Below are 113459 nucleotides of genomic sequence, written 5' to 3'. Positions count from 1 at the left end.
GGATTTAAAGGAATAACTAAAAAGAAATAAGGGTAAAAGTTCCAGGTCTATTGTAGTTAAGTAATCAACTTAAACTATTTGCAAATATTTAAAATATACTCTTATTTGTATGGCTAATATGTTTAAAAACGCAAAATGTTTCTTGTCTCATCACATTCACTTATGAATTTCATTAATCATATATTGATCAAATAATAGCATGTTTTCAATTCAAAACGGTGAAATTTCATAAAACGTACTCTTTCACTGCTAAAACGAAAGAGTCGTATTGGAATTCGCACTTGTCTTCTGTGAACAGTAAGCCCCACCTTCTTTGATTTGATTGGCCATCTCACTCATTTTGACAGTGAGCGCTGTTAGACTGCAGAGGCAGAAAAGCCTAAAAAAAATATAACTTTTAAAACTTTTGTCATCCTAACAACAAACAAAGCGGTGCAAAGCGGGGGACAATGCCTTTTATTGCCCACAAAATTTCACTAAGGTATTGTGAATGCATAGTCAGAATGAAACTGAAGTTGAGTATTTTCTTCCCTATTGTGATGTATATCAGAGTAAAACTGCTTCTCGAACAAGAAAAAACAAAGGGCGGGAATTGATTTTGACAATCAGAAATTTATTGGATGGTTGTGGTCTTCCATTGCTGTGATGTCATGTGAGTGACAGGTTGTCCCGGCCTCGCGCCAGTAAGCGCATCATCAGGGAAGAGATGTTGCTGCAAGAGAGAGGGGAAGTTATTTTGATTAAGAGCACATAAAAATTAATAATGATGTGCACAGATAAATCAGATTTCATGGTGACTTCAAAGGAGAGTCCATGTTTCAACAGTAACCGATAAGAAAGATAGAAAAATTCCTTTTGTCCATCACTGCCCACAGACAGCCTTAAATATCCATTGTTAATGAGGTTGTACACATGCATTTTCTGAAATATATTTCAATGATGAAGTCGTTACTTGAATTGCCATCCAGCCTGATGATAGCCTACCTTTCCCTTTAATAACAGAGTATTTCTGGTATGTGGAGGAAAGTGTCAAAAGGCTGTGAAAAGCCCTACGGATATCCTCATGAGAACTGACCCAAACCATACATATTTAATGTGATGTCACCTCAGCTGTTGGTTTTATACTGCAAAAAAGACATTGGCAAATATAAGAGGACCAATGTAATTACAAACTACCAGCGACGGTGGTATAGAATGTAGGCTATACGTGCCTGCACACACACACTGATATGAGCCCTAAAATGTATTTGAACCTTTGAGGCATATTTAAAAATACACGATTGTCATTGAATTAAGCAAGTGGCATTTAACTTATGGAAAGAGTGCATTTTTTTTTCTTTTTTTTTTTTTTTACAATAAAAAGTTTTATGTCTAGAGATGAAGAGCCCCTTCATCACTGACAAAAGCGCTTTAGTTTTGTTTATAAAATATACTCACTATTTCGATGTGAGAAACCACTGCCAACGATTCAGTATGTGAGTAAACTGTACAGATGAATCAAACTGAATCGCGAACAATTTTTGCAAACCTTTTGGCAAACCTGTTTGAATGATTAGATCAAAGACTAGATTTAAAAAAATCATTTGTAAAATGGTATCACTATTTCTTGTGCTAAGACTGTTAAAAAACACACGTGATATGACACGATTGCTGAAATATCAGGGAAAATGATTCCCAGGTCGATACTGTAATCTCCATTGTCATGCTTTGATTATTAGTAATATTTCACTGGGGTCGTGCTCCAGAAAAGTGTCTAGTGACTGTATGTGAATACAGGTGCTGGTCATATAATTAGAATATCATCAAAAAGTTGATTTATTTCACTAATTCCATTCAAAAAGTGAAACTTGTATATTATATTCATTCATTACACACAGACTGATATATTTCAAATGTTTATTTCTTTTAATTTTGATGATTATAACTGACAACTAAGGAAACTAATTCCATTCTTTTCTGAATAGAATTAGTGAAATAAATCAACTTTTTGATATTCTAATTATATGACCAGCACCTGTACATTAGCAAATTTGGGATATAATAATTGAACATGCGCACATCCTCTTTTTTTTAATGCAGATGAATGACTTAACAGTCAACATCACAATCTACAGTACTGATATCAATATTTTGATAATATATTCAATATTGAATTCAGTTTCTCACTGTCAGAATATGCATCTAGTTATGCTTACACACTATTGTCTTGTCTTCTGCAATGAATGGGTTTAATATCACATCATTTCTGCTGCATACATTACCATATAAAGCCTACTGTATCATATTTTATACATGAGTTTCTAAGGCCCCTATATTAACAACATGATCAAAACTTAGCTGAAAAATTACATAATCTTCCACATGCATGCCTTCTGTCATCTGGTTGATAGTTTATACTAAAAGCATTACACTTGATATGTTTAATTTTAAAAACATCCACCTTCAGGTCATGGTACATGTCTTTTTGCTGTGAAATCTTTACTGATTTAAGTAAACTTAAGAATAGCTTTTATATTGTTATAATAATATATTGAATCGGCTTAGGTTTACTTAATTAGCCATACATTATTGATTTAAAAAAAAAAAAATCATGTTAAAAAAATATATATACTGTATCTCAAATATGATCCATCAGGCTTTTGAGGAATGTTTATTTGTACAACCCGAATTCTGGAAATGTTGGGACGTTTTTTAAATTTGAATAAAATGAAAACTAAAAGACTTTCAAATCACATGAGCCAAAATTTTATTTACAATAGAACATAGAGAACATAACAAATGTTTAAAAGAAGAAATTTTACACTTTAATCCACAAAATGAGCTCATTTCAAATTTGATGCTTGCTACAGGTCTCAAAAAAGTTGGCACGGGGGCAACAAATGGCTGAAAAAGCAAGAAATTTTGAAAAGATTCAGCTGGGAGAAGATCTAGCAACTAATGAAGTTAAAAAGATTCAGAGAAACTGGAGAAATCTCTGTGCGTAAGGCCGAAGACCTTTATTGGATGCCCGTGGTCTTTGGGCCCTCAGGCGACACTGCATCACTCGTCGGCATGATTGTGTCAATGACATTACTAAATGGGCACAGGAATACTTCCAGAAACCACTGTCGGTAAACACAATCCGCCGTGCCATCTGCAGATGCCAACTAAAGCTCTATCATGCAAAAAGGAATCCATATGTGAACATGATCCAGAAGTGCCCTCGTGTCCTGTGGGCCAAGGCTCATTTAAAATGGACTGTTTCTAAGTGGAAAAGTGTTCTATGGTCAGACGAGTCCAAATTTGACATTCTTGTTGGGAATCACGGACGTCGTGTCCTCCGGGCTGAAGAGGAGGGAGACTTCCAGCGTGTTATCAGCGTTCAGTTCAAAAGCCAGCATCTCTGATGGTATGGGGGTGCATAAGTGCATGAGGTATGGGCAGCTTGCATGTTTTGGAAGGCACTATGAATGCTGAAAGGTATATAAAGGTTTTAGAGCAACATATGCTCCCCTCCAGACGGCGTCTATTTCAGGGAAGGCCTTGTGTATTTCAGCAGGACAATGCAAAACCACATACTGCAGCTATTACAACAGCATGGCTTCGTCATAGAAGAGTTCGGGTGCTGAATTGGCCTGCCTGCAGTCCAGATCTTTCACCTATAGAGAAAAAATACGTCAAAGACGACCACGAACTCTTCAGCAGCTGGAAACACCAAAACTCCAGAAACTCATAACCTCGATGCCCAGACATCTTCAAACTGTTTTGAAAAGACAAGGAGATGCTACACCATGGTAATCATGCCCACGTCCCAACTATTTTGAGACCTGTAGCAGACATCAAATTTGAAATGAACTCAATTTGTGCATAAAATTGTAAAATTTCTCAGTTTAAATATTTGTTATGTTATCTATGTTAATTTATGGAGTATGAGCTCCATATTCGCACTATATCATACTAGGCCAATATGTGCTATGATGTATCAAATATGATAGGTAAACAAATATGCAATCGTTTTAGATTTTTTGAATATTTTGTCTAAAGGTTCAATAAACTCTTCCATTTGAAAAAAATACAATTTTTGGATTATTATTTACCACTTGATTATATATCGTCTATATAGTGTCAGTGCTATTTACTCCGCAACAAATAAATCTGCATCTCCATCACAAGGGTTAGGAATGAAGACCAACTCAAATACCACAAAATTGACTCAAATATCACATTATCACAAGCCCCTGCCTCATCAGGAAGCTCCATGCTAATGCTAATGCTATAAACTGAAGGGTTTATTGTTGTAATCTGCATATAGGAGCCATTTGCATGTTGTTGCCATGGATTTTGGGCTTTCCTAAGTTTCCCAAATCTCTCACCCTCCAGCATGTCCACCACCCCTCCTGTCTTCCATTGATTTATGCTAACAGCACATATGTCTTGTTCAGTGCATCAAGGCTGCTACATAATAGATTGATGAGAGCATAAAGCTAGCACATGACCAATTATTTGTCGAAAGCTCATTTTCACTTCATTATTGTCTGGCAGGCTCATATCTGGATTAGATTTAATGCCCTAACAGATATTGTAAAATCCTTCACTTAAAAGTACACTAGCCTGCTCAGAAGAACTTATTAATAGCATGTCACTCCAGGCTGCATTTTTTAGGTCATTGACAGATTTGAAGAGAAATAATTACAAAATCTGAAATGTAATGCATAACTCACACTAGCTCTTGCTTTTCCTTTTGTGCAGCTGAGATGTGCATTGTGTAATGTGTATGTGTATTGTTCTCTGACTGGGTATGTAATGGCTTTATCGACCGGAAGACCCCGTGTGCAGCCGTGGCCCTGTCATCACCTTGTCTGATTGCCTCTGGACTCATCCATTCATTCCCAAGAGACTTTGCACCCACCAGCCGCCCTGCACATATACAGAATGAATCACCAGGATGTAATCAGAAATTAAAAAAAAAATAAAGGTTCCAAAAGGTATTTTTTTCAGTTATGCCGTGGAAGAACCATTGTGGGTTCTATGGAAGCTTGTTTCTGCCACTAGATAACCTAAAAAATAAAAAAGGTAATTTTGACTTTTTATCTCACAATTCTGACTTCTTTTCTCAGAATTATGAGATATAAACTCGCAATAGTATGTATGGGCTTCCATATATCCTGTCCAGGTCGTGTCAGATCATTGAGCAGCAAGTCATAATTTTGACGTAGTATGTCAAAATTTCGACTTGGAATGTCATAATTTCAACTTTTTATCTCATAATTATGATTTTTAAAGTCATAATTTCAACTTAGTAAGTCGTGATTTCAATTTAGTAAGTCATAATTTCAACTTTTTATCTCATAATTATGACTTTTAAAGTCAACTTTTTATTTGTTCTTATGTGGCGGAAATGGGCGTTCATAGCTTCCATAGAAATGGGCTTCCATTGGCTTCCATACTCTTCTTTCTTGTTTTCTCGGAATTGTGAGATACAAATTTGCAATTGCGAGTTTTAAACTCACTATGCTGAGAAAAAAGTTAGAATTGCGAGTTTATATCTCACAACTCTGACTTTATAACTCGCAAGTGCAAGTTTATATCACACAATTCTGAGAAAAGAAATCAGAAATGCGAGATGTAAATTCACAATTGCGAGAAAAAAGTAGCAATTATACTTTTTTATTTTTTATTCAGTGGCAGAAACAAGCTTCCACAGAGTTCCCCAAAGAAACTTTCAGTGAAAAGTTCTTAAAATAACCATTTTTTTCTTAGTGTAAAGAACATTTTAATAATCTAAATAATCTTCTGTCCACTATAAAGAACCTTTTGTGCAATGCAAAGCTTCCACAGATGTTAAAGGTTCATCACGGAACCAATAGAGAACCTTTATTTTCAAGAGTGTATGTAGGCCTGATACTGAAAAATAAAGTGAAGACATTATAGGAAATGAATCCATTAATACACATCATATTTTTCATATTTTATGACCGTACTATGATTTGATCATACTATGATATGCATTGGCATTTTATTAAGCTGCAGTCCTTCTGCTGGTGCTTCAGTATTTGCTTTTCTGCAGTGTGGGTTAATGACGCTCTGCCAGTGCTGGAGATCAATTGAAACTAATGAGGCGAAGCGTTCCTGCACCCACCCCAAACAGAAAAAGAAAGCATACGTCTACGGTAAAGGGAGATAAATGCTGTTTCCTTTTCTTCTAGTTCTGACAATGCTCTCACTCACACATGCAGTCCAGATTGTGACATGATGCTCATTTTTTCGTCCTATCTATTTATTTCAAAATAAATTAAAACGCAGTTCACACACAATGACTTGTTTTGTTGCATGCGTTACGATCCTCAGCATTGGTGTTCTTGTGTGGGTTGTTGTCATTCTGTATGTGTGTGCAGGGATTGGTTGCTGATGGAGGAACCTGATTGGTGGGCTGCTTTAAAAGGGCAGCGCTCTCGAAAGATGGCGGGCTCATTCTGCCGTTGGCCTGGTGGCGTGAAGAGCTCCGGATTCCTCCTCCTGTCGACATATCCCAAACCTTTTTGATCATGGTTCTTGTTGTCAATGCGTCATGCTTTCATTTGTAATGTTACTTAAAGACTCAGTGTGTAAATTTTAGCGGGATCTAGAGGTGAGGTTGCAAATTGCAACCAACGGCTCAGTCCACCGCTCAACCCTCCCTTTCGAAGCACATATAGTGGCCGACACAGGACAAAGATGTCGTCGTCTGAGACACAGAGAATAGCCAGTCAAGTAATGAGGTTTCTTTACAAAGATAAATTAAGAAATTATATTTACTTAATTATTCAGTAAAATTGTTATTGTGAATATTATTGTTACTTGTTCATCATTGTGTCAGTGTTTTATATAGTGACAAACGCGCTCTGTAGAGCATTTTGTCCATTTAGGGCTACTGTAGAAACATTGCGGCGCAAAATGGCGACTTCCATGTAATGGGACCCGTGGTGTATGTAGATAAAAATGGCTCATTCTAATGTAATAAAAACATAACGGTTCATTATGCAAGGTCTTTATACACCTCTGAAAACATAGTTATGTATATTATATTGCATTTCTGTCAATAGATCCTCCTACATATTACACACTGGACCTTCAACCAAACTCTTACTCATGTTCTAGTAGCGTAGGGGTGTCCTGCCATTTATTTTGACTTTGTTTGTGATTTGTTTATTTAGTTGGGAGGTAGGGAAGTTCCTTTGTAATTTTGTTTCCCCTGAATCTGATTAGATTATACGTTTTGTTTGTAAGTTTTTTTTTTTTTTATTATTATTATTTCGGCCTTGGGGCACCTTGAAGCCATTGCTCCTTTATTTAATTATTTTCTATTCCACTTGAATAAAATTATTTGGGGATTTTATTTCTTGTGTCTTTGGTGATCTGTCGGCTGGGGCTGGATTCCCATTTTACATCCTAAACGTTCACGTTCTTTTTAGAATGAGCCAAAACAAAATGTGTGTATTATTCTTTTGGATATTTTTTCGTGACACAAAGTCAAGGTGGTACAATTGTCTGGATATCATAATGAAGAAAAAACATGAAAATGATACAATTCTTAAAAATAATTTATTTATTTATTTATTTGTTTGAAAAAGAAATCTTGAGAAAGAAAATATTAAGTAGTTTGGCAGAGTCTTTTGTTATTATTTATTAAAAAAGAAAATGCTTTACTTTTTATTGTTTTTATCACACTTTTGTTGGCAAAATCAAATTCATGTGATGTAACCAAGATGCAGAAACCTGTGTCAATAAGTCAGTAAGTCACTTAAAATATCAGATAATTTGACCATGTTACAACATGGCAAGGTTTTAAAATATGTGGTGAAACTCATTAAAAACTTAATAATTGTACTAAATAATATTTTTATTATTATTATATTAATCTATTTTTTTAATTTTTGAAAAAAAAAGATATGTATTAGAGGTGTAAGGAAAATTACTTTACTGGTTTTTGAAACTTATTAAACATAGCATAAAAGTCGACACCATATGAGAACTTGGCACATGTTTTAATGACTGAATTAATGTTGCAATCCCTCTGGTCATATGATGCCATACAGAGAAAAACATTTCTTACCACATTGATTATTATGACTATAAATTGCATATGAAATCGTTTCAGGCATTTAAAGGGTAATTAAGTTGCCATCCAATAGGAGAAATGACTCTCATGGATATCTAGACATGAGATCATCAATTGACAAATTAATTGAAAAATAACAAAGAACAAGCCTAGAGCCTAACTTGACTGTGAAAAAGCTCCTGTGGGTCGCCTGGGAAGCCATTCATATTGATTTCCCAAGTCTCTTTCTCCTTCTATGGCCAGACAATCTGTAAAAGAGCCTTTGCTTCCCTCTTGAACACACGTTACATGTGATCTTCATAGTGGACATCAATATTTTGAGTGGAACTCTGAACTTGTATGAAAACTGTACTCATGTAATATCAGTGGGAACATGACAGCGACAATTTATCTCTCTGTTTACATATACACTATATTGCCAAAAGTTTTGGGACGCCTGCCTTTACGTGCACATGAACTTTAATGACATCCCATTCTTAATCCGTAGGGTTTAATATGGAGTTGGCCCACCCTTTGCAGCTATAACAGCCTCAACTCTTCCGGGAAGGTTTTCCACAAGGTTTAGGAGTGTGTTTATGGGAATTTTTGACCATTCTTCTAGAAGCACATTTGTGAGGTCAGGCACTGATGTTGGCGAGAAGGCCTGGCTCGCAGTCTCCATTCTAATTTATCCCAAGGGTGTTCTATCGGGTTGAGGTCAGGACTCTGTGCAGGCCAGTCAAGTTCCTCCACACCAAACTCGCTCATCCATGTCTTTATGGACCTTGCTTTGTGCACTGGTGCGCAGTCATGTTGGAACAGGAAGGGGCCATCCCCAAACTGTTCCCACAAAGTTGGGAGCATGAAATTGTCCAAAATGTCTTGGTATGCTGAAGCATTAAGAGTTCCTTTCACTGGAACTAAGGGGCCAAGGCCAATCCCTCCTCCACCAAACTTTACACTTGGCACAATGCAGTCAGGCAAGTACCGTTCTCCTAGCAACCGCCAAACCCAGACTCGTCCATTGGATTGCCAGACAGAGAAGCGTGATTCGGGAACACGTCTCCACTGCTCTAGAGTCCAATGGCGGCGTGCTGTATACCTCTGCATCCAACGCTTTGCATTGCACTTGGTGATGTAAGGCTTTGATGCAGCTGCTCGGCCATGGAAACCCATTCCATGAAGCTCTCTGTGTACTGTTCTTGAGCTAATCTGAAGGCCACACGAAGTTTGGAGGTCTGTAGCTACTGACTCTGCAGAAAGTTGGCGACTTCTGCGCACTGTGTGCCTCAGCATGTGCTGACCGCGCTCTGTGATTTTACGTGGCCTACCACTTTGTGGCTGAGTTGCAGCTGTTCCCAGTTGCTTCCACTTTGTTATAATACCACTAACAGTTGAATATTTAGTAGTGAGGAAATTTCGCGAATGGACTTATTGCACAAGTGGCAACCAATCACGATACCACGCTTGAATTCACTGATCTCCTGAGAGCGACCCATTCTTTCACAAATGTTTGTAGAAGCAGTCTGCATGCCTAGGTGCTTGATTTCATACACCTGTGGCCATGGAAGTGATTGGAACACCTGAATTCAATGATTTGGAGGGGTGTCCCAATACTTTTGGCAATATAGTGTATATACAGTATACAGTATATTAGTAATATATATATATATATATATATATTTGACCTTGCCACATTCTTCATAAATAAAACAGCAACCATCAGCAGCCAATTCTTCACACCACAAACTGACAAACATCTCAGTAGCAAGCTCCTTCTCTTCGTTCTCAGAGGCAGAAGTCTCCAAACTCATCCTTTCCAATCACCCTACCATTGCCTGCTTGATCTTATCCCCACTCATCTCCAAGCCATTTCTTCATCAGATGTACCCGCACTCACTCGCATCATCAACACCTGTCTTCACACTGGTAACTTTCCCACAGCATTTAAGAAGGCCAGATAACCCCACTACTTAAGAAACCCACTCTAAATCCAGCATTTTTTAGAAAGCTACATTGATAAGACACTAAGACAGTGAGTCATGTCCAACCTTTCTCACACAGAACAGCCTCCTGGACAACAACCAGTCTGGCTTCAAAAGTGGCCACTCAACCAACCAACCTTGCTCTTGGTTATTGTAGCTCTAAGACTGGCAAGAGCAGCTTACAAATCATCATACTCATCTTGCTGAGTACTGCACAGTTAACCACTAGGTCCTCATGTCAACTCTCATGATAATGGGCATCTCAGAAACTGCACTCCAGTGGTTCAAGTCTCTAAGGTAGGTCCTTCAGGGTGTCTTGGAGGGGTGAGGTGTCTAAGTTGCTACATCTAGCTACTGGGGTGCCTCAGGGCTCAGTGCTTGGACCACTTTTCTTCTCCATCTACATGACTTCACTAGGATCTGTCATTCAGAAACATGTTTTTTTTTCCTATCACTGCTATGCTGATGACTCACAACTCTAGATGATCCAACAGTAGTTGCTTGCCTGCCTGACAGACATTTTGGACTGGATGAAGGACCACCTTGCAAACCTTGCAAAGACAGAACTGCTTTTTTCTTCTTTTTAATTTTTTTTCTCGCTGTCGAATCTGCAGTTTCTGTGACAGATGCAACTGCCATCCAGATTGTTTTTCAAAACAGGATATTTTTGTCCTGATATGTGTCATTTCTGTTCTTATAGGTTTCTGTAAGGTAAAGGAGAGCAGTTCCACCTGAGAGAGAGCCAGTATGTACGTCAGTTACATGTCAAACTGGGTAACAGCTGGATTAAAATTGCTGTATTTGAATGTATATGAATGTAGATTCCAGTGCAGCCATCTTTAAAGGAAGAGATCACCTAAAGATGAAGATCTTTGAGTCGTCATTTACTCAGGCTCATGTCATCCCAAATCTTTCTTTCTTCACTGGGACACAAACATTTTGAAAATGTTTTTTGTCCATACAGTGAGAGTTAATGTCAAACAAATCCACTGAAAGTCCAAACAACCCCACTGATGGACACATATATTTTCTGTCAAAGGGATAGTTAAACCAAAAATGAAAATAATCCCATGATTTACTCACCCTCAAGCCATCCTAGGTGTTTATGACTATCTTCTTTCAGACGAACACAATATATTGTGTTATATATATATTTATATCTATATATATAATATATAGTTATATATATATTAAATATATATATTTAAAAATATCCTTAGTCCTCCAAGGTTTATAACGGTTGTGAATGGTAGGCCAAATTCTGAAGACAGAAAAAATGCATCCATCCATAAAAAAAAATGGATCCATACGACTCAGGGGGGTTAATAAAGGGTTAATAAATTTAGGTGATTTATTCCTTAAAAAACAAATTTTTACTGTTTAATGTCTTAGTGTAAGTTTGAGAACTTTCGTAAAATAATGATGATTATTATTATAAATTTAAAAATAAATAATAGTAAAAATATATATGTATGTATGTATATATATATATATATATATATAAAAAAAAATAAAATATATATATATATATATTTATATATTTATTTATTCATTTTTTTTATTTTTTTTTTTAACTTTTTTTACCATGACACAAAAAGTTCTGGCACACAAACTGTACTCTCACAGCACAGACAAGCATTCTAGCATTCTGTCATATTTTCTCTGTTCCTTTTCTTCTGACTGTCTCTCTCTCTCTCTCTTTCTCTCTCTCTCTCTCTCTCTCTCTCTCTCTCTCGGACGCTGAGCTTTCTGTGCCAGTGGCAGCTTGATTTTCCACAATCTGACAAGTCCTCCACTGCAAAAGCAAAAGATTTCCCCAAGTGTCTGTGACAGACTAAGCCGATTGTCTCAATGTGTGGCCTGTGTCAAATCACTCCGAATTCCAGCTCTGTCGCAGCTGGATGCAGCCAATTCATGTCTTTATTTCTCCCTCTCGAAGGTAATCTCTCGCTATTTAAACTTGCCGTTAGATTCAACTGACAGTTTTGCTCCATCGCAATGTGCATGGCCGCGAGAGAGTAGTGTTAAAGTTTTAGCTTAGGTAAGCTTATGTTGTAGGCTTCAGGATCTTAGAGTTTTTCCTGACACATGGCAGCTTTGGATTGTTTGCTGAGGGTTTGTGAGGCACTATTCTATTCTTTTTAAAACTTCTTTGGCAAGATTTGTATTGTGTAAAGTACTATACAAATACATTTGCATTGAATTGCATTTGCCGTTGTCATGACATTTGGCACGTGTATTTTTTTCAACTGTGAATTATGTGAATCAACATTTGCGACTCTGTTCCAAAATCTAGTGAGCTGGCTACATAGGCAGCAGCTAAAAAGCATCATAGGCATGCTTCCAACATGAAGGCTGTTTAATTATGCTGTATTCTTAGGGCTGTTTACACAACCCCATTTTCAACTAAAAATGGCAAACTTTTTATGTGTTTTGGCCATTCATTTAGATAATAGCAGCGATCTGGGGGCCTGAAAACTTGGGGACACTTTTGAAAACGGGTTTCAAAGTGCAAGTTTTTGAAAACTATATCGTTATCGTACCTCTGTGTAAACTACAAAAACACAAATTTGTGAAAACGGTGATGCCATGCGGATGTGTATTACATGCTCAGTCTATAGGTGCGTAATGTTTCTTTACAAAGTGACATTGCCAACTACTGGCCTGGCAGCATAATACAGCGTTTTTAGTCGTTTTTGCGGATCCGTGTGAATGGGGATCGTTTTGACAACATTGTCGCCTGTATGCAAAAAACGTAAAGAAAAACATTTCCGTTTTTATTACATCGTTGTCGTGTAAACGTACCCTAAGACAGAGTAGACACCGTATTTTCAGTAGAGAAGAAAAATCCCATTATGCACCTTGAAAAGTAGAAAATCCATCCAAGATCCCTGCGTCCGCATTCGCATACTCTCTGAGTAGGCAATTGTTGTGAATAAGTAATTAGTACACAACCTTTAAAGAAGTATGTTCTACATAGTATGAGCGTGTGTAGTATGAATGCAATCCGGACATAGTACATTCACCATGTTGTCATCGTCATGTGACTTACCAGTGTCAGTTGAGTCGCTTCACTGCCATAGAGAGCTGCAGGGATGAAATATTGTTTTTATGCCAAAACCACAATTTAGCAATTTGGCAATTTAGCACCTCCGGTTCCATCATCCCAAAGTCAATCATTTATTTATTTATTTATTTTTATTTGAATGGGATTTTGGTTAAAAGCCTGAAATAAGGTCTGTGGTTAACACAAGCTCAAGATATTTTCATGTTTTATTCTATGACATAAAACACATCAGTAATACTAATCTTGTTTTCAATGCAAGCACCGCATATTTAAAAACAGCCGCAGTGTGACGAGGTTAACTGAATGGTTTATTCCTGTGTATATGTTCAGTTTCTTATTGGTTCTTGTTAACACAAAATGTGGTTTTCTGTTTTTCTGTCTGTTTGCATTTACTCCAGAGCATTTTGATTTATTATTAAAGACTAATTATTGGAATTTAATCTTCTTCTTTGTGTGATTGAACCACAATGTAACAGAAGAACCGACCTAAAGAATGGATTTACTGGCTGTCCGCCTGCTCTGCTTAGAGTAGGAAGATCGCTCCCTTGAGGACCACACAAAAGAGTTCTTAGATCTGGCTCATGTAACACGCTACCCAGACTATTGCCTTGCATGTTTTATTACATGGGTCTTAACAGCACTAGGACAAATTGTCCAAGGATGGCCCTCGAGGGAGCTTCGCCATGTACGTGGGTGCTAATGCAGTGTGATTCACAGTTCATCATCTGTCCTGTTGAAGAGGACATTACCAGCCCCACTCCAGACCCAGAGCCCAGCCAGACTTCAGTCACGCCCATCACAGACTAATAGCCTGAGCCCACCGCAAACTGGGAGAACGAGCCCTCAAAGAATACAGTGCCGCAGCTGAATACTGAGGTTATCTTCGGAGCCAGTGCCCCACAGAGAGTCTGATCAGGTGTGTGAGCTGGCAACATTGTCTTGTGAGGAGGGTATTTTAGTGGAGTTCGAGGGCATGGAATGGAGCCCTGCCCACACTCCAATCGCTGAAAGTGAGCTGCAGCTGGCCTCTGTGGAATATTATGAGAAAGTGGAAGAGAATATGTTCCTGAGTCTCCCGTCCCCAACGGTCCCGCCCAGCCTCAAGTCTCCTGCGTCTCCGCTGGTCCAACCCAGCTCTGACTCTCCTGTGTCTCTAAAGATCCCGCTCAGCCTCCCTCACCCATCTCCTCTGCCTATAACAGCCAGTTCCTTGGCTCTGCCTCCGCTATTTCCTTTCAGTCCCTCGGCTCGTCCTTTGACTCCACTCTGCTGCATGGATTTGCCTCGGGTCTCCAGCTCCACCTTGGCAAGAGGATTCCCTGGCTCCGCATCCAGCTGCCAAGCTCGTCACTCCACCTCGGCTCGTTGATTAGTCGGCTCCACTTTGGCTCCTCCATCCCTCGGCTCCACCTGGGACCATCGTCCTTACGGCTCCACCGGGTTTCCTCATCCCTCCTGCTCTGCCTTGGTCAGTCTCACTCTGTCTGCGCCACGGACTTCCGCGCCTGCAGCTGCGCTTCATCCTTCCACCTCTTCGGCTTCGTCGGGCTCTGCCTTCCCTCCAGCTCCGACTTGGTCCTCAGTCCCTCCGGCACCTCCTCAGTCCTCTGGCAAGGCTCCACCTCAGACGCTTGTCGCTGTGGCTCCGCCTCGGCCTCCAGATCCATCAGTGTCACTTGGGCTCATCGGCTCTTTGGCTCTGCCTGGGTCTCCACCTCTCAGGCTGTCATCCCCCTGGCTCAACCTGCCAAGTCTCCACAATGGCTCTTCTCTCCCTTGACTCTGCCGAGGGCCTTTATCCTGACTATGTTCTGGATTCCTGCCTGGCTCCTCCTGCTCACCATTCCTTTTGGGCTCCTCCCACCATCATCGGTGTGTGCCTATCTGTTACCATAGTAACCTATTGTGTGTCCACCTGCCCATTGTTACTCGTTTAGTCCCTGTTTAGTCCTGTCCTGTTTAGTTCAGTCTCTTGTTCAGTCTTCTTATTAACACTAAGTGTGGTTTTCTGTTTTTCTGCCTGTTTGCATTTACTCCAGAGTGTTTGGATTTATTATTTAAAGTCCCTCCGTAGTCAGTAATTTTATCCCTTAAAACTCATCTTTGATCACCAAAATTACATATTTAAATGTTTTTTCCCTTAAAATAGATTGAATGTAACTCTACACCCTTGCCTCATTTAATATACCCAGATCAATGATTATGCAAATTAGCCCCGCCTGCACTCACTCACACCAGCTCAGAGATCCACTCGGGCAACTTACTGAGGTAAATGCTGCACAGTGGTATCGCTCTTTCAGTAAGATTTACAAAAAAATTAAATTTCAAATTAAAGCTGTTATTTACTAATTATTTACTTTCTATTCATCAAATGATCCTAAAAAAAAGCATGACAGTTTCCACATAAACATTAAACAGCACAAATGTTATAAATATTGAGCAGGAAATCAGCATATTAGAATGATTTGTGAAGGATCATGTGACACTGAAGACTGGAGTAATGATTCAACTGTATATATACTATATATATATATATATATATGTGTGTGTGTGTGTGTGTGTGTATTAAAATAGTAAACATTTAATGTAATAATGTTTACTTTTACTGTATATTTGATCAAATAAATGTAGCCTTGGTGAGCATAAGAAATTCTTTCAAAAACAATAAAAAATGTTAGCAACCCCAAATATTTAAAACAGAAGTGTACAAATAAATTCCAAAAGACCTTTATCAATTCAGTATGCACTCTAAGAAAAGTTCATAAAAATAGTGCCCAATGTACTGTTTATATAAAGGAATTTTCCGTATTGATTTCCACAGGTGTTTTACCAATATTTAGAATTATGCATTGCATTGCATTGTATTGTGTGGATTAAATAAAATGTCTGTAAAATGTTATTATCAATACCTTTTTTGGCTTTTCTACAGTCTACAGCAGATTTTACAATGTCATGATCGCTGTTGATTCGATTTGTATATCAATGCAAGGTTTTAAAACTTTAATCTAAAATACAATTAGCACACCAAAATAATCTACAAGGAACAGTTTGAAAGGAGATCAGGTGATTCAATCTGAATTAACTATAGAAAAATGTGGAGAATAAGAAAAAATGTTCAAGTATCATCAATATAGGTCTGTCTTGTAAACACTGTAATTATTTTATGTGAAGGACTGCTGTCAAGAGCTCAGCGCAGAGTAGCCATACATTATACATGCCATAGCCCACGGCCACACCAGACATGATGAATAACCCACCAGGGATTACTGCACTGGGCTTATTAGCAACTGTGCCAAAAGGTCACCGCTACTGATTTCTTGAATATAAGTATGATAAGATAACGGGACACTGGATGCATTACATAATTATACTCTATTAGTAAATGAAAAGAAATTCATTCTGAAATGTTCATTATGCAAGCCTTGTTATTAGGGGTGCACTATTAAACCAGATGAACCCATTAGTGTGCTGATGTAACAGGGTTCCTCAGGCTCTTCCAGTAGTCATCCAGCTAAATCAATGCAATCTAGAATGGGTATCATTAAAATTTTTGGTCCCACTTTATATTAAGTGGCCTTAACTACTATGTACTTACATTTAAATTAATCATTTGATACAATGCACTTATTGTGTACATACATGTTTTTACATTGTACTTATATTTTAAAAACACCTGCATGTAATTACATCTGTAATAAATTTCTGTAATTACATTTATAATTACACTGTTGACCCATTCCTTACACCTTATCCCTACCCTTAAACCTACCCATACCACCAAAGCTTTCCCTAACCTTACCCGTATCCCACCTCAATAGCAGCAAAAGTGTTTTGCAATTCAATACGAACCCAATAAGTACATTGTACTTATTTTTTGGTGTAAAACCCATGACAAATGAAAACAATGTGATCTAAAATAAGCTCAAAATATCAATCATCTTTGATATTCTCTGACTGGATGGAATCATGGTTCAAACCATTGTGGTAATTAACACATTAACTTACACTATTAGTTAATAAAATATGTTATTAAGGAATTAATACATCATGAAACATTTAATTAATAGCAATTCATGTATTACTTAATCTATTAATCATATAGACTCTTTATTAGTTGCTGATGCAGTAATCATTAATTAATGGTTTAGTTCTTCATGAGTCATACATTACACCATGATTATCTGTGCATTAGTTAAGCATGAATTAATGCATATTAGTGCACCAGTATTGTAAAGTGTTACCATTATTAAATAACAAACAAGCAAGCCCAGCCCAGATGAGAAAAAAATGACTCAAAAGTAATGTAAAGCATTACTTCCAATAAAAAGTACCTAAATAACACAATTAGGTCCCTATTTTTTGGATAGTAATGCAATATTGTAATGCATTACTTTTAAAAGTAACTTTCCCCAACATTGGTTGCTACTCCAACAAAAACTCTAAATGGCTTTGTGGGATGAAACAGAAGTAGTGAACAGACTTTGGGTGTGCTAAGTGAGGCTGAGACTACTGTGACCATGGAGAAATGTAACAAATCATGATGTGTGTGAAGGGAGAGTGAACGTACCGCAGCGCTAAGCGCCACGCATCTGTCTGTTTCTCCAGTGGGCTGAGCTGTCACCTGTACATGTCCTGTCATTTCCAGTGAGGAAAACTAAGTGCTCAGGAGAGAAACATCTAACAGCACACTAAAGTCAGGGGAGAATCAGACAAGCACTGGTAGTTCTTTAAGACGAAGAAAGAGACAGGCAGGATTTGAAATGACAACAACCAAAAAACAACCTGGGTGCTGAAGAGGAGGGGAGAGATGATGGAGAAGGGGAATTGGGGGATGCTGCAAAAGGGAGGGAGGGTTGGAGACACAGAGACAGAGAGAGGAGGGTGAGGTGGAAAAGGAAAAGAAAGGGAAAAAAACAGCCAGAGCGGCACAGAGACAGACCGAGGTAGAGCAGGGGCAGAAGACGGCACTCCATCCGGCAACCATGACAACGGAGGCAAGCGCATGCCAAGCCCCCCGTACCCTCGCACCACCGATAAGGGGGTTGTGAACCTCGGCGGACAGAGGGGACGACTGCAAAACACATTGAGACCTGAAATGGTTTAGATTTTTCTGCATCGATTAGTTCTTTTCCTGTGCTTTCACCTGGTGAGATGTGTGGTTGAATTCAGCTCTCTCCTGCCACTCATCAGGGTGGGCTGAATCCGGATCAAAGCGAACAGCTGGGAAGCACACGCAGGAGCCTTTTCCACTGTGACCCATCAATGGAGTCCCTGAGGTGGGCTTAATGCCGCTCAATGGTTCTCCTCCGGAGCAAACGACCAAACGCGCTGCCAGCAGGCTTGAAGACAGAATATTTTTGAATTTCGCCTGTGAGAAAGAAGAGACAAAACATGTAAGCCAGATGATGTCGGGTGAGTGCGCATTCCTAATTTTCCATGAGAAAAATTATGAATCATTTGGAAAAGTATAAGAATTTTTTAATATGTTGCTGAAGGCGCAGTAGGATCAGAGGAGAGAAAAACATCCATATATATATCAAATGTATTCGCTACTATCTGTGACTCTGAACAGGGTTTACACAACAGGAAGATGCGAGAATGTATCAAGAAAATGTTATCATAAAGCATGAGAATGAACATTTTATATACCAATGCTATTTAAGAAAATAGACTGCAAACTGATTTTTAGAAAGGTTTTCTACACTACTAGCTACGACTGTTATGTCCTCAGAGCTCAGAATATGGTTAGGAAATATTTTATGAAAAAAAAGGGGGAAAAACCCCACTGTGCTGTCGAAGCACACAAACACATTTAAGCGTGGCAGCTGTCTGTGACGGTCAACAGGTTATTAAGACTTTAATGAATCTCCAACAGCGATGTTTGATGGCTTGTCCTCAGGAAACTGTATGTGTCCCCATGACTTGCTACTGATACAATTAACAGAATACTGAGTTTAACCACAATAATCGGCAAATTGAACTTAGGGTTTCGTTTTGGGTTAGTTAACAAGGGCACTGTAAAATAATTTGCTTTATGCAATTGTTTTTAGAAAATCTACACTGCAAAACTCAATAATATAATAGTTTTTATTTTGAGAATACTCAAAACATTTGAGGAAACTTATTACCTCAAAACATTTAAGTGAACTAACTCATTTTTTTTTTTAAAGTTAGTTGAACAAGTGGGGCGGGGCCAAAAGCCATGGAAGCGGAGCAAGGCACAGGTGTCTCTCATTAACAATCACATCACTGGCATCCTGTAAATCCCAACATAACACCACATTAAACACTAACTTATGTCTCCCTATGTTAATCTTGTGCAAAAACACACAAAATAATAGGGGTGTAACAGTACACAAATCTGATGGTTTGGTACGTACCTCAGTTTTGAAGTCACGGTTCGGTACAGGTTCGGTACAGCAGGGGGAAAAAACTAAATATAAAATTGATTTTTTTAAAAATATATATTAAACAGTGGTTTACTGAACAAATTGTCTGTCTTTAAATAAATAAAATTATAACTAAAAGTTTCTTATGAATACGTGTACCGTTACACCCATACAAAATAACACTTAATTAATGTTGACATTTATTTATACAGACTGATGCAAAGCATGCTGGGAATTAGAAATCTGCTGCTGTTCATCATACTACAATGAAATTTGTTCACGCAACTTTTTTCTATTAAGTACAATGAACTTTCATTATTTTTTGAGTGAAACAAACTCATTTCATTTAATTAATTTCATAAATATATATTTCAATCAAGACAACTCTCGAAAGATTTTTAGCATGTTAATGGATATGACAATGTTAATGTATTTGGTTTTGGCGGAATAGATCTGCTGCGCTGCTGCTGCTGTAGATTATTGCTGCTGCTGATTATTGCTGCTGCTGCAGAACAAGTACAGGAACTTTCTACTGCCAATACATACGCCGATACGCTGCTGCGAGTAAGACATAGTGCTGCTCCACAAATAGCATATATCAATAACCCATAGCAGATTTATACAGGTGGAGCTGGGGAAGGTGGAGGGTTTTAGAGGAACTCTGAAGTGCGCTGCAAACTGCTATCGTGAATGTAACCAGCCATTTAAATGTGTGAGCAACAAGCTCATTGGCTGCAGAAGTGACATGAACCAATCAGTTTGTGCCAAGTAGTTAATGCTGAAATTATCATCAGCTTGCATTAAGGATCTATCAGCCTGCGCATCTAAAGTTTCATGACAGAACTATATATATATATATATATATACACACACACACACACACACACATAAGGCTGTTATTAGATATTCTTCAACCTTGTATCATTCAGCCCCAAGAGGAAGCCCTTAAAACACTTTGGGAGACAGTGAGGCGGTCTTTGAGGTAGTGGATGGTCTGCAGGTGTAATTTAAAGTTTCAGGCTTGAAAATAGTTCAGTATTATGTAGGTCACGGCACGTTGCACTGATGGTCACAGGTGTGCTTTGATATACAGTACTTGACGTCTGTTTTCACGCTCAGATTAACTTATGTGTAAATAACATTCAAGGTTGCCTTCACAATTCTCTTATTATATAACATGATGGGGGTCAGCATCTTTAGAGTTCATTTCTGAACACACTCTTCCTTTTCACCCGCTTTTTACCAAGAGTTAATAGCATTGTTTTTGTTCTGCTTTCCATATGAAAGGTTTTCATGAATATCTCATTAACGTCAAACTGTAACACAGCAACAGGGTGCGACACAAACGCTCAATTATCACTCAAAGTGTGCTTGATAATTGGATCATTACTGTTAATACTGCATGCAGTATTCCGTTTGGGTGTTCCGTTCATACAAAATAGTTGCATACAGTGATATTTTAGTATCATTGATGATAATTTTGAATTATTTTGTTTTTATTCATTTTAGTTTTAGTTTTGTCTTTGTCATTTTGGTAGTACTGTATGCCATTCTGAATACATTCCTCTTGTTTTTGTGTTCACTGTAGTCACATGAAAAAAGCTCTGTAATTTTATGGTACTGTGATGATAATGGTACTGATGACAAATAATGGTACTTTGATAGCTCCTGGGATCATATTAGTGTCAGCTGAGGGCTATATAAGCCCTAAAAATGATCATATTGTATCCCAGATAAAATATTCCAACCAACCATCTGACATCACCTGCTGTCAGCTACATCCTGATGTCAGTACATCCTAAACCAATTGAATAAGGCCAGTCTGGCTAATGACCCTTTTCTGTGATGAGAAGCGTATACAGAGCTCTTGTCTCTATGAGTCATTTTAACAAAGTGCCGTTCAGGTTTTACATATAGACAAGCCCTCTCGTCCACCATCATTGATGCTCTGTGAAAGCAGCAAACAGCAGCAATTGTGACGCAGGTCGGCTCTATAGGGTTAATGGCGATCAGTGCAAAGGGGGGTGGGGGGATTTCTGTGCTGTGGAATTACTAACTGGCTCCCCCATGCTGCCTGTTCCTAATTAGCATCTTGAACTGACTGACTGTGCAGTGTGTGGGCTCTAATCTGAAGTAAAGGCCCAGGTATACTTCATTTTCAGTGCTCTGCTCTGTTCTGCATGCAGTTGTGCATGCAAGACCTTTCAAAGTAGTGTCATTTGCTCTATCCCAAATGGCACCCTAAATACTCACAATCTTCCTATGAAGCCGTACTTTTGGGACACAGAGTGCTTTGACTGTTAGGTAGAAATCTACTGCAGAGCTTGCCCCAGTGCAGGCTCGGCAAAAGTCCACATCGAGGGCACATATCGACCGCAAAGGGGGCACTCGTGACAAATGAAGGACACCCTATGGTTTTGTTGACTTCACAATCTTGTGCACGTGTCGGCCATTGTAAGTCTACAATATCCCCAAGTATATGAACCTATGATGCTGTTTTTGCCAACTCATTCTAAGCAGCGCTCCTGCAACAGTACACTGAACTGAGAACAGTATCTTTCAGACATGCTAAGGGTTTCATAAAGGTCTGATATCTTTTACTGAACAGCATAATGTATAACAAATACATTGTAACAGTGTGAACAGAATTTTGAAAAACCTGCTTGATCTGATGGTCTGAGGTATCTGCTCTTATCATTGCAGCAGCCCTTACTCATATTTTCAATCAGTTTTGCTTCACTGCTGTAATAGCCATGGTGAAACTGTGCAGCCTTTATTTAAAGGTTGTGATATGGTAGAATCCAACTCCAGTACATGATGTTCTGATCTCTGTCAACTATGTTTCTCACATTGTTATATAAAAATAGAACATTTGTTATCTCACCCATTGATCAACATTTTTTAATCTATATCAGTAACATACAACAAATATATATTTAGCTGACCTCAAAGAACTGACAAATATTTACAGTAATACATTACAAATACTGTAGAGTAACTGGCTTGATTGCATCTAAACTTTATTTCGCACCACATTACAAAAAGGCTATTTACTCTTAGTTAGAAGAGAGAATATAAAAGTTAAATTAATTTTTTGTTGTTGTTGCCTAAATTAAATCTCTATCACGCGCTCTTATCTGTATGACCATCCTTCCACTAATGAATTATAGAATGTTACAAGCTGTACAATTAATTAGCTATACTTTATGTGCTCTTGAAGGAACAGTATTCCTTTCATCATTTGCCATAACCATCCCCATCTCTTTTGGTTAGCTAATAATAAAAAAAAAAGAGTCCCTTGTCATTTGTTGCATATTGCTGTCATGACTGGTCAAGTCAAAAACCATGAAAAAGATACCTTTCATGACATTCTAAAGGAGCATTTAGCCAGAACCACAAAAAAAAAAAAAAAAAACTGCTTTATGTATTCTTAAACAGACAGCATTCATCACATCATTAAAAGGGTTATGTTTTTGTCATAATTGTTGCCATCCCTTTTAGGTTCTAGATCATAGAAATACTGGATGTAATCTAAATCTAAAAAAAAGGAAACAAAGGCCCATAATTAAATATCCAATATCGACCAATATCTTATAATACTAGTAGATCCAAACATACACTCCTGTTTACTTGCATGCTTTCCTTCACCCTGGAATCAAGTGCAAAAAGCTTTTACATGGTCAAGTGGACATTTTCTTTTAATCATTGCTTTTCCTTTTGAAGGCATATTCTGGGTTTAATACAAGTTCAGAACAACAGCATTTGTGGCATAATTACCACACACACACACACACACACACACAAATAATAATATTTTCGACTTGTCCCTTGTATTTGTGTAATGTCTGATAAGGCTCCAGTCCTCCAGAGGGAGCCCTCACCTGAATTTTGAACTCACTCACTTCCTATTCCTGCCACATCAGTTCATGTCTTGTCATTTCCTGTCACCCTGTATTTAAGCAATGTGTTCCACTGCCATATTGTGAGTTCCACTGCCTTACTATGTGTTCTTACATGCCATTGTTGTTGATTACTGTTATGACCATTATTTTTGCTCTTTCGACTCACGTTTCTGGATTGCTGTTGGATTTGTCTGCCATTGGATTGTTTTGCTTGTGTTTCGACCAAAGCCTGTGACCTGACAATGAGTTGTGACTATTGGTTGGATTTTAGTCTCAGATCCTTTAATAAAGACCCGCTTATGGAATCCACTCGACCTACCTCTTCTTGCTCAAGGGTTTTCAACACCAGTTATTGCCATTGCACGCCACCAACAATCATTTGACATCGTACATTTGGCCCCTTACTGCCCCATTTCCTGACCCAGTTCGCTTTACCTGATAAGTACCTGTACCTGATAACTACCTGATAAGTTTGATGGTTCTCCTGACAACTGTACTGGTTTCCTACCACAGTGTCTATTTTTCAAACCAACCTGAAGTTTTTAGCCAAGACCATACGAAGTGTTCCTTTATCATGACTTTGCTTATCAGGAAGGCATAATGGGCTACAGCAGTTTGGGATCATGACACATATCCAGCAGTCATACAGTTACTTCACTTAATTGATTTGGGATGTCTTTCGATATCCTGCTGGGGGCATGGATGCAGTGGCTCAATTAACTCAGGACATCAAGGCAACCGACCTGCTTCAGATTACGCTATACAGTTTCGCGCTCTTACAGCACAAAGTGGGTTTAATTATGTCTCTTTGAAGCACATTCTTTGTTCAAGTCTGTCTTCAAAATTACAAGCTGAGGTATTTAGTAAAGAAAAAGCCACCAAGTTGCCACCTCATCGCTCAACAGTATGTGATTGTCTACATAGACGGTATTCTGATATATTCATGTTCCATTGAAGAACATATCACTCATGTAAGAACTGTCTTGTCACACCTGCTCCAGAAAAATCTTTTCGTCTAGGCCAAAAAGTGTGGGTTTCATATTACATCTACCAAATTCCTGGGATACAATATTAGCCATTCAGGAGTTGAGCTGTCATTGACTGGTCCACACGCATCACTGTCAAGGAGTTACAACTATTTCTAGGCTTTGCAAACTTCTACTGTAGATTCATCCATGACTTCAGTACCATAGCTCCAGTTTCTCCGCAGCTCTAATTCTTAAGCATCCAGACCCTAAACTTCCCTTTATTGTCGAGGTTGATGCCTCTGAGTTTGGATTTGGTGCTCTCCTCGCTCAACATCATAGAACACCAGTGCATCCTTCTCACCAAAGTTAACCCTGGCAGAAAACAATTACGATATTGGTAAGAAGGAATTACTATTTATCAAGACCACTCTTGAAGAATGGAGACACTGGCTAGAAGGCGCACTTCATCCCTTTCAAGTCATTACGGACCACAAGAACTTAGAGTATATCAAGCACGCCGAGCGTTTGAATCCTTTCCAGGCAAGATGGGCACTCTTTTTCACTCATTTCAACTTCACAGTCACATACTGTCCAGGGAGCAAAATTAGTAGGGCTGGTGTATCCATGACACTGTTGATTCTCAGACGACACCAGAAACTATCTTGCCACCTTCCATCATCATTGCACACATCTGGTGGGATATCATTGAAGAAATTCAATGTGACCAACAAGAGGAGCCATCCCCGCCAGAGTGCCTAGCTGGCAAAATCTACATTCCATCCAGTCTTTGCTCCAGAATAATTCAATGGGTCCACACATCCCTCACTTCTGGACATCCTGGAATTAATCGTACTACCGCTTTGGTCAGAAATTCATTTTGGTAGCCCACATTATCTGTTGATGTAAATAATTATGTAACTGCTTGTAACTGCTCAATCACGAACACCTCAACAACTACCTGCAGGACTTTTAGAACCACTACCTATTCCCCGTCGACCCTGGTCACACAGTCCATTGACTTTGTCACTGAGCTGCCTAACTCTCAAGGATTCACTATTATGGTCACCATCGAACGCTTTTCAAAGTCCTGTCATCTCATTCCTTTGAAAGGTCTACCCACTGCCATGGAAACTGCCCAAGTTCTGTTCAACCAAGTATTTAGAATTTATGAATTTCCCAATGATCAAGGTTTGGAGAGCCTTTTGCAAACATCACCCTCAAGCTAACGGACAAGTGGACCTTCTAAATCAAGAAATCAGTAGATAGGCCTACTTAAGATCATACTGTAGCCAGGAACAGGAAAAGTAGAGCATATTCCTCCAATGGGCAGAATATGCCTGCACACACTCTTCTACTGATCTGACCCCCTTCCAGTGTCCTATGATACCAGCCTCCTCTATGGATGATTGGATTAGAAGAAGTGAGCAGGTATGGGACAATGCTCATGTCCATCTCCAGGGAGCAATTCAATCTCAAAAGATCCAAGTCAATTGACACAGATGTCCTCATCCTGAGTATCAGCCAGGTCAAATGGTGTGGCTTTCCACTCATGACCTACATCTGAAACTCCCTTGCAAGAAATTAAGTCCAAGATACGTTAGGCCTTTTAAGATTATACATCAAGTTTATCCTGTTACATACCATTTAGAGTTGCCTGCTAATTACCGCATCTCTCCCTCCTTTCATGTGTCCCTCCTGAAACCATGACACATGGCACCGAGCCCCGAAGCAACTGACGAGGAACCTCCTCCGCCGTTTGAGATTGATGGAGCTCCTGCCTACCTAGTTCGGGAGATGTTAGATAATTGCAGGAGGGGGGTCAGCTGCAATAGCTTGTGGACTGGGAGGGATACGGCCCGGAGGAGAAATCACAGTTAGCAACTAAGAACATCTTGCATCCATCACTCATAAGAGACTTTCACCAAGCTCACCTGGATCATCCGGCACCCAGACCAAGGGGTCTTCCTAGGAGAAGAACACCTGGAGATGACCATTGTTTTCGTTCTTTCGACTCATGTTTCTGGATTGCTGTTTTGGATTTGTCTGCCATTGGATTGTTTTGCCTGTGTTTCTATTCTAGTTGTGACTATTGTTTGGATTGACTATTTCTCAGATCCTTTAATAAAGACCCGTTTATGGTATCCACTCGGCCTACCTCTTACTTAAAATTTGATAATAAAAAAGGTTACAGTGTGGCATTTACAGTGGAAGTAGTGGGGCCAATTTGGGGATTTGAAAACAGAAATGTGAAGATTATAATTTCATAAAAACTTTTATTTTAGGGTTTTAATTTTATGATGTTATGTTGTCATGGAAATGAAGTTGTAAAATTGGACTTGACATTAAACTTGAAAGGTTAGTGAGTGATTTTTTACAGAAAATCATGCTAATAATGATAATGTCATTTTTCTATACTATTAAAACGGATCATTTTAATATTTATTTGAAAAAGCATCTTATGTCCATGTCCGTACTAAACATCTCTACCAAAATTGGAAAGAAAAAATAATATATCTTAGGAGACCCATTTGTTGATCTATCTTCAGGAGTACATGATTCGGGTCAATGGAGAAAACCCAGGTGCTGTAAAAAGAAGCCTTAACATTTATACATTTCAAATCACCGCTCCACTGCATTAAACTAGCAAGACGCGAGACAGAGGGAGAAATACACAGCTGCCATGGGAGATCAGTGTGAACTTAAATATGTGTTCACACTAAATGCCAGCAGATGCTCGTGGAACACAATCAATGACTCCAGCCGCTCCGGGATGTTTCTTTGAGCTTGCAGAGGGAATGACGGTGAACATGCCTCTCTAGCTCTCTCTCTCTCCTCTGTGGAATTCTGCCATTCTATCACAATGTCAGAATCAAAGTGCTAGGCTAGTTCATCTTTTACAGCTCAGCTTCTGTTTATAGTTGGAGGCAGAGGTCTGTACGGCTCACAAGAGATTTTTGCTTTTGCTTCTTGTTTCAAATGAGTAATTCCTGCTGTTGAAACATTTAGCAACAACATCCGTCTCGTACTCCCATTATATACACATACACAAACATACATACGCTACTCTTAGTGCACTGTTTTCATGAAAGCATTGCTTCTGTAACTGAAGTTGTTGTTCAAATTATGGAGAATTTTCTAAGAATGAACTGAAAATGTTATTTGTTTCACACAATTCACAAAAGGAATTATGCAAATCTCAAACACACCCAGAAAAATCTGTGCAAAGCACTATTTGAATGACGCAATTCCAGATTTTGCAGGTTGTTTTTGAGTGCTAGATTGAAGTGAGTATCTGGGCATCTTGGGTGCGTTTGGAGTCACAACTTCTTCTCTCCTCTCTTATTATATTATATTATATTATATTATATTTATCAGGTTGTGCTGTTTTCACATGGAAGCGTTTAAACATGAATATGTTAGCAATTGTATTTGGAGCTGTGCACATTCACTGCCAAACCACTCTAATGAACTAAAATGTTTGTCTACGTCTACAAATATGCTGAATAAAACATGGGTCGATTCCCTGTGGAAACCTTGTTCAGCTTTTATGAAGCAGTGAGGTGTAAAGTACAACAGCAAACAGGAAAGACACACTGCCTCTATTCTTACATAATGAAACAATGAAATGCTCACAGACATGAGTATAGTGCATCAAATAAAATGGGGGTTCAAATTGATGGGGGTCACAGTAAAACTGTACAGCTGTCTTGATTTTGGCAAGGATCACACATCCTGATGCCAGGAGGGCTGAATTACTGCAATGAACTCAGAGGGCTAATATTTGTTTGAGTGAACAAAATGGCCTGAGCGGAATTTATTGTATCCCATTCATTGAAAGTCCTATATAGCAGGTCTTGACCAACAATTCTTATTTCTTTTGGATTGGCCATCACAACTCTTTGAATTGATGGATTAATGGTGGCCTTTAAAAATTGTAGCATTTTACAATTTGTGAAGATTTAAATGATTTTACATGTGATTTGTGAGGTTTACATTTTTTTTTAACATTAATTTACAATTAATTTTGTATTTTACATGTAATTGTGTTCATTTCTGTGTTTTTAGATTATTTGGTTACACTTTATTTTAAGGTGTCCTTGTTACAATGTAATTATACATTAATTACTGAGTAATAATAATTAACCATGCAGTTACTATAGGGTTTGGTTAAGGATCAGTTGCATGTAATTATGCATAATGGAAAATGTGTAATAAGGACACTGTAAAATAAAATTTGAGAAGTATTACATTATTCTACATATAATTTGAGAGTTTTACATTATTTTACATTTCATTTGTGAGGTTTTACATGATTTTACCATTAAACTGTGGATAAAGTTACTCTTTTTGGTGCATCCACTTCTGTATTTATCCACAACACAGTTTCATCAATTATTTGTTAATTGGGATTGATTAGTCAAGCCTAGACAGGGTGTATCTCTATAGTGTATCTAGACAGGGTGAAGCAAAGCAACACAAGCCAGCTATCTTGGCAGTTGCTCACACAATTTTACGCATCTGTTACCTGCCATGTCTAGAAATCGAAGGGGTGTTATGGATTGGTAATGGTGTGTGATCATGTTTGGAGATGTTTACTTTCATGTCACACCAAAATTTACCGGTAATGCGTGAAAGAAAAAGGAAGCGTGAGTCACCTGATAAAAAAGGAAGACGGCCTGGAAATAATAAAGCATCCTACAAAATATTGAGAAGTATGCAATCTTAAATATATATATTCTTTGTTATTACTAATTTTCAAACTGAAATAAACATATTATAGGTGTAACACTCACCTTAGAACAGAGGATAGACACCCATCATAAACCCTGTTGGTATGAAAAAAAAAAACTACAATAACAACAGTGGAATTTAAGGTTGAAGGGTGAGCAAATATGAAATAATTCATATTCCGGTCTCACCTGCATAGATATGATTAAGATCTTAAAGGGAAAGTTCACCCAAAAATGATCATTCTGTCATCATTTACTGAGCCTCAAGTTGTTCCAAACCTGTATAAATTTCTTTGTTCTGCTGAACACAAAGGAAGATATTTTGAAGAATGTTTGTGACCGAGCAGATCTTGGGCACCATTGATTTACATAGTAGGAAAAAATAATACTTTGGAAGTAAACGGTAGTGCCCTAGATCTGTTTGGTTATTCTTCAAAATATCTTCCTCTGTGTTCAGCAGAACAAAGAAATGTATACAGGTTTGAAACAATGTGAGGGTGGGTAAATGATGACATAATTTTCATTTTGGGGTGAACTATCCCTTTAAATATTGTGATGACAGGTGGCATTTTTGTCTGCTGCCACTGTTACCCAGTGTGTCCCACAGGGCTCTGTCATTGGCCCTCTGTTCTTTCTAAATATGATTCCCCATAGACAAGTAATGTGACATCAGTTACAGTTCTAAACTTTCCATTACCCTCATTTGTATGCTGGTTTTTTTTTTTTTTGTTTTTTTACCAAATTTGTCATGCTGAGCAGTATTGGGAAATGTTACTTTTAAATGTAACATTACAATATTGAGTCAATTATTATAAAAATTAATTTTGTTGCATTACTTTATTTCACCGTCAAAAGACTAATGCACTACATTTTTAAGACACCATTTCAAGTTAACAGAAGCAAATATGTCTCACATTAAAAGAATGCTAAAAGAGCTAAAATAAATAATTCTAAACAGATAAAGCGTAAAAATTATAGCATCCCCTGTAACCATCCAGTTTCTTACTAAATATATTGACCCCAGATGTACAGGGAGCACTTCAGATTGATCATTCAGGAAAGTTTCAATCACTTGTAGTGAGCAGCTCTCCTTGGAAATCAGGGCTCAATCAAGCCTGAACAAATTGAGGAGAAAAACATCTTTATTTCACAGTTTGACACCCTCGGCCAGCTGACTCTTGAATACTTGGGTGGGAGCTGCACTTGGTAGCTTTGGTGGATCATCTGGACATAGCAGAATATATTAAGGTGACCAGATTTCAGAAATGGAAACTGGGGACATTTCCTATTTGAGTGGTCAAAATATCACCAAAGTCTCATTTGTTATTATCTATTAATTGAAAAATGGGGACAATAAATTTTTGAATGTTTTTGTTTTTTAATTGTTGTGGGTTCTCTATATTATTACATTAATAATTATTATAATTGTTATATATATTGTTATTATAAACAAATATTTTTAACATTTATTATTGCATTTCATATTTTCATTTTCACGAGCTGTTTAAACTAATTTTAACTATTATTTTGCATTTTAGACTGATTTTAAGCACTAAGTAAGTTGCAAGTGTGTATTATTATTTATTTATTAATTTTTTATTATTATTTTTATCTGAGTGTACCTTCACCACGTGATATCATTAAGACGTGTGTGTGGAAATTGTTGCATTGTGACTGGGGACGTTTAAAATTGTCCAAAACAATCCCGCACCCTGTTGAAGCCCTGTTATAAAACACATAACCGTATTACTTTAATTTAACATGAATAGTTAGTATGTTACTACCTTGAAAGTTGAAACCGATAATGATGTTTCTTTTGATAACTGATGAAAATGGCGCTCTCTGCTCCAGGTTACGTTCTTCATGAATTAGAGGCGCGCGCGTTACCAAGTGTAGCAGTGTAGCTGCACAGCCCCCTCTGTTGGTAAAAATAATCACTACACGATTGCTCCGAAAACCAACAGACTGATCACTCACATGACAGGCAGACCCAAGATCATTTAAAGACATACACACATAAAACAGATAAGAGGAATAAAATGGACTAAAATGACTAAGACAACATGTAAACCTATTAAAACTCTAATATACATAAAATCATTATAATATAAAGAGCAGTTAAAACATGTGTCATATGTGACAGTGTCACAAGAATAAAAATGCTATGATGTCCAATTGCATAAAGGGTTAGTGCTTTCAAACACCTACTGTACTTCAACAACTTTGTGAATTCGGTTTTCCAAATTAAATTGAAAAAATCACCATATCTTTGTTGGTTAATAGCTGTTGCTGTGAATACATAAAACCATACCTCATATTATGGATAGTTCACCCAAAAATTAAAGAATGAATATTCTGACATCATTTACTTACCATCATGTTGGAAGTCAGTAGTCAGGTAGGTATTTATGGTAAAAATGGTTAATAATCACTCTGACAAATATTTACTGGAGTAAAAAGTGTCTTGCCATCTAGACTTGTTCTTATTTAGCATATCAGTTATAAAATTAATTTGCAAACTTGAAATGACTAACTAACTGTTTGCTCAATCTCTGCTCAGATTTCTCTGGACTTGTGTCATCTTATGTCACTGAGTCCACATAAACCCCATGGCGCAGCTGTACTACAACAAGGCCAGTAACTCCCCGTACCGCGATCGCATCCCCCTGCAAATTGTGAGGGCGGAGGTTGAGCTGTCTGCCAAGGAACGAGCCTACCTGACGGCGGTGGAGAAGGGCGACTATGCTGGAGTTAAACTGGCCCTTGAGGAGGCCGAAATCTATTACAACATCAATGTGAACTGCCTGGACCCGTTGGGCCGCAGCGCACTCCTCATCGCTATTGAGAATGAGAACCTGGAGGTGATGGAGCTGCTGTTGAGTCATGGTGTGCTCATGGGCGACGCTCTTCTCTACGCCATCCGCAAGGAAGTGGTGGGAGCAGTGGAGTTACTGCTGTCCTACAGGAAGCCCAGTGGCGAGAAACAGGTGTGTGAGGGTGTGACGTCTTTTGAAGGGAGAGTCACATCCAATTTTTCTCACTGGATAGCATGTAGCTGTATTGATATGCCATTCCTAATTTTGAGGAGAACAAGACAAACAGAAAATAAGACATGTTGCAGAGTAGGGCTTGTTACTGATTAATCGATTTGAATCAATCTTCATTTTTATAAAGCGATATTGCTTCTTAAAGGGGTAGTTCACCCAAAAATGAAAATTATCCCATTATTTACTCACCCTCAAGCCATCCTAGGTGTATATGACTATCTTTTTTCAGACGAACAGAATCAGAGTTATATTAAAAAATATCCTGGCTCTTCCAAGCTTTATAATGGTAGTGAATAGGGCTAGAGATTTTGAAGCCCAAAAAAGTGCATCCATCCATCATAAAAATAATTCATACAGCTCCAGGGGGTTAATAAAGGCCTTCTGAAGTGAAGCGATGGGTTTATAAAGTTTAATACCTGGCTTTCTGACAACGTCCGTACACAAGTCAAATTCCGGTGGAAGAGTGACCTCTGACCCAAAAAGTTTATGATGGATGGATCCACTTTTTTGAACTTCAAAATCTTAAGCCCCATTCACTACCATTATAAAGCTTTGAAAAGCCAGGATACTAACTCCGATTGTGTTTGTCTGAAAGAATATAGTCATATACACCTAGGATGGCAACTATCCCTTTAAATCTCAAGATCGATCTTATGCTGTTTTCAGTTCATGCGTGATCATAACTTCACTAAACATTATTCGTAGCGAGCCTCCCATCCAATAATCGTAATAAACTTTGTTCTGTTACTTATGATAGGCCTATGAAACAAAATTTCAGCTTTCAAATTCTGTCAATTTATCACAAAATTTAATAATCACCGTTTTGGCGCTCTTTTGCATCACTATAGCCACCTCAGTTCAAGCGGCAGTGCAGAGCGCACGTAAACGGCTCATCTCTTAGTCTTTGCTATTAGCACAATACATGAATGAACATCAGAAGGTATGTTAGGGTACAAACTTATTGAAAAAGTAGGGTACAAACTTATTGAAATATATTATGTGCCATGTAATCACTCAATCAGTTTCAACTGCGGAAAAACATTAAACAGCTTGTGAACAATAGGTCAAATACATTTACCTAAGGAAAGTGTCACGGGTGTTTTGGTTTTGTGTTCATGTTTTTGATTTCATGTCTTTTATTTTGTATTTTGTTTTATGTTGCTTGTTTGTGTCATGCTTCCCTTGCTCCCTTTCCCTTTCTCCCTTAGTCTATGTGTCATGTTCTCACTGGTTGTTCATGGTCATGTGGTTCTCAGTTCTGTTTTGTCTTGTTCCTTGTGTCACTTCCCTATTGGTTGTCTTAGTCATGTGTTCTCTTAGTTCTTGTATTTAAAGCCATTGTCTTCCCCATGTTCCTTTGTCGTGTATTGTAAATGTAACCCTGCTGTCGGTGAGTGTTATAGTCAAGTCAAGTCAAGTCTGCTCATGTTCAAGTCTGCTCATGTTCAAGTCTGCTCATGTTCAAGTCTGCTCATTGTCAAGTCTGTTCAAGTCACGTCTGTTCAAGTCACGTCTGTTCAAGTCACGTCTGTTCAAGTCAACTGGTTGCTTTGTTAGTTCACTTTGGATAATTCAATAAACTGCACTTGGGTTCTCACTACGCTCGCCTCCAGTGGACCTCCGTTACAGAAAGCCATTTTATCTAGTTAGTCAACTAGACAAAAAAACTCTATAGAGCAGCATTTTACTAACAAATTGTAGTATATAATTAGAAACATAATTATATATCATTAAAAAGTTTATATAGTTTGTATAAAACTGCTTTATGTGCAATATAAAAGCTTATTTGAGCAATGATTTTGCCTATTATATCTTAAAATAAATAGCAATTGGATTTGTTGGACTTTTAATTGTTTTAATTTTAACCTTTATAGTAATGTAACTGACAGGGTTCCCTGTATAGTTTACAGCATTAGTTTAGAGATTGTTTTCCTTAAGAAAAACTGATATATACTGTACTTGTACCTGATATACTGTATGTCCAAACAAATTAAATTAATCAAGAGCTTGTGAATCAGAATCAAATAGAATTTGTTAAACCTGTGTTAATATTGCAGAGGTCCTGTCCATTTTGTTGCATGCTTTCAGACCATAATGTGAGGAGCCTTTAGGAAGCATATCTAAATTCAATCACTGGCCTTTTTCAAGCGAAGTGAAATATAGAGATCAGGATGACTCATTTCATATCTGAAGAAGCTCATGAAATACCACAAAGGAATCAAATTTTCCTTGATCTTTTGAGATTAAAAAAAACTTGATGTACTATAAAAACTTAATGTAACTTTAAGTCCAAAAAGAGTAGTTATTGAAACCGAGCAGCAAAACAACGTATACTTCTTTAGCGTTGTGATCTCACAGAAGTATTCATCAACACTCCTCTCCATATTTACATGTAAATGATGCTTATTGGATTATCATTATTATAAACTTGGCCCGGCCAGGCATTGTGCAAGCTGGATATAAATTTACAAGTGTGGGCAGTATACCAGTTTGAAAAATTTACCGGTTCCAAATTTTTCACCTGTTTCATTTTTATATGTACCATTTTTCATTTTTTATATTGTATTTTTATATGTATATTAGTGTACCATTTGTTCAGATTCATCTTTAATATTATGCACGGTACATTGGACTGAACTGTAAAGATTGACAACTTCCTTAATAGTGCAATTTCACTATTATTTATTGCTGTCTTTGTTTGCACTCTTCAAGGTTCCTTCTCTAATGATGGACACACAGTTTTCAGAGTTTACACCTGATATCACACCAATCATGTTGGCTGCCCACACTAACAACTATGAGATAATCAAGCTCCTAGTTCAACGAAAAGTCACCATACCGCGGCCACACCAGATCCGTTGTGACTGCGTGGAATGTGTATCCAGCTCCGAAGTGGACAGCCTGCGGCACTCCCGTTCACGCCTGAACATCTACAAAACTCTTGCCAGCCCCTCTCTCATCGCCCTTTCCAGCGAAGATCCCATCCTCACAGCGTTCAGGCTGGGCTGGGAGCTGAAGGAGCTCAGTAAGGTGGAGAATGAGTTCCGGCAGGAGTACGAGGAGCTATCGCAGCAGTGCAAACTTTTCGCTAAAGACCTGCTGGATCAGGCCCGTAGCTCCCGTGAGCTGGAGACCATCCTCAACCATCGGGATGACCACAGCGAGGAGTTGGATCCCCGTGAATGCAGAGACCTGGCCAAGCTCAAGCTAGCCATCAAATACCACCAAAAAGAGGTGAGCATCCAAGACAGAGATTTTAACTCTTAAATGCATGAATGTTTCACCAATAATTATTACATATTCGGGTCTTTAGTGACCCGGATCTACTGTATATCTAACATGGATGGCTCTCTAACTGCCGCAATAGTATAAAATGCTCTTGATATTTTAATAACAATTACAAAAGAATAAATTAAAGCATATTTTGTTACCTTTTGGAACTTGGAAGAGTTCAATTTGAGCAGATGCTTTTTACCATAATCGTCAAAGCTCTCATCCCCAGTACATTCAGCATCTGGCTCATATTTGCTATCTCAATCATATTCTCAAAACTATCATTTTCAACATCTTCAAAATCAATATTTTGATCGCTGACAGATACACCATCAAGTGACAGTGACACTAATATTTGATTGCATTCAGTATTTGCTCTGCAGTAAATCGCTGAGCCATTTCAAGTTTTGCTGATGATACTTCCAATTTTTTTGTTTTATACCTGCAGTAATTATGAGTGAAACATCACATCATCATTGTGTATCAGACATTGCCACCTTGAGGAATAAAGGTGCACTTATTGCACTTCATCAGAAATTCTGATGAAGTGCAATAATCAAGAATAATGAGTCATCAGAAATTCAATTATTGTTGCACAGAAAAAAAAAATACATTATTGCATACTAGTGGACTAGTAAATCTACTCGCTTCTCAAGGAAAACCCTTCTTATTGCTTACACCCAACGTGATCTCATGATACGCACAAAAACGTACAACATTGACGTATTTATAACACTAAAACGTAAAAATACTTACGTATTAACAGCAAAAAAAACGTAAATCATGTAACGTAAAGTGTGAATGTATATGAATTCCCATGTATTAATATTAAAATCGTGGCTTTAATGATTTAACGATGTTTTTAGTCTAATTTATTGAAAGCAGTTTACTCATCTACTTAATATTAAGTAACATTTCTGTTCGTGACTTGTGCTGCTCGTTTCGGAGGATTACATAATGTTAAACAAGACTACAATTTGAAACCTTATGAATAAAATTTCTGTAATTGTTTAACCATCTTGTAATATTTAGTTTGTTTGCTGTGAGACACAGAAGGCGTTTTCTCCTATGCAGCAACTGACAATATAACCATAAGATACACCAAAGCACAACATAAATTCACAAATCACATCCATTTTATTTGTTCGCTGTACTCCAAATCTTTAGAATCCATATGTTTGTAAGGAACAGATCCAAATTCAGCCCTTTATCCAGTGATCTTCATCTTCATTCTTAGCAACAGCGAAAGTCACAGTTAAAGCTCGCGCTCGTTATGATTCAAATTTGAAAGTAGCGCCACCCTCGAGAAGCGTTACGACATGGTTTACGGCACTGATATCGAACGCTCATTGGTTCTCACCTGCTTCGTCACAGATTGCGACATGCCGTGTTTCAGTGGATTGACATTTGAAATGAGTGCGCGCCTTCACGGAGAGAAGCCGGATTTATCATATTTTCATGGATTAATCAGTTAAATTCTGCTCTGTACCCTACCGCCAGAGAGGACTGTGACTGGAACTCATCATCATTTGAAGTTCTTTTGGTACTACTTTTGACATTTTTCGCAAAAAATAAATTATTGTGATTACGCTTGTTTGTCTGTCATTCTTTTATTTATAACAGTAGGTAGTTTAAAGAAATGGTTATGGGTAGGTGTAGGGGTAGGTGTAGGATTAGTGGCTCAAAATATCGTTTTAATGTTATATTTTTACTAAAATTGTCATTTTCCTACACATTTCTGTTCTTTATGTTTTATTCTTTTAACATTCTGTATGAAATGGGTAGGTTTAGGTTCGGGATGGGGTTTAGGGATCTTACATTTATCTACAAAACGATAAAAGGGAAATTATACATATATCTTTATGACATGAAAGATTCGTAAATATTGTACGTTTTAGCACCTTTCTAAACGTACAAAAATGTACGTTTTCTGTCTTTGAAAGTTACGTATTAATACCTCTCTGCTCTGATTCTCCCTTCTTTCCTGAGTAGGAGTAAGGATTAGGCTCCCCCTTTGAGGGGCAAGAATAGTGAAGGTTGTAGTCTGAAGCTAATTACTAAGGTTTTTAGCACTTTGCATGCTCTCTTTCTTAATCTGCTCTTAAGATATCCCTTAGGGTAGAGCAGAATGAACATAATTGAGTTAGGTAATCACAAATTTCCTAAGTTTCATTTGTCCCCTCCCCAACTATGGTTGGGTCTTGAAGTTCCCCTATAGCTAAGTATTGTGCAAAGTCTCTAGTTGATCCATGCTTGGAGAACCTGGCAAGTAGAGGGAGTTTTTCTGGCGGCCTCCCTTCTTGTTATGGTAGCGCTATAATCAGATGAATGCATGAAGTCTCCTTGTGGTTCCTGAACTTTTCTCAAGTAGGGTTGAGTTCTCCCCTATGTCTCTAGGGTAATTAAGTAGAGCTTAAGCTCCCCTGCAGTTTCCCTAGGGGTTGAGTTGTAATGGCAAGATTTTTTGGCTTTCATTCTATGCCACTCTTGTATTTGCATCCCTTTTGATAAAGTGAAAGTTATGAAGGCACGTCACCAGACAAAAGAGTTGATGACATGTCTTGCAGGGCCCTCTTATACTTACAGGCACTCCGCTTGTGACGTCATGGACCACTGTCGGGCAATAAATTGGCGTGTTTGTTGCACATATTCAGACACCATATGCAACCAAAGACAGTATTGGTTTAGTCATAACACAAGCTCATATTCCCTGTGGCATATTAAAAGCAGCTTATGATATAAATCAAAATAAAATGCATTGATTTCATAGACCTTAATGTCAGTAAAGCGTGTCTACACATGTAAACATTTGTCTTGTCCTCACGCATCAAATTAAGTTTCACTACATCATGTTGCTGTAATAAGTGTATTATATTTTTACATCAAATGCAGTGGGAATCATGTTAAGTCCTCCTCATGAAACATTTTGTTGATTTTGAGAAAATCCTAGTGTTTTTATTTTATTCCTCATCAATACAACTCTTGTCGAGCTGAAAAGAATGTATGAATTTGATAAATTACTATAATTAAAAAATTAGAAAAAAATAATTAAATAAATAAAAACAAACAAACAACTAAACCAGGACATTAAAATATTCAGAACTTAAAATAAATCAGAACTTTTCATATTTCCCTAGAAATGTTATCTCGAGATGGACTTTCAAAAGAACAGTTGTTGTCCAATGCTGAAGGAATCATTGCAAAATGCTTTCACGAGAGGTGACAGTTCAAGTTGCTGTTGCATTTTGAATCTGTCGTCTGTTTAATAGGACCCCACAGCAGAATGGACTCCTTTCATAAAACATAATAACATTTCAGAGCAATGTAGGTCAGGCAGCAAGAGAAAATGTGATTTGAGAAACATTATTTATACGATTCTTATGGACAGGCACATCATTTTACACCTGCATTGTGTAAAAGGGAGCCATTTTGGAAGGTTTTTTTCTTTTTCAGTGCTAAAATATAAATCTTGGATTAACTGTAACATTGTGTGCAGTCATGTAAAGTTGGGGTGGTGTGGCATAGTGGAGTGTAGATGGAAGGTTGGAGGTTTAAACCTCACAAAGGTTGATTTGTAAATCATCAACATTGGGCTCTTGAGCAAATTGTACCAGGTTACTCTAGGGAAATAGACTTTGTAATAAACAATGTATATTTTACTAAATAATAAATGACTACTTATTCAAAGTCTGACAGGTTGATTTAATAACTGATTTCACCTCAAATGCCTGCGGAAAAGGGTATTGCGTAATGACGTGAATGTCAAACCTCACTTATGTTAACCCGCTATAAAACCTCAACATTTATGCTATTGTGTAATGTTTGTTAACAGTTTATGTGCACTTGTTTGCTTTTCTCAATATGGTTGATAGATAATAGCTAACAGAAAAAAATTGAAACATTAGGTTAATATATAAATATCAATGCCCAGGTCATATTTCATATTTCATATACATTAATGCATTTAGTAGATGCTTTTATCCAAAGCAACTTATAATATAGAGCGACATTCGCACTTTGTCACAGATGCACAAATTCACATTACATTTATATAATAATTTATGAGATAATAATTTGTATGGAAATGTGCTTCTAAATAGAAGAAAAAAACTTGATTCTATCCACCTTATTCCTGACTAGCCTACTGCGTTTCGAATTATGGGTTCCACTTCCGGTTTGGGGAACTTCCAATTAAAAAAGACTGAAACGAATCGTTTCAAATCTTAAGGTTGTCCTACAAATAAAGCTTATCCGTCAGTTTGACTGAATGAGCTGTCAATTTTTCTTTCATGTTTTATTTTCAGACATCGTGAGAATAACGTAACGCTTGGTATTTTAACGTAACATGTTATAACAAGAATATCTATGGCAAGAGCTCTTTTCAGTCGCTGCTTTCTATCCTCGTGATTATTTTCTTTTGTCCCTTTGCATACCGCTGTAATAGTATGAAAAAGGACAACATATAGCCTACTGCACATTTGTGGTCTGTTCTCCCGATATAATTTACAATATCCCATTAATAATTCACTGGAATGCACGAAGAATCTCTCGTTTTTCTTCTCAAAGCCTCACGTCTCTTTCCAAGTTTGTTTTCACAGGTAAATACAATTTATTATCTGTAAAAATGATGGAAATCACTTTGAAATAGTATCACGCAATGCTGAAGTTCATGCAAATTTTTTATTAAGGCAACGTATATTACATAGGCTAATACAGATATATATTACTATAGTTATTTTTAACCCGTCCGTTATTGCTGTGGAAAGAATCGCGCTTTTTCATGGCCTGTTGAAACCTTGTTGATGCTTTTACACTTTTAAATGTCCTATAATGTTCGTTGGTTGAAGGGTGAGTAGAATAATGTCATCTCATTGTACCCAATTTAAAAATAAAACGTATAATTGCGTTCATAGAGCGAGCCTTTCACTGACTGTCTACAGCTTAACGGAAGTTACACCCATAATTCGCGCAAAGCGTCATGGGGCGTAGGAATAAGGTGGATAAATCACTTTCTTTTTGCAAGACATTTCTTGACATTTTTCATGAGATTCCTCGTTTACAAATGATTCAATTTTCATATACTTTCATAGTATACCAAGTAGCCAAGAATATCTGTATGAATTTAACATCTATTTGATCTTTTCAACATTTTTCTGCATAAATCTCAAGCAATCAAAAAGATTATGCCAGGCAATGAATAGCATCTTTATCTGTATTTGTCATGAATTTTCACAGGCTTATTAGATTATTCAACCATTATTATATTCTGACAGTTTGTAGCTCAGCCCAACTGCCAGCAGCTCCTGGCAACACTGTGGTATGATGGCTTCCCGGGTTGGAGACGTCGTCACTGGGCAGTGAAGCTCGTCACTTGCTTCATCATTGGCCTGCTCTTCCCTGTCTTCTCCCTCATATACCTTCTGGCTCCAAAAAGCACTCTGGGAACCTTCATCAAGAAACCGTTCATCAAGTTCATCTGCCACACTGCCTCTTACCTGACCTTCCTCTTGCTCCTCCTCCTCGCCTCACAGCATATCGTGCAAACGGACCTGCATGTACAGGGACCTCCACCCACCATTGTGGAGTGGCTGATCTTACCCTGGGTTCTAGGTAAGATTTCTTGGGTACATTTGAGTGCAACGGATGGATGGTTGGGTTGGTGTACTTCAAATCTTAAAAGTATATTTTAAAAAAACTGTACTTATTGTACAGTATTGTACTCTTACTGTACAGAAAATACCATATTAATGAAATAAAAGGCCACTTAAGTGTACTTAAAGAGATTACACGTTCATGACTGTGTCTTAACTTACACTTTTAAATAGTGCACTTCGTAATAAGGTAAAAATTAAAAGTTTTAAATCATAATTTTTTATCTTTTGTTGTGCTTTAAAGAAGTACACTTATTTCGATGTCTTGTCTAACATACTAAAACAAATGTACCTGATTATAATTTTAACTGTGTTATTCAGTATTACACTTACCCCCACTTAAGATTGTCCCAGACTAAAAGCCATTTTAACTGAAATCAACTTGCACTGACATATCTTAAAATATGTCAATGCTATTGTTTTGTCTCAGGATGCACACCAGTAATGTTTTTTTTTTTTTTTCCCAAGTCATTTTTATAAAAGCCACTTAAATATCCTAATTGAACTAAGGCCTAATTCTGGCTTGATCTAAGCCCTGTCTGTGAAACTGGGCCATAAAGTTAATATATTTTAAATATACTGAATTGCAACTTCACATTTACAGATGTGTAATTACAAATATATTTTAATACATGGTATAGCCTACAAGTTTCAATAGCACTTAAGTACATTCTTTTAAAGTATATAATTTCCATAATAAGTACTCATTTTAAAATACACCAATCGGGCATAACATTATGAGCACTGACAGGTGAAGTGAATAACACTGATTATCTCTTCATCATGGCACCTGTTAGTGGGTGGGATATATTAGGCAGCAAGTGAACATTTTGTCCTCAAAGTTAGAAGCAGGAAAAATGGGCAAGCGTAAGGATTTGAGCAAGTTTGACAAGGGCCAAATTGTGATGGCTAGAAGACTGGGTCAGAGCATCAACAAAACTGCAGCTCTTGTGGGATGTTCCCGGTCTGCAGTGGTCAGTATCTATCAAAAGTGGTCCATGGAAGGAACAGCTGGTGAACCAGTGACAGGATCATGGGTGGCCAAGGCTCACTGATGCATATGGGGAGCGAAGGCTGGCCTGTGTGGTCTGATCCAACAGAAAAGAAGTTAATGCTGGTTCTGATAGAAAGGTGTCAGAATACACAGTGCATCGCAGTTTGTTGCGCATGGGGCTGCATAGCTGCAGACCAGTCAGGGTGCCCATGCTGACCCCTGGCCTGGTCTGATGAATCACATTTTCTTTTACATCACATGGATGGCCGGGTGCATGTGCGTCGCTTACCTGGGGAACACATGGATGCACTATGAGAAGAAGACAAGCAGACGGAGGCAGTGTTCTGCTGGGAAACCTTGGGTCCTGCCATCCACACCTTCAGGGGTCTAGTGGAGTCCATTCCTCGACGGGTCAGGACTGTTTTGGCAGCAACACAATATTAGGAAGGTGGTCATAATGTTATGCCTGATCGAAGTGTACTTCTTTTGCACAAGGTTATGTACCTTTTTCAAACTTCATTTCAAAGTCATTTTATGGCTTTTTAAAATCCCTATGCAGAAAAAAATTTGGAAAAATAAAGTGGGCGGACACTGTAATGCTGGTATCCAAAGAGTAAAACTGTAGTCTCAAATATCCATTTAGCTCAAATAATGACGAAACTATGATCTGTTACATTCATTTAACTGACTCATTCCTCAAGCAGACTGCACAGGAAATAGATACGGGGATGGTTTTATCCCTCTGATGAAGTAAATGAATACTCATGAATTATTGATATAATAATTTATTGACCTCAAGACAAAAGCAGACGAAATCATATTTGAAGTCCCAGTTCAGAACTGATTACACCAGGGATCAATCATAATGGCTTGAGGCTTTCTCTAAAAGTACACACAAGCCCAGAAGTAGACACAAGTGGAGGCTTGAAACAAATTATCTGTAGTCTGGAGGACAGGTGCAATCAGCTAGAAAGGAGTTTGCTTTATTTCTGTGAATAAGAAGCTAAACACTAGGCAGTAAAACATTGAAAAATATATATTTTAGCCTAGCAGTATATATATATATTATATATATATATATATATATATATATATATATATATATACTTGCCCCCCGAATTTATATATATATATATATTAATTCGGGGGCAAGAAATGTTGCAGAATCCCTGAGGGGCAGGTTGGAGAATATGTTTTCCAATGTTATTTATTTTTGTCTTTTGTGTGTGACACGAAAAACACCAAATAATAATAATAATAAAAGAAAATCAGCCAATCAGTCATTCTAAAGTGCCTTGATTTTTTTTTCACAATTTCAGTTAATTTTTCTGCATATTTTGCACTTTAGATTTTAGATTTTTTTTTTCTTGTATGCAAACTACAAAAAAGTAAAAAAAAAAAAGTAAAAAAAAAAAAAAATTGTTTATTCTTAAACTCTGGCACACCTTCATCACTGAAAAGAAAAAAAATAGGCAGAAGAAACCTTGCCCTAAGGTATTCTGTAGTGAAAGTGAGAAACTGTGCTTTTAATACTGTTTTGCAGTTATTCTAATTTTTTTTATTTTTTTTAGGCTTCATCTGGGCAGAGATTAAAGAGATGTGGGATGGAGGTTTCACAGAATACATCCATGACTGGTGGAACCTGATGGATTTTGCGATGAACTCCCTCTACCTGGCCACCATATCTCTTAAAATGGTGGCCTACTTTAAGGTTGATACCATCATTTTTATGCAAGCTACAGGGTCATTCCGTGTCAACTCAAATCCCCGGCTCAAATTTTTTTTATTTTTTTGTTAATATTTTTTTCTGTAGAAAGACAAATAGTGATGAAAGAAATCCCAGAGATGTGGATATGTTAATGTGGCTCCATGAGTAAATTGGTAAATTGCACACATTTTCATCAAAAACCAAATGTGGGTCACTTTGCACACAGTTGATACTTTTTTCTTTTAAAGAGGAATATGTGAAGAACAAATGTGACCCTGGACCACAAAACCAGTCATAAGTCGCACGGGTATATTTGTAGAAATAGCCAACAATACATTGTATGGGTCAAAAATTATCAATTTTTCTTTTATGCCAAAAATCATTAGGATATTAAGTAAAGATCATGTTCCATGAATATATTTTGTAAATTTCCTACCATAAATATATCAAAAATGTATTTTTGTGAGTGGATATGCATTGCTAATGACTTTAATAACTTTAAAGGTGATTTTCTCAGATTCCAGATTTTCAAATGGTTGTATCTCAGCCAAATATTGTCCTATCCTAATAAACCATACACCAATTGAATTTATTTATTTATTCAGCTTTCAGATGATGTATAAATCTCACTTTCAAAAAATTGACCCTTTTGATTGGTTTTGTGGTCCAGGGTCACAAATAACGTTAAAACTATCTCATTTTTCTATCAGCTTAATTGCATAGAACATACCTGTCTGAGTGCCATAAATATTCTTTTTTTTTTTTTTTTTTTTTTTTAAATGTCATGCCTGTAACTCTAAAAGTATTCAAGATATCCTAATATCCTTCTAGATTCTCATTCGTAATAAACTTTTCTTTTGGAATCTTCATTTTTAAGACAGTATATACAGTAGTTCAGTCCCATATATATTAGGACCCCAATGTGTACAAATTGTTGAATTTTACCCATTTTCAATGATCAAGAAGCAAATGTAGGTAACTTTTTAAACAGCTGATAGTTATTGTGTTTAAAGAAGAATTACACAATATATTGTTATACAATTTACCAATTTAGTCATTAAGATCTCCATATCTCTGGGATTGAACCATCGTAGGCCTTTAAAATGAAGATACCAAAAGAAAAGTTTGTTAAGAACCAAAATCTAGAAGGATATTAAGATATCTTTAATGCTTTACAGGCATGCAAACTTGAGGCAAAAAAAAAAACAGATTAAGTGCTTTTTGCCATTTTGTGAACTGTCACTGTTGGCATATAATGAAACAAAGATTGCTAAAGTCAACAGATTTTACTAATAGACCTACCAATCTCTGTGTAAAAATAAAATAATGATGCTGCCATCTTTCTAAAGTCATTTTAACACCCCTCTAATAAACTATCATTTTGACCCCCCTCTACAAAATAGTGGATTACTATACATCTGTGACATTTAATATTTTGGCTTTCATCACTATTTATGTTTGTCTTTCTACAGAAAAAAATATTAACAACTAAAAAATTTGCACTGGGGAAGTTTCCGAAATTTGTTTGATTTGACACGGAATGACCCTATAGCCCTGGACTTGATACCTTTACAGAAGACCGCTTGTAAATAGTTTGTTTCAGGTTGTACAGAGTTTGAGCAGGACTTAAAATGAAGTCATTGTATAAGAAGGAATATGGTTTTCACTACAGCATCTTTATTTATCTTACATATCTTCTCTCTCCATCAGTACAATAGCTCTCGTCCTCGTGTGGAGTGGGAGATGTGGCACCCTACGCTCATCGCAGAGGCTCTCTTCGCTATCGCCAACATCTTCAGCTCGCTGCGTCTCATCTCTCTGTTCACTGCCAACTCTCACTTGGGCCCACTGCAGATTTCTCTCGGCCGCATGCTGTTGGACATCCTCAAGTTCCTTTTCATCTACTGTCTGGTGCTGCTGGCTTTTGCCAACGGCCTCAACCAGCTCTACTTCTACTATGAGACGAAGGCGTCCGAAGAGCCCAACCACTGCAAAGGGATCCGTTGTGAGAAGCAGAACAATGCCTTCTCCACGTGAGTGAAACACACTGTGGAGTTGATTAGTAGAATGTCCAGGCTACCCCTTGAGAAAACGAAGTACACTTTAGCATACTTTAAAAAAGATGGAAATAATTATACTTTAAAATAATATACTTAAGTGTGAACTGAATGTAATGTTTTCAGACACTTAATTGCATGTTAAATAAATGAAAATGTTATATAGAATTTTTTAGACACTTAGGTGGTAACTTAAGTAGAACTTAAAGAACTAAAATTCTGTCATTAATTACACACCCTCATGTCATTTCAAACCCGTAAGACCTTCGTTCATCATTCTTTTACTTAAAAACTGCTGTAACCACATTAAGGTAGTTGTCTTAGCTGGTTTAAGCAGGCCTGGTTGGTCTGCCAGCCTAACTTGAGCCTAAGTTGGTCAGACTGGTCTGTTGGCTGGTTTTAGAGGAGTTTTGTCCACTTTTATCAGCTAGTTAGTCTGGGAGATGAGCTGGGTTCACACAGCTGAACTAGCTGAGCATCAGCTGGACCTGTCTGGGAGATCATCTTAATCCAGCAAGACCAGAAACAAGCTCAGATTTATTCAGCATGGAACCCCTCTAAAACCTGCAAAACAGACCAGCCTTAACATAAAAGGTGAAAAGTGAGTGAGTAGATTTTTAGTGAACCACCCTTTAACATCCCTTTTGTTCTCCTAGAGTCATTGAGAAGTAAAAACGTCCTGTGTGTTGAAGACATTAGATATTAGATGATAATGACACAGCTCAACAGTCGAGCTCCCTGCTTGGCTCTGCAGTAACAAAGGTCTCATATCATTGATAATAATCCAACTAAATGAACTGTGATGCACATATTACAAAGCCCACAATGAAGCTTCGGTTGACTTGATCATTGAAGGTAATGTGGCCAAGATGCCACACGCAGCTTAATGCTGACCTCCCGCAGAGGTCAAAATGAGAAAGAAATGAGAAAGGAAACGAGAGTGGAAATGGTTATGATCTTCCTGAGATTTTGCATCATAGCATGAGCCTTGAAGAATCATTTGATCTCAGAGGACAAAGACGAAATTATAGAGCGGTGCTTCATCCATCAACTGTTGTGTAATGATGGGAATCTTTTGCTCAAGGCTGTGCAGTAATAATGTGATCGGAAATGGGAAGAGATTTCAATGAGAACAATATATTTCAAAACTACTCTTGAGAGGGCCAATATTTGATTTCTTCTAAGTAAAAAGAGCCAGGAAAATGCCCTATCCACTTTTTCTTGGCTGTTTTTTCCCCCCACATTCATCCATTCAATGTTTTTTTGCTGCAATCCATCCATCCATCCATCTATCTATCCATCAATCAATCAATCAATCAATCAATCCATCCATCCATCCATCCATCCATCCATCCATCCATCCGTCCGTTTATCAATCAGTCAATTAATCAATCAATCAGTCAATCTATCTATCTATCTATAAAAATAGTATGTGCATTATATTGTATATATTATATTACTGTAAGTTGCTGGCTGTTGATAATAGTGCAGGAAAAATGTCTTAAAAGAGCATCATTGGCACCCTTTCAATTCAGTGACCCAATTCAGTTGTGACTTTCCCATATGCTTAACTCAGTGTGTGTATATGTGTGTTTGAGAGAATCTGACAATTTTTGCTTTCTTCTTTATTTCCCTCTTTCTCTCTTTGACTTCTCAGGCTGTTTGAAACTCTTCAGTCTCTTTTCTGGTCTGTGTTCGGGCTGTTGAATCTGTACGTTACCAATGTGAAGGCTCGTCATGAGTTCACCGAGTTTGTAGGGGCCACCATGTTCGGCACTTACAACGTCATCTCACTGGTGGTGCTACTGAACATGCTCATCGCTATGATGAACAATTCTTACCAGCTTATCGCTGTGAGTGCCATCAAATACTGATGATTATTTTTCATAGTGTAAGATTTATACTACTATCACATCAATTGTTTGGGATTGAAAGTAAGTATGGTAACACTTTAGTTTGGGGAACAATTCTCACTTTTAACTAGTTGTTTATTAGCTTGCATATTGGCTGTTTGTTAGTACATATAAAGCACATATTAATGCCTTATTCTGCATGACCATATTCTACATCCCTAAATCCTACGCCATACCTAAACTTAAACGCTACAACAACTACCGGTAACACTTTAGTATAGGGAACATGTATTCACTATTAACTACGACTTTTTCCTCAATAAATTCCTAATTTACTGCTTATTAATAGTTAGTAAGTTAGTTGTTAGGTTTAGGTATTGGGTAGGATTAAGATTGTAGAATAAGGTCGTGCAGAATAAGGCATTAATATATGGTTAATAATTACTAATAAACAGCCAATATTCTAGTAATATGCATGCTAATAAGCAACTAGTTAAAGAACCCTAAAATAAAGTGTTACCCAACTACCTTACTAACTATTAATAAGCAATAAATTAAGAGTTTATTGAGTCAAAAGTCATAGTTAATAGTGAATGTGTTCCCCATATCAAAGTGTTACCTTAAGTATAGAAAGTAAGTGAAAGTAAAGAGATTTAGAGCACTTGTAGAGAACTTGAAGTCAAATTTAATAAATGCCCATTTTAATTATTAATTATTATTCACACGTAGAGTTTCAGCACAAAAACTTGTCATATTCACTAATTACCTGCAATGCAAGATGCTAGATGTCCTGAAATAGCACTGTGCCATATTTATATAGATTGCATCTTATTCATAAAACTAACAGATATTTGTATGGTGCAATTAATATTGTGTTATTACCATCAGGGTCAATGACCAATGAGAGTTTCCTTGAGCAAATCTTGTTTAAAACACATATAGCACACAAGCTCTTAGTATTCTTAGTACGTATATTCTTTTATTAATGTTGTTTCATACAGTTTTTAAAACCTTTGTAACACTTTAATTTTAGGTTACATAGTTACACGTTACATGTAATTACTATATTAATAACAGTAAATTATGCATAATTACAAGTAACTAACCCTAACCAAGCCCTAACCCTGACCTTAATCCTATAGTAAGTACATGTAGTTAATTTATATTACTCAGTAGTTATTTAAGTAATTAAACTGCAACAAAGACACCTTAAAATAAAGTGTAACCAAAACTTTTATACCATTAAAAAAAAAAATAAATAAATAATGACTAAAATGGCCAACAAAGCTTTTAAAAATATTTTTTAAGGTAAATATCATTAATTATTATTCATAAAAAGCAAGTTTTGGAAAAGTTGCACCACTTTACATTTTTAGTGTCTTGCCATAAAAAGGTCAAATTATATGATATTAAAGGGTTAGTTCACCCAAAAATGAAAAATTTTGTCATTAATTACTCACCCTCATGTTGTTCCACACCCGTAAGACCTTCGTTCATCTTCGGAACACAAATTAAGATATTTTTGATAAAATCCGATGGCTCAGTGAGGCCTCCATTGCCAGCAAGACAATTAACACATTCAAATGCCCAGAAAGCTACTAAAGACGTATTTAAAACAGTTCATGTGACTACAGTGGCTCAACCTTAATATTATGAAGCGACGAGAATACTTTTTGTGCGCCAAAAAAACAAAATCACGACTTTATTCAACAGTATCTAGTAATGGCCGATTTCAAAACACTGCTCCATGAAGCTTCGAATTTTTACGAATCTTTTGTTTCGAATCAGTGGTTCAGAGTGCGCATCAAACTGCCAAAGTCACGTGATTTTAGTAAACGAGGCTTCGTTACATCATAGGTGTTTCAAAATTTCAGTGGTTCACCACTAGGAGGCGTGACTTGATACGCGCTCCAAACCACTGATTCGAAACAAAAGATTTGTAAAGCTTCGAAGCTTCATGAAGCAGTGTTTTGAAATTGCATATCACTAGATATTGTTGAATAAAGTCATTATTTTGTTTTTTTGTTTTGTTTTTTGGCGCACAAAAAGTATTCTCGTCGCTTCATAACATTAAGGTTGAACCACTGTAGTCACATGAACTGTTTTAAATATGTCTTTAGTAGCTTTCTGGGCATGTGAAATTGTCTTGCTGGCAATGCAGACCTCACTGAGCCATCGGATTTTATCAAAAATATCTTAATTTGTGTTCCGAAGATGAACGAAGATCTTATGGGTTTGGAACAACATCAGGGTGAGTAATTAATGACAAAATTTTCATCTTTGGGTGGCCTAACCCTTTAAGAGACTTATTAACCTTGACACAGTCATGAGGGTCTTCCCTCCCTCTCTATGATATAATTTCCTGTTTTATGTTTCTGTTTGTGAATTCCCCCCATATGTTTAATATCCACATTGAAACTTTTCACACATTTGATGAATATTAAATCCATTAGTGTCTTCAAGATACTAAGAGACCATCATATTTTAGCAGTTTTGTGAGTCAGATGATCTCATATTTATGTATTTTCCAGCATGTTAGTTATGTGCTTATATAAGCTACATTTAGAGCCATTTTCACCGCCTGCATGTGTCTCACAATGGGAACTGTTATTCAAGTAAACACAATTCTGAGTAAACGAGCATCTTCCAATCACAACAAAAGCCAGTCTGGGATACTATCCCAATTGGCACTTTCAGCACTGTCCTCCATCCAACTGGCTGTCTGTTGTTCTGCTGCAGGATCACGCGGACATTGAGTGGAAGTTTGCTCGTACAAAGCTGTGGATGAGCTACTTTGATGAGGGAGGGACGTTACCACCACCCTTCAACATCATACCTAGTCCAAAGTCTGTGTGGTACCTGTGTGTGTGGCTGCACTGCCGTCTGTGTGGACACGGAGAGCCAAGGCAAGAGTGTAAACATGGAAACCTCAAAGAGTTCACGGTAATGCATTGTGCGCTCTCATTCTGCATGCAGCGTGGGTGGTACATTATAGCTTTCACTCAGTAAATGTGACACAGCCCTTGACTAAAGCAAACAAAAACAGATTTTTGAAGAATCATGAGAAGTAGTGCTGAAGACAAGCATTGCTATCATTATTGCTCGTTCTTTGTTAACTCCTAACTCCTGTGGACATGAATTATACCTCAGATCATGTGGTTTATTGAGGAAAGTTCTGCTATTCATTTACTAAACAATCAGACTCGATATTTTAACCTGGTGGATGATTAAACAGGCAAAACAATCCCATAGGTTTACAGTGAAGAAGGGACTGCTCAGCTAGAATTTTTTTTTTTGTTCTAGTAATGTTTTCAGTGACACGGTGACATGCTTCATGCTGCAGTGCATTCTGGAAGCCATGGATGAGTTTTGTATGATGCACCCAGAAGGGTCAAGAGCCCAACTAAAGCAAACACTGTTCATTATCAATAAGAACTTCTGTAGATGTATGACAGAAATAAAGTCAAACTGGTTAGTAATAAGTGAAGCTGGTAATGCTGTTTGTGGAGCTGTCCACGTCCAGTGCCTGCTGGGAAACTCTAAGAATATTAGGGGATAATGTTCTAACAATGTTATCACTAAACATTTTTATAGAATGTTATCCTACCTTTAAGGAAAACGTCCTGGGAACAAAAATAAAACTTGCCTCTGAAAACATTAATAGAACAACAACAAAAAATTAATTATAGCTCGGTGAACCATATCCAGAAAATTTGTAACCAGAACACCATTGCAAAAAACCACCCTGGAGACTTAAAGCAAGTCAGTTCACACGGCATCCGTGTTCGCAACGCCCTTTGGCAGCCATTTCCACTCATGCAAGTACAGATCTACTTGAATACTAAAAAGGAGCAAAAATCTACATAAAACTACCATATTGGAACTTATCACTCATGAGTCTCACTTGTGGACTTTCTGCGCGAGGGCGCCCTCCGGCGTCCAGTATGAATGAAACATAAATTACATGTGAGAGTTTAGCGTTCCATATTGCTTACATCGCCTTATTTTGAGTAAAAAATAGTAAACATATGATAATACATAAGTTTTTTTTATCCAAATGAGCACACTTTTGAACTAAAAGCCCAGAGGGATGTAAATATAATAAAACACAGAAAGGCGTCAGCAGTTAACAGGTTAATGTAACATTTCCCGTTTCAGGACTAGCAAAATAATGTCAACTTACTCTCTGTATAGTGGCCAGATCTGCAAAATAACGGAGGAGGAGGTGGGTGAACAGGTTGGTGGTTTTGCTCCCTTTTTCGCTCACTGTTGATTGGCAAGTCCTGCAGACTGGAGTGAATAACAAGTCATTTTTGCAGAATCCAAAAATCTTTCACACTGGTGAACTACCTTTCTTTGCAGATATAGTGTCTCGTTTGTCATATTCGACGACATGCTTTTACATGGCAGTAGCAGCTGCGCGCTGTGTCTGCTTGTGTTTTATGATAGATGGCAACCATAGACTAAAAAAATATGGACGTAGTGTCTGTGACGTCACCCGTAGGTTTCTGAAGAGCATTTTTGAAACCTAAAGCCAGCCGTTGCCATCTTGGCAGGGCGTCACCACGCGTCACTCCCGGATAACAGAAAATGGGCAAAGAGGTGGGACGTGAGTGGATCTGAGGTGACGTGACAGCAGCAGACAAACGGTTAGTGGTGACAGCAGCGGCAATCCACCTGTCACTCAAGTGGCCACGCCCTTAATTATCCAGGAATTTAAGGCTTAATATAATTTAAATGGATGAGCTATAAAAAAATGTACCCCACTCACAGATGTCATGAAGGGCAAAATTAGCTATATAGACCAAAATCACAATTTGTACCAGGCTTTAAACATGTTTTTTTTTTTGCTGTAAAGTTGGGCATTTTAACATGGGGCTCAATGAGATTCTGCTCTCTTTTGGAGCCTGTCCCTAGTGGCCAGTCGATGAATTGCAGTTTAAGTCACTTCCGTATTGGCTTCAAGAGAAACGGGGGAGGTTGCCGCTTGATGGCAACCAGCGTCAAGTTGCAATAACAGCACCTACTGTATGTTGGGATGTCAACCATATACTGCCACTAGATGGCGCTGGTGCTAACGATATTTATTTTTTTAAATATCACGATTATCGTCAATACCAGTAATATATGAATGAATAACATTGCAAATTTAAAATAATTTCAACATGAAGGATGAAAATAAACCTTCATAAATTCTAAATTGCCCTTGAAATGGTTTCGAGGATGTCCTGCCATTAAGTAATGTTTGAATTTAACCTGCTAGGGCTTTTTGATGTCCAGCCTCAAGTTGCCCTAGGCCCATGTTGGTTGCTAGGCAACTTTGCTTCAACCATACTAGTTCCCCTGACATCTTTCGATCAGTTGAACTTCTCTCCTCTGTGAGGTGGGCTCTACTGTTTCTGCAAACTCACTCACCCACGTTCTCCCACTCACAGCACATGGAGCGCACAGTTTCGAGTTTAAGAATCATTATGTAAGGCTGCTACCATTTATTTTGAATTTTTAGCTGGCATTTCAGTTTCAGAATATGTGTGTGAAATGCTTTCAGAAGGTTTCAAGGAATAGTTTGTGCGAAAATGAAAAATCTGTCATTTGTCATCTGTCACCCTCACGTCATTCCAAACCTGTATGACTTTCTTCTGGGGAATACATTAGGAAAAAAAAATGAAAAATGTGCTGGTATAGACCATGTAGCCCCACCCCTTTTCATCGCTCCTTGTGTTCTGTCTTCCAGTTTGTATTTCCACAGCATGAAGGTAAGATCTTATGGATTTATGAATGAATCGCTTGGTTTAAAATCGTCCCAGTCTACTGACATTTGTTACGACATCCGTTTCAAACATTATGATAACTTTTGTTAACTCTACAATATGTAAATCCACTTCAGCAGCTACCGCAAAAATGGTAGTTCAAACACAAAATTCTAAAGATGGCTGCGCATAAGGTCTATACAGTTACAATGAATGGGGACTGGAGTGGTCAAGCTAAAGTTAACACCACATTTTTGTATATTTTCAGACTTGGATGCATGGATGCATGGACCACTTTTATGATAGCTATTTGATACTTTTGCATCCTTTTTGAAACTTCAAAGCTCTAGTCCCCTTTAATTGTCATTGCACTGAAAAAATATGACTTCAAAACTTATTTTTTTGTTCCACGCAGGGCCATAACCACCATATTTTAATATTTGTCAACTGTTTTATGTTGGATTTGTTTAACGACCCACAGTAATGCTGCATTCACATGGGGCGTCGGCGTCAACGCTTGACGGAAGGCGTGTCTGAAGCTTGTGCTGGCCGTTATAGTGATAACAGCCAATCACATTACTTTCTGTTGTTGCATGAATGCAATTGGCTAGCGTCTGTGCTAGGGAATTTGCATAAGGCGATCCGATTGGCTGCCTGCGTTGGAGCTTGAAAAGTTGCAAAATCTTCAACTGCTACCGCAAGCAATGCGAGTGAAGCGACGTGACGGAACCCACAATTCAGTTCGGCAACGCATGACGTCACCCATTCATAGTAAATGAGAAGCGTTAACGTGACGCCCCGTGTGAATGCAGCGTAACATACAGTGATGTAAACTACTCAACTTTTATTATGGAATTTCTCCATTTTTAATAGGGATGCACCGATACCATTTTTTAAGGACCGAGTACGAGTACAGATACTTTTTTCCTGGTACTCGCCGATACCGATGCCTATACATTTATTAATTTCTCTCTCTCTCTCTCTCTCTCTTTTTTTTTTTTTTTTGGTGATGTTGCAGTTTTCCAAGCACAACACAGAGACTAATGAATGTAGGACAGCTTCTTTATTATTACTCTAATGAAAAAAGTAATAATTTTTATGTGCTTGTCACAAACTTAAAGAACAAAAATTTCACAGTGTCCAATAACCTTCAAAGGGCATAATTACCAATAGGCCTATATATAATTGTTGTTATATAAAAAGAAATTTACAAACAAATTACAAACAAATACTATAGAGATACAAATTAAATAAACTTGTTTTTCAGATACAGTAGGTTTATTCACCATGTATACATTTATTTAACATCTTTTGTTGTTTTATTAACATTAATGACAAATATAGGCTACGGTCCCTTTAAGACCGAATCCATGGATACTGACACATATCCTGTTTTCACCCAAATGTTTACGTCGACTTAAGCCATAACCGACTGTATTTACATGAGATACTCCACACGATGGACATTTCGACAACTATGTGTGCATTTGACCATTCAGGCGTGAGGAGAACTGATCGCGCGCTGTCTGAGAGAACTGGGATCGCGCGCAAGAAAGAGAGAGAGCGCGTGAGAGGGAGCGCTTCTGGTCTGTGTCATTCAGCGCGATTCCGCCTATCTCGCCTTTACTAATCGATAACGAATTGTGATTGAAAGCATGCAGTTCGCAATGTGTGTGTTGTCATCATTAATCTTTAAGGATTTCCACACCTCTGAAGCTGACATTGTTTCTGCTGCTGCTGCCGGTGTCTCTGTGCACGGAAAATTCTGTCAGTTGAGTTATCAACTGACGTGAGGTATCGGTCTTTGGTATCGGGGTATTTTTACGAGTACGAGTACAAGTAGCCTACACGAGCTTGGTGTCGAGCCCGATACCAATACTGGTATGGGTATCGGTGCACCCCTAATTTTTAATTGATAATATGCTATCATTTAAATGATGTCATTCATAACTGAATGTGACAAGACAACAGACGTTTTATTATTATTATTATTAGGCCTATTATTATTTAAATTTTTGACATATTAGACATACAAACAAGATCAAGGTCTATACATATTTGTGCATATTTTAAAATAAAATATTATTTGAGTTTAAATCTGACTACTTCTCATTCTGCCTGATCTCATTGTTAATACGTAGATACTAACTTTCAAAGACACAAAACACATTTTTGTATGTTTGGATAGGTGCTGAAACGTAAAATATGGACGTATTGGCAGCATTTAAACATAGCATTATTACGTTTTTACAGCGAAAAAACGTAACATATTTACAAATCTTTCATGTCAAAAATATATGTATAATTTGCCTTTTATCATTTTATAGATAAATGCAAGATCCCTAAACTCCACCCCGAACCTAAACATACCCATTATATACAGAATATTAAAAGAATAAAACATAATGGACATAAATGTGTAGGAAAATGGCAATTTTCCTAATTAAAACGATATTTTGAGCTGCTAATCCTACACCTACCCCTAAACCTACCCATTAACATTTCTTAAAAGTACGTAGTAATAAAGAAAAGAAAAACAGACAAATAAGCATAATCACAATAATTTATTAATTGCGAAAATGTCAAAAGTGAAAAAAAAAAACTTGAATCCAAGTCCAAGTTTGATCCAATGTTCAAGACATGGTCACAATCTTGGTTCCATGGATGGAAGTCATGCAGGTTTGGAACAGGTGAACAAATGACAACAATTTTCATTTTTAGGAACTATTCTATACTATATTATCTATTCAGGGTTATTATCAATAAGTAAAACCATAAAAAACATGTCTGTTACTTGTAACAAAAATTTTAACTGAAATAAAACAAAATATTATATTTCAGCTAGTTGACTAGGCAACATTTCTCAGTTTCATTTAGTTTAGCTTGAAGTACTAAAATAACAAACTAAAACTAATAAATAAAAACTATGTATAAAAATGGATAAAATGAGAAAAACATGATCAATGACATTTTTTTAATCAAAATAACTAAAACTTTAAAATCATAGTAAATAAAATTCAAAATATGAACAAAAATTATAATAGTATATTAATGATACTAAAACAACACTGGAACCATTTTATGATTGTTCAGACTATTCACCGTTGCATCATAAGTACTGTATAATGCCACACATTTACTGTTGAAATCTGTTATTGTCCTATCTGTTTCAGGAAAGGCATGCCGATAACCTCATTCAGAACCAGCACTACCAGGTAATGGCATTTGTCTATACCCATCACATTTTGGCATCCATGTTACAAATCCGTTTCCCAGCATGCTGTTAGATTCAAACCTTGCTCTTAATATGTTAACAAATGCCAACAGTTTATTTAAATGAGAAAACAAATGTTAGCCTATGGGAATCATGCATATCAATGACTTATTAGAGCTTTGCAAGCTGTATAATTTGCATGCTTTTCATAAATGATAGTTCTAGGCGCTTACAAAGAAACAAATCATGAACTTTCATGAAAATGTTTAAAATAAATAGTGCATGATCATGCTGAAAATATATCTTGACAGTATGTAGAAATAATGTTAATTACAATTTGTGAATATTTAGTACTTGCTCTAATTGCATAACATCCTGTCCTGCTGCTTATTTTATAACCACTGGATCCCTGCTGATTGTTAATGTATTAATACATAGCCAGCCAGACTCCAGCAACCTCTGGTGCAGGTGGCGACACTGTAATGAACATCCCTTATGAAAGAACACAGCTGTCACTAAACAAGTGTGTGTCAAGTTCCAAAATGGACAAAAACACCATGAAAACACCGAAAAATGTCACCAGTGACATTGATGTGCCATTATCAGTGGATAACGATTTTTCAAATATTTTGTATAAATTCACAAGACCTGAAGTGTAGTGGAAGTCTATATGGAGTCATAAGAACTACTTTGTGATACTTTTTTTAAGGGTTCAAGCGCGTAGTGCTGAAACGCTATTGTAATTGTTAGGATTTTCAAAGATCAGCATTCTGCCTTAAAGTGATTGGGTAGACCAAACTGTAAGTCATACAGACTTGAAACTTTGTGGGATGGTAGTGCCCACCCTGTCTACAACGTCACAGAGGCTTGCCCCAATCGGCCTGATGGTGGCGCTACAGTGATCGAAAATACGAAATCGTTCATAACTCTCAAACTGTTTGCTCAAGACCAGGGGTGTCCAAACTCGGTCCTGGAGGGCCACTGTCCTGCAGAGTTTAGCTCCAACTTGCCTCAACACACCTGCCTGGAGGTTTCTAGTATGCCTAAATCCCGGGATAAACTGCACGATTTTAGTAATCCTATAAGATCATTTACAAATCACACTGTGCGACATGGATCTACTAAACTTGGCTACGACATGCATGTAGACTGTATGATAATGACACCTATTGACTCGTAGGCTTCGATGCAAGTTTCTATAAAAGAATAAAACGTCATGCGCTAGTGGTAAACAAAAAGACCATGTTGAATCACACTTTGGCAGTTGTAGTTTTTATGTGTGCTGAAAAAAAGGAAGCGGCGAAAGAAGAAGGGAAAAGAGCTTGAGGTAAGCAGTTTTAAAGGGTTAGTTCACCCAAAAATGAAAATTCTGTCATTTATTACTCACTCTCATGCCGTTTTACACCCGTAAGACCTTCGTTAATCTTCGGAACGCAAATTGAGATATTTTTGTTGAAATCCGATGGCTCCGTGAGGCCTACATAGCCAGCAATGACATTTCTTCTCTCAAGATCCATAAAAGTACTAAAAACATATTTAAATCAGTTCATATGAGTACAGTGGTTCAATATTAATATTATAAAGCGACGAGAATATTTTTGGTGCGCCAAAAAAAAACAAAATAACGACTTATTCAGTGATGGCCGATTTCAAAACACTGCTTCAGGAAGATTCGGAGCGTTATGAATCAGCGTGTCGAATCATGATTCGGATCGCGTGTCAAACCGCCAAACTGCTGAAATCACGTGATCTTGAGAGAAGAAATGTCATTGCTGGCTATGTAGGCCTCACGGAGCCATCGGATTTCAACAAAAATATCTTAATTTGTGTTCCGAAGATCAGCGAAGGTCTTACGGGTGTAAAACGGCATGACGGAGAGTAATAAATGACAGAATTTTCATTTTTGGGTGAAATAACCCTTTAAGTTTTAGCGCCATGTTGCGTTGATTTCATGACGCATTTTTATTGGCTGGTCAGTAGACGTAGGTCGTAGCAGCAAACACACTGTGCAATGATCATGCTGAATTTCTGACACTGTCAGAAAATGATCGTAGGCTATCTTTGGTCACAAGTTTAATTGGGGTTGGAGCTAAACTTTGCAGGACGGTGGGCCTCCAGGAGCAGGATTGGACACCCCTGCTCGAGATTTTCTGGTGTTTTTAAAACTTGAAAACTAAATTATTGTATATTATGCAATTTTTCACATATGCACACCATATTCATACCATATGATAGAACTCCCCATTCTGAACAACTTTGCCTCTAGGACCACTGCTGTCAACATTTTATGGAGATCAGACCATAGGTGGCGCTTTAACTGTTGAAAACCATATATTTCCTTAGTAAATTGCCTGTATTGGCTGTATATGGTCTTTTCCATTTCTGATTTAGGTGGTTACAGGCTTGCTAAATAAAACATAATACCTTTTTACAAACGTGTTTAAAGGCCTTAAAGCGCTTGAACCCTGATAATTGCTGCTTGCTGCTATACTGATATTTTTTGCTATTTTTAAAGCTTGACAGAGTTGTGTGATGATTGTTCAAAATCTTTTACTTTCTGTAGAAAAATAATAACATACGGACTTGGAACAACATGAGGAAGGATGAATAAATAATGACAGTCTTTTTTGGGTGAATTCTTTTAAGCAGAGTATTTTGTGAGTGTAAGGTTGTATATAATTGCTACAGACAAATGTTACTTCCAACAATCAAGAGCTGCAGTAGTGGATATTGCAATAGCTGTTATTTTGTTGTTGTGCGTAAGCTTGTATGAGAGCCACCGCTGGCTCATTCTTTATTGGATATGCAAATGAATGCTAATGAATGCACGTCCAGATTTTTACCTCCAGCTAATACATACAGTATCTCACAGAAGTGAGTACACTCCTCACATTTTTGTAAATATTTTATTATATCTTTTCATGTGACAACACTGAAGAAATGACACTTTGCTACAATGTAAAGTAGTGAGTGTACAGCTTGTATAACAGTGTAAATTTGCTTTTGCTCAAAATAACTCAACACACAGCCATTAATGTCTAAACCGCTGGCCACAAAAGTGAGTACACCCCTAAGTGAAAATGTCCAAATTGGGCCCAAAGTGTTAGTATTTTGTGTGGCCACCATTATTTTCCAGCACTGCCTTAACCCTCTTGGGCATGGAGTTCACCAGAGCTTCACAGGTTGTCGCTGGAGTCCTCTTCCACTCCTCCATGACGACATCACAGAGCTGGTGGATGTTAGAGACATTGCGCTCCTCCACCTTCCGTTTGAGGATGCCCCACAGATGCTCAATAGGGTTTAGGTCTGGAGACATGCTTGGCCAGTCCATCATCTTTACCCTCAGCTACTTTAGCAAGGCAGTGGTCGTCTTGGAGGTGTGTTTGGGGTCCTGCGGCCCAGTCTCCGAAGGGAGGGGATCATGCTCTGCTTCAGTATGTCACAGTACATGTTGGCATTCATGGTTCCCTCAATGAACTGTAGCTCCCCAGTGCCGGCAGCACTCATGCAGCCCCACACCATGACACTCCCACCACCATGCTTGACTGTAGGCAAGACACACTTGTCTTTGTACTCCTCACCTGGTTGCCGCCACACACGCTTGACACCATCTGAACCAAATAAGTTTATCTTGGTCTCATCAGACCACAGGACACAGTTCCAGTAATCCATGTCCTTAGTCTGCTTGTCTTCAGCAAACTGTTTGCGGGCTTTCTTGTCCATCATCTTTTTTCTTGTCCATCATCATCATGCAGACCAATTTGATGCAGTGTGCAGAGTATGGTCTGAGCACTGACAGGTTGACCCCCCACCCCTTCAACCTCTGCAGCAATGCTGGCAGCACTCACACGTCTATTTCCCAAACACGACCTCTGGATATGACGCTGAGCACGTGCACTCAACTTCTTTGGTAAACAATGGCGAGGCGTTTTCTGAGTGGAACCTGTCCTGTTAAACTGCTGTATGGTCTTGGCCACCGTGCTGCAGCTCAGTTTCAGGGTCTTGGCAATCTTCTTATAGCTTACGCCATCTTTATGTAGAGCAACAATTCTTTTTTTCAGATCCTCAGAGAGTTCTTTGCCATGAGGTGCCATGTTGAACTTCCAGTGACCAGTATGAGAGAGTGAGAGCGATAACACCAAATTTAACACACCTGCTCCCCATTCACACCTGAGACCTTGTAACACTAACGAGTCACATGACACCGGGGAGAGAAAATGGCTAATTGGGCCCAATTTGGACATTTTCACTTAGGGATGTATTTACTTTTGTGGCCAGCGGTTTAGACATGAATGGCTGTGTGTTGAGTTATTTTGAGAAGACAGCAAATTTACACTGTTATACAAGCTGTACACACTACTTTACATTGTAGCAAAGTGTCATTTCTTCAGTGTTGTCACATGAAAAGATATAATAAAATATTTACAAAAATGTGAGGGGTGTACTCACTTCTGCGAGATACTGTATGTCATGAATATGCCCAAAACTGATTTTCACCCCCTATTAAACCGGAATCGCAAAATATGCGCATGCAAATCACATTCAAAACCCTATCTCACCCTGTCCGAGATTATATCATCGCCTCCTTTGGGGATGCGGAAAGTCCTCGTAAACCATTTTGAAGAGGAAAACATGGTTATTTGTAGATCAGAAGGTAATATGTCAAGAGAAATGTGTGTGGCATTCATCCTGTTTGTGGCTGTTTTCAGGAGGTGATCAGAAACTTGGTAAAGCGATATGTTGCAGCCATGATCCGCAGCGCCAAAACAGATGAAGGGCTGACAGAGGAGAACTTCAAGGTGTGAGGATTTTTTTGTCATCTTTTTCCCTTTCTAGACACATAGAATTGGTGATCACGTCACCATTGGCTAGTAAATTTCTTTTAATAAATTTTACTCGCAAGAACGATGCAAATGAAAAAAAAAATCTACATATAATATACAAATTTCAAACTATTAAAGTCAAGTAAACAGTTATCAAATGTAAAATAGCACTGCATAGTTTTCCCTGTATAAATTAAATATAGATTAACCTTATTAAAGTTATCCCGTTACCTCTCGTACCTTATTGCTTTTATAAAACGGTTACCACACAATACAAATATTAAAGCCAGAAATATGTATCAATGCTACTTTCATGAAGTAAACTTTTTCTAAAAGCCTTCCTTCCACCGGAAAAAATAGTCCCTGACCATGAACCGCAACAGAAGTTACATTTTCACGCCATTTGATGGCGACAAAGACTGTCTTTATGAGTGTGTCAGTCAGTAGCAAAGACTTTTACATTGAAAAGACTGAATTGTTGTGTGAACAGAACAAGATGCAACTGACAAATGCTTTGACTAGCGCTGTCAGTCACGGGAAAACCCCTTAACTGTTCAAAGGACAAGATAATACATCAGACATTTAAACTGATTTTTTTATTATGAACATAGGACTGACCTGAAGGAAAATGCTAAATCTGAATGCAGGTAATAAACTCGCTCACTCAATCTTTTTCTCACAATACTCTTCTACATAACACAGTAAGCTTCAATGAACAATATCAACTGAGAACAAACAGTTTATGTTGTTAAGAGTGGTTGCTAAGGGTGTTGTGTAGTGATACACAGGACCATTGGGTAAAGTGGTCATAGCCGTGTTTTATCGTGAATAAAACACAGCTATAGACCAATCAGAATCAAGAACAAGAACTAACCGTTTTATAATAGTTAATAATATTATTAATATTAATAAAATGGTTCATTAACTGTAACCCATTTACAGTGCAGTACAGCGACTTCTATAAATATAGAATTAAGTTGATGTGTGATCACAATGTACAGTATGTTCAAACATGGCTCATCCAAACCTTTTATAAAATCCATTTCGCTTGATATGAATTTCATAGTCTAAATGATAATTTCCTTTTAAAAGTGTGAAGTGTACCACCTAACCAGGCATGAAATGACAAAATGACAAGAAATAAAAGCTATCCTTTCCATGTCCGAATTTCCATCCACAGGACATTTTGTTGGCTGTGATGCCATCATCCATCTCCTCTTGTATATTAAACATCAAACATTTGTGAAAAAACTGATAATGGGAGGTAATAAACTTTAGATATGCCACATCCCTAAACTCCACAAGAAAAACCATAAGGAGGACACTTAAGCATGAGAAGTTATGAAGATAAATCTCATGACATTGGAATATTTCCTGTAATTAGGTGATGTGGTTAAGCTCTAGTAATTGAATTATGTTTCTCTGCATTCAGGAACTGAAGCAGGACATCTCCAGTTTCCGCTATGAGGTTCTTGACCTGCTGGGCAACCGAAAACCTCCACGCCGCACATACTCTTCCAGTAGTGAGGCCACTCAGCAGGACGAAACAGCTGAGCCTGAGGAAGATGAGGAGGCAGATGGGCTTGGAGGACACCGATGTGGGGATGGGGGAGAGTCATCCAGATCCAAAGCATCTACATCTTTTTCCCAATGTTACAGGAGTAACCGAGAGTCCCAATTCAGCGTATCAGCCCTGTTCAAGTCCATGTCGGGACCGGCCAGAGAAAGACTGGAGAGCAATGGCCTGAGGAAGAACATATCCCACCCCTCTGCATTTGTGCGGACCAGCAGCCGCATGCTGCACTTTTCGCGCTCCAAGAAAAACTCTTTGCAACGTTTGGGAATGCTGATGTCGCGCATGAATGGACACGTCCCGGATCCGCATGCGGAGACCCCGGGAGTTCAGCGGTCTCCATACAGCGTCTCAGACAGGGTACCGCAAACATCTTGGCAGGACCCCCAGATGGTGTCGAAGGTAACACAGAGCGAGATGCACCTGCACACGCTGGGATTGGGACCCTCTGAGACTGAACATAACCCAATGCAGGCCACATCTCAACGGGCGAATGGCAAGGACAATCTCCTCCTCCGGCCGCCCAGCCACTCGCTGCCCCCGCTGCACTGTGCTTCCAGATTGACCGCCTCCAGCGCCCAGCTCTTGGCCTCCAGTGATGACCTGTGCCATGGCTGGATGGGACCCTGTGACATTTTAGGCTCCTCCAGCTGGGAACAAGAGGAGTCTGTTACGACACAGCTGTAGTGGCAGAAGCAAAATCAGCTCACTTTGACAGCTTTTCACAGCTTAAGGCGATTGGTTTAAAAGGTTTGATACTAGTGAAGGGCCTGTAATAATTTAGCATCTTTACGCTTTGCACACATTGGAGCTTATTCACTAAACACGAGCAAGACAAATTGTATAAAAACGTTCATAAAACCTCAACGTGAGAGTCAATGCAACCATTTACGTAATGTGTATTTATGTGTTCCATATTATTTGAAAAATTTGTTCCACTTGTGTTTATTGATTGAGGCCCATAGTCTTTAAACACTGGGAATTTATATTCAAAGGTGAAGCATGTAATTTCTGCACTAAAAATTGATGACTCAAATAATAATAATGACAAACACTCCCCGACTGCCATTGGTCAGATAATAGATAGCCCTGCCCCCAAACTAACATAATTTTCAAAGCAAAATCTGCATCTGAAATCACATATTTCCCTACTGTATAGTAGGTGAAAAGAGTATTCATAAAATAGTAGTTGAAAATTATCTGGATGACCTACTACTTCTAGCGAGATTATGAAGTGCGCATCTGATGAACACTTTGGTTGAGTTTAAGTCAATTTTTTTTTACGCCCTTTTCTCATTAACTTCCCTCCGTCTCATTTATTTGGATGTACGTCATTGCTTAAGTTGAACAAGTGCACTACTGGCAGAGCCCTTGCAATGTGTTTAAAGGGATAGTTCACCCAAAAATGAAAAATTTTTCATCACTTACTCACCCTCAAGTTGTTCCAAAACTGTATGAGTTTCTTTCTTCTGTTGAACACAAAAGATGATATTTTAAAGAATGTTGGTAGCCATTGACTTCCATAGTAGGGGGAAAAAAAATACTATGGAAGTCAACGGCTACCGTCAATATGTTTGGTTACTAACATTCTTTTTAAAATATCTTCTTCTGTGTTCAACCGAAGAAAGAAACTCCTACAGTTTTGGAACAACTTGAGGATGAGTAAATGAAGACAAAATCTTTATTTTTGGGTGAACTATACATTTAAGCCCTTTATCACTTGGAATCCGACATTGAGCTGATTTATTATTTACAGTTTTGTCCTTGCGAGTTTGTTTTGCGCACCATTTTATAGGCCTGTATGTATGATTGTGGTGTTAAAAAGTTAAATATTAAATAAATAAAAATATTAAATATGAATATATTAATTTATTAAATATCAAATATCATACACTAGAGTTGTATGGGGTGGGGGTAAATTAAAGGGTTAGTTCACCCAAAAATGAAAATTATATCATTAATTACTCACCCTCATGTTGTTCCACACCCGTAAGACCTTCATTCATCTTTGGAACACAATTTAAGATATTTTTGATAAAATCCGATGGCTCAGTGAGGCCTGCATTGCCAGCAAGATAATTAACACTTTCAAATGCCCAGAAAGCTACTAAAGATGTATTTAAAACAGTTCATGTGACTACAGTGTTTCAACCTTAATATTATAAAGCGACAAGAATACTTTTTGTGCGCCAAAAATAACAAAATAGCGACTTTATTCCAATATCCAGTGAAGGGCGATTTCAAAACACTGCTTCATGAAGCTTTGATTCTTTACGAATCATAGGTTTTGAATCAGTGATTCGGAGCGCATATCAAACTGCCAAAGTCACATGAACTATTGAAGTTTCAAAACACTTATGATGTAACGAAGCCTCGTTTATGGAAATCATGTGATTTTGGCGCTCTGAACCACTGATTCGAAACAAATGATTCGTAAGGATTCGAAGCTTCCTGAAGCAGTGTTTTGAAATCGCCCATCACTAAATATTGTGGAATAAAGTCTCTATTTTGTTATTTTTGGAGCACAAAAAGTATTCTCGTCGCTTAATAATATTAAGGTTGAAACACTGTAGTAACATGAACTGTTTTAAATATGTTTTTAGTAACTTTCTGGGCATTGAAAAAGGGAGTGTTATTGCTGTCTATGGAGGCCTCACTGAGCCATTGGATTTGATCAAAAATATCTTAATTTGTGTTCCGAAGGTCTTACAGATGTGGGACGACATGAGGGTGATTGACAGTAATGACAGAATTTTCATTTTTGGGTGAACTAACCCTTTAATCATGATATGCTGTGACGTCACAATCATGGTGCATTATGGTCTATGGATCTGCCTGAAGTGTACATGTTGAGTAGACTCGCTCCCCCCATCAAAGTCGAGTGTCTGTCAAAGTAAACTTCCCTCGGCCACTTGACGAAGTTGAATGCACTTCAAAATGGCGGTGGGGATTCCCTATAGGGGAAGTGCTTAGGGAATTCGACTTGAACGTAGCCTTTACTTACCCATGACGCCACAGGAGAGGATTTAAGAATGGCAGTGAAGCGACACAACTGACGCAGATAGATCACATAACAATGACAACATGATGGATCTAACTGCAGAACCTGATTTCACAAAGTGCAACATGTTTCTGGATCAACATCTTTGTTGATTCTGGAACAACATTCGGTCACACTTTATATTAGGTGGCCTTAACTACTATGTACTTACATTGTGTTCATATTGTATTGCAAAACACTTTTGCTGCTATTCAGGTGGGATACGGGTAAGGTTAGGGACAGGTTTGGTGGTATGGGTAGGTTTAAGAGTGGGTTAAGGTGTAAGGGATGGGTCAACAGTGTAATTGTAAATGTAATTAATTACAGATGTAATTACATGCAGGTATTTTTTAAAATATAAGTACAATGTAAAAACGTGTATGTACACAATGAGTGCATTGTATCAAATGATTAATTTAAATGTAAGTACATAGTAGTCAAGGCCACCTAATATAAATTGGGACCAAACATTCCAATCAACCAATCAGATTTGAGGGACAAGTTTACAGTTTATGTCAAGTTTAGGCTTACAACCAAGGTTAGGTGCTTCTACATCAGTGTTATTCACCTATCATTTCCCTCTGATTTTAGGGATAACTCATGGGTCAGGTTAGGGATATGGTTAGGATTAAATTTTCAGACAGGAATGTTGTTCCAGGATCAACAAAATATGTATATAACTCTGCAAAATCAGGACGTGCCTCTGGATTACATACATATTAAACATAGTCATACTATACAGAACTTATTTTTAACAGTCACAAGTAATTATTTAAAAGAAGTACCAATTCAGAGTATGCGATTTCAGGTGCTGCCATGTTCTGTATATTATGCATGTGTGTAGTATAAATACAATTAGTACATACTACATGTGATCTACTGTACGACATGGCTTCCTCACCATTTACGAACCCTCTCCAATGGCCTCATGGAATAGTAAAGTGTCTATCTATGCACACTTCAAAATCTCAGCAGGATCAGATATTTGTTTTTATGAATACTGCAAATTTGTATGTACTACTAATTTGACGTACTACCTCTCGCATACTATTATCAGGGAAGTAGGCATATTCCGATGCAGGAACTGCATTACACTTTTCGGGGAAACCAACTTGAATGTCTTAAGCTGTCTTTTCACTGCACACAACATTTGAATACAACTTTAGGAATTCGCCCTCTAGTGGCTGTCGCAATGAACTTTTTGGATCTCCTCAAGCATTTACCCTCACCATGGTGGAACGAATAATCGAATACAAATAAGTAAATAAATAGCTATGCATATAAGACAAATGACCACCTGTACTTTTGGATAAAACATATGGAGACAACCTTAATAAAGTATAAATATTACATGAATACTTATTTCCTGCTCTATCGATAACAATACATTAACCTTTTTTTACAATGTCAGGTGTTTGTGAATAATATTAATGCATATTAGATTGACTTGAATGCATCACATCTGGTCGACGTGTCGCATGTGGCCTAGTTGCTCAATTTTTTCCCTCTCAAATTGGATTTGAAAATTACGCATCCGCAGATAATTGGCACCTTATGCAGCCTGTGTGACTCTCCATAGGAAATTAGTGACTTTCGACCTGTTGGACAATACTTGTTGTGTGCAGTGCAAAGGTGGATTGACAGTTGACTAGGACAGGAGAAAGTATTCAAACATCGAGAAAAAAAAAAAAAAAGACACGCAGCATTACCTTTATATGTAAACACTTGCTATGCTGACATCTATGTTGTCACCTCCTGTGACTTCAAAGTTTTGTCCTTTTTATTTGAATTGTGTTCTATTTTTGTGCAAAATAATAATGTCAGAATGTAATAATTATCAGAAATCCCAAAGAAAGCTCTACAAAATATGTTTAAGGGTGTATCGGAACAACATCCACAGAACATGCAATATTTATTTCAAGTATTTTCAAGTGTTCTGTGGGAGGTGTTCAGATCAAAAGACTATAGATATACAAAGACTGTTCACTTGTATTACTATGAATGGGGGAAACTGTTCACAATAGGGCAGAAATGGCCTTTCATTCAATATTTATGAGGCAGTTCATCTCAGATTTTATTGATTTCTAATATGAAATTTAATCGTAAGTTTGGTGAACAGCTTGGAAGAACTTCAAAGAAATAGGAGCTGTACTTGCATGACTGAAATAGCTGGCCGAAAGGGTGTTTCAAAATGGCCACCGAGTGAAATGACTTGCCTTAAAGGGACTTTGGTTCAGATGCACCCTTAACAAAGGTAGCAACCTTCTCGTACAAATCCATTTGATGTAAAAACCTTTGTTTAAAAATGTTTATTTTGCAAAGCTTTAAATGAAATGTTTTTAAACTTCACTTCAGATTACAGACCGCGCCGCATGCTCAGTTCTGCTGTGATGTTTTCCTGTGTTAATGCTAGTGCAATATTTTTGAAAACAAGCTTAAACTGCAAACTTGAAGAGCTTGGATAGTCCTTTTAGGAGCTCAGAAGGGGAAGTAAAACCAATATACGGAATATAATGTATGATACATAATGTCACTTATTGAATGATCATGAAGTGACATTTTAGTATCAGAAAATACAGGATGGGGAACTTAAGATATATGCATCTTTGTAATACACTTATGCCTACATCTAACATAAATGTTTATAAAGGGCATCAAATGGTTTCAAATGAAGCTTAAAATATGCTACAAACATTATGCATCTATGTGACTGGTAATATCTTATTTTTTTTTTTTATTTATTTATTTTTTTTTTCAAATTATGTTAAATAGTGAGTTGGCTCCTAAAAACCACAACGCATGATCTAACATTTAGGCCCGGTTTCACAGACAGGGCTTAGACTCTATTAGAGCATTTAAGTATCTTTTATAAACATGCCCTAGAAAAAAACATTACTGGTGTGCATCTTGAGACAAAACAATGGCACTGACATATTTTAAGATATGTCAGTGCAAGTTGCTTTCAGTGAAAATGGCTACAATATGCATTTTAGTCTGGGACTATCTTAAGCCTTGTCTGTGAAACCGGTGAAACCTGTCTTGATCACTGGGAGCTACTGTAGATTTAGTTTATCATACTGAGACCTTGAACCTGTCACAAATAATATACAGTATCAGATCCATTCTACACTTTCTCTTGTGGACTGGTAATCTCTCACTTGTGTTGCTTTATCATGGTATTAATTTATGCTGTCAGTTATCAACAGTAAATTCTAAAATTCTTTTTTGTAAACTTTATTTTCTAAGAAATTATTTTTCTATATTCTTTAGAAGGCACATTTTTGTTACACTTCATGTAGAACTGAGATTTTTATACCTTGATTTACAATAGAGGCATCAGTGGTTCTTTTTGTTTGTGGTCACTAAATAAATCATATATGGATTAACATCTGTAATGATTGAAACCACGCTTTTGCTGCTCTGGAACTCATCTTTAAAGCAGGAACAGTCCCGGTTCTCAGTGCGCTGTCCCAAGTAAAGGTCACTGTTTTACAGCATGCAAATACTGCAAAAACGCCCGACCAGAAGGGCGCTGCAACTACACAGATTACATGAAGAATATAACCTATTATCATCAATTATCAAAAAAAGACACTTATCAGGTTCAAGGTAGTCTCATGCTAACTACACATGTTAAATTAGTACATTGTCATGTAAACATGCCCTAAAAAACAGATGTAAAGAGTACCTGAAAACAATACTTGAGTAAAAGTACAACAAAAATTACTCCATTACAAGTTACAAGTCTTCAAATACAATACGATTTGAGTAAAAGTCTTAGAGTATCTGATTTGATAATGGTTAGAGAGTTGGATTTGTAACCCGAAGGTCACAGGGTTGAGTCTCGGTACCAGCAGGAAATGTATGTGGGTGAGTGAACGAACAGCACTCATTTCCACTCTCATTACCCACAACTGAAGTGGTGTGTAACAAACTTTTAGGCTACTGCGGCCATGATTTTTTTTCAGAAGCTGCATCTGAATTTGTATTAGATATATTTACACACTAAAACAGTTTGGTTACCAACATTCTTCAAAATATCTTATGTTCCACAAAAGAAAGAACGTAATACAGGTTTGAAATGACATGAACCACTGTAGTCACATGAACTGTTTTAAATACGTCTTTAGTTCCGAGCAAGGAACCTAACCCCCCAATCACTCCCCGGGCGCCACAGCAAAAACAACTGCCGACTGCTCTGGGTGCGTGTTCACTGCAGTGTGCGCGCACTGGAATGGGTGAAATGCAGAGGACAAATTCCAAGTATGGGACACCACAGTTGGCTACACGTCACGTTGGCTACTTTCACTTTAACAGTACTTAAGTATTTTACTCGTACTTAATGTAGGCTCACAGATGCACTAGTCCTCAACTCCTAAAAGACATGCCAGTGAAAAGCAAGAAACATGCCAGTGAAAATCAAAATAAATCTGAACACCAATGTTCAAATCAATATCATGAAATCAATGTTGACAACCTCTTAAACGTCTACAAACACAAGTGCTCAAAAAGGGCATAAACCAATATCCTTCAAAAGGTTTCTTCAATATGACTGATAATGTCAAGTTGCAAACTTGCACTGGATGTGCTGCCTCTTCACCAGCTGCAGCCATGTCCTCATCTCATAAGAAACACCTGCAAAACAACTACCTGCGAATGCACTCGCATTCATGTAAAGTAGCCTTGGTGAAGAGTTTGGGTAAATGCAAAAAGCCACAAGATGGTACCTTCAATGCCCTGTAGATTGCTGCAGAAAAGGTTAGGTGCCATGCAAGATATAATGAGTAAGTGCATTACTCAAATGTATTGGAGTAAATGTAGTCAAGTAGAGAGTAAAAGTTGATATCTTTGATACTCAGTAAAACTACAAAGTAGCCTAAATGATACTTAAGTACAGTAACTAATTACATTTACACCACTGCTAAAAACGGAAAGGTGTTTCCTTTGCATTTTTTTTCACATACAGACAACAGTGTTGTCAAAATGATCCCCGGTCACATGGATCCGCAAAAATGGCAAAAAATGCTGTATTATGCATGCCAGCCCAGTAGTTGGCAGTGTCACTTCAGGTGCGTTTCAATTCACATAATTATGCACTATTCCATGACGTTTTGTAATATAAATAGTGCGAGTAGTGTGTTCACACTGAAATTTTCAAATAGAAAAAGTACACTTTAAATACCCAGATGATGCACTTAATTAAACCTGAAAAAACGTGGGAATTTGGGACACTTAATGCACTCAACTGTCGCAGCTTTACATACATACTGAAGGGGGAGGGGCTAAAATAACCTTATAAAATAAATACAATACACAGTTGAGTACATTGTGCATAAGTACATAGTGTATAAGTGCATAGTGCGTAATTTGGGACAACTTTTGTAAAGAAACACAACGTGCCTTTCGACTGAACACGTAATAAACATACATGACATCACCGCTTGACAAAAATCGCATTTTTGGAGTAGCACAAGTTAAAGCCAAGTAAAGCAATTGCATAATTATCCAATTCTAAACATCCAGAAAAGTCCACCTGCATGCAATTAATTGCAAAAAATCCTTAACATGGCTTTAAAGATCTATACACGCACACAACCATTTTAAAGTTTGGGGACAGTACGATTTTTTGTTTTTTTAAGTCTCTTATGCTCACCAAGGCTGCATTTGTTTGATCATTACATTAAAAACCGTAATGTGAAATATTCTTACAATTTTAAATAATTTTTCCATTTTAATATATTTTATTCCTGTGATAAAAAGCTGAATTTTCAGCATCATTACTCCAGTCTTAAGTCACATGAGGCTTCAGAAATCAATAGTTGTGTTCGAGTTGATGCCGCTTTTCCACCAAAATTACAGAACAATTCGTCCCAGGAACGTTTCTATCGCGGTCTAAAATACCGTGAAGATTAGCCCGGCGACATAGGACTGCGCATGACTTTCCAGTTCCTGCTGGATTTCGTCCTCCACATACAAGCTTAATAAAGCCTGAACCTCATCGTTGGTCATAATTTTTAAACTCCATTGTTGATTCGAATAGCAAACGACTCTTCCTGTACGCACCGCAACAGACATGTAAAAATGGTGGTTGAAATAAAATGCTGCGTGAAGTACCACCCCAAAGTCCCTAGTTCCTGCGGTGGAAATGCGGCAATACACTGATCAGTCTGCGCAGCACAGCTTCAAGTCGAACACACCTAATCTACTATGCTGATTTGCTGCACAAGAAACATTTCTTCTTTGTCAGGATTAGGGTCGTCAAAACTACTGACTTTAAATTTTAAAAATGTGACAATACCAGCATTTCTCCCTAACATTTTGAGGGCTGTTGAGCGGATTCTTAAACACCTCTGATTGGCCATTGTGTTCACATGCTTAACAAATATGTCATTGGCTACAATAATCAACGCTTCAAAAACATGTTGTAAATAGACATCTTTGATGCTCTTCACCGAGCGCTTACACATACACATGGGAGCGTTTAAAAGCAGGCATCAGCGGATCCGTCTATCAGCAGATATATTAGGGATCCGACGACTTTCAAACACTCCCATGTAAAGTAGGGATATATTGTGACATTGACAACATTGTAGCCTATCACAGACATATCTGTTGAGTGTGTGAACACAATGGCCAATCAGAGGTTAAGAATCCGCTCAACAGCACTAAAAATTGATTTCTTTAAAAAAAAAAAAAAAATTTTTTATATATATATATATATATATATAAAATTATATATATAGTAGTGTACAGCAGTGCATGCTCACATAAATTTGATTTCATTTTCAGTTCAGCTTGTAACCTTTAAAATAGATTTGGAAACAACTTGATTTAGTTTCTTTTTTTATATTTTATTTGTGCAGCTATAATAAGTGATTTTTTTGACATAGAAAAAACAACAGACAATGGTTTCCTAAGGCTTGAACTCCTGGTGTGTTGCTAAACGACTACATTCTGGAAGCGTGCAAACATTTGTAAAAACAAATGAGAAGAGAATTCTAATCACATTTAGAATCGAGTCACCTTTTAAAATCCACAAATAATTGGGGGGGAAGAAATCCAATATATGCTTATTAAATTGGAGTGAAATGATGGTTTGATAGAGAATGTGCGGGGTGGTAAAAGCACATCTACTCTGTCCTGCCTTTCTATTCATGTACCGAGTAACACTGCAGGATCCCTGAATAACCATTCGTCTGTGAAAACAATACAGAACTAACAACTGAACAACATAAACGAGAACATTTCTGCTGGTTAGCGATACTTAGACAAACTGTGAGTGTGGCAGATGGGTGGGGTGGGTCTGGGTGGTGATGTAGTTGACGGGGGAGTGCGACGAAGAGGGGCAGTATGTGGCGTGGTGGATGCGGGGGTGCGGGCCAGCACCGGGAGTCCAGGGTGTGAGGTAGTGATATGTTGTGGAAAGCACAGGCACGTAGGGCTCATAGCCGGGGTGAAGGGGCGGCTGGCCGCACTGCTCCTGCACCAGGGGGTAGAACACCGTGCCGGGGACCACCGTGGGAGGGGTTTCCATAGCCAGAGTGGTGCCTGAGGAGAGGAGGGCATGGGTGTGAGTGTACAGTGTAGAACAGACTGTTTGACAAGCTCAAGACGGAAGTGCCAGCTGAGAGTGTGGAGGTTTGTGCTGGTAACGATAGAGGAGGGAAGCTGACCATTGCTGGGCACGTCTCCTTGTGGATGGGGGCACGTGCGGACAGGATCGGGGTAGGCCTGGGGAACTGTGTGGTCAGCGGTAGGAACGGCGCTCGGGTACGGCTGATACGGAGCGTCTGGTGCCGGCTGCTGGTACACCTGCTGCATGTGCACCATAGAGTGCCAGTAACTCTGCTGATACCACTGGAAGAAACACAAAAAACACTGGTATGTCACAAAGCAATTCAAGTCACAAAGTTTGCTTAAAACAAGCACAATTAGGGTAAGAAAAATAATTTAATTAAAACAGAAACAAGATTATGTTTTATATAAGATACTGTTGCAGAAAATGGCATCTATCTGGTCTATATTTAAGCAGCATATACACATTTTACTGAAACAGATTGTTTGACGAACCCATACACACTTTTTTCCAAAATGAAAATGAACTCTATACGCTATTGCATTAACTGCAGTAAAACAAATGCTATCGCTGTTAATTTATTCTTTTTATTAAATAAAAATGGCCAAAAAGTAATTTAATAAGACAGCAGAACACCACACCACATCAACATTTCACAGCATAAATGAGGGGTGCATCTTACTGAATATTACAGTGTTGCCTCAGTTTTCCTTTTCTTTAAATCACGAAAATAAAACTTAAAAAGTGATGACATTTTTATTAATACTCTATTACTGCTATGTTTTAGCCAGGTTTCTTTGATGTACTTTCGGGGGGTAAAACTTATCAATATTGGGTTTCTTTTTGGCCTAGCCTTGCCCCAGGCATGTTCTCCAGGGCACCCGTGAATTACTGGCTCATTCTAGCGCAGTCGGAGAAGTTAGCGGCTCACTCAAACTCCAAGAAAAGTGTTTTCTCTCCCATACAGAGAACCACTTTTCTAGGGGTAGTGTGGGATGTATTGAATATGATGAAGGCGCATCTGTCTCCTGCACTTGTAATTTCAATCCTGAACACTGTAAAAAGCATCAGGTTAGGTCAGGAGCTTTCTGGATCACAAATTCAGAAACTCTTAGGTCTCATGGCTGCAGCAGCACACATTATTCCCTTGGGTCTGCTCAACATGAGGCCGCTTCAATTCTGGCTCAAAAGCAAAGGTTTTCATCCTCGTAATCATCCCTCCAGGGTGCAAGAGTAATGAGACCAGGGTTACGTGCTCTATGATTTGAGTTCCTCTACAGAGGTCTGGCTTTAGGGGCGTGTTGCCGTCGCAAAGCTCTCATGAAAGATGCCTCTCTCAAGGGATGGGGTGCGGTTCTCGGGGTGACCGGACCCTCATCTCTTCTTGGCACATGGCACAATGATGTTAAACCAGTTTGTTCTTTGATTTCACTTAAAGCATTTTCAGGGTTTCTGCAGGTTTTATGGTAGGTAAATTAGGTAAATTTAAGTAAACTTAGGTAAATTTGAGACCTTTTTAAGACCAATTAAAGAAAATGTAAGGAATAAATTGAAGGGAACACAACACGTCAATATGTTCTTTAAATGTAAACGTCTAGGAAGCACACAATGAGTTGCATTAGCAACACTTCAAAGCTTGAAAATACATTTTCCAACAGATCTCCATTACTTTAATTTTACAAAAACAATTTGGGTTAGTTCACCCAAAAATGACATTTCTGTCATTAAATACTCGCCTTCGTGTCGTACCAAACCTGTAAGACCTTCGTTCATCTTTGGAACACAAATTAAGATATTTTTGATGAAATCCGAGGGTATCTGATCCACACATAGGTAGCAACGACATTGCACCTTTTGAGGTCCAGAAAGGTACTAAAGACATCATTAAAACCGTCAACGTGACTACAGTGGTTCAACCTTAATATTATGAAGCGACAAGAATACTTTTTGTGCGCAAAAACAAAACAAAAATAGCGACTTTATTCAACAAATTCGTCTGTCCCCTTCATACTGCTACGCTATTTTTGTTGCAGAGCTTCTGTGTTTATGTCTGAACGCTGGCTCAGTGTTGTTCTCAGAAAACAAGACTTAATTTCTTAATTTTGCATTGATCCTATGAAATGTTTTAATGGTTAAATTCAATTGTATTGGTCAAAAAGCATGTCTAATTAAAATCATGAAACATATACAATTTAACAGCAATTTATTAAAAGTTCAACAATATTCATTTTTAGGGCCCTAAGAAATACGTTTTATTTTTCTCAAATTCCATTTTATTTTTTCCAAATTCTGTTTTTCACATAAGGGTGAGTAAATGAATGGATGAACTATCCCTTTAAGTGCGATATATTAATCCAAAAGATTTATTAATCCAAATGACTATATGCGTTCTATAGAACTTCCGTAATAATATAAGCCAGCTGGAAAACTTCCGGTGAGATGTCACTTGCTGGTGTGTTGAGCATCAGTAATGTATACTTAGTTTATGATCAGAATATAGTCACTTAAATAGTCAGGCATAGCATTAATTTAGTTATTCAAACGTAAGACGACATAAATAAAAGACGTACCTCAGTGTTCCTCCTCGGCTAAATTCAATCTGACCATCAGTTTTCACACTTTCGTGTGGGAAAAAAAGTGTCAAATTAAATATTTATTGTGCACTTTAGTTAGATTCATTGAATAAAATGTGTGTTTTCACAAGTGTGCTGAAATCATTGATTTTGTGCTGCACTGACTGACAGCTGCTGTGATTACAAAGGGAAAGCGCGATGCTCGCTCTGTGTAATTCAATCACAAGAAAAGTTATTGTTTTTCATAAGATTTTGTGAGTACTTCATACTTCACCTTGACGAAATGTATTTTTAAACCTAGTTATTTTATAATGTTTAATATTTAGTGAAACTAAGTGAAAAACTATGAGGAAATGGCTGATATACGTGCAAATAAATGCTACTTTGCCGCCACCTGCTGGTTATAATGGTAATTAATGTCTTTTTTTTTTCTAATTTCCTACATCTTAAAACATTTGGTTTTACAAATGGGGACAATCTCAGAAGGATGAACAAATAATGTTTGTGGTCATCACATTAAAAATAATATTTGAAGTGCTGGAAAAATAATGCGTGTGCGTGTCTAATTACACACACGGCATTTTTTAAACGGTCCCAATAGCTTCGTCTTTATTGCAATCAATAAAACTGGTTTATTGGCAAATTAGGTAAATGTGATAACTGCATTAAAATATGAATACAACACTAAAAAGTCAACCACTGATGGTTTTGTGTCGATGTACAGCGAGTACAGAATGAACAGCTAACAGTTCACCAGAAATGCCCAAGTTGGCTTAACGACAACCAGGAAGTAACCGCATATGGGCAATTCCGTGACGTTCCGCATTATACAGTAAAATCTATTTTTATGAATGGATTCTGCAATTCCGTACACATTTTCCTCATTGCGGAAATCATAGGGCCCTAATTTAATGCCATGATATTGAATTTAAGACTTTCTGCTCCAATTTAAGACATGTTTAAGGCCTTAAATTGTAGATGGTCAAAATAAGACTTTTTAAAACCCTTGGAAACCCTGATATTGTGGCCTTAGATGACAGAATTTTTTTTTTGTGTGAACTTTATCTTTAAGGCTCATAAAAATTAACTATTTAATGGTTACTAAATGGCTGAATTTCATCCCTAGCCTTTTATCATGCTGCTTTTGTTTTATAAAACCACAATATTGCATGTGTTACTAATTTTAAGCATAACACAGATAAACCCTGCCTCATTTATAGTGAGGAACACTACGCAAGCTATAAATATCTAGAGGTGACACTGGAGATAAAAAAAAAAAAAAAAAACCCACTTACCTGAACCCCCAAATTGTAGTAGTACTGGAGCACTTTGCAATCTGAGAGAGAGAGAGAGAGAGAGAGAGAGAGAGAGAGAGAGAGAGAGAGAGAGAGAGAGAGAGAGAGAGAGAGAGAGAGAGAGAGAAGAGAGAGAGAGAGAGAGAGAGAGAGAGAGAGAGAGAGAGAGAGAGAGAGAGAGAGAGAGAGAGAGAGAGAGAGAGAGAAAGAATTTAAAAACAACAAATATGAAGGACATAATTACACAAGGCGGTGGTTTCCTCTGACCTCTTGGAAGATCACTACCATTGGGGTCATAAGAGTAGGGTGGAGGAGGTGCCATGGCGACCGCCTCTCCCAGCTCATTCACAAACCATGGAACTGCTTGGGGTAGGAACAGCATGAAAAAATACAGAGGGAGAGTGTCTTGATTTGTCATCTTTGCTAACTTTATTCCTCTGTTATAAAATACAGCAAATCAGAACTGTATACCAGGCCTGCCCAGAACATTCTGGGGTGGCGGCTGTCCCGGGGTTAGGATGCTGTTGGGCTGGAGGGTGTTTGGGGGGGTCTGGGAGCTCCCAGTGGATGAAGAGGAAGAGTTTGAAGTGAAGATTGCAGCCGGGGCAGAGTTGATTTGTTGAGAAGAGGAGAGGACAGATGACTTCACAACCACCTGAAAAGAATTCAGCACATGTCCCATCCGAAGAGGATGGACACAACTGTAGCTGTGTTTCCATTACCCTTCAAATTGCGCAAACTAATACTACGAATTGAAAATACGCCCAATGGAAATGCGTCAATTTCACAATAACTCCCATATATCGGCAAAAAAAGTTTTTACGCTCGCATGAGATGGTTTTTCAGGCAATTCGAAAAAGGAATATTTCGCAAAACTACAATGGAAACAGGTTTTTTTTCCATTTACAGGTCACCTGATGTATGTAAAAGTCGATCATTCATTAAAGATGGCATGGTATGTTTGGACAGAAGACGAGACAGTTCTTTGTTAAACTCATAAAAGACAAAAGAATTATGGGAATACTGGATTCTAAACAAAGAAATGCCACAATTTATCAAGACCTCGAAGCAGATAGGAGGGAGAAACACCTCATATGTGGCCGCTCCCGAGTATAAGGGGCTTTCCTGCCAATAATGCTTGGATAACATGCCTACGTCTCCTTTGATTAAAAATAATGGCTAGTGCAGTGGCTGTGATATACTTAAACCTAGTAACATCCGTTGCCATGATTTTTGGAATGACTTATCGCGAGAGGGAAAAATAAAAAAGTTTTAGCTGCATAACATCAGTTTATGGAAACGGCATCATTTCGCAATAGTTGTTAATCGACATTTAGAAAATAAGTTTTGCAAACATCTGTAATGGAAACCCGGCTTGTGTAACAATTTTATGAAAATGATGAACAATGCATGCCTGTTGTGAGTAACTGAAGGTGGCGACACCCTCTTGAGGCGACCCGGCACGAGAACTTCCGTCTTGAATGGTCTGTAAGACACATTAAAACTCAATCTGATTAGCATAGAATATTAATTTAAAACTCTAATTTTAAGTATTATAATAGACCGCATTTTTTAAGTTATATTATTGCACAGAAACAATCAAATGACCAAGTCCCATTTTCATTATTCTCAAATGAAGGGAAAAATACAAGTTGGTTTAGGAGAGATTGTGCTGGGTTGTCAGAGCACATCTACTCCATATTCTCCCACTGGAACTCAGCCACAGTATTAGCATTTTGCTGGACATTTTTGACAAATGAAGAAGTCTAGAAGACAGTACCAGATTGGTGGTAGACTCTGCTGCTGCTGCTGCATACACCGATGGACTCTGATATCCTGCCTCTGCAATTCAGAAATATGATGTTTTAATATCAACGCACACAGCATATAACGACAAGAGCATAATGCTGAAATTTTACTAACACTGGAGCTGTTAATGAACTAACCTGCGGCAGAGTAGATGTACTCTTCAGAATATTCACCTAGTCAAGACAACAGTTAAAATTAACCACCAATTCATCATAACCCATATGGGGTTGTGTTAAAACCTAGTCCGCTGCCAACCAAGACAGCACTTTTGGGCATCGTAGGCACAATTCCAAAGCAAAGGCTGTTTCAAACTATAGCCAGTAAAACAACTTCTTTGTGCACTTCCACACAGCAGAAAGCTTCAGTAATAAAGAAACTTCTGCTGAATTATTGGTGGTTTAAATGTACAAATCATTACCAACAGTATGCACCAAATGTATATGACAAGATCAACTGCAGGCATGAGATTAGATTTAGAGGAACTCATCTAATATCCCATCTTATAAGAGTTACCTGAACAGTCTGCATTTTTTATTCATGGACTTTGAGGTGGAAAACAGAATTGAATCTCAGACCATGTTGTAAACTAAAATGGAAGATGACACTCTGGGTAAATTAACTTCCTTGTCAATGGTCCTTGCAATTATTAGAGCCAGATTTGACAACAGGTTCGCACACACTCCATTTGCAGTGTGTATGTTTTTCCGTGCCCATGTTAATGTTTTAGTGTTCACACTGCACACAGATGAGGTCCAGCAATGCGTTCCAGAAGCGGTGAGTATGCAGCAGTGCAGCGACCGTTTCTGCACAGAGTCTATTTTTGCTGTGCTACACACACTGAATTAAAGTGACAGCGCATTGTTCGCATAAACAACACTTAAATGTAGTAATTTCACCATAAATGTATATAATTTAACTCAACACATGGCTTTTTGCCCAGGGTAAAGCAAGGAAAACTACACCTTACCTGAGTTACCTCACATTTAGATAAACAAGGCAACATAATCGTCTCTCCGTGGAAGTGGAAAAAAAATAAAGTTCTTTATGACCCGCAGGATTTCTTGTATAAAGATTTAAATGCAAAACAAAATGCATGAGTGTTGGCTGTTTTTGTCAATTCAAGTTAATTAAAAATGTTTGTGATTTTAACAAGAGTATGTTTAAATGTTTTGCCACTTGCTTGAGCAACTTAATAGGCTATATAAATCTATAGCCTATAGAAGTAATGAATTGAACAATACATTGTTTAAATTTACTGCATGAATATGTCTGTACAAGACTGCATAACTGTACTGTGTGCAAAGAGATTCACAATGCTGAAAAAACATTTTCAGTAACAACTTTTGGATTTTAAATAAAAGTAATGGATAAATGTGTTTGTGGTATACAGCCGCGGATCAGTTGCGCACTGCAAACACGTCATGTGAAAGCACAATGAGCCTGCACTGATTCTGCACCGCATACGTACTGCAATACATACTGCAAACAGAGCATGTGTGAACCTGGCGTTATGCTGCCCCTCGGAAACTGGGTCATAGTTCCATCCAATAAAAAAAAAAAAAAAAAAAAAAAAAAAAAAAAAAAAAAGTTATTGCACAAATATTGATGATTAGGAGCATCACAATATAGCAGAAGAGGCAATATAGATGAAAAAAACTATACTGATATCATGGTAATCCTATACATATGATAATATAAATAATCCAGCGCTTGTACTGATTGACAATCTAGTAGGTGGTGGCATTGTATCTTAACGTGGGTTGCCACTCATCACATGTGTAGCTACTACTGTCGCACAAAATCTAATGTTGGAGACAGACTAATGCGAGACGAGCCGAACCTGAAAAAGTTATCTCACCACTGTGGGTGTTTTTTGGATTTCATAAAAAAGACAGGGTGTTAACTCTCACTCTGCCTCCCTACACTCTTATTTTGAATGTACCCAACCTTCTTAAGGGAACATGGTGATGGGGAAAACAGTAAGATGGTAGGAAAAACTGACCATGTGGGTAGTTGTCAGTGAGTCAGCTCATTTGGTTTTGACACAGATCCATGGGACATTCAGAACCAAACCACATGCATATGCAGCAACTCTACACTGGCAAGTTTTTGACTGTACCTTGGTCACCAGCAGTACTCCTCTCATCAGGGTCCTCCTCTGATGATGTCATGGGCTGCTTGCCTGAGGGAGGGATTGGACTGGGAACTCTTGGCACCCAGTAAGCAGTGGCCCCGGGAACCATGGGGCTGGAGACGGCTTGACCCTTCAGATACACAAAGAGAGAAGGACAGAATAGTGATCTTAGCATCAAGGCCTGTTCACACCACGACAATAACTTTTAGAAAGCTCAAGCATTTAAAGCCGTATTGTGCCCTTATAATAACTGTTATTGTGCACTGGTGTGGACACTAATATAGTTATCAATATAGGTGTGAACGGTCATAAAACTCCCAACTGTTACTGAAGCAGAACTAGGTGTCTCACTGGTATTGGTGCGAAGGCACTCTCATCAGTCTCCTCAATCTCATAGAAGGTAATGCTTCCCTCCATGTCTTGGGTTTCCTCTCCAGGCTCAGGAACACAACTCAGACACTCTTTATTCAGAGAGTGCATCTGCCGTCGACTCCTTCTATACATACACAACTTTAAACTCACTTTGCTAGCAGTTTAATTAAAGAGGTTTACAATATTGAAAATTATGCTATTGACAGAGGTGGACAGAGTATCCAAAAACTGTACTTGAATAAAAGTACTTATAGAAATATTTACTCGAGTAAAAAAGTATATTTACTTAAGGAGTTAAAAAAAGTATCCCAAGTATCCCAACAAGTATTTGTTGTAAATGTATTATCTGTATGACATAACCTGTGCAATTGCTCACAGACAGCATACATACAGTAGATGTTCAACTAATAAAGATCTTCATTGCTGGCAAACAATTGGATGCATTTGCAGATTTGCTTTCAATTGACTGTAGGTCCACTGCCACTTCATCCAACGCTCTTGATGTTCTTAAATTTCCTCTTACATCTCAGAGTGAGAAACCGCTTATGACGATTCAGTGCGTACAGGGAACTAAACAAATAATTCAAACTAGTGGTAATTCAAATAATATTAATTTAAAATAATTCAAATAATTGGTACCACTTCAGTACCAAATCGGTACTGAAATTTAAAAAAAATGTGACGTACCAGCATTTGAAAGCAGGCATCTATAAGCGGATCCCTAATATATCAGCTGATAGACGGATCCACTGATAGACGCCTGCTTTCAAACGCTCCCGTGTGTATCTGTGTAAGCGATCAGTGAAGAGCATCAAAGACGCCTATTTACAACATGTTTTTCAAGCATTGATCATTGTAGCCAATCACAGACATATCTGTTGAGCATGTGAATATAACGGCCAATCAGAGGTGTTTAAGAATCCGCTCAACAGCGCTCAAAATGCTAGGGGGAAATGCCTGTCAGTTTGAATTAGGGTTGTCAAAAGTACCGACTTCAGTACCAAGTCAGATATGTCTGTGATTGACTACAATGATCAACGCTTCAAAAACATCTTGTAAATAGACATCTAGGTACCGTCACATTAAGATAATGTGTAGTTTATTCCAAGTGTGCTTCTTAACATGTATTGCATTAAAATAATGTAACGAGATGAATGTCGCCCAGTGTAACGATGTAAATTTTTTCTCATTAGAAATGTACGAGTAAAAGAGTGTATAAATGCATGTTTTTGCTCAATTTTTCCAACTTTTGACTTAATTTCTAAATTCTTCAGGAATTTAGCATTGAGGTAATTAAATATTTTCTTGGTTATCACTAATGCTCTTTCCGTTTTGTTGTAGATTAGACCATTATGCTGCCTCAGAAGCCGTACAAAATCAGTTTTAGGGGATACCTTTGAATGCAAATGCTGTCTGAGAAGTCATTGGTTTATTGGGCAGTGAGGCAACAAGTCAGGCAACAGCTGCCTAAGCTTTTAGACCCAGCATTTGATTACGACACGGGTTTCCAATTCTGCTCCTGTAGGGCCACTTTCCTGCAGAGCTAAATTCTGCTGGATATTGGCTCTCCAAAAGCAGGACTGGACACCCTTGGATTTCGCAAACACGCCCTTGGATTATGTTCACACTTCATTGCTTTTCCCAGAAATAAATTGATTTAAAAAGGAAGAAGCTGGAAATAAATAATTTTGAAAATGACTTCATTGCTGTTTTCTATGCAACAAGCTGTCAAATGGGGTTTTGGCAGGTTGTGAGGCAAACTAAAAGGTACTATTTACAAAAAAAAAAAAAAAAGTTTTGCCCCAATTTCCTGTTTCAACAGGAAATGCATGTAGACACATTATCCTTATTTTCATAACGCATTTTTTTTTTTTTTTTTGGAAACTGAAGAAAAAAAAAAAAAATCAGTTTTACAATAGATTGATAGAAGACACAAACTATAATTTTTTCCATATAATCTATTTCTAATTTACGTGTTAAAGTGAATGCTCTCCTACCGTGACCTGAAAGAGTAGTTATCAAAACTCTGGTAGCAGCGCTTGCTAGGACTGGGATAATAGGCCATATCTGGTCCAATTAGATGGTGTCTGTTCAGGAATCGGGTTGAACTTCTGACAAAAACAGATGTGTGGCAAAAGAACCACAAGATTCACGCAATGAGTAAGGACAGGATGGTTAGAACAAGGGTGCCCAGTCCTGTTCCTGGAGATCTATCTTCCTGTTCAGCTCTAACCCTGATCAAACACAACTGAACCAGCTAATTAAGATCTTCAGGAGAACTTGAAAATTACAGACAGGCGTGTTTGATCAGGGTTGGATCTGAACACTGCAGGTAGGTAGATCTCCAGGAACAGGATTGGGCACCCCTGGGTTAGAAGATCCAACAAATAAGGGACCATAAAGAATTTGTCTAACCTGGGTGGTCCGTAACCACGCGGTGGTCTAGGCGGAGGGTGGGGTCGGTAGTGTTCATAGGCCAGGCCTGCAGGAGGTGGAGCGGGACCGTGCACGCCTGGAGAACGGACAGGATAATTGTTTCCTGGCCCAGGCTGCAGACGGGGAGGTAAGCCAGGCTGAGGACGACTGAAAGACACTGCCATCAACATGTCCTTACCACGAGGCTTCTTGAAGAACCGTCGCCGTCCGCGCAGCTCTGGGTCTTTAAAGAGGAAAACATTCATAACCCAGAAATATACAATCTGATCTATTGTCACTACACCAAAATATTATAAATCGAACAAAACCTCATAATTATCAATAATCACCAGATAACGAAATTAATAATTAGCAAAATATTCAACTACTATAAGTACATCCAACCTTACCTGAATATATTAATTTGGCTATATTAAATTCAACATTATTATTCACATACATGCAGCATACTCAGAGCGATATACTATAGAAAATCACAACTGCTTGTATTGTCGCAAAATGTAAACTATCGCACAGCTCCAATCTGAGATTATATTATATTATATTATATTATATTATATATCTTTTGAGACATTAAGATACACTGCCTGGCCAAAAAAAAAACTCAGTTTGGATTTAAATAGGCAAATGCTTAAGAGTCTATGATTGGATCATTATTGCTGTGATTATTATGTTTCTAGCATGTTATATGTTTGGCAACAGTTCTTCTAACCCTAATTGAAGGAGTGTGTAGTTTTTAATTTCTTAAAAAAAAACATGTAGGAAGACACATCATGGCCATATTCCAGGATGACAATGTTGTCATTTCCATCAAGAGGTGCATCATTTTTTGTATCTTGTATTGACAATGCAAGAGTCGAGCACTTTGTAAAGTCTCCTCCAGCACATCCCAAAGACTTTCAATGAATTTAAGGTCTGGACTCAGAAGTCCAATTCATGTGTGAAAATGATTCTTCATGCTCTCTGAACCATTCTTTCACAATTTGATCCTGATGAATCATTGTCATCCTGGAATATGGCCATGATACATCTTCCTACATGACTGTTTAAGAAATGAAATGCTCCATCAGTTAGGGTTAGAAGAACTGTTGCCAAACATAAAACAAGCTTCTTCCCGGGTTAGTGACATCACTAACCCTAAAATTTACATAAACCCTGCCCCAGAGGACACGCAACAAAGGGGGTGAGGCCATGTTGGGCTGCTTTAGAGAAGAGGAAGAGTTGTTATAGTAGAGTGTTGTTACCATGCCGTCAATTTACGCCAGACTGCTTCAATTCAACGCTGGATTTGCACAAAAGATTAACATGACGGCACATGCTAGTCGATGATTTGAATCAACTATAAAGCAACTACATAAATTTATCCACTAACCATTCAGAAACGTCCAGTTTCATTCTAAAAGTTGTAACTTCTTCCTGAGTCCCTCCATCATTGTTCAACTCCAGTTTGATCAATGTAAGGCTGAACACTATTACTGACAATCGTCATTTTGGCTGCGTGAGATTCTCCAGCTTTGTTGCTGTTAAGCAACCGAAGTGCAAGCTGTTAAAAGCTCCACCCTCTTTTGGAAAGCGGGCCGGGAGCAGCAGCTCATTTGCATTTAAAGGGACACAAAAAAAAACGAGCTGAATTTTGAGCTGAAACTTCACAGACACATTCTGGGGACACCAGAGACTTAGGGTGCTTTCACATTAGCACTTTTGGTGCGCACCCGGGTTCGATTGATGTCAGAGTTCGGTACATTTGGATGATGTGAACACTGTCTTCTGAACTCCGGTGCGCACCCGCGAAACCGTACCCGAGTCCGCTTAAAAAGGGTGGTCTGGGGTGCGGTTCAAGTGAACTCCGGTACGGTTCGCTGCTGATATGAATGCAAACGTACCAAATTGCAGAAGTGAACCGCTATTAATGCCGTATTTTTTGATAAAAATGTGTGTTTGTTTGTGTGTGTTTCACTCACTTTCCCGATGAGCGTGACTGACGTGCTGCAAGCAGAGAGCTGTAGTGTAGCCTCTCTCATTGCTGCTCGCCTTCAGCGTTTTACATTCGGGGCAGATAGAGGCAAGTGCCGTTATGAACAAAACCAACGTTTCAAAAACAAAAATATAAAAGTGAAGAGAGCAACGTTATGCATTTTGCCGCCTTCTCCTGCGCTGTCGTTACTAAGCAACGGAGTAAACAGCTGCTGGTTTGATGACGCAAACGAACCGCGGTTCGGACCCAAATAATATAATGTGAACAGAGTCCAGTGGGGGCAGGAGGAGGGGGGAGCAATCGAACTCGTGTTCGGTCCAGGCAATCGAACCAAGTGTGAAAGCACCCTTATATTATAGGTCCCCTTTAAGCATTTGCCTATTTAAATTCAAACTAATTTAAATAGTATTCAAACTAATATCCGGGCAGAGTATAATAAACATTAACACAATTTTCAGTAAAAGCTGCTTTAAAACAATGTGTATTGTCAAAAGTGCTATATACAGTAAATAAATGTTCTGTTCATGTGCCCTACTGATAACTCAATAATAGACCAATATATACACAGTATATGCCAAGCCAATATAATGGATAAATAAAATAAGTTATTTCAAAAAGTATATAATTATTATATGTAGTTCATTGCATATTCACATAAATGTTTACGTTTTTGGAAAGTTCTGTAAATGGACACTTATTTGCATACACATTTAATGTTCAAATGCTCAAAATAAGAAATCATTAACTAAATGGTAAAACTCAAGGACTGTACATCCCAACACAAATGAAGTTGTAAAAGAGGCAGACCTAGCTCTCCAGTGTACTGCTCTGGATGGTTGTAGGAGTTTCCTTTTCTGCTTGGTGTGATGTTCCAGGCTGGCACAGGGTTCACTGGCTTCAGATTACTCAAGGAAACCAGGTGCCTAGAGGAGTAAAAGATGATGTTTAGATATTCTCAGGGACATTTGCCTGTGAGAAAGCACAGATGGACACAGCTTACTTTTCTGCGAGCTCCTCAATGAACACGGTCACTGCAGTAGTGTGACTCCCTACTTCTTGAATGAAAGCATTGTAGTACTTCCCTTTTGGATCCAAGCGAACCTGGGGGGGATATGAGTATGATGGGGGTTGTGGGGAAATGAATTATTATTGAAAAATTATTAAAAAAAATACATAAGAGTTTGTGTTATCAAATGAGGAATGATTAAAAAAAAAAAAAAGAATGGAACTCCAATTTGCAATAATGTTAACACTTAAACCTGATGAAAGGTTTTGTCCCACCTGACACTTATCTCCTAAAAAGTATTGTCTGCCAGCAAACACCATGTAATCAGTCTTCTGTAGCTCTATAACACAGGATTATCACAAAGCACATCACAATAAAATTATGCACATTTTTTTAAAAAAAAAAAAAAGGAAAAAAAAAAAAAAGGGAAGATATATTTCTGAACATACTGCATGTAAGAGATGGCATCAATTGGCTTAGTAAAACCACCTGTTCTGCTCATAAGTTATAGGTTTAATTTGCATGCGGTCATATTCTCAAGGATATTCGGGATGAATCATAAAACATGAATATCCAGGTCATATTTAATAAATATAGTTATTAATAATTATACATTTTCATGAAGCCCATTAAGCACAATCTATCCCCCACCAAAAAGAAAAAAAAAAAGAAAAAAAAAAGGAAAAAAATTACATTAAGTAAAACATATTACTATGATGTTTAAATACTTTACAAGAGTGTCAATTCCTTCATTTTTTATTTATTTTACAGCAGCACTTTCTATTGAATGATGGTACAACATGGGAATCAGTACTAATTTAGTGTAAGAATCATTTATGTTCTTAAAAATGTAACTGAAATAAAGTAAACTGACCTTTGCGGCCGTCTTGCCACACGTCAAACTCTACATTGCGGTACAGCTCTGGCTCTAAGGCCTTTAGTACCTTGTATGGCAGAACCAGTTTTCCTGACCCTTCAGTGGCCTGGAGCAGAGGGTTTGTGTCAAATACGGATGAAAATTTGACATCTTAATCTTTTAAATTATGGTCTTAGCCACCTTCTGGTCCTCAGCTCCAGCTCTGGATTTGTCTTCTGAGCGGCAGTGACCACTCGTCTCCCATTCTTCTCTGAAACAACAAAGTCAAAGACATGCAAAGTACATAAACTGGCTTTTTTGCCACTATAAAAATCCACTTTTTTTTTTATTTTATTTTGTTTTTCCAATTGCACAAGTAGTTACAAGAGGAGTCAACTGAAAAAGTGCATTTTCATGTTGTTTAAAACCCTTATGACATTCTTGTGTGAAACAAAAGGAATATTAAAGAAAGTTTACACTGCTCTTCCCTAAAAAATGAAAGCATATATTTATATTAACCAGTAGTGTTGGAGAAGCTACTTGCTACCACCTGTAACTTATTAAGCTACTCTACAGTCAAACTACTTTATATAAAAAAATAAATAAAAAAAAAACCACACTCCCATTCAAAGGTTTGGATTTGGTGATATATGGGGTTGGTGATATATAAAGCCTGCATTTATTTGATCAATAATACAGTGAAAACAGTAATACTGTGAGATGTTAAGATTTAAAATAAGTTTTCTATTTTTATATTTAAAATCTAATTTATTTCTGTGATGACAAAGCTGAATTTTCAGCATTTTTCAGGATTCTTTGCTGAATACAAAATTCAATAAACAGTGTTTACTTAAAATGCATTTTTGTAAGAAGGTAAACATGTCATTACTGCCATTAATATGCATTCGATTGAACAAAAGTATTAATTTCCTTTAAAAAAAAAAATTAAATTCCTCAGAAATATAATAATTTGTATGAATTACTTCTGTAGGTGTTTTTTTTTTTGGGCTTTTTTTGAGCTTGTCATGATGAAACAACACTTTGTATTTGAGAGGTATCAGAAAGAAAAATATAGGCCGTTTTCAAAATCACCCCCCTTACCTTCATTCACTATTCCCTACATTAGTTCACTTAAAGGATTTAATGAAAATGAGTGAGTGAACTGACACAGAGTATACCAAAGAGCTGCAGCTTTTGCAATGTTTTTGCTTGCTGTTTAATAATTTGAAATTTAGCAAACTGGCAGCTACAGTAGTAATGAAAAGATTTTGTCATGGAAATTATGCATAAGCCCTAATTAAACAATGTAATAATGAATTAAAAAGGAATTTATGCCTGTTAAGATATAACACTGTACCCCTATATGACAAGCAGTTTGGAAAATGGATGGATGGGTGATTTAGCTGTGGGCGCCATCTTTTGGCAAGACGCAGAAATTCTTTCAGAGTGACCCTCGCAGTGCATTATGGGTGTTCGCTAGCTGTTGAGTGTACAACGGTTGTCATTGCAGTACATTATGGGATTGAACGAGTGCACTTGATAACATCCACTATGGTTTTGGACACTACAAATGGCTGTTCCCTCTAATAGTGCCCTATTTACAGGGCTACGGGGGCAATTTCAAACACAGCCAGAGAGAAAAATAGACAGACAGCCTTAAAGTGTGCTACGAAAGTGTCAGAAAACAAGAGAAGACCTCTGAGGGCGGTCTTCTGGAGTATCATAGCCAGCATCCTCACTGCACATAGACTGGCTGTTTCTGTATCGTCGCCCCCCTCCTTTGAATCCCTCCAGCGCCATCTGCAGCTCTTCTTCCTCAACTCCCAGAACACGAGAGTATAACAGTTCATACAACAAGGCTGAAAAAAATGAAAATGCCACATACAATTCCACTATTGTGGTAAAATTACAATCCAATCCAACAATCCAGAACAAAATGTTCACCATTTGCTCATTATGGTTCATGATGTATTACACAAGGGATCTTGTCTTGATGAACTGCTAACTCACCCTGACATACTGCAGCATCCATTGGATAGTTCTTGGGGTAAACAATGTCATAGTGACCGTTGTTTGAGCAGCACAGCAAAATCTGTGGGGCGGAATTCAAGATGATAAATGTGCTGGGAGCCATAATGAATGCTGCAGATATTACGCAGTACTTTGTCAACAAAGCAATGCTTAAGCAAAGAAAAAACAAAACACTAAAAATGTGTCATCTTATTTCTTCACATTTCAAAGGAACACCATCTGGTGGATGGAAGCAGAAAAGAAGAATCTGTGTGAATGCTGCCAACCAAAATTATGTCAGTCTCAATCATCCCACCCTGATATACATATTACACACTAAGGGCTCGTTCACACAGAATGCGTTTTTGCTTTCTCAATACGTATTTTTTAAAAATTAAACTGATTTTAACTTTTTTAGAACGCCATGTCATGCGCGAGACGTTGCAAAAGACGCAAGACGCGAGCGCAACGGTTTTGCACGTCCATCTAACGTGTTTACATAGAAAAACAATGGAAAAGTAGTGCATAAGAATGGAAAAACGCGTTCTGTGTGAACGGCCCCTAAGGCCTCATTTACACTAGTGCGTTTTTGTTTTAAAACAGCATTTTAAAATGAAAAAGATCCTTGTCTACACTGGCGTTTCAGAAACAAACTCCATCTACACTACATGACCGTTCATGCACACTGGGCATGCGCATACAAGTGTAAAACAGTTGCCTCTTGCGCATGTAGGCAACTGCAATATTTAAAAAAAAAATAATAATAAATAAATAAATAAATGCGGAGCTTAACTGCACAATGGCTGCTAAAAATGACAACAAAGCCAGCAAAGATTGCAGTTCAGTCTTCATTTTGTTTACACGGTCGTCAAGGATACGCAGAGCAAACGTGGGCAGCCATGCCATCATTTTCAAAAGTCTCCATTTTGATCCGTTTACACTGAAACGCAACCCCAGCGTTTTCAAACTAACACAGGGTCTGCAGCGTTTTCGAAAGTCTTACGTTTTCGAGGGTCAAAAAAGCCAGAGTAGTGTAAATGACAGGCGTAACTGTAGAAAAAGTTATGTGTTTTTAAATGAAAATGCACTAATGTAAACAGGGCCTAAAATATCTAAAATAAAATAGCTGATGGATTTCACCAGATCCTCTGTCATTGGATGGTCACTACGTAATTTCTGGAGTCAGGGGTTTAGCTTCCGAGGCCAGATTAGTGAAACTGAATTAGAACTGAACTTGAATTAGAATTCAATGTGAACTTGCCCTGCATGCCAATGTCTATACTATCCATCCTAAATAGTATGCGAGATTACAATAAGTGTGTCCCAAAGCATAGTATGATGAAAAGAGTAAGCCACAAGTCCCCGGATGGTCTACTATTTCCGGTAGATTTTCGAAGTGTGGATCCGTGCACATTATAAAGGCTAAAATTAGGGGCTTTCGCAACGGATACTTCTAGGAACTCCGTTCTAGGAACTAGCCACTAGGATAGTTCCCTGAGAACTAATTTCTCCCCCGGGCCAGGTTCCTGGTGGCATTCGCACTGGGAATAGGAACTGTGAAGCGGCCGACAGTGGCGTCTTTAAGTGGGGCATTTACAAATACTAAAGGAGTCTGGCCACAGTCAAATACTGGAAGACGCCGTGATTGGCGCTGCGTTTGTTGTGTTTTGTGAGAACGGAGATGGAATGTAAACGCATAATTTACATGACTGAAAGAGCAGAAATTGGGGCTAAGAGATGAAATCTATGACAACTTTCAGTATTACATATCATCCAGGTGGAGAAAAGAACACAACCCTGCAGACAACAGGTAAATGCCGTTATCGCCGTTTTCCATGTTCGTGAAGTAAATATGTTTACAAGGCTTTTTAAAAATGCTGGGTGCCGGTGTTTGACCAATCAACGTACGCTCATGTCACTGATAGTTCCTATAGTGCTGGTCTAGACCCTAGCTCCCACTTCAGAGTAATTTAGTTTCCCCCAAAAGGAGTTCCTAGAATCAAAATCGTTCCTAGTTCCTGCAGTGTGAACACGGCAAAATCCGGGTATATCAGCCAATAGTTCTAGGAACTATGAAAAGGTTCCTCTGGTGTGAAAGCCCATATTGCCCACAACCCATTGCGCGTTGGACAAGGATTCGGTTCAGAATTACAAACACGAGTAAAATGTGTTAAAAATTACGAAACGTGGCGGATATGCACGACCGACGGTGAGAGGTTTAGATAAAGGTGATTAATATAATATTTAATGCTACCAGTGTTAAATTTCTTTTGAAATAACAATGTGGACTTCTATAAAGATCTGTTTGGCCATTAACTTTTAAATGCATCATTATGCATTAATATAAGGAGAGCCTCCGCATGAAAAACCCACGACTGCAGATTAACGTGCTACTGTATTTCTCTCCGATACGGTAGGAAATTAAATTAAATTAAATGTGGAGGATTTTAACTGTGACAATATGATTGACAGTTTATGGTGACAGGATGCGACAGAGAACAACCTTTAAAGATGCAATTTTATGATGTGATAGTATGTCCCGAAGCTTGTCCACTCTTTTACTACACACTCAAAAGTATGTACTTTTTCTTAACAAAAATAGTACATACTTTTAGGGCATATAAGTAAGCGATGGGATGCCGCATAAGAGTTTACACTTTCCTCACCTTAGGCAAATTGTCTTCCTCTGCAATCTCAGTTGGCGGTTTACCTGGATACCTGTAAATGACAAAGCACCGCCTGCGCCAAAGAACACTCGCATGAGAATTTGGGCCCAAAATCACAATTTTAAATTAAAATAAATTACATTTGAACTGATTCAAACAGGTATAGTTCAGATAAATCACAAAATATAAAGGAATAGTTTACCTAATTGTATTCTTGGGTCATTTTATGGTTTTTCTTCCATTGAACACAAAGTGAATTTAAGAACATCCTCTTTTCAATATAAGGAGAGAAAATGAGGACTGGGACTGTAAAGCTCCAAAATTACGAAATACATCTCTTAAAAGCTGTCCACACAACTTAAGCACTTTATTCCACATCTTCTAAAGTCTTATGATAGATTTGTGTGAGGAACAAACCAAAAACACAAATCATTATTCACTGAAAATATTCATTGTAGTGCAACTGATTTGGGCAATGATGCACTTTTTGTAGTCCATTGTAGATTTTTGGTGGATGGGAAGATTAACAGTTTAATTTTGGTCTGTTCATCACATGACTATCTCATGGACTACTTTTATGACCTATGTGTCATTTTGGGGCCTCCTAGCATATCAAAGAGAGAAGCCAGAATTTCCTTCAGAAATGTACCTTTTATGTTCCACAGAAGAAAAAGACTGGGTTTGAAATGACATGAAAGTGAGTAAATGACCCTCTTCCTTTTTGGGTGAACTATTCCTTTAAAAAAAGTTAATCAAAGAGAATATAGAAAGTAACTAATAGTATTTCACAAAAAAAGGCTCTGAATTAAAAAAGGAGATATAAAGCATACCTGTACACTAAAGACAGTGCTTTTATTTCCACTTGTCCTGTGGTTTCCTGAGAAATTTGGGATATTACAAGACAGTACATTACATTCATATGCTAGTTATTTTGGTTTCTGACACAGTAAACAACTACCCAATCATTAAACTACAACAATAAAACACATAATATGCAATGTTAATATTTTGTGAAGATGAAAGACCCTAAATGCAAACCGTGGGATCTTCCAAGCGTTCCAAATACTTCTCAAACGATCCTTGAACAAACTGAAACACATGTTAACACAATAAGACAACATGCTATAAATGTTTAAATTTACTGACAGTTTGTACAAAGGTTTTGTTGATGTAGTCTGAATTCACTCACAGGTTCAAAGTTACATCTGTTTGCCCTCATGAAGTTGACACACCGCTTTCTTATTCTATGATGGTAATTCTGGGTGTAGTAAAGCTTAAAACAAAATAAAAACATCAGTCCATAAGCATATTGTAATATGGTCAGGTAGCCTACTTAATTGGAGATGTGAACCCATAAATGTCATTTAGCGACTCATTTTAACAGCTATGCTACAGCATACACGGTTTTTAAGAATTCACACTTTCGCAACTTGAATATGACACAAAAATGTACGGTTTGAGCTTATTTTAAGGTATATTTATTTAAATTACGTTACCTGCTCAGAAACAGCTCGAAACAGACAGGACGCGTCTCTCGCCATCATTTTTCGGTAGAGCCCGATGCTGGCCAGATACTCGTCCATGTTTACAAAATACTTCTTCAAGGGTTTCTGCATCTTGAAGAAATCATAAATAAAAAACAATACATATACAGATCTTCACGGCTTTCCGACTAAAAACGAAAAAACAGTGAAGGGCGAAAGTTTCCTTTCGGCTTGAGAATGAAACAGGTGCTGCAAATGAAGCCTGATTGCATCGCATCACTGTCATGTGGCTCGACGTTAGATTTAAAAACTATGATGTACATTCTGGAGTGATGGTTTCTATGACACCAATACCGCAGAGGTTTTAGCTAACAGTTAAAATAGCATTGTTTCACAGAGGACGCCTGACCCTCGCTAGGCCCCAAAATAATATGATTCATACACAGTCTATTTCATTTCAGTGGAGTTTAGTGTCACTCCCTCCCTCAGCATTCAACAGGTAGGTGCTCTGCTCATTAGTTTCAATTAAAAGGGGCTTTAGGCTTTACAACACAACAAAACCCAACAAAATATAATTCAAAAAAATGAAAACGACTTAAACATAAGCTATAATGTCAGACATGACAAGGTTGGCTTGTTGTGTTAAAGGTAATGTTACAAGGTTACATATATGTAAAGCAATTAGCATTGAAATATTTTACTCACAAAAATGACCTTAACCGACCAAAAAAAAAAAAAAAAAAAAAAATGAACTAGCCAACGTTAAACAAAATAAGCCTACTTTTCTTCTAACAAACGTAGCCTGATTTTATTCATTAGTATGAAAATTTGTAATAATAAATAAATAATAATAATACAAATAATAATAAATAGGTAGACTAGCTACTAGCTACTTACGACTTTTTCCTCTCAATTCTGAGCGAAAACGTCAGAATACCGAGTTTATATTTCTAAATTCTGATCATTTTCCTAAAAATTGTGAGAACTCGCAATTGCGAGTTAAAGTACGAATTGCAAGATATATAAAAAAAAAAAAAATAAAAAAAAAGTTTGAATTACATTTATTCATTTGTTTGTCTGTCTGTCTGTCTGTGAAACGCTTCCATACATTTGCGATTTACATAGATTAGGGGAGAAACGGTTACCGGTTTGACGATAAAGCATGATAAAATCTTTTCATATTTCAATTATTATTAAGACAGTATTACCGCAATTTGAAAGACTCGCGGTAGGCCTAAATACTGTCCAGCAAAGTTAGCAACAGTCTCACAGGCGTTTGAGTGCTGAGGGAAGTTATATTAGTGAATGTGTGAACGAATTAATTATATAAATGTATTCTCTGAAGAACGACTTTTGATTCATTAAGATTCAGAAAAGTTTTGATGCCGTCGTCTTTTCTTTTCTATGCCTAATAAACTAGTGTACAGCCGTTACCATGGAAACACCTATATTTCTGCTTTTCCGTAAACGCCCTTTTCCGTAAATGCCCTTTTCATATTTAGAATGTACAAGATATAAGATCAGGCAGAGAGGGGTAAAAAAAAAACTATATTAATATAAATTTTTTTTTTTTTAATAAATATTATATAAAAACATAACATTTAGGCCTATTTTAATATTAATAATATAACTATATACTAATATTGATGAAACTAAACTATAAAAAATGTTATTTATAACACCATTAAGTCATATCACTTAAAAAGTGCTTCTTTATGGAACCTTATAAAAAAGGGTTCTATTTAGCACAAAAAAAGGGTTCTGTTGTTGTTACAAGCTGAAGAACCCTAATTTGATACTGTTTAGAACCATTTTTCTTTAGAGCAGCGTTCTTTTCCTGAACCTTTTGATCACATTTGATATTTTCTCTTATTGATTAGTTTAGTCAATGTTATTATAGTGTCTTTTGTTATGCTGATGCTATGCATAGTCAAAAATAGTTGTTTAAAACTATTCTACATATCGCGTTTAGGCTATAGAGTTATATGAATTGGTTTAAGATGAAAGGTGAGTGTAATAGTCCTTTAAAAGATGTGCAAATGAACGTGAAATTTTCTCCCACTCCTGTGAGGTAAAACAGCAAAAAGCATGAAACTGAAGTCCCTCTGGGGTCTGAGGGTGTTCTTGGGCCCTGGAGAAGTTTTTTCAGTTGCTTGAAAACATATTAATGGCTAATTACACTATTCAGCACAAACAGGGCTACAGTAATATATGAGCAGCATGTATATACATTGTATTTTTGAGAAAATAACGTGCATGTTTTTTGAAAAAACAAAAATTAAGTCATTGAAATAAGATTAAACATAATAAACATTTGTTGCAGCATGAGTTCTTCAGTCCAGAACAGACCTACTACGTGGACATCAGATTTCGTTGTGGAAATGTGATCGCAAATTGTGGATTTACTTAGTTGTTCCTGTTGAATTCACATTGGATTTACTTCACTGTTCCTGTTGGATTGTTTGTTGCTGAGATATCACATGAGTCAACGCTGGATTTAAAGGTATTGTTGCAACAACAACTGTTTAATGGCCACTGACTCTGTGTTCACTCAAATATACAGTGCACAGCATAAATGAGTACACCCCCTCTGAACAAATACAAAAGATATATTTTCTTTATGATCACTAATACAATTCATGGAAAGATGGCAAAACTAAAATGTATTAAACATATACATAATAAAAACTGAGAAATATATGTCATTAATAGCCATAAAATAAGTAAATTAGCCAATTTTGTTTAAATTAAGGATTGCAGAAATGAGTACACCCTAGATTTAATTCAACAAATGTATAATATTCTAGTACTAAGTATGCCCTCCTTAATTTTGAATATACTGCTCTGACCCTTCTTAGCACGGAGTGTACAAGTTCATGACAAATTGTCACATCTGTCCTGTTTAACTTCTGGATGATGAGCTACTTAAATGCCCTGATCTTTATTGGGGAGTGTTGCTCAACTCATCTCTACAGAATCCCCCACAGGCGCTCAAGAGTGTTAAGATTGAGATTGACATGTCATGTTGAAAAAATGCCCAACAATGCAGGGAATGAGGAAAGGGTAACATCTTCTGTTTCAAGTTTGTGTGTTAAATTACACAGTGGTGTGGGAATTCATGACAGCATTGATAAAGCACAACTCCCTCACACCTTCAGCACTCATACATCCATATATAAGAGCTTTACTACCACTGAACTTTACTGTGGGAACCAGGGCCCTCATTTATCAACGGTGCGTATGGACAGATTTGTGTGTAATGAGTGCGTAAGAACAGTTTCACGCAAAGTGTGGGATTCACCAACTTGTACTTATACGTGGAAATGTGTGAAAATATAAGCACACCTCTGAGCATGCTTACGCAGAGAATCTAGTAGTAGAATAGCGACACTACACATAAAAAGCATTTAAGAGTGTCACAGTATGCATTAAGCAATCCACATACAGTGGTGGTCAGAATTATTGGCACCCTTGGTAAATATGATCAAAGATGACTATAAAAATAAATCTGCATTGTTTATCCTTTTGATCTTTAATTCATAAAATTAGCAAAAAACTAACCTTTCATTGAAGGAAAAGAATTGAAAGTGGGGGGGAAATCACATTATGAAATAAATGTTTTTCTCCAAAACACATTGGCCACAATTATTGGCACCCTTTTATTCAAATCTTTTTGCAACCTCCTTTTGCCAAGATAACAGCTCTGAGTCTTCACTTATAATGCCTGATGAGTTTGGAGAACACCTGACAAGAGATCAGAGACCATTCCTTCATGCAGAATCTCTACAGATCCTTCTGATTCCCAGATCCATGTTGGTGCTTCTTCTCTTCAGTTCACTCTACTAATTTTCTTTAGGGTTCAGATCAGGGGACTGGGACGGCCATGGCAGAAGCTTCATTTTGTGCTCAGTGACACATTTTTGTGTTGGTTTTTATGTTTGTTTTGGATCATTGTCCTGATGGAAGATCCAACCACGGCCCATTATAAGATTTCTAGCAGAAGCGGTCAGGTTTTGTTTTTTTATCTGTTGGTATTTGATAGAATCCATGATACCATGTATCTGAACAAGATGTCCAGGACCTCCAGCAGAAAAATAGGCCCACACCATTAAAGATACAGCAGTATATTTAACCGTGGGCATGGGGTACTTTTTATCCATGTGTGCACCAAACCCATCTGGTGGGTTGGCTGCCAAAAAGCTCTTTTTTTAGCTTCATCTGACCATAGAAGCCGGTCCCGTTTGAAGTTCCAGTCTTGTCTGACAACTGAATATGCTGGAGATTGTTTCTGGATGAGAGCAGAGGATTTTTCTTGAAACCCTCCCGAACAACTTGTGGAGATGTAGGTGCTGTTTGATAATTTTTTTTAGGCTTTCTGAGACTCAAGACTCAACTAATCTCTGCAATTCTCCAGCTGTGATCCTTGGAGACTCTTTGGCCACTCAAACTTTCCTCCTCACCGCGCATTATGACGATTTAGACACACGTCCTCTTCCAGGCAGATTTGTAACATCTTTAGTTGATTGGAACTTCTTAATTGTTGCCCTGATAGTGGAAATGGGGATTTTCAATGCTTTAGCTATTTTCTTACAGCCACTTTCTATTTTGTGAAGCTCAACAATCTTTTGCTGCACATTAGAACTATATTCTTTGGTTTTACTCATTGTGGTGAATGATTTGGGAAGGGAATTTGGCTTTTGTTTTTCCTCATGTTTTTCCTCCTGTGGAACAGGAAGTCATGGCTGGACAATTTCATGTTCATGATCACCCTGGTGTGCTAAAAAATGTAAATATGAATGGGAATATACTTAAGAGATATTTATTCATAAATTCTAGGGGTGCCAATAATTGTGGCCAACATGTTTTGTAGAAAAACATTTATTTCATAATGTGATCCCCCCCCCCCCCCCCTTTCAATTCTTTTCCTTCAATGAAAGGTTAGATTTTTGCTAATATTATGAATTAAAGATCAAAAGGATAAACAATGCAGATTTACTTTTACTGATCATATTTACCAAGGGTGCCAATAATTCTGACCACCACTGTATGTCGTGTGTTTCCTTTAATTATGAAACACTCAATTTATCATTTGTCTGGTTTTAAACACGATGCATAATTGGTGTCAAACCCTGTAAAAGACAGCTGTGAAAAATGTTTGTCTCAGTGCAATGGCTTATCTTGCTTTATTGGAAGACTTGGCAAACAATGCGCTCCGCAGAGAGCGCGTTTTCCAAGATCATGCTGGAAAACGATCACAATCACGTGATTTTTAAAGGGAAGTGTTGTCACCATATATGGTTAATTGGAGGCGTTTCCAAATGCTAATGACTGTGAACGTGAACGAGCATGGTACTTACGCACGTGTGGGATTTATCAACAACGATTGCTTACTCATATGCGTAAGAACTGCGTGCGCACGTTTGATAAATACAGATTTTCTTGTACTTAGGCACATTCTAAATTTCATTCGTAGGACAAAATATAGAACCTTTTCTACGCACTGTTGATAAATGAGGGCCCAGGCACTTCTCACTGTACTCCTCCTCTAGCAACACCATAACATTTTGGATGCTGTTAGATCCAAAATGATTGATTTGGTCTCATGAGACCAGAGTATTGATTCCCAGAATCTATATTTTGTAAATGTGGGCTTTGGAAATGGCTAACTGACTTTATTGTGCTTTGGCTACAGTAGGTAGTTCCAGTGAGAACAACAACCATGCATGTCATTTCTGCAGGCTGCATCTTACTCTGTGAGATAAACAGTCACTCTTTTCATAGCTTTTGCTGGCTCTGAGACACTCACTTGGTATTTCTCCAGCTCTTTGTCTAGCAAAAAAAAAAATCCCTCATCACTAAATGAAAGCTTAAAATGAAGACCTGATTATTTCAGGGGCCTTGTCACAAGTCCATTGTTTTTGATTTTCTGTGTTACTTTTGCTATATTTTCACACTTAAAACAATGATTTGGTAATCCTCTTGTACCACTGTCCTCTTTTGTGCTAAGAAATAAGTCTCCTGACAGTTCTCTCCCAAGTGGTTCCATCGTTGTCAGCATTAAGTCTGAGAATGATTCAGTGGGCTATATAACACTTTTAATTGTCAAGAAAAAGTGTTTTGGTTCAACATACTTACCTGTTGATCAAACATTGCCTTAAACTTACACCAGAAAATTTTTATTTCATTTTATTTAGTATCTTTTAGGAGGGTATACTCATTTTTGCTACACAACATTTTATCACCTTGATAAGAAAATCTTATTTTCCTGTATAATTTTGACATGCTTCTTTGGTAATTGAATAAGCAGACTTGCTGGAACATTAGATCTCTAAAGAACCCTAACATGTCTTTTAAGTAATTGAGTAATTGCTGACTTTCAGAAGTTTCATAGGGGGTGTCCTCATTTATGCTGTGCACTGTATGCGTCAATCCAATGCGTTGGTCGCCAAAAGGTTAAACATTTATTCTTTGTACTGCATGTTTGAGTACTGTTTGTAATATGGATGAACAGTGTTTGGCCGTGGAGAAAACCACTTTGACAAATTAACGACTTTGTAATGAAAACAAGCCTGAAGGGCAAAAAAGGGCAAAAAAGGCCAATTAAACTCTCAGCAAAGGCTTTGGTGGAAAGACATTACAAAAGCTGAGAAGCACACAAAATGATCGAGACTATTAAAAGGTTGATGCAAGATAATGAAGAATATGAATCTGAGGTACGAAGCATGTAAACTTCAATGAGTTGCGTTTAGAGGCTAAGGAAGCGCATGAATCACTGTTGACTGTATTACCTAACAATGAAATTTTAAAAAATGATATACGACCCCGCCATATCCTGGCCAAATCACAGAGATGCCGATTCACATGGGACTAATATTATCATAGGACCTTGATGTTCTGCGAAATATGGTAGGTCATTTGTGGGGGAATTCTTACTTTACAAATTTACAGACATGGCAAATTCACATGGGATTAAGATCACAGAGAACCTCCGCAATTGTTACAAATGACTAGAGGTCACCAGGTAATACTAATCCCGAGCGAATAGTAACCTATAACATCTGAAGGGGTTGATGTAAATGTTAATGATGATGTTGTTCAAGCAGCAGTATTTTTACCACTGTATCAGCGCACATACAGGCCGAGAGAGCTGCACTTGTGGCACACGCCACTGCATTAAATACTAAACATGCAATTGAAACAAAGCAGGAGGAATTGAGGAAAAAATGGAACAACTGGAATTAGATGCTGAGCCATGTACTCAAAAATGGCTGTTTTGAGTACAATCAATGGTCACAGCAAATGTTCATGTACTAGCAGTTCACATTCTGAAGGAAAAAGATTAACAAAGGCTTGAAGATTAACAGAGGTGATATGGCAACATCTCAAGCTGCAAATCAAACTGTCTTCAATCTCAAAGTGGTTCTTCCGTCTTCCGTTAGTAAATTAACACTTTCTTTCGGATTATCGGTTGTCGGTCGTACGCTAGTTTGGTGGTCTTAGAAAGGGCTGCCTTTTCCATATACTTGCGCTGTGAAGTGGCTTAGTTGTTTGGTGTGCTGGCTAATGTGGTTTTAAAATCTGGCTGAGTATACGTGGCTGTAGGATGTTTTACCTTCTGATGCTTGTCATGGGTTTTTATATGCTTTTACTGATTTTTCCACAGTGTCCCAGGTCTCTTTATTGCCTTTTTTACTTGTCTCTAGATCTGCATCATCTAAACTACAAAACATGGTTAAAGAATGGTGAACTGTCGTCTCTTGGTGAACTATCCCCTTCTGACTGTTCTTTCTACAGCACTCCTAGGCCAAGTGGACATGGTGGTGGCTTAGCCACGATTTTCGGAAACTCATTCAAATGCAGACTTCTGCCGTAGAAGCATAAAAAGTGTAAGGCTAGATCTAGTCCTCAGGTGGAAAAAAGATGGGCTCCAAGTCTCTATACCAAATTTTAAAAGACTGCTTAGTTGCTTATCAAAAATCCTGTCTATGAGGCAAAATCAAAATATTTCTCAAACATGACTGCAAAAAACACCAATAGGCCAAAAGTACTCTTCAAAACCATAAATTTGGTTCTTAACCCTGTTGTTTGTTCAGTTCCTGTTGTCAATCTTGAGACGTGCACACAATTTTCAGAATTTTTTTGTTCAGAAGATACAGGATATTGGATCACACCTCTCTCCACCTGACATAGACCACTCTCAATTGGTCCTTCCATCCAGTAGCTTTACAAACTTTCAACCAGTGTCTTCATCTCAATTACTCAAAGAAATTTCTCAGATGAAACTTACATTTTATCATCTACTTCTCAGAGTGGAAAAGACTGAAAGTGACAGTTGCTTGGATGATCAAATTGAGAAAACTGCTGAATAGACTAGAGTTGTCAAAAGTACTGACTTTGGTACCAATCCAATTTAGTACGCACAGTAAAGATAAAACTAAAAGTGTTCTGGAATGACCTGTTGTAGGTAAATGATTGAAGTGAAAGCGGTTTTGTGATTACAAGTGTAACAATGTTATGAATTTATGACCAAATGTCTGTATATGTTGCTTTAATTGTTATGGCTCCTTTATGCCGAGTTCACACTGCACGAAACGTAGTTTACGGACCAGACAGAGCTGTCTGCAATTCTTCCTATTGTAAAGGCATGCAGTGTGAAACCCCCTGTCGCCGATCCATCATGCAATGTGCACACATCAGCGACTGAATGCTACCCCAGATAGTCGTGCAGTGCGAAAAGAACAGTGATCTGACGACTTTGAAAATCGTGCAGTGTGAACTCAGCATTAGGTATATATTGTGTAAATGTTATGTCTTCCTGCCATAAGCAATTAAAGGGCAGGTGTATAGGAGCCAATTTAATGCAATTATATATTTGTCCATTTGGTGGCGCTCTGACGTTGTATATTAAAGGACACCTGGGTAATGAGACAACAGGTGTGTATTGGTAGCAGGGAAGCACACAGTTTTTGACCGTGAAGAAGTAATCTGACTATAGAGTTCATTATCTTTACATAAAGACTTTACTTAGCTTTAGATCTACACCGTTCAAAGGTTTTAGATCTGAAAGAGAAAGAAAGAAAGAAAGAGAAAGAAAGAAAGAAAGAAAGAAAGAAAGAAAAATAAATTCTTACTGAGCCCAAACTTTCGAACAGTAGTGTATAATGTTAGTCGTAACCAATAAGCAAGAGCTAGTTTATTCCGTCTTAAATCTAGAGGGGTTTCGTTACATTCCACCAATAGTGCATTAATTGGAGTAGTTTTCATTGCTCCTATACTAATTCTTAATGCTCTATGTTGCATTCTGTCTAATTTCTCTAAATAAATTTTGGCCGCAGCTCCATATATCATGCATCCATAATCTAACGTTGATCTCATCAGTGCTCTATATATACTTAAAAGAGCTTCCCTTTCTGCTCCCCATTCCATGCCAGATATACATCTCATAAGATTTATAACTTTTTTACACTTTGTTTCAATATTTTTAATATGCTTCCTCCATGATTATTTTTCATCCAACCATAATCCCAAATATTTAAATTCTTCAACTTTTTCTATATTTTCATTATATAATGCCAATCTTGTTTCATAATTTTATTTCTTTTTTTTTGTGAATAACATATAACATGATTTTGTTAGTGAAATTTTAAAACCCTATTTATAAGACCATTTTTCAACATTTTTAATTTCTTCCTGAATTTTGTTATTAACATACTTAACATTTTTACCTCATTTCCAAATTACACCATCATTAGCATAAAGGGCTAATTGAATCCCTGACCCTACATCGCTAAACATATCATTAATCATAATATTGAATAGAACAGGACTGACCACACTACCTTGAGGAATTCCATTATTAATATTAAAAATGTCAGAAAATTCAGATCCTACTTTTACCATTATCGACCTATTTGTTAAAAAGCTCTTTACCCAATTAAAAAGTCTTCCACTTATTCCTAGATTATTCATTTTAATTAATAACCCTTCTCTCCACATGGTATTGTACGCTTTTTCTATATCGAAATACACTGTCATCATTATTTTCTTCATACTAATTGTCTTTTCTGTTTCATTTCTCGCCAAATTTTGTTGAATAGTTCTAGAATGATCTTTAATGCCTCTTCTGGTAGATTATTAAACATTATATAACTCAGCTGATCTTGTCCTGGGGCCGAATTTTTAGTTCCTATAATGGCTCTTTTTAGCTCCATCATATTAAATTCCAAATCCATAGGAGAATTTTCATCTTTCTTTTTAATAAGCAGCTGCTTATTTCCTCTTAACATTTCTACTTTCTTTTCCTTATGATAATCAGTGAGGTGACTACCACTGTATATTCCTGAAAATACCATACCTAGTAAATCATCTGTAACAGCAGTTTCATCCCCATTCAAAAGTACTGGAATTGTTTTATAAACTCTTTTCCCACACATTTTCTTAACCATATTCCATACCTCACCTAGGTCAGTTTCTCTACCAATATTTGAACAGAAGTCTCTCCACGCATTTCTTTTTGCCGATTAAATAGTTCTTTTTCTTTTCCTGCTTTTACAGGTTTGTTACCATCATTTTGTTTAGGCTTGGTTACATCTGAGACTTTCTTTAGTGCTTCTGCAAAGGAAACATTATTCAAGCTTCTTTGGCCTGTATTTGTTTCATGCATCCTTTATAAGCTGCACTATGTTGTTCACCACAGTTACAGCCTTTCACAGGGGCATCTTCCTCACAATTCCCATATTCGTGCTGACCTCCACATCTAGCACATCTTTCTTTACCCTTACATTGGCTAGCTATGTGTCCCAGACGTTGGCATTTAAAACATGGTATAGGACTTTGCTTGGCCTTTTTTCTTCAAATTCAATCATGACTGACAGAGTTTCAGTTTTGTTTCCATTCTTTTTATTGATTAGTCTTTTTACATCTTTGACTTTCCCCCTTTCAATTCCGACTTGATTTCATCCATAGTAATAGGCCCTTTTCACATGACGTCACACAACTTCCGTTTGGACTCGAAGTAGTGGATCCTCACTTCCGTCAGCATAGTGGAATACTAGCACTAGCTCTAGCTCGAATAAAGTGCACCCAATAGTACATATGCCACAAATGTGGTTAGAGGTTGACTGTAGTCGCCTAATTGCATGTAAATTCAAGGCGAGGTGTTTGGCAGATCTCAAACGAACTTACCGATCTGCAAGACTTGCTGCTTGAAGTCGGAGGAGGAGTTGAATACGGAGCACTGAAGCTGTAAACATCCCGCAGTAACTTGCAAACTTTGCTGTCTTTATTGCAGATGTAGCATATGGATTTGTCAGTATTTGTGAAATAAACGTTTTTAACGTTTTTAATTCAAGAAAAAATACTTTTAGTTCAATGCTTAATGTACTACTTATTTCAGTGCCTGTATGTACAATAAAGATCAACATAAACGTATTCTTTTTAAATATCAATGAGTTTATTTTTTCAGTTTTATTTCGACAAATATGACATAAATAATAAGTAAATAAAAATTGTGTTTAATATAATACTATTTCTACATGAAGACTGTTCATGTTGTAAAAACTGACTCCTGTACATGGCATTTTTACCATAGTAAAAAAAAAAAAAAAAAAAAAAAAACGTCATAATTCATCTCTTTATTGCAGACTGTTGCATACAAAAATATACAGAGGATTTACAACAGTACTCATTGTTATAGCAGCATTTATTTCAAATTATTTCTCCAGAGAATAACATTAAATGAACATATACTTCCGTTTTGTATTTTCAATACACTTCTTACAAATTATACAATCTTAATATATTGCACCAGTTCAGTTTAAACTGGTATGATGTAAAATGATCTCGAATCTTCACACCATTAATTCTTCGGAGTATTATATGTGGATGTGCTACTTTCAGGTGTCCATTACTCGTAAATAAATCTCACAAGAACAATAGCGTTATCATAGCCTACCAATTTCTAAAAATAAAGATTTGTTTTTAAAGACAATATTCTTGTTATTCCAAATAGGCTGACAGATTTGTTCAAGGACACACCATTGCTAAAGTTTCTGCTCGTAGAAACCCTAAGCAAGGCAGAAAGGAAATAATAAATAACCTTACCAAAAGAACCCGACTGTGTAAATTCTTGGCATAAACAGTTTGCATTTAAAGTTATTGAAGCATTTTCCCGAGAAGTCTCTGGCGCGAAGGTAAGACGGAACTACAGATCCACTGCTTTATAGATAGGCAGAAGTGATGTCATTGTGAAAAGGGCCTATAGATAGAGGAACTTCCGATATAACTCCTCTTAGCCTAGCTGTTGTTCCAGGAATGTGTCTCTTAATATTCTTCCGGTCCAACGTTTGCATCTTAAGTATCTTCTCTTGCTGAGCTTTGTTGATAGTGTGAATTAGAATTAGTTTATTGTTCAAGCAAACTTGACCTTTCCTACCTCCTTCTCTATTGCCTTAGCCATCGAAATCAGATGGAAATTGTCTTCGAAAGTCACAATAACTTTGAATTGAGGTTCACAGACAGATGTTCCAATATCATGTCCTTTCACTCTTTTAACTGTATCGTCTGTTTCTGTTCCTGAACCATTACTCTTTTACTTCTTACGCTTATTAGCTACCTTCTGCCATTCCACATCCCTTTTGGGATCCCAACCATCATTTATCAGTGTTGTGAAACTCAATTCTAAGAGTGATGTCTAATGTGATGTCTAGTGTTACAATGTTTATGATGAATCAATTCATTACATTTTAAAAAAATGACTTTTTTCAACACTGATGCCAACATTCCAGGCGAATGCTGTTTTAACTGTTATGCGAGAAGAAAAATCCCCGTCGCTAAAATAGTTTCTTACAGAGAGACGAGATCGGATTGCTTTAAGCCTGCAGTCATGTGAGTTTCGCAATTGCCTGTTTTAATTTCCATTCCTATTTCTGTAAATGTAGATGCAAATGCTTGTATTAAAGTTTCATAATGTGTAATTTCAATTTGTCATCATAAAGATTGCTGAATGGAAATTCATTTTATTGTGTATGTTTGTAAGTTTTCTGTGTTGAGTTACAGTGATCTTTACCTTCTAACAGTCTTGTCACACAGAAGGGTCTTCGTATCTGTGTGAACCCTGAGCTGGGTGAAGAGTGCCATTAAAATCATCGATGACCGTAATTTTTAGTGATGCAGCTGTGGCGATGATCTGCATATTCAAAGGAGTGATTTAACTTGTTTCTTAACTGAAGAATTAGCTCAGTAACCTCCTTCCTTTTTTTCCCATTATTATCATGTGAGGCATCATGACAAGTAATTGTACAAGTAGTTTAGCATTTCTTTAACATTCTATTTTAAGTATTGTAACTACTGTAATGTTACATTTACTGGAAAGTAGGGATGCACCGATACCATTTTTTTAAGGACCGAGTATGAGTACCGATACTTTTTTTTTCTGGTACTCACCGATACCGATGCCTATACATTTATTAATATCTTTTTTTTTTTTGGGTGATGTTGCAGTTTTCCAAGCACAACACAGTGAGACTAATGAATGTAATGAAAGCAATACATGTAAAAAGATGATTTTTGATTGTTCCAATTTTTAATATGTAGATTGAAGTAAGAAATTTGCATTAACAATAGTTATCTTATATGATGTTCTTTATTCTAATGAAGTATAACAGAAGACAAAATCCTTTCTTGTAAAATTCCCAAGTTGTACATTAACAGCATAGCAGAGCTTAATCAAAACTAGAAAATAATTCAAAACTGGTGTTGGAAAAAAAGTCAATAAAGGCAATAAAATGGTGACACAGAAACAAAAAACTTGTTGTCAATGTCATTTATTGTTAGGTGTATTATGCATCATGTTATCTGTTAGTACTTATTGATCTCTTTGCCTGGTTTTACAGACGAGGCTTAAGCCCAGTTCCTGACTAAAATGCATGTTTGAGCTGTTATAACTGAAACCAACTTGCACTATCTCAAAATAAGTCTGTGTCATTGTTTGGTCTCAAGATGCACACCAGTTATTTTTTTTTTAAGGAATTGTAAAAGCTATATGTGCTGCTAATTTAACTAAAGCCTATACTTCTGGCTTAATCTAAGCCCTTTCTGTGAAACCAGGTACTTATGTATTAGTTTTACGGTTTTGCAATCAAGAACGATTAATTCAACAATATCCTTTAATGTAGAGAGGACAGTATTCAGTATACAGCAGACACAACACCACACATTACAGACAGCAGCCAGAGACAATAAGTGTAGTGTTGATAATACGTAGGTATTAATACGTAACTTTCAAAGACACAAAACGTATATTTTTGTACGTTTAGAAAGGTGCTAAAACGTACAATATTGACGTAATTATGGAACTAAAACGTAAAAATACGTTTTTACAGCGAAAAAACGTAAAATATTTACGAATCTTTCATGTCATAAAGATATTTGTATAATTTCCATTTTATCGTTTTGTAGATAAATGTAAGATCCCTAAACCCCATCCCGAACCTAAACCTACCCATTTTATACAGAATGTTAAAAGAATAAAACATAAAGAACAGAAATGTGTAGGAAAATGACAGTAAAAATATAACATTAAAACGATATTTTGAGCCACTAATCCTACACCTACCCCTAAACCTACCCATAACCATTTCTTTAAACTACCTGTTATAAATAAAAGAATGACAGACAAACAAGCGTAACCACAATAATTTATTTTTTTGCGAAAATGTCAAAAGTGGTACAAAAAGTAGTTCAAAGGATGATGAGTTCCAGTCATAGTCCTCTCTGGTGGTAATAGTTTTGTATAGGGTACAGAGCAGAATTTAACTTCTTAATCCATGAAAATATGATAAATCCGGCTTCTCTCCGTGAAGGCGCGCACTCATTTCAAATGTCAATCCACTGAAATGCGGCATGTCGCAATCTGTGACGAAGCAGGTGAGAACCAATGAGCGTTCGATATCAGTGCCGTAAACCATGTCGTAACGCTTCTCGAGGGTGGCTCTACTTTCAAATTTGAATCATAACGAGCGCGAGCTTTAACTGACTTTCGCTGTTGCTAAGAATGAAGATGAAGATCACTGGATAAAGGGCTGAATTTGGATCTGTTCCTTACAAACATATGGATTCTAAAGATTTGGAGTACAGCGAACAAAAAAAATGGATGTGATTTGTGAATTTATGTTGTGCTTTGGTGTATCTTATGGTTGTATTGTCAGTCGCTGCATAGGAGAAAACGCCTTCTGTGTCTCACAGCAAACAAACTAAATATTACAAAATGGTTAAACAATTACAGAAATTTTATTCATAAGGTTTCAAATTGTAGTCTTGTTTAACATTATGTAATCCTCCGAAACGAGCAGCAAGTCACGAACAGAAATGTTATTTCATATTAAGTAGATGAGTAAACTGCTTTCAATAAATTCGACTAAAAACATCGTTAAATCATTAAAGCCACGATTTTAATATTAATACATGGGAATTCATATACATACTTTACGTTGCATGATTTACGGTTTTTTGCTGTTGATACGTAAGTATTTTTACGTTTTAGTGCTATAAATACATCAATGTCGTACGTTTTTGTGCGTATGAAAACGTAAGTAAATGTACGTGTGGTAGAACCACAATTTACGTAAAAATACACACGTTATATCATGAGATCACGTTGGATAGTGTGACTAAAGTATATAAAAATACCACAGCTTATATGAACAAGTAGCAAAGCTTTCTGCTGGAGTTCCAGTAGGCCTATACTTAGAATTGCAAAATGTATTGTTCATTTTGCCACCTGAAGTCTTTCAGTCAAAAAACCTGTTAATTACACACAGACTTCTAAACCAACTTGTTCTCACCTCTCACTGCCTGCACGAAGACAACAATCAAAAATCACCATTACCTTCAGCTAGTTCACCTGCAAATTCTGTGACTGCCGTTCTTACCTGCATTACATCACCGATCTCTGTTACCTGCGTTCTTGAAATAAAAGACTTTTATTTTGCACCACTTGTCTGCCTTCTTCTGTACGTGACAGTCATTGAGTTGTTGTCATTTTTATGAAAGATCATTAGCATGGATCTTTTATAGGCTTCTTAGTGTTAAAAAAAACCTTAAATTGCTCCCTATATGAAGTTACTGTGACTGTCAGCATTAAACCTTTTCACATAAAGTATTAATAAAAGACTTCTAAAAGCAAGATCATTAAAAAATAAATTAATAATAATAATAGTGATAGTGATTTACATGCGACTAGTAGGAAAAACGTCTGTCAATGTGAGTTCCAAAGTAAAAATTCATACATGAGTATTCAAAAATTGTGTAAAAAACCAAACAAACAAAAACAAAAAAAAAATCACCTATAATGTTTATTGGGGGAAAAAAACTTTAGTAATGAAATCAGTCAGCCGTCTTCCAGCATGAACTTGCAACAAGCAATAGCAGAAAATACAGCTGAAGCAAATGCTTCATAAACATGTTTCCCCTCTGACACTGCAAGTCATGTGCTTAAACCAAAACGTTCTTTGTTTGCTGAGTTCTAACTTCTAAATAATAAGAACTTGTTTGATTCAAATAGACTCACAATGCCAACGGAGTGAAATCAATTTCTTTATAAGACACGTTTGAATGAGACCGAGCTTGTCACCATTGCTGACTGCCGGCACTGCGACAAACACCATTAGAATAGAAAACTGATATAAAACTGTTTGAGGGAACAAATTCTGTTATTTCTATTCTCTGTATTCCTTTATTTTTTAATTTGCACACCAAATAGCTTTTGTATAAATTCAAATTCTTTACATAATGTATGCTTTTGTCAAATTACTTTCTGATATGTGCATATCATAAAATTCATATTGTTCAGAAGGGCATTAGGTAACAGACTCGGAGACAGAGATAAGGTTAAAGTGCTGGTCTTCTGAGTATCCACACGGTGGTGCCAAAGCTCGCGATAAGAGACGAGATCTCAGTCACTTAAAAAAATGCTATCAGTATAGTATAGACCAGGGGTCTCCAAACTCGGTCCTGGAGGGCCACTGTCCTGCATAGTTTAGCTCCAACCCCATTTAAACACACCTGAACCTGCTAGTCAAGGTTTAATTAGGCATACTAGAAACTTCCGGGCAGGTGTGTTGAAGGTGTTAATTTTTACGTGTTTAGTTATTCTTTACGTCTTTTGTTAATCTTACGTCTGTAATATAATGCCTCTATAACATTTGATGGATTGTCTTTTCTCAAGTCTGAATAAACCACAAAGCCTATGGGATAAAAAAGATAAAAAGAATTTCATACAATTTATTAATTAATTTCTCACCATTTATTTATGGTTTAAATGTTCAATAGAGTGAAAAGTGTATAACAACTAGACCTGGACTCCCTAGTCTGGTTACTTCAATAACAAAAATGTAATAAATACTTTTATTTTGATATTTGATATAATTATTAATAATAATAATGTTCTTTAGCAGTATAATGGATTTTGATTCTCTGTGTATCTGAAGTCTTCTGTATTCTCTCTCTTCACTGAGGATGGAGTGAGATGCTGCATATTTGCCTAAAAGGCCTTTGACACCAGAATCATTGTAGTATCTGGTGTCGTCCCTTCCCCCTTCAACTAATGGATGGTCAAACACTCTGGGACTCAATCCTTATAATGAAAATACTGCATTAATTTTATTTTGTGATGTGTCATTGTAATTCAAGAGATGTTTTTAATCTTCAGATTGCTCCGGCACAAGCCATTTCAAAAATATTTGGCAGTGGCCCATCTCGCCCCACACGAGCGTATGCTCCTTTTATTGAATGCCGTTTGTCAGAGGTGGACATTAAAAGCTCCCCTTTATTTGAATAAACTATTCAAGTTTTTAAAAAAAGCCACTGTAAAAATATGTAAATTGATCTAGGGAAGAATGCTTGGCTCACACGTAGTCTTTCATATCTCGATGTTGTCCATTACAAAGTGCATCTCCTTTCCACTTTTTCATGTCATCTTGTCTTTATTGGCAGGTTGTGTACTGCTCTCTGATGATGAGATCGTGCCGGCCCGTCCTGTGCTCAGATGAGATCCAGAGGATGTGATGGACCACAAAAGGTAAGGTGATTCTTCAAGTGATCAGCATACAACAATGCCATTTTCAGTATTACTGCAATGCTTTAAGCTTTGAAGTCAAATAAATGCATCTGAGCTGAAACCACTATAGACACTGAGTCAAGTCAAGTCACCTTTATTTATATAGCGCTTTTTACAATGTAGATTGTGTCAAAGCAGCTTTACATTGATAACTGGTACATTGTTTGACTGCACAGCAGCTCTTAAAGAATAGTGTCAATGCAGGCAGATCAAAAGCACTGTTGAATATCAAAATGTCAAGTCAAGTGTCCCCAACTAAGCAAGCCAGAGGCGACAGCGGCAGAAACCAGGCTTAGGATGACATGTGCCCCAATATTCAGATCAGAATGGGTTCTTCAATAAGAAATAATAAACTTGTACATTTGATCTTTGTCAAAAATACAGTCATGGTCATTGTACATTCTTTATTTTATATTTTTATATATAGACACAGTGTGCAGAATTATTTCAAAACCACATCAATTCCAAACCACATCAATCTTAATAACTACTATTAATTTTGTATTTAATCATTTATAAGTGATATATAATTGTTTATGAAGGATGAAAATGAAAAACACCTTATATTCAGGTGTGCATAATTATTAGGCATGTTTTCTTTTACAGAAAGTTTTTTATTTAAAAATTATTAAATGCCCATGAGAAGGATGCAATACTAATGCAATACTGGAAATTGCAAAGTTAAATCATGACCAATGAACAGTGAAATGCTCATTGGGTCAGCAGGGTCAGACTAAAACAGGTGGAGAGGAAAAGACACATGATAACTGCAAAAGAATTAAGAATTAAGGTGAAGAATTAAGTGTGAAACCATCAGGAAGCTTTCTATTTCAATAAATGCTGTTCTTTTGAATTTTGTATTCATCAAAGAATCCTAGAAAAAACAAATTGTACACAACTGTTTTCAATAATAATAATAATAAATGTTTCTTGAGCAGCAAATCAACATATTAGAATGATTTCTGTAGGATCATGTGACTGAAGACTGGAGTAATAATGCTGAAAATTTAGCTTTAATCACAGGAATAAATTACTTCTATATACTTCTATATACTTCTATCTATATATATAT

General features: G+C 37.4%; 2 protein-coding genes and 1 long non-coding RNA gene across 12 annotated transcripts; 2 read left to right on the top strand and 1 right to left on the bottom strand.

Annotated features, from left to right (window-relative positions):
- The first annotated feature begins 17977 nt into the window (after positions 1–17977).
- On the top strand, positions 17978–65124 carry LOC127503546 (short transient receptor potential channel 5-like). Of its 2 annotated transcripts, XM_051877510.1 has the most exons (11): positions 17978–18520; positions 31658–32084; positions 34857–35378; positions 40691–41027; positions 43634–43773; positions 45481–45803; positions 47485–47680; positions 50420–50623; positions 56604–56645; positions 61354–61443; positions 62900–65123. In XM_051877510.1, the coding sequence occupies exons 2-11, from the start codon at positions 31707–31709 to the stop codon at positions 63725–63727; spliced, it is 3060 nt and encodes a 1019-aa protein (XP_051733470.1). In that variant the 5' UTR covers positions 17978–18520; positions 31658–31706; the 3' UTR covers positions 63728–65123. The 2 variants fall into 2 exon arrangements, with proteins under 2 accessions (XP_051733470.1, XP_051733471.1); XM_051877511.1 differs by lacking the exon at positions 17978–18520 and having other exon boundaries at positions 31702–32084; positions 62900–65124.
- Positions 65125–72910: 7786 nt separating this feature from the next.
- On the bottom strand, positions 72911–94682 carry alg13 (ALG13 UDP-N-acetylglucosaminyltransferase subunit). 9 transcript variants are annotated; one of them, XM_051877519.1, is made up of 25 exons: positions 94285–94682; positions 93978–94061; positions 93827–93877; positions 93619–93665; positions 92789–92861; positions 90123–90204; positions 89809–89971; positions 88314–88383; positions 88131–88239; positions 87532–87596; positions 87251–87351; positions 87058–87173; positions 84454–84498; positions 84255–84351; positions 83837–83950; positions 81819–81963; positions 81453–81597; positions 79471–79506; positions 79305–79366; positions 78939–79010; positions 77996–78179; positions 77792–77887; positions 77525–77565; positions 73754–73937; positions 72911–73628 (listed from the first exon to the last, which is right to left on the bottom strand). In XM_051877519.1, exons 1-25 carry the CDS (start codon positions 94402–94404, stop codon positions 73345–73347), a joined length of 2586 nt encoding a protein of 861 aa, XP_051733479.1. In that variant the 5' UTR covers positions 94405–94682; the 3' UTR covers positions 72911–73344. The 9 variants fall into 9 exon arrangements, with proteins under 9 accessions (XP_051733479.1, XP_051733480.1, XP_051733481.1 ...); XM_051877520.1 differs by having other exon boundaries at positions 83837–83947; XM_051877521.1 differs by having other exon boundaries at positions 81819–81960; positions 83837–83947.
- On the top strand, positions 94628–112346 carry LOC127503564 (uncharacterized). Its single transcript, XR_007927119.1, has 3 exons — positions 94628–94771; positions 96596–96775; positions 112264–112346. It is a non-coding gene; the product is annotated as an uncharacterized LOC127503564 (long non-coding RNA).
- Positions 112347–113459: the final 1113 nt, after the last annotated feature.

This window comes from Ctenopharyngodon idella, chromosome 21, assembly GCF_019924925.1.
Source record: "Ctenopharyngodon idella isolate HZGC_01 chromosome 21, HZGC01, whole genome shotgun sequence".
Lineage (NCBI taxonomy): Eukaryota > Metazoa > Chordata > Actinopteri > Cypriniformes > Xenocyprididae > Ctenopharyngodon > Ctenopharyngodon idella.
Note: the sequence above shows the minus strand (reverse complement) of the source record. Positions and strands in the feature narration are given on the sequence as shown.

Coding starts and splice junctions, on each gene's coding strand:
- LOC127503546 (XM_051877511.1), top strand. CDS start 31,707: ATGGCGCAGCTGTACTACAACAAGGCCAGTAACTCCCCGTACCGCGAT. Junction 35,379..40,690: donor TCAAATACCACCAAAAAGAG/GTGAGCATCCAA, acceptor ATATTCTGACAG/TTTGTAGCTCAGCCCAACTG. Junction 61,444..62,899: donor TGACAGAGGAGAACTTCAAG/GTGTGAGGATTT, acceptor CTCTGCATTCAG/GAACTGAAGCAGGACATCTC.
- alg13 (XM_051877513.1), bottom strand. CDS start 94,404: ATGCAGAAACCCTTGAAGAAGTATTTTGTAAACATGGACGAGTATCTG. Junction 89,972..90,122: donor GGATGCTGCAGTATGTCAGG/GTGAGTTAGCAG, acceptor CATTTTTTTCAG/CCTTGTTGTATGAACTGTTA. Junction 79,011..79,304: donor CAGAGTCTACCACCAATCTG/GTACTGTCTTCT, acceptor TGTGTCTTACAG/ACCATTCAAGACGGAAGTTC.